Here is a 144179-nt window from a genome sequence, read left to right on the forward strand (position 1 = left end):
AATCAGATTTTGAAGAAGTGCTTAGAGTCACTGGTAAAGTCATCTATATATATATAAATCGTGGCACTCCTCTTGGTATTTCAATAAAGATTTATTACAGACTGTCACCTACGCGCTTCGAACCGTAGTTCCTGATCACGGTAGCGTCGTACAGTTGTCCCTCTTTAGTTTCTCAATTTATATTTCTACACCATTAGGTTGTTTTGGTGTATTCTGGGCCATGTAGTATTTGTATGTGTTTTTGTATTATTGACCTTTATTAAGCAGCCAAATTGTTATATTTCAAGATGTTACGCTCATGGTGGTATGTTGTAGCGGTGTTTGTTATGTAATTACATAGACCTGACGCCATACTAATAGTTAGATAATCGGCGTTACAGTATTCATGGCATGGCCAGGAATATATGGGTTAATATGTCATGATTATTGTATTGATCGCGTATGTAACTTCGTGACTAAGTGTCCTCAATGTTACGCGGTCAATACAATAATCATGACATATTGACCCATACATTCCTGGCCAAGCCATGAATACTGTAACGCCGATTATCTAACTATGGCTGCTTAATAGAGGTCAATAATATATATATATATGGGTTTCGAAGAATAATGGTTATTCTAAAACAAAACAGTCACTCATATGGCCCAGAGAGTTAAATAACTGAGTATGTCATACACCCGAAGAATAAATGAGTGCCAGAAAGAAGGAGAATGAGAGAGGAGTAAGTAACAACGTCTGTCATGCACCAAAGAGACTACCTGAGAGCCGTAAAAAAGGAAGATGAACTTCAAAGGGTGTATAGATAAAGAAGGAGAAAAGTACATTAGTGTTAGGGTTTGTACTAAGACCATATCCTCACCCCGTACTGTGTAATGAGGATTGGACCTGTGTGTCTTTTGTTTTTACTTTGTCATGAATAATGTTCCTTGTTTTATATTTTACTATGAGGAGTTTTCAAGTTGGCTCCTTTTGCACAAGCATAGGCCAAAGTGACATTTATTGTACAACCTGATGCAGGAATAAACTGGATATACAGTTTGAGCTCAGAAGCTCATTTGCATATTTATTGTACAACCTGATGCAGGAATAAACTGGATATTCAGTTTGAGCTCAGGGGCTAATTTGCATACTCAGCACATTGCCTTAATGGTAGTTGAAGCATGCTTCCCATGTTGTTCTAACCACACCCTAACTGGAGAACCCCCACCCAAAGAAATAGTATAAAAGGCCCACATTACAACAGAACTTGCTTGTGCTCTATTTGAAACCTCTTCCTCGCCTGATTTTCAGAGCAGCTCCAGTCCTGTGTGTTCCTCTACAGTCTTCAAGGCACCTTCCCAGTGCGAGAAGTGTTTCGGCGGTGATCCAGTTTCAGCAGGGTTTTTATGGTGACACCAACGCGGCAAATTTTTCTTTCCGGTCCCGAGGGGAAACCTGTCTGATCTGCAACAAAAGAAATAGAAATCATAAATCAAGTAAGATCTTTGATCAAGCTCGCATAGAGAGAAGAGCACATAAAGGAAAAAAGGCAATTACCAACTCCATTTGTTTTTGCGAGTGTGTATTCTTTGATTTTCCGAACATTATTTACAGAATCAAGACTTTGGTAATAACGAAGAAGCTACAAAACTGAAAGAACAGATATTTGTGCTTAATGAAACTTCCGATGACTTACCTTTGAATCCTTGAGCATAATCCGGGAGAAAAAGAACTTTATTGAGAGCATATTAAGACTCAGTGATCATTGTGAACACTATTCGTAGTTATTATTTAGTAAGTGCGAAGGTCATATTATATAGTGTACTGGAATAACAATGCAGGTCAGTGATTGTTGTCATTTTATTTTCACAGATTTAAAGATAAGGATAATAGCATTTTGTCATAAAAACTCCTTATGGTGAATCATAATCACATTTTATACAAAGGTATCTTCTTGACTACATTGTTCGGATAATAGCTATTACATGCTCCGTTACAAGATGGCTGGTGATTTGTCCTTATTAAGGGATTCCCTTTTGCCGAAGTCCGCTTTTTACCTTTATGCACAGGACGCTATAATTGCGTTGTGCCGCTGCGGTTTCCTCACCCTCTGATTTCAGTGTGGACCGTGACTGGGACTGGGATGCTGGTGGAACGAGGCGGTGCTAATTCAACAGTAAGTTGCTATTTCTAGCTTTTCTCCCACAAGTTTAAACCTTTTTCCCTTTCAGTCTATTTTTGACCTGATTTCACTTAGCTTAGGGCATCAGTACTTTGACATTATGACATCTTTCTGCCACGCACCGATGGGTTGGCACATAGTTGCTTTGCTGTGTATATCACGCCCTATACGAATTAGTTTCACTTTACAGTTTAATTATCTTTTTCTCTTTAACGTCTTGATTTCATTTAGCCTAAAGCCTAGGCCCTTGGTACCTTGGCACTCTGACTTTTTTTTTGTTACGCACTGGTGTACTAGCTGGTGTACTAGCACACAGTTGCTTCATTCAAAATATCATGCACTATAAGAGTTAGTTTCACGCTATTTTATAGTTAGTCTATTTTTATTAAGTTTGCATGTAGCCTTTTGATGGCGACTTGGTATGTTGTGAACATGCCCTTATTGGCCCTCCTTATGCCCACAGTTTGCATGAGCACACTGACCGTGTTTTCCTTTACCAGCAGGATAGTTGGACTTTCGGAATTCATGATTAGGTACAGTATTTAACTTTTAAAACTGGATTGATGTATTATTTAACTGATCTATATTTTGTTATTTTGACATTTTTTATCTTAGTTTTTTCATTCTTACTAGATCACAATAAATTCTTCTGTAGCCCTGAAAATTCAGGACTCCCTTTCAAGTATTAATTTTTCCTATTTTCGGCCTGTCTTCGTTTATTGGTATGTTGACCAACAGTTATGTACATTTTTTTCTTTTTCCATATGCAATATGGAAACATTACTTACTGTTCTTTTTTTTCTTTCCTACCTTCCCTTTATATTTTTACAGAATTTTTTGACTCGGAATTGTTGTGTTGGAGGTTTGGTGCTTGATGCACCTTTTGAAATTGGATGAACTACTTTTGATGATTCAGGTTATTATCATCAATTTTTCTTCTTTACCTGAAATTGTTTGGGTTCATTTGGTGCTATATCTAATGCACTTTTCTCATTCTTTATCTATGCACCCTTTTGAGGTTCATCTTCCTTTTTTCCGGCTCCCAGGCATTCTTTTTGGTGCATGACAAACTTAGTTACTTACTCCTCTCATTCTCCTTCTTTCTGCCACTTATGTATTCTTCAGGTGTATGATATACTTATTTGTTCACCTCTTTGGGCCATATGAGTGACTTCTTTATTTTAGGATTACCATTATTCTTCGAAACCGATGCAAATATGTATATATTTCCTTACAGATTGTTAAAGAATAGCTGTGGACACTCGTCTATTCGATGTTTTGTCCTGATGATGCCCCTTCAATTAACCACGGGTCGAAATGCCATTGACGATAATATGTGGCTCTGAATGAAGAGGATACATTTTTTGTTGGGTGTCTCTGTTTTATTTTGAACCATGTTTTTGTAATTTCCCTCAGCAACGTTGTGTTTGTTTACACTTGTCATTGTTTATATTTGTAACACTTTGTGTAACCTTGTGAGTGCCATTATTACTTTGTGAATGATCTTTCTATTAATAAACTGTACAAATCCAAAGTAATTATCTGTGCATGGATTTTAGGTTTTATACCAGTTGGTTAACATCTTGCTACTTTTTCTTTTCTTTCTTTTTTTTCTTTTCTCTCGTCCAAAGTTCTAGTATTTTGCTTTGTCTGTATGTTTCAAATTTTCTTTCATCTCTCAATGTTATACTTGAACCACTGTTTGGATTCCAGTATTGTTTAGCCCCTGGTTCAGGTCCTAGGGTTGCCCCTGTTGTTCATAATCATGAACTCGAACACAGCATCTTACTAGTAGTCGATTGACAAGATATGAGAGAGTGATTCTGGGAGCGGAGAATGTGACTGTGACGAGATGCACACATTTGAATCCAGCTACTTTGTCACCAAGTCCAAGTCATGAGGAAGTGGTGGATGAAGCTGATCATGATTGCTTGGATGTGCCTGAATTGTGTACAAAACCAAGGCCTGATATAAAAGACACACCATTGCCTGAATCAGATTGCTTAATGTTTGTGGATGGATCTTGTTTGAGAGATGATAAAGTTATCTTATGTGCTTCATATGCAGTCTGTACAGTGGCCATTTGGGTTTCCAGTCTCACGAGAAACTGATAGAGGTACACACTTCAATAATGAAATAATCTGGATGATTTATGAAGCATTGCAAATTAAGCAAAAATTACATTGTGCCGATCAACCTGAAGCCTCAGGCATGGTTGAGCAAATCAATGATACAACTAAGTCAAGACTTTCAAAAGTGTGTGCATCCACAGCACTGAAATGGCCATATGCTTTACCCTTAGTTTTGATGAGTCTGAGAAGTATTCCTGATAAAAAAGACTAGATTATAGCCCCATGAAGTAATTATGGGCAGAGTAATAAGACAGACAATAGTTCCAGCAAATCAACTGATGAATATAACTGATGATCTGGTGCTCGATTATTGCAAAGGATTGGCTGATGTGCTGCTTTCTGTGTTTCATCAGGTTGGAGAAGTTGTAACCACAACCAAGCATAGCTGTGTGACTTTGTTAATCGAAATTGAATTTTAAAAGAACAGGTGCATGATGTGAGTCCTGGAGGGTGGGTCTTAGTGAAGAAACACGTGAGGAAATCGTGTTTGGAACCACGTTGGCATGGGCCTTATCAAGTAAAACTGGTGTCAAAGACAGCAGTGAAGTGTGGTGGCTAACCAAATTGGATTCATGCAAGCCACACAAGAAGAATCCCAAGTCCACTTGAAAAAACAGAAAGAAATTAAAGTGATCAAAGAAATCAAGATCAAATTGAAAATCAAAGAGAGTCTGAAAAGAATTGAATAATGTGGGCACCAGCTAGTGAGTTTTGTGAGACTGTTGTCAATGTCCATGCAGAAGAGAGTTTGATTCAAGAGCAAGTGCAAACAAGAAAAGATGCAAACAAAAGAAGTTTGAATTGAGTCTAGAATCTGGTGACTCTCTGCAAGTGAAAAAAGCAAGTAAAGGAGACACATGGCAGCGCTGGGACGCCCCAGGGTAGCCATGCGCTATATAAGAGCCTTTCCATTCCATTCCATATGGCCAAAAGGAGACTGAAATACACCAAAGGTGAAAAGGTTCCAAATACAATTTTAGAAGTGTCGAGCCAAAGAGAACAAAGTGACTCAGAAGAAGATGCAGTTCAGATAACAAAAAGAGCAAGACTTCTAATCAAGAAGTACACAGCACCAGAATGGACATACGTGGTGGCTGAACAGCTGAACCAACAGATCATTGTGAGGAAAAGACTGTTGCAGAATCAAGTCACAAGAACTGTTATGAGCCACCCTGAATAAAGTGTGTCAAAAAATTGGGGGCAGAACATTGAAAAATCACTCTGAAGAGTACAGAAGATTAAGCTGAAATTCAGTTAATGGCTGTGAAGTTATACAAAAATATATTAAAAAAAGAGGGGAGAAGCAAGAAGGCTTAAGAAGTGCTACACACTATTTTTCCTAGTTTTTTTTTTGTTTTAATTTTAGTTTAGTTTTTGATTTTTATAGAAAATGGCAAAGGCAACATTTTAAGAGACTGGATATCAAAATCAAAGTTTTTAACCTAGATGTATTAATGCTTGCTTTATAAGTGTCTTACTAATAATGTTTGTCTCGTTAACATTAATTGTTGTTGTGCCTTATTTTATGTATCTTACTAAGAATAATATTACTAATGATTTGGTGAGTGAGAAAATAGATGTGGATGACCTTAAAGAAGATCCACAGACTACATTAAGAGATTAATCAGTGAAAATTTACACAGATAATTATATTAATGAATTTTCGTTAACATATTGTATGAGTATGTGGATACTTTAGATGCAAGAAATCATTACGTGTGCATACAATTACCATTGTCTGTGTCTGAGGGGGTGACCTATCATCACCTACCTTTAATTTATGGAGTATTGTGTATAGTGTACTAACAAGTCTATTCCATGAAAAGGGTTGTTTGCAACACTTCTAGTCAAATTATGATTTAGTCTTTTCTGAAGTACTTATTAGAAAAAATGTGAATATGGTTTGTAGTGTGAGAAATGCTGAATATTTTGGAGAATTTTCCATACTACTAAAATGATATAAACTGTGTAGGCACATCATGATAATTTAACCTGTAGGTTGCGTCAGGAGGAGAAAGAATTCATAAATTTAGTAGAAGATAGCAGACATAATTTTAAGAAAAAGGCTGCTGAGCAAAAGACCCATATACCTCCTTGGGCTTTTAGAGAAAGTAATTACTAAAAGGGTGAGACATATGCTGCAATGACTCTGGATTGGCATCAAAGGGGAAAGCTTTGCTTACTTAGGAAGAAAGATGACTACAATAAATATTTCATTGTTTCTAGTGAATGTGACCATACTTTCCGGATTACAGGCGGTTAGGGAATAAAAGGTGGTACAGATTTTTGTATTTTGTTTAAATTCATTTTCTTAGCCCCTGCTTTTAATACTGTCGCCGCGCCCACAGACTTGCACCATAATTGGGCCCCCCACCGCTTGTAGAGCGGAGTTCTTCGTGTTGGTATTACTTACTTGTGGCGCCTGGCCGCCATATTGGGGGTGCTGTTCTTTCACCGCGCCACCCGACCCAGCGCTCTAGTGCTCCGTTTGGAGACCAGGTGAGGCTGTACTTAAGGCGAGCATTGTGAGCAGCTCGACCTTTGGAAAGGAGTAACCTGCATTGATAACGCGCTATACTACCTGTGCTTCAGTAGGCGCGCAGCGTTCTGACTTTTAATATTTACCGCTTTTTGTATTTTGTTTAAATTCATTTTCTTAGCCCCTGCTTTTAATACTGTCGCAGCGCCCACAGACTTGCACCATAATTGGGCCCCCCACCGCTTGTAGAGCGGAGTTCTTCGTGTTGGTATTACTTACTTGTGGCGCCTGGCCGCCATATTGGGGGTGCTGTTCTTTCACCGCGCCACCCGACCCATCGCTCTAGTGCTCTGTTTGGAGACCAGGTGAGGCTGTACTTAAAGCTCACCCCCCCCGCGCAGCGGTGACGCGCAGCGGTGGCGCCTGACTCGCGCCGGAGTCAAGCCAGAGTCCTGCCCGTCTGCGCCCGTCAGCGTCCCGGAGGCGAGCGGGGTGTCGGGTTGGGCTCTGCTACAGGGTACTTGTACTCCTGGGCCACCCATGCTCCGATATACCGCTAAGGAGCTTCGCTCACTTCATAACCTAGCTGGCGGCTGCTGCACTGTCTTTCCCGGTCGCCACAGAGGTAAGTCATGCTGCCCTGGCTGTGGCTGGCGCCCCAACCGCGCTTTATCATCGTCTCCCAACAAAAAGATCGATAGTGTTGGGTATCTCTGCATGCTGTTAAACACTAGATCTGCGTGCAGACACGCACAAGTCATTTTTGAGCTCCTTGATATGGAAAAGCCACTTTGTCTTATGCTTACTGAGACGTGGCAGGGAGAATTTTCAAATCCTGATGTTGCCATGGCTATTCCGCCTGATTATAATATCTTCAGGAAGGACAGAGCTAAGGGAAGGGGTGGTGGAGTGGCACTGCTGGTGAAGAAAGGCATGCCATGTGCTATCCTGCCAGTGGATGATATCCGCGGCTCCGAGACCCTTGCTTTTTCTATCACTCTGGCTCCTCACCAATCCGTTAAAGGATTATTAGTATACAGACCGCCTGGCCCACCTGGAACCTTTTTTGAAGACCTCGATTCGGTTTTGCTGGGACTGGCCCTGAAAGCAGAACATTGAATAGTAGCCGGGGATTTCAACTTCCGTATGGATGATCCGTCGGACCCGGACGCTATCAAACTATTGGAGGCTACGGCCCCGCTGGGCCTGATCCCCTACCTTCAGGGGCCTACGCACGACAAGGGACATACTCTTGACCAGGTCTTCTCGACATCTCCTCTGGAGGTGAAAGAGATTATCCCGGTGCTATGGTCAGACCATCGGCTTGCCAAATTCTCGATTAGAGGCACAGCTAAATCGTCTACTTCTGTGTCCCAGCAGCAGGGACGAGTCCCTAGGGCATACCATCGAGTGACCCCTGCGATGCTGGCCCAGGCCGCCCTGGATCACCCTTGCCCCCTTTCAGGCGACCTGGAGAAGGATTTGGAGTCTTTGCAAGCATGGCTTTTAGATAGGCTGAACGATCTTGCCCCTGTGTTGGCCCCCCGCTTAACCTCGAAACGGGTTTCGGCTCCCTGGTTCACCGCAGCACTGTCGGCTACGCGGCAGCAGTGTAAGGCAGCCGAAAGAGCCTGGCGTGCACAATACGACTCTGTGGCTAGGCTGACCTATAAGACGGCGGCTAAGGCCTATCACCGGGACATTCGCCTTGGAAAAAAAGCCTACCTTGCAGGGAGGATAGAAGCCGCCTCCAACTCCTGTAAGGAGATTTTCACCATATTGAGAGAATTCATGGCCCCGCGGTCCAATACATCTGAAGAGATGCCCTCTGAATCCTGGGCTTCTGATCTTGCTAATTTTTTTACTAGCAAGATTAAACTTATACAAGACTCTTTTCCACCGATGGCGCCTGCGGGGCTGATCAACCCCGAGGATGACATGTACCCTCTGGCCCCGCCCGGTCAGACGTTGGCTGTGTTTCCACCTATCCCAGCCCCTGCTTCCTTAGCGCTTATGGGCAATCTCAAATCTGGGTCGCCTCTGGACCCTTGCCCGGCCAAATTTCTGGCAAAAATCGCGGAAGTGATAAATCCGCTGGCGAATCCTCTCCTGAATCTCTCGCTGAGCCAGGGAGTGGTTCCGCAGGCCTGGAAACAGGCAATGGTCATCCCTTGGCTTAAGAAGCCTGGTTTCGACAAGAAGGCCCCAGTCAACTATAGGCCTATCTCTCTGTTGCCGGCTCTCACGAGAATTTTGGAGAAGCATGTTCAGACGGTGCTCTCCAATTTTTTGGAAACACACAAGATTCTGCATGCCACCCAATCCGGCTTCCGTCCAAATCTCAGCACTGAGAACGCGCTCCTAGAGGTTTCAGAAACCATTAAAGGGGTTCTGGACTCTGGGGGCAAAGCCATGCTGGTGATGCTGGACTTGTCGGCGGCTTTCGACACCATCACCCATGATGGCCTTCTCGCAAGACTCTATGAGATTGGCCTACGGGGGACGGTGCTCAGCTGGTTTTATTCCTTCCTAGCTGGCCGCCAGCAAACGGTCTGGGCCTCCCCAGATTCCGCCGTGATGCCGCCTCTGGGAGTCGGGGTTCCACAGGGCTCTATAATGAGCCCGACCCTTTTTAACATCTTCATGACCCCTTTGGCGGCGCTGGCGGAGTCGTTCGGGGCCCAGATCATATCCTACGCAGACGACACCCAGCTCCTCTTCTCTTGTAAGAGAGGAGGAGACTTTGATGGGGAGAGTATCCGGGATTGCCTTGGGGCTGTTTTCAAATGGTTCCAACTGAACAGCCTCAAGTGAAATTCCGATAAGTCCGAGGTACTCTTCTTTGGGTGCGCTACGGAGCCAGACTGGCAAGCTTGGTGACCCATTAACATGTTCCCTCCGTCTTGCTCATCCCAAACTGCTAAGAACTTGGGGGTCAAGATGGACAAGGGTCTGACGTTGAAATCCCAGATCCTTGGTGTGACGGGCACTTGCTTCGGCCTCCTTAAGATGCTGCGGAGGTTTTTACCTCTTTTGTCTGAGGAGCATAGGAAGCTGACTGTGCAGGCTCTGATCGGCTCTATGTTAGATTATTCCAACGTTCTATACCTGGGCCTGCCAGAGTACCTGCTACAGCGGCTCCAAGTCGTGCAGAACGCTGCCGCGAGGGCCATTTTCGGTCTGAACAGACGAGCCAGTGCTGCGGGCCTGCTGCAGACGTTGCACTGGCTTCCCATCCGCAAACGGATTGCTTTTAAGGCATTAACTTTGGCCTATAAAGCTCTCCATGCGGTGGGAGCGAAGTACCTCCAAAAGAGACTTGCCTTTTATCATCCGGCTCGCTCTCTGAGGTCAGAATCTCTGTTCCTGGCGGCTGTCCCGCGAGTGAAGAGAGCCCGCATGGGAGGCCGCTCCTTTGGACTGCTGGCGCCACAGTTGTGGAACTCATTGCCGCTCACACTCCGGGGAGCCACTAGCCTACTTGCATTTAGGAAAGGCCTCAAAACCTGGCTGTTTACCCAGTAGGCCGTCCCGCTGTTCTCTCTTTCTGTATCCCTCTCTCTTTTTTACTGTGTTATGTTATTGTGCTGTAGGTCTCCTTATTTAAAGCGCCGGGACACTCTTTTTGAGTAGCCGTGCTCTATACAAAAATAATTATAACATAACATAACAGATTCTGTTTTCTGTGGTATATATTATGTGTGTGGTAAGAAGGCCTATTATAGGTTGGCCACACTTTGGTATGGGTGTTGTTATATGGGGATTGTCTTTCCGAATGTGTTTCACATGGATAAAAGTCATGGAATCAATGAAGAAAAAAGTGAACTAACTCCAAATAAAAGGGGAATTAGTGCTGCGGTAATAGTGGGTGATATGTTTGGCGCATTGATACCTTCAGTTGGAGTAATCTTGAATTCACATAAAATTAGAACATTTCCCAGAGTGCTTGATCGTTTATCAACAGAAGCTCCTGGTGGGTTCTTAATGATTGATACTTAAATGGTGGCTATGAGATCTATGGTTTTAAAAAATCGACTTGCTCTTGATGTATTATTGGCAAAAGAGGGCAGAGTCTGTAGCATGTTGAAAATTCAACAGTGTTGCACATATATTCCTGACAAAAGTAAGAATCTAGAGGGCTTTATTACTAATATTAGGCATTTACGGGAAGATTTGTCTAAACTGAAGGTTGACGGTGCTTGGGAACAACTTGGTAAGGGTGTCTCTACAGCGGGTAACTGGTTTTCTGTTTTTGGTAATAGCTTGCTAGGTAAAATACTAATGCCAATGATTGGTGTTGCTACAGGGATATTAAGACTGGTATTACTATTTGTGTTGTAAATGCAAGAAACAAACACTAGAGACTAAATGGAGTGCAAGAAAGAGAAAGCGAGAAAAAATAGAGTTGGAGGACAGCAGAGGTAATTAATGTGAGATAGTAAAAGACAGATGGGGTTAGGTTGAAACAGAAAAAAACTACTACTTTCTAATAAGTATAACATGATGACAATCAGATTTTTTTTTTCATGATGGCTTAAGTTACCATCAAAGGGGGGATCGATGGAGCAGAGTTCTGTGAAAATAAAACCTGCTGGATCAAACTTCTAATTGTGTGGATTATTAACAAAGTTGTGTAAAAATTACCAGCGTAAACCTAAAAACGGGGTGATGAAAACTGTGCAAATGTGTGCTGGAAAGAAATTAGTATTTCCAGTACTTTTCTTGTTAGGCCACAAATGCACTTGATTAATGCAGAAATAACAGCCAAAGAAAATAATGACAGTCATAATTTAAAAGAGACATATTTACTTTTTCTCTAACTGTTTGAAAATAATGTACATAATGTAAAGAAAAATGCAAGCAAAGCATTTACAGAGCATTACTGATGAAGCATTTTAGTGACAACGATAATCACCAGTGTATTTGATTTTCCTAGAGCACTTTTTACTATTCTGCAGAGAAGGCCAAAAGAGTCTTTTTAGGTTTCTTTTGCTTTCCAAAATATAGGCTACAAAGAAATGCATTTTGTCCTTTGTGCGTTCCAGACGATAGCCATGGCTGTGTGGCGGAAGTACTGAATGTTATTAATAGAATTTCCGTGCCAACTGGTGTATGTGGACACTTGTGCTGATAGTTTTAAAACATTTGCAAGATGGAAATGTCCAAGTCGTGGAAGAGATTATCGCAGTTTCGTCTGCTGAAGGACAATGACGAAAGCTGGTTGCAGGTAAGTAAGCAAGAGGGGGCACAAGGTAGCATCAAGCATACACCGCCAGCGCACAGGGTCGACAGGGTGCAAATCAGCTTCAGGCGTCCAATGCAAGCGAATGGGGATCTCTGTCGCACCAAGAGGTTGCAGGCTCAGACCAGGAGTCTGGACTGTTGAGATTTAGCACTTTGTGGGGTCGGGTGCCATTTTCCCCCACCCGTCTGTTTTTCTCTCCCTCAGCTGCATGCATAATTGGGTGCAAATGTGGGATTGCTTACTTGCGACATGTATTTAAGTCCCTGCCTCCAGGATACCAGCGCTTGGTTTCGACTCCAGATCCTTGCCTTTGGGATTCCTGCTGTCATCAGTTCCTGTCTCCATCTATGCCTTGCTGCTGGATCTTGGACTTGCGGACTGTTTTGTGGTCTCTGAGATTTAGGGTGTGCTTGGTCATACCCCCGTTGGGATTACTTGTCCTTTTGATTTATTTACTGTCTCAGACTCATTGCCGTTTTCTGTGGGACCAGGAATGTGAAGAAGGGAATGAGGGGAGTTACGCGGCTGCGGTCCCGTCTTCCCGATCAGGACTTTCTGTATTTTTGGATCCTATCCACCTCGTTATGGGAATTTTGGGTGAATTCACGGAGTAGCTTCGAGACAGGCGTTTTTTATGCTCTCCGTTTCCACACATGTTTTTTTTTTTTATTCACTGTGTGTTTCTCCCCTCCCCAACCCCCGTTTCACCCTCTCGTGTTAAGAAGGTGTTATTTTTGGGGATTTATTATTGGACTTACAACCTGCTCTTTCGCAAGAAAGGATCCCCCTTCTCCTATTGGAGACAGGCAATTTTGTGCTCCTCCTGCTCTAAGATGACTCTACCTGCCTAAAAGGGGTAAGAGTAGCCATATATGTTCTATGTGCACCTGATTATGTGTGTTTTTTGTTATTCGATTTCTCGTTCTTTTTACGTGATTAATTCTCCTCTTCTTTCTCACCTATAAGGGTAAGTTGTTGTAGTAATCACACTTAAATTGTTGATAGTAGAGCTTCTTTATTCAGCAATACAAGATACAGCTTAACAGCAACCTTCAGATACAACGGCTCTCCTTTAGAATCTTCACGTGATGTCACCCTCTACATCAGTGAATTCTACCTTAAAGAAGACATCACCACACATCTCCCCCTCATAACAAAATGCAAATGATAATAACAAATAATACAATTCTATAGTAAGTATATAACAAATAATATAACTTTAGACATATAAAAATATACTGACATATACTAAAATTACACCAAAAGGAAAAACATGAACATTTCAATGATCAATAAAACTACTCTGAAAAATGAGGATTGATCTTACATAAGCTACCTAAACTCCAAATGTTTCCATTGTCCAACTTCACAACAGATCCCATAACTTTAATCACTCTCTGAAGCTGAGAATATTTACTTTCACCTTTTCTAACAAACCCAGCTTTTCTCACAACAAATCAATCACCACTTTCTACTCCCACAACTCTCACACCTTTCCTTTTATCATAACTTTCTTTGTTATGCTCATGAGAATCTCTGATACGTTCAGCCATACGCTTACAATCCATCCAAACTTGTTCTTTCTTTCTCAACCAAATAGGGGATTCCTTAGTAGCAGGTTCCCTCCCCTTCAAGGCAATGAAAGGAGATACTCCAGTGACGGAATGGGAAGTCACTCTATGTGCCCACATCATCTTGTTCAATTCCTCTCTCCAAACTAGTCCATTTGATAAAGACAATTGAATATTGTCCATGATTAGTCTATTAACCCTTTCAACTAGACCATTGGCTTGTGGTCTGAATAACGCCACTTTAATATGTTCAATTCCCAAATCCTCCAGAAAACTCTTCATTACACTAGATACCAATTGCACCCCATTATCAGTGACTAACGTTCTGGGAATTCCTACTTCTAAAAAAACTTCCTTAAGGAATTCAATCACCTTCACTGATGTGATGTTTTCAACAGGTTTAATGGTAAACCACTTACTATGATAGTCCACAAGAACCATTAAATATCTATTTCTGACACCAAGCCTTTCCACTGGACCCAAGAAATCCAATGCTAGTTTTTCCCATGGACGATCAGGAACTTCCACACAACCCAAAGGCGGTTCACGCACTACCTTACACTTGTCACTATTTCTACAAGCATAGCAATCCTTAATGACTTCCTCCACCTCTTTGTCCATTTCAGGCCACCAAAAACTTTGTCTCAACCTCCTCTTGCTCATGCTTCTCCCCAGGTGACTCTCATGTAAATTTTAATTAAGCATGGGTGAATTTTGCAGGTATGGCGTTCGCGAATTTGCGTATTCGCGATTTCGCAATCCGCAAACTCTCGCAAATTTGCAGATTTTTTGGTTTTTTTGTGTTCGCAAGGGTTTCTGCCAGTTCGCGAGGGTTTTGTACCAGTTCGCAATTGCGAACTTACTTGTCGGCTCACAACGGTCGCGACTTTGTTGTTTCTACGTCTGGTTCATCATCACAGGCTCACAGCACCCTCTGTTTCACCACTGCCACCCTCTGGTTCACCCATGCCACCCTCTGGTACATCACTGCCACCCTCTGGTTCATCACTGTAGATTATGGGGGGGAAAAGCAAGCACACCTGCCCTGCTTCAACTGACATGAATTAATTTGGGGCTGATTAATGTGTCACTGAATTTAAACTTCCAGTCTGGCACCTGCTTCCTTATCTGTAATTTGCTTCCTGTTGCAGTGCAATTTTTTTTCCCGGGACCTTTGTGGCCTACTTGTAGCTATTCTATGAGCCTGCTGTGAGGGTCAGAGCAGGGTCATAGAATAGTTGCAAGTAGGCAACTGAACTCTGTAGGGGCCCCTCAGGAAGCACTACAGGGAATGGTTACTAATGATGAGTTTGAACTTTTGCACCTACTGAGTGCTTTCAGTTTTGCAAAACTCGTTTTTCTGCAGAACAGCAACTGTAATGCCCCAAACAAACTTACTTGTGAAAGTTGATTTCTAATCCAAAAGTGATCCAAAGAAAGTCAAAAAGGCCTCAAATCCAAATATCCAGCAGCATCCACAAAAAGTAATCCTTCCAGGTCAAGAATCCAAATGAAAGTGACCAGCACATGAAGAAAGCACTGGGAGGAGCCTGCTGGACAGGAACAGGAAGTTGGAGACTGTGGGGCACTTCCTTCCTCCCCCCCAAAAATGGACTCCTTGCAAAAAAAAGTGCAGGCAAATGTCAACCTGAGGAGTTATTCTGATAAAAATCCTCATTTTCAGAAGGTTTATGCTGCTTGCTGGTGGATTTCTTGTGCAGAATTGCAAATTTTGTAATTTCGCAAGTGCAAGATTGTTGCTGCCCGCCGCATCTACGTGTTCGCAATTGCGAACTCCTGCGATACGTGATCACGGCGTACTCGCATTGACAAACTCTCGCTGGGCAAGGTGGCAAGCCGCGATGACGTAATCGCGGTCGCCAAACTCCAGCGGGATCCCGCAGCAAGATCCAAAATGGCGCAGCACTCGCAAAATATCGAGAAAAACAACTCTGAATGACGGTAAGTGAACGCCGCGCGCCGCAATATTGTATCACCAAGCAAAAAAATCCGCCGCGTGCGAATTTGCGGATTTTCGGCAAATTCGCGAGAGTTTGCGGATTGCGAATTTACCAAAAATCCGCAAAATCCACGAGCGGAACGGATTTTACGCCCATGCTTAATTTTAATCAGCCTTGGCCTCAACATCTTAGGTGGAACTATTCTATTGCACCTCAATACTTTCCCTGAATGAATACTCAACTGATCCTTTACTTTAATATTCAGTTTCAGTTCCTCACTCAAAACCGAAATATCTCTCCAACCATTAATATTGGCATGCCTCAAACTCTTATACATCTCATCTCCATCCAAAGCCTCATTCCAATCTTCACAACTCAAAGGCAATTCTCTTCCATTAGAACTAGATGTTATATCCGCTTCATCAAGAAAGGAAATCTTCTCTTCTTCATCAATTGGCATGCGAGACAAACAGTCTGCCACAACATTTTTCTTCCCTCTAACAAAGTCAATCGTGAAGTTCATATCCATGACAGACAAGAGCCATCTCGAGATCTGAGGAGTTATACTACCCTCCAATCCCTTACCACCTTTGAAGATAAGCAAAAGTGGTTTGTGGTCGTTTTTTTAACATAAAAGTCAAACCCTGGAGATAAAATTTAAAGTGGTGCATGCCCCAAACAACAAGCCAGTGCCTCCTTTTCTATAGCTGAATAAGATCTTTCAGCCCCTTTCAGACGACGTGAAGCATACCCTATTATCCTTTCATCACCATCCACAGATTGAGTCAATATAGCACCTAAACTCACATTGCTGGCATCTGACGTCAAGATAGTCTTCCTATTAACATCAAAATGACTTAAGACAGGTACACGAACCAAGGAATCCTTGATTTAATTTAAAGCCAATTCACAGGCCCCACTCCACTCAAACTCAACTCCTTTCTTTAACAATGCCCTCATTGGTTCAACCAAATCAGAAATATTAGACACAAACTTGGAGCAATATTCAGCCAAGCCTAAACATGACCTTAATAAGTCTTTGTCAACAGTTCTCTGAGCCTCAACAATAGCTTTCACAATACTATTCTTAGGTTTAAATCCACTGCCAGAAATCTTGTGTCCCAAAATATTCACTTGTTCTTTCCTTAGTTGACACTTTTCTTTTTTAATGGTCATTCCATACTCGGCAACTCTCCTCAACACTTCATTAAGAAGTTCATCATGTTTTTCAAAGGACTCACCCACAACATGAATGTCGTCTTGAAAACACAATATTTTTTCCATCCCTTTAAAAATGTTGTGCATAACCCTTTGAACAAGCATTTGCAATGCAATAGGTCTCGCATTAGGAAAGTTTGAGCTATTGGTATTGTAAATGACACAGTTTGTATTTATTTGTTGGTTTTGAAAATAGCGAAATTAATAGCTTTGTCGTTTACAATGCCAATAGTTTTAACTTTCGCAAATGGGACACCTGTAGCATTTGTAATGCAATGTGTTGTATTTATGTGACTTAGATGTATTGATATTACAAATAACAATGGCTTTTAATTTTTTTAAATAATTAATACTTAAATAAAAGTTATTGAAATTTATAATGGCAATAGCTTAAACGTTTGTAAATAACTTGTGTGAAGATTATGTTCAGTGTATTTTATAGTGACGAAAGTCCAAGAACAGAAGGGAAATATTAACATCTATTTGAGACATTTGTAATAAAGCTTGAAACATTGAGAGAACATTATTATTATTATTATTATTATTGGGACATTTATAAAGCGCTGCGTTACGCACACCGGCGTGTCCACGTGCTGAAAGTGGGAGAGGCAGCGAGCAGGGAGCACAAAAACTGAGCGGACAATTATTTAGTATAAAGGAACGTTTTAAGTTTCGCTCGGAACCTTGTTTCCTCCTGTTCCAGGCGCAGGTCCGCTGGTAGTTTATTCCAATTATTTGCCGCTAAGCATCTAAAGGACCTACCTCCCATGCGGGCTTTCTTAACTCTGGGGATCCTCAGTAGACCACCCCCTGCGGATCTGAGCGCCCGTGTAGGTTGATACACTTCAATCAGTTTATTCAGAGGGTCGGGTGCCCTGCCATTCAAGATTCGATGACAGGTGCAGAGGGCTTTGTATTCTACTCTTCTCCTCACAGGGAGCCAGTGTAGCTTCTGGAGGGCCGCCTTAGAAGGCACCCTTTTGGGCAGCCTGAGAATCAAACGTGCTGCCGCATTCTGCAGCACTTGCAAGCGTGCCATGCTTTTTTCTGGAGCCCCCAGGTACAGCAGGTTCCCGTAATCCGACCTAGCTGTCACCAAAGCATGAACCAGGGTTTGACGGGCACCGATCGGGAGTAAGTCAAGAACCTTTCTCAGTTTCTTCAAAATCCCGAAACAAACTCCTACCACCCGTTTGATCTGGGGGCCAAAAGTAAGACCCGCATCAAACCACACCCCCAGATTGCGTGCCTCTTGGCAGGGGGTTGGAGTTGGTCCAAGACAGGGTGGCCACCATGCCGACGACCAAGCAGACTGGGCTCTCCCCACCACCAGCACCTCTGTCTTGTTGCCGTTAGGCTTCAAACAGTTGATAGCCATCCACTCGGCAAGCTCTTTCATGCACGACCGGAAGCCATCGGCAGCAAGACAGGGCGCGTGCGATAGGGAGATCACCAGCTGCGTATCGTCGGCATACGAAACCAATTGGAGACCATGGCTCTCCACAATCGAGGCAACAGGCGCGACATACATATTAAAAAGGGTCGGGCTCAATGACGAGCCCTGCGGCACGCCTTGGCCCAGGGGAATCCCCTTGGAATAGCAATCTCCTTGCCTAACTCGAAAGCTTCTCCCCTTGAGGAAGTCCTGGATCCATCTCAGCGCGGTACCAGAGATGCCGCCTCTGTTCAGACACTGTAGCAAGATGTTGTGAGCTACAGTGTCGAACGCCGCGCTGAGGTCCAGCAGGATCAAAGCCCTAGTTTGGCCTACATCCACACCCTCTCTCAGATGTTCCGTAGCCATAAGGAGGGCGGACTCGGTAGAATGGCGTGGCCTAAAGCCGAACTGCGTCGCGTGGAGCAATCCCGTCTCTTCCACATGCTTCATAATTTGGGTATTAACCACCTTTTCCGCCACTTTGGACAGAAAAGGCAGGAGTGAGTTGGGCCTCAGATTCTCTAATACCTCGAAGCCTAAGTGGGGTTTCTTCCGGAGCGGGAGCACCACCGCCTGTTTCCACCCCTCAGGCAACTTTCCCGATCCGAAAGAGGTATCCAGGACGTGCCTCATATAAGGCTCCAGAACTTCCAGGCTGTCCGCCAAGCGTTTGGGTGACACCGGGTCCCACGGGGACCCTGATTTGACAGAGCGACACACCACTACTAGATCCTCAAAAGGGGGGGTGCGGAAGTTTGTAAGATGCCCTGCCGTCTCCATGTCCCCCAATGCTACCTCAAAGTCAACCCCTGTCGGCGGATTAGGGAAAGTCGAGTAGATCTTCTCGACTTTAGTAGAGAAATATTCGGCAATACGGTCACATGACTCCGTTGAGCAACTCTCCGGCTCTGTAGGTGAATTTACAGTGGTCAGAGACTTGTAAATACCGAAGAGTTCTTTGGCCGAGTTTTTCGCCCCCAGGATTTGTCCTGCATAATAGGCTGCCTTAGACTTTTTAATCAGCCTATGATGAAGGCGCCTTTTTTCCAAGAACAGTTCCCTAGCCTGATTGTCATAAGACACCCTCCAGACTCTTTCGGCTCGCCTACAGTCCGCCTTTGTTAGCCTCAGCTCGCCACTAAACCATGGGGCTGGGACATATTTGAACCAGTTGTTGAATCGTTGCACAGATTGATGCTGTGGTGGTGCTGATTGATGCTGTGGTGGCGACAAGTAATGCTGCGGCGTTCAGTGATGCTGTGGTAGCACATAGTGATGTTGTGGTGCCCCTGAGTGATGCTGTTGTTGTGCGATAGATAGAGTGAGGGCCATAGATAGCTAGAGGGAGGGCGATAGATAGCTAGAGGGAGGGCAATAGATAGCTAGAGGGAAGGGGAAAGATAGATGGAGTGAGGGCAATAGAGTGAGGGCGATAGATAGATAGAGTGTAGGCGATAGATAGATAGAGTGAGGGCGATAGATAGATAGAGTGAGGGCGATAGATAGATAGATAGATAGAGTGAGGGCGATAGATAGAGTGAGGGCGATAGATAGAGTGAGGGCGATAGATAGATAGATAGATAGATAGAGTGAGTGAGGGCGATAGGTAGATAGATAGAGAGTGAGGGTGATAGATAGAGTAGGGGGATAGATGTGTGTGGTTGTATGTGTGTGTGTTCGTGGTTGTATGTATGTGTGTGTGCGGTTACAGAGGATGTATGTTGAAGAGAGCAGCAGATCAGCATATTATAAGAGAACAGTTAAAGAAGGATGCGTGTTGAAGAGATCAGCAGATCAACACAGGAGAAGAGAACAGGGAGTTAGAGAAGGAGTTTGTTGGAAGAGTGAGGGCGATAGATAGAGTGAGGGCGATAGATAGAGTGAGGGCGATAGATAGATTGAGGGCGATAGATAGAGTGAGGGCGATAGATAGATAGAGTGAGGGCGATAGATAGATAGATAGATAGATAGATAGATAGATAGATAGATAGATAGAGTGAGGGTGATAGATAGAGTGAGAGTGATAGATGTGTGTGGTTGTATGTGTGTGTGCGTGGTTGTATGTGTGTGTGTGTGTGTGTTCGGTTATAGAGGATGTATGTGGAAGAGAGCAGCAGATCAGCATATTGTAAGAGAACAGGGAGTTAAAGAAGGATGCGTGTTGAAAAGATCAGCAGATCAGCACAGGAGAAGAGAACAGGGAGTTAGAGAAGGAGTTTGTTGGAAGAGAGGAACAGATCAGCACAGCAAAAGAGAGCTGGAAGTTAAAGAAGGTGGTGGGGTGGAATAGATCAGCAGATCAGCACAGGAGCAGAGAATAGAATAGGGAGTTAGAGAAGGAGGTGTGGTGGAAGTGAGCATCAGATCAGCAGAAGTTAACAGGGAGTTAAAATGCAATGCAATATGTTTCTCATTCAGAAAGTTTAAACTAATGCTATTGTAAATGACCAATTTATTTTAATGTTTTGTTGTGAAAAATAGTGAAATTAATTGCTTTGTCATTTACAACGCTAATAGTTATAACTTTTGCAAATGTGACACCTATAGCATTTGTAATGCATATGGGTTGTATTTATGTTACTTACATGTATTGATATTACAAACAACAATGGTTTGGAGTTGGAGGGTGGAGTTGGAGGGTGGATTTGGATGGTGGAGGGTGGATTTGGAGGGTGTAGGTAGACGGTGGAGGGAGGATTTGGATTTAGGATTTTTATTTGTAGGGTGGAGTTAGAGGGTGGAGTTGGAGGGTGGAGTTGGAGGGTGGAGTTGTAGTTTGCGGTGGATTTGGATTTGGAGGCTGGAGTTGTAGTGTGTGTGAGAGAGAGAGTGTGTGTGTGTGTGTGTGTGTGTGAGAGAGAGTGTGTATGTGTGTGTGTGAGAGAGAGAGAGTGTGTGTGTGAGAGAGAGTGTTGCGTGAGAGAGTGTGTGTGTGAGAGAGAGAGAGAGAGAGTGCGTGTGTGAGAGAAAGAGAGTGTGTGTGAGAGAGAGAGAGAGTGTGTGTGTGAGAGAGAGAGTGTGAGAGAGAGTGTGTGTGTGTGAGTGTGTGTGTGTGTGTGAGAGAGAGAGTGTGTGTGTGAGAGAGAGTGTGTGTGTGTATGAGAGAGAGTGTGTGAGAGCGAGAGAGTGTGTGTGTGGGAGGGAGTGTGTGTGTGAGAGAGAGGGAGTGTGTGTGAGAGTGTGCGTGAGAGAGAGAGAGTGTGTGTGTGTGAGAGAGTGTGTGTAAGAGCGAGAGTGTGTGTGTGTGTGTGTGAGAGGGAGTGTGTGTGTGAGGGAGAGAGGGAGGGAGTGTGTGTGTTAGAGAGAGTGTGTGTGAGAGAGAGTGTGTGTGAGAGTGTGTGTGTGAGAGAGAGAGTGTGTGTGTGAGAGAGAGTGTGTGTGTGAGAGTGAGAGAGTGTGTGTGTGAGAGAGAGAGTGTGTGTGTGTGTGTGTGTGTGTGTGAGAGAGAGAGTGTGTGTGGCTTTGTGTTACTATCCTTGTGGGGACTTGAGTGTGATAACACACTCACACTGTGGGGACTTGATTTCACTGTGGGAACCTGAAACCAGGTCCCCACAAGGCAATGTCTTCTAAATGACAAAGAATGACTTCAGGAACATCTGTGCAAAAATTTTACAACATTTAAAAAAATAATTTAATGTATGCATTGGATTCATGCACAGATTGCCTTTATGCACATGTTTGCTGATGCACACACTGGTTTCTTTCATGGCTGTGCGCTGCCATAAGCACATACATTTTTTTTATAGGCCCACTGATTTCTCGCACAAAAGTCGTTTATGTACACTTCGTTCAGGCTCACTATTGTTTCATGAGAGCACTTGTTTAGTGGTCACTGTTCATACACAAGCACTTCATAGTAGCAAACAATTTTCTTTGTCCCATTCACAGTCCTGGAGCAAACACTAATTTCATCTGCAAGCTGCTTTCATATACATGCTCCTTTCATGCACTCACCGTGAGCTGTACTTAAAAATGACTGGATACCCAGGGAAAATAAACGTGTATCCAATCGTAAAAATCACGTATATGTATTTATAAAAGCCTTTGTGGGGCCCACAGCGGGCGATATTTCATAAATGAAAGCATTATTAACAATGGTTTCAACAGCTTCAGCAGATGTGTTTCTAAGAGGAATTGTTGTGTGTACGCCCTGAGTTTACTCCTGAATACAGAGTATTTTATGAACACATGCCTTCCTAAGTGTAAACTTTACATCTGCGACTGAGAGCGCCCTCCTCGTACATACACACTGAGCACAGTGGACTTTTAGGACGGAGAATGCAAGAAGAAAGGGGCTAATGAGAGGAAGCCTCCGGGGCTCAAAGAATGCGTGCGCACTAAAAGAAAGATACAAAATAAGTATCCTCGCTTCTTGTGTCAAAAGACAGGAATGAAAGGCAGACAGCTTGAGAATTCAGACTGCTCGGGAAGGTTTCAGCTATGCAAACACTGCTGGGGGCGTGGGTTGAAAGAGGCCTGACGGAGCCGGGGAGGTCAATGTCTTTGTAATGCAGCGCTGAGGGAAGGGCTGACAAGGAGAACGGGCAGTGAAAGGGCTCTTCCCGAAGGAGGAAAGAAACAATCTGCGAACGGCAAAGTACCTGTTGCCATCACCAATGACACGTTACCCGATGTTATCCTGCTAGGAGTAAACTAGCTCAGTGGGTTAAAATGTCTGCTGCAGAGATATGTGTGTAAGCTGCTAGTCATGTGATAGAATCCTTCCAAAACTGAGTTGTGAGTTTGTGCAACAGAGATATCCAAGCTGTGGTAAAACGTATCAGCGGGTTACTGTGTCTTCTGCAGAGATATGTGTCTGGTAATGGGCTTTAGTAGCTCCGTGGGTTAATACAAGTGTTGCAGTGATGTATCTGTGTGTGGGCGTGTAAATTGCAGTCACAGGATTGAAACCTCACAAGGATGCCGGCTTGAATCCTAGGAAAGCTAAATTGGTTAACATCCGTGCGGCACTAATCTGTGTTTACTCTGGAGTGGAACATGAGCATTGTGCCCTTCTGAGTTGGGAAGAATAAATATTATTGACTATCATGATTGTACGTTTGTTAGTGCTGCAAAGCGTCTAGTGAGTAGTGATATTTGTAAAACAAGTCCGGTTTTGGGGCGAACAGAAGTCAGCAATCACCAATATATGTTGGAACCAAGACTTTGGCGCTGAAGTTGAAAACGAAAAAAAAAGCGGCCGGGAAAGGATCCCTTTGAAGTGGCCGTGAAAGTGAAATCAATTTGGGGGGAGGAGAATTGAGGCCAGCGTGCACTGCGCACGATGGGGAAGCCTGTGGGAGGGAGGCTGATGGCTTTGATGTGGGGAAATGCACGTGCATGTGTTCACGTGAACTGTTGGAAATCCGCCCAATGGTATGAGAACATTTTTGCCTCCTATAATTCTCGACTATCCATTCCTTGAGGAATGGGATAGGCGAGACCTAAAAACCGCTGAGGCAGAAGCTAATCCAAAGGGCATACAACAATACCTAAAAGCTCCCAAAGGTGTAACAAAAGATGTTTGAGCTCTTGACTCCGGATGTAAGTGTATTTGGTGGTAAGCAGCAAACATATGCAATACAGAAAAAACTTTCTCACCACTCATTGCACTCAACATTTCTCCAATGTTGGGAAGAGGTTGCCGGTCCACCCAGATATTTTAATTTAGATCTCTTAGATCAATGCACAAATGAATCTTATTGCCCTCCTTGGGGCGACCACAATGGGGACAACCAATTCTGAGGCCTCATTTGGCTCAATGATTTTACACTCCAGTAGTTTAATAGGTTCTTGTTGAAGAGGTTCCCTCATAAGCAAGGCAATAGGTCTTACTTTATGCACAACTGGCACCGCATTTTTCTTCAAAATAATGCCATGTGTGAAACCTTTCAACAAACCTAACTTGTCTGTAAACACATTAGGAAATGCAGACATGAGCCTCTCGCCCCAATCAGTGTCAATCTCATTCACTCTTTCTACAACTATGACTGGTTCTTGACTGTTGGGATTAAGAACAATGTTTAGATCCTTTTGATGGCGCCATCCCAATAGATTGGAACCATCTTCAGATATATATATATACCCTTCCATGTACAGCATTCCCTTTAAAAACAATATCACTCCACGTCATAACTATGATGTTAATTCTCTTTCCACCATACCCAACTGCTTTTATGTCAAATTGTAGTAAATCACTTATTCGCCCACTCAATTGTTCTTCAAAAACAGCCTTAGCTATTATGGTATTGTATTGTATTGTATTTATCCTGCACATTTTGGCCAAATGACCCTTCCTCCCACAAATTCTACATATTGCACTTCTTGCTCCACAAGTGGGACTCGTGGCAATATGTCCAGGTCCACCACACCTGTAACAAATAATTGTCCTTTTCTCAGTTTGCTTATTTGCCCCTCCATCAGACACTTTTATCTCCTTTTTCACTTTGACTTCTGGTACATCAATTGCAACTACATCTTTCTCTGATGATTTAATGTTTGCTCTCCCCACATCAATTTCTTTCAACCAGACACCTGTATTCTCCATACTTCTAGCGATCTGTACAGCTTCATCAAGAGATGGATCCATAGATAAAAGTCTTTCCCTGATCTTTTTATCCTTTGTACATCTAACAATTTTAATCCAAGGTCACTACACACAACGCCCCCTGCGCAGGTTAGTTATCCTCGTCGCCATGAAAAGTGTAGTAATCACACTTAAATTATTGATAGTAGAGCTTGTTTATTCAGCAATACAAGATACAGCTTAACAGCAACCTTCAGCTACAACTGCTCTCCTTTAGAATCTCCACGTGATGTCACTCTCTACATCAGTGAATTCTATCTTAAAGAAGACATCACCACAGTTGTGTTCTCCTGACTTTGTGTGGGTGGTAGACAAGAAGAAGACGGAGGTCTTGCCTGACTACATTTTTTGTTCTTTCCCTGTTTTTGCCCCACTTTCTGCTAGCGCGGGGGTTACCTGTCACCCTGATATATATGTTTGGTGCAGTGTGACTGTGGTGAGGGTAGAGGATTGGGATATTCTTCGCTCCTGCAATGCTGGGCATATTGGCAGCGTGGTAATGGAACATGGACGAAGGTGACTCCCTGCTGGACAGGTAAATTGAGGTATTGGAGAAGGCCTGGGCACTGTTGGCTGGGCTCCTTGAAGTTGGGAAGGGTTTGGACGCAGGGGTGCCTTTTGGTGTCAGATTTTCTTTACCGGAGCCGGTCACGGTCAGGGGGACCCTTTGTGATGAGGCTGCAGGTATCTTCATGGAGTCCAGGAGAGGTCAGCCACTGATGGAGTCGAGTTCAGGATTGCTGAGGAGACTTCACTGAACAGGTGAGCCACTCAGACTCGGGCCGTGTGCATCAGGTGCAGAGTGGGCAGGTGACGTGGATCCAGCGGGATCCGGAGTTCTTGTAATTGGTTTCTTCTGGACAGGGCCACTGTCCTTGGGAGATTTGGTCTTTGTTGGGTTTCTGGAAGCCGCTGGCCAAAGGACAAGGGTCATCTACTTTGCAGGCTCTTTAAGCTTGAGACAGGCCGGTAGGTCTGGGGGTAAATATGTCGGTCGTTGTCGTCCGGCTTTGCTACACAGCATCGACGTCTTCCTTCTTCTTCACAAGTCTCAGGAATTGGGTTCCAGGGTGCCCCTAGCTACTGAATTTTGGGGTGTTACAGGTACTGCCAGGTAGTAGCCAAGGGGCTACTTACCTGTTAGGCTGACTAAACCCTTTGTATGTCCCCGTCATGTGGGGAGGGGGCATCCCATAACATGACTGACTAAAATTCTTCAATCCAACATGGAGAATTTTCTAAGGAGGGGGTCACTTCAGCTCTGGACACCCTAGGGGTAGCTCTGGCTAAGAGGGGACATGCCTCTCCTGACTACTAATTTTCCCACCGACCTTGCCGCAAAAATTGGGTCTTGGTCTGGGGCGGCGGGCATCTACAACAGCTGGAGAGGCCCGGGCTAGCATATCAAAGGGCAGGAAGCATTTGAGGCTCGCTGCAAATATTGCTGTTCCAGCTTTGGGGTAGATGAGGAGCACCTCCACCCCAAGCAGGCTTTGTTCCTGACCCAGGAGAGCACAAGGGCTCCTCCCTCAGGAGGTCAGAAGTATGTCTGTGTATGGCAGGTTGGCGCAGACCAGTCAGATACACACTAGAGAGTTGATTGTTTTTAAGGGGGAATCTCTAAGATGCCTACTGCATGCATTTTAATATAAATACAACACTTGCATCAGTGTGGGATTATTGTTCTGAGAAGTCTGATACCAAACTTCTAAGCATTCAGTAAAGTCATCATGAAGCTGTGGAGTTCGTGATGACAAACTCCCAACTCATGAACTCAATATGGCTTTACTGCACTCATGATGTCTAAGAATGGACTTAGGGCCATATGTATCAAGCCTTTTTTGATTTGCAAAGGCCGAAATTCGCTGAATTTCGGCCTTTACGAATCGCAAAAGGCTGATTAGCATGAATTGAAATGTATCAAACAATCGCATTTTAAGGAATCCCAAATACTTGCGATTCCTTAATTTGCCATAGCATTTAAGGAATCGCATTTTTGCGATTCCTTAAATGCTATGTATGAAGCATTTTACTGTTGCAAATTCAGCTTAAGGAATCGCAATTTACCACCAACCCACCAACTTCCAGTTGGTGGTAAATTGCGATTTCTGTTCAAAATACACTAATTTGTATTTTTGATTGTGGCATGTGACGCACATACATGCCCATAGAGCATAGGGCATGTATGTGCGCCATATGCACACACATGTAATTTACAGGGGTGCAGCAGGGTGTCCTTGAGACACCCCTGCACCCTTGCAATAATTCTCAAATTGCGAATAGCAAATTGCGAATTCGCAATTTGAGAATTATTTGAAATCATTCCTATGGGCCTCCTGGCCCATAGGAATGCATTGGAAATTACTCCTTAATTGCGAATTCGCAAAATGCGAATTTGCAATTAAGGAAGATTAAGGAATCGCTAATTAAAAGCAATTTTCTTCATACATACCATTCTGCGATTCCTAAATAGCGATTCCTTAAAAATCGCTATTTAGGAATCGCAAAACGGAACTATGATACATATGGCCCTTAGACACTGTAGAGGCATATTGCTCACGCAGCTATGTCCTCACCTGTGGTACAGTGCACCCTAATTTAGTGCTGTGAGGTCTGCTAGAAGGGTATCTTACCTATTCCACAGACAGTGGTGGTGGGCATGGCACACCCACTGTCAACTTTTACATTTATTTCTACACCAAAACACACAGTTGGCAATGGCAGTGTGTATGAGTTAGGTGAGGAGTCTCTAAGGATGGCACAATTCATGCTGCAACCATTAGAGATCCTCCCTGGCCACAAGGCCCTTGGTACCAGTGGTACCAGGGGCGGCTTCTCAGAAATGGTGGAGGAGGGTCACCCCAATGCCTGGCACAGAGCCAGCAAATGAAAAATAAAATGATGTTCTAGCATCGTTTTATTTTTTGCTTGCTGGTTCTGAGCCAGCTTGTGCAGGGTGCGGAGGGGCATTGGAGACGGAGGAGTGCTTGTGCACTCCCTAGGGGCGCATATGTGTTTGACTGGCCGTCTCAGGCCTACCAAAACATACATGCGGACTTAGGTTTCTCCAGCCCAGCAGCATTCAGCAGCCGGGCTGGAGAAACGCCACAGACTCCTTGGCCTGAGCGGAACATCTTTCCGGCCTGCTCAGGCCAATCCCTGCGCTGCTCTGAGGCACAGGTATTGGTTGGGAGTCTGTCCCAAGGGCTTCTGGGACCGGGAAGAGGACAGCAAGAGCGACGTGAGAGGCTACTTTAGGTAAGTTAATTTTTTTATTACTAATACGTCCTCCCTGGGTGCTCCCACATGTGCTCCTCCTCATTAAGAGCTGACCCCCACACTCCCCCACCTACCCCACTACCCTTTGTTGGCGGTAGCCTCCACTGAGTGGTACCTTTTACAAGAGACATGTATGTGGACCAGAGGTGTGCCAATTGTGAAAACAAAGGTACAGTTTTGAGAAAGAACACAGGCACTGGGAACCTGATAGGTAGGGACACAATTCATATTAAGTCAAAGTGCATCAGATATCAGGCAAAACGTGGGATGTAACCATGCAAAAAGGGGCACTTTTCAACAAATGTAATCCTGCAGTAATTTTCCATACTGCAAAGTCTTAGCTTTTCTCGTCCCAGTACACATTCACTCTCTCCCTCCTTTGTGGGGGGCATCTTGGGTGTTTGAAAAGAAACAAAAGGTCCCCACAAGATGGACAAACTGAAGGTGTGTCTAATACTAATGAGTGTTCCCTGGGGCACACCTATTTCCTAAAAGGCAGCATACCATCAATTGGGCGGGAAAGGTAAAGGTACAGGTGTTATGTTCAACTTCTAAAGATATGCTCAAACTGGACAACAACACGTTATTCTGAAATACTGCTGTGTTCGATAAACACTAAAATTGAAAATACAAATAAAAAGGAGATAATCCCCACACTATTTGTTTGGTAAAACTCTGTTAAAATTTATTCGGGTACAAGACATTTTTCATTTCTTCATTGTTACGAAGATTAAAAACACATGTTATACATTTTATTAAAAAATTATATTTAAAAACACAAAGAATCAAACAAGTCGACGCGGCCTTTCGGTATTCTGCTAGTACACCTTCTTCAGGACTGATTCTGAATAAATTTAAGAAAACACAGAGTTACCATTCTTTTTTTTGGTGCAGATTCAGAGAACATCTCATTGATACCAATATCAAAACATTATCTTGTGATAGAGGTTAGACACCTTCTCTTTAATAAATTCTTCCTAAGGCACTATTTATAAACAAAAGTCTTCTTTTTAAATTAAACATTGTGCAATCCAGTTTTTCTGACATGTTATGTCCATTTCATCTTTACACAGACATCTTACTAGTGGTACCTATGCATTTCTACTCTTTTAACAAAACTAACGAAGTTTACCTTTCCCTTGGATATTCTTATCCAAGGCTGCTGACCCCCAATTTAAGACATATTGAGAACGTATTAATGTTATTCTCATATTGCCGCATACCTTGTTCCAGATGGAGTTATTATCTCTACTGGACAATGATGTTTCTCATAGAACTCCTATGGGTTTCGGAATGATGGACCTATCCCAAGGTTCTGTGCTCAATTTGCAAGATTTGGATGTCACTGAGTAGAATAAAACATTTCTTAATTAGGTATTTTATTCTTAGACCCCTTAAAGAGATCTTTTCTTTTGACTCAAAAAAGGTTTCTTAGTAGGAGCTTCCCTATTTTGCATACCTTTTCGGGGGAGAAATATTTTCGACATTCCTTTAAATCGTCACAATTCAATCTTTCTCGTTCCCATCAAGTGTTTCTATAAATTATGAAACAAAAATAGATGGAATCCTTAGTGTTTTAAATATATCTCACTTATTGCCTTATTTTAGGATTCATTGTTAAATTCTGTACCTGTCTTAATGGCATGGATTTGCTGTATATTTGACTGCCAGGAGGAGCCACCGTTTAATTAGTCGTGATTGCCGTCAGTTTACCTAGAAAATTATAATTATGTGATTTAATATCAATTTTAGGGCTTTAGTTGATCAAAGAGAACCTTTTTTAATATTTGTTAGTCACTCACCTATTAGATCTAGGTGACGGATATAATTTCTTGGACAATGTCTTCCAAAGCGGTCCGTTCTCAATTCGGTCCGTTCTGCATTAAGTGATACAAGACAAAAAGAAGGGGGGTGTCCTCATCACTTCATGCTTGATTTATATTGATATTAACTTTTTTATATATATAGTCCCCTTACTCCCTTTATTTACTTGTCGGGGCTTTTCCAGATTTTAAAATTATTCCACCCTCGATTTTTAATTATTATCAGGGGAAGGCTGTTAATCAACCCGCATCCCGTTGGGGCTTTAAAGTTGTTTTAGGGGCCTTGTTCTGAGTTTCACTTACCAGCGGTCTTTAAGTCGGCCTCCCTGCTCCTTCCTTCCCGGCAGTCAGTCCGTGTTTCCTGCGATCGGTGTGTTTCGAAGCGGAATGAACACTGACTGTTGTTTTTCCGGGTTTTTAAGTATCCCGTGTTTTATTTGGACGTCCGTCACCTATTCCCTCATTGGTTGATGTGCGGCCAATCACCATGGCGTTGCCATGGTGACCGGACGCATCTCAGCATTTTTCTTGGTGACTTTCTTATTCGCTCTCAAGATTTTAGTCTGCTCTCACTCATTGGTGTTTAGTATAAGCGCGTTGTCATGGTGGTTTAATCATGTTTATGCTGCGCTAGAGGTTACCGAGTCTCTTTAGACGATATCACGTGATACTTTTGATCCCCGCGGTATATTTGCTTATACTTACACTTATACCCGGTTTTACTCAGCTTTTGGGTGTATTTTAAACTAACCAGACGCATAGTCTCACTAATTAACAATTTTTTCCCAGTCTTCTCTCGTGTTCAACCCACATCTTACACTATTAAGCGTGGACATATAGAATTGCTCCCTTCTTTTCCTTTTATTATCTTGATTACCCCCTCTTACGCTGCCAGTTATTTTTTCTAACCCACACCATTTTAAATCATCGATCATATGGCCAGCTGACCTCCAATGTTCAGTGAGGGGTGCTCCTGCTTTGTTTGTTCTCAGGGCTGATCGGTGCTCATTTAGACGTAGCCTAATTTCCCTAGAAGTTTCACCTACATATGATTTCTTACAGGGGCATTGGATGAGATAGATGGCATTCTTGGTCCTGCAGTTAATGAAACTTTTGATGTGTATTGTTTTCTCATTTGCTATAATTTTGTCACCTTTGATAATACTAGCACAGTTTACGCAGCCCGTACAGGGATGGGTTCCCGTTGGTAAGGGGTTGCCATCAATGGTTGACTGGAGGTTTTTAGGCACCTCTCTATATGTGTGTACTAGAGAGTTTTTGATTGTCCTTTTCCTCCTGTATGAAAACATAGGTTTTGGAATTGGAACTTGGGATTTATCTGAAATTAGATGCCAGTTTCTATTTATGATATTCTTGACCTTGAAACTAACTTGTGAAAAATGTGTTACAAATATAATCGGCTGTGTGCTATTGTCATTCTCATTTTTTGGTTTAAAAATGCTTTCCCTGTTGAAATATTTTGCCCGTTTATAGGCGTGCCTTATCATTCTTTTGGGGTACCCTCTCTCTAGGAATTTGGTTTTAGATTAGTGGCATGGGTCTCATAATCCTGCATTGAGGTACAATTCCTTCTCAATCGGAGAAATTGCCCGAATGGGATGTTGTTCTTCTGTGACGCCGGGTGGTTACTTTCATAGTGTAACATACTATTTCTGTCTGATGGTTTAGTGTATAGTTCCACTGTCAGATGGCCCTCTGTGTGTTTAATGATAATGTCAAGGAATTCCACATAACATTTGCTAATGTGTGATGTGAATTTCAAATTTTTATCTCCCAGATTTAGCCAAAGGAGGAACTCGTTCAGGGTGTCTATCTCTCCTGTCCAAATAAAAAAAAATCATCTATATAACGACCCCACTCCGAGATATTTTCATAGAATGGGGCAGTTGTATTATATATGTGTTTCTCCTCAAATCTGGACACATACAAACACGCCAGACTGGGGGCACACGTGGCCCCCATGCTGGTCCCCTTGATCTGTCTGAAGAGGTTGTCTCTATATAGGAAAATGTTGTTTTTGAGGATCACAGTTATACAATCAATAATGAATGTCTGATGCTCTGTTAAGTCATATTGATTATCTCTAAGGATCTCTTCCATAATCTCAATGGTGTTATCTTGGGGGATGTTGGTGTAAAGTGCTTCAATATCCAGAGTCACTAGCACCTGTGACTCTGGATTGAAACTTAGGCCCTCGACTTTTTGAATCATAGAAGTTGTGTCCTTCACATAAGCCTTTTGTTGTTGCACTAGGGGTTGTAAGAAAACCTCCACATATTTACTTAATGGTTCCGTAAGGGACCCTATACATGATACTATTGGTCTCATTGGGGGGTCAAGGATATCCTTATGCACCTTTGGTAAACCATACAGAGCCGGGATTAGAGGGTCTGTATTGAGCATAAATGCAAACTCTTCCTCGCATATAATGTCATCATCTTTAGCTAGTCTTAACATTCTCTCTATTTCGCCTTTTAGTATAACTGTGATCCTCAAAACCAACATTTTCCTATATAGAGACAACCTCTTCAGACAGATCAAGGGGACCAGCATGGGGGCCACGTGTGCCCCCAGTCTGGCGTGTTTGTATGTGCCCAGATTTGAGGAGAAACACATCTATAATACAACTGCCCCATTCTATGAAAATATCTCGGAGTGGGGTCGTTATATAGATGATATATTTTTTATTTGGACAGGAGAGATAGACACCCTGAACGAGTTCCTCCTTTGGCTAAATCTGGGAGATAAAAATTTGAAATTCACATCACACATTAGCAAATGTTATGTGGAATTCCTTGACATTATCATTAAACACACAGAGGGCCATCTGACAGTGGAACTATATACTAAACCATCAGACAGAAATAGTATGTTACACTATGAAAGTAACCACCCGGCGTCACAGAAGAACAACATCCCATTCGGGCAATTTCTCCGATTGAGAAGGAATTGTACCTCAATGCAGGATTATGAGACCCATGCCACTAATCTAAAAACCAAATTCCTAGAGAGAGGGTACCCCAAAAGAATGATAAGGCACGCCTATAAACGGGCAAAATATTTCAACAGGGAAAGCATTTTTAAACCAAAAAATGAGAATAACAATAGCACACAGCCGATTATATTTGTAACACATTTTTCACAAGTTAGTTTCAAGGTCAAGAATATCATAAATAGAAACTGGCATCTAATTTCAGATAAATCCCAAGTTCCAATTCCAAAACCTATGTTTTCATACAGGAGGAATAGGACAATCAAAAACTCTCTAGTACACACATATAGAGAGGTGCCTAAAAACTTCCAGTCAACCATTGATGGCAACCCCTTACCAACGGGAACCCATCCCTGTACGGGCTGCGTAAACTGTGCTAGTATTATCAAAGGTGACAAAATTATAGCAAATGAGAAAACAATACACATCAAAAGTTTCATTAACTGCAGGACCAAGAATGCCATCTATCTCATCCAATTCCCCTGTAAGAAATCATATGTAGGTGAAACTTCTAGGGAAATTAGGCTACGTCTAAATGAGCACCGATCAGCCCTGAGAACAAACAAAGCAGGAGCACCCCTCACTGAACATTAGAGGTCAGCTGGCCATATGATCGATGATTTAAAATGGTGTGGGTTAGAAAAAATAACTGGCAGCGTAAGAGGGGGTAATCAAGATAATAAAAGGAAAAGAAGGGAGCAATTCTATATGTCCACGCTTAATAGTGTAAGATGTGGGTTGAACACGAGAGAAGACTGGGAAAAAAATATTAATTAGTGAGAATATGCGTCTGGTTAGTTTAAAATACACCCAAAAGCTGAGTAAAACCGGGTGTAAGTGTAAGTATAAGCAAATATACCGCGGGGATCAAAAATATCATGTGATATCGTCTAAAGAGACTCGGTAACCTCTAGCGCGGCATAAACATGATTAAAACACCATGACAACGCGCTTATACTAAACACCAATGAGTGAGAGCAGACTAAAATCTTGAGAGCGAATAAGAAAGTCACCAAGAAAAATGCTGAGATTCGTCTGGTCACCATGGCAACGCCATGGTGATTGGCCGCACATCAACCAATGAGGGAATAGGTGACGGACGTCCAATTAAAACACAGGATACTTAAAAACCCGGAAAAACAACAGTCAGTGTTCATTCCGCTTCGAAACACACCGATCGCAGGAAACACGGACTGACTGCCGGGAAGGAAGGAGCAGGGAGGCCGACTTAAAGACCGCTGGTAAGTGAAACTCAGAACAAGGCCCCTAAAACAACTTTAAAGCCCCAACGGGATGCGGGTTGATTAACAGCCTTCCCCTGATAATAATTAAAAATCAAGGGTGGAATAATTTTAAAATCTGGAAAACCCCCGACAAGTAAATAAAGGGAGTAAGGGGACTATATATATATAAAAGTTAATATCAATATAAATCAAGCATGAAGTGATGAGGACACCCCCCTTCTTTTTGTCTTGTATCACTTAATGCAGAACGGACCGAATTGAGAACGGACCGCTTTGGAAGACATTGTCCAAGAAATTATATCCGTCACCTAGATCTAATAGGTGAGTGACTAACAAATATTAAAAAAGGTTCTCTTTGATCAACTAAAGCCCTAAAATTGATATTAAATCACATAATTATAATTTTCTAGGTAAACTGACGGCAATCACGACTAATTAAACGGTGGCTCCTCCTGGCAGTCAAATATACAGCAAATCCATGCCATTAAGACAGGTACAGAATTTAACAATGAATCCTAAAATAAGGCAATAAGTGAGATATATTTAAAACACTAAGGATTCCATCTATTTTTGTTTCATAATTTATAGAAACACTTGATGGGAACGAGAAAGATTGAATTGTGACGATTTAAAGGAACGTCGAAAATAGTTCTCCCCCGAAAAGGTATGCAAAATAGGGAAGCTCCTACTAAGAAACCTTTTTTGAGTCAAAAGAAAAGATCTCTTTAAGGGGTCTAAGAATAAAATACCTAATTAAGAAATGTTTTATTCTACTCAGTGACATCGAAATCTTGCAAATTGAGCACAGAACCTTGGGATAGGTCCATCATTCCGAAACCCATAGGAGTTCTATGAGAAACATCATTGTCCAGTAGAGATAATAACTCCATCTGGAACAAGGTATGCGGCAATATGAGAATAACATTAATACGTTCTCAATATGTCTTAAATTGGGGGTCAGCAGCATTGGATAAGAATATCCAAGGGAAAGGGAAACTTCGTTAGTTTTGTTAAAAGAGTAGAAATGCATAGGTACCACTAGTAAGATGTCTGTGTAAAGATGAAATGGACATAACATGTCAGAAAAACTTGATTGCACAATGTTTAATTTAAAAAGAAGACTTTTGTTTATAAATAGTGTCTTTGGAAGAATTGATTAAAGAGAAGGTGTCTAACCTCTATCACAAGATAATGTTATGATATTGGTATCGATGAGATGTTCTCTGAATCTGCACCAAAAAAAGAATGGTAACTCTGTGTTTTCTTAAATTTATTCAGAATCAGTCCTGAAGAAGGTGTACTAGCAGAATACCGAAAGGCCGCGTCGACTTGTTTGATTCTTTGTGTTTTTAAATATAATTTTTTAATAAAATGTATAACATGTGTTTTTAATCTTTGTAACAATGAAGAAATGAAAAATGTCTTGTACTCGAATAAATTTTAACAGAGTTTTACCAAACAAATAGTGTGGGGATTATCTCCTTTTTATTTGTATTTTCAATTTTAGTGTTTATCGAACACAGCAGTATTTCAGAATAACGTGTTGTTGTCCAGTTTGAGCATATCTTTAGAAGTTGAACATAACACCTGTACCTTTACCTTTCCCGCCCAATTGATGGTATGCTGCCTTTTAGAAAATAGGTGTGCCCCAGGGAACACTCATTAGTATTAGACACACCTTCAGTTTGTCCATCTTGTGGGGACCTTTTGTTTCTTTTCAAAAACTATCTTCCCCCCAGTCCCCTATAAGTCTGTGTGGGGTCCTCCTTCCCTTTTTTGGGCATCTTGGGTGGATACCTTTCGCTTGCACTATGTTATGATGTCGGACCTGGTATGATTGATTCTTGGTATCTGGCAAGTAGATTCTTTGGGTAAGGAGGGTCCTATGAATGAATGGAGAGGAGCAATAGTTATAGCAAGGTAAGACGGGCCACATCCACGAGATGGAATAGAGAAAAGCTTTCTTCCCAATCAGTATGAAAGGGTCATCTGTCTCTGGGTCGTGACTCATCTGAGTAGGTAAGGATTAGGACGAGTGGTAAATAATCTGGATATTTTATTATTTGAGTCACACTGCAGACTAAATTATTTCTCAGGACTTCGATATTTTTGGAAGATAAGGGAGAGGAGGCACAGGCACAAATTGACACAATGACAATTGACAGGATGACTCCATTTAGTCAAATGGTAAAGCCAATATTTATGCCTAGGTCTTCTGGTCCTAGTCTGCAACTCATTGACTATATATTGTGTTCTCCCAATGAACTCTATCACGAAATCTTTAATGAAAACTGACAGTTTTCCCCAGTAATTGCACAGATTAGGAGAATTTCTAAAACTCTAGTTTAGGAGTTTACCGGTTGATACTCCAGTTCTGTCAAATTTATGTCTGTGATTGATGGCAATCCCAGAACAACAAAGGACATCTAGACTATGAAGGGGCTACAGGTAAACTGGTGCTGGAAATGTGTGGCACAAATGCTGAATATATAAAGTTACACAATAACAATTTCAAAATTGTGAATTTTGAAAATGTCTTTAGTCTTCATGATTTAGCAACACTATAAAGAGTGGGATACTTTTCCCCAGATGATATTTTTGCTGTGCGCTTAGTTGGTAAATGCTTCCTTTTGCAGTGTTTACAATGCATTGTGTGAAACACATAAATATGAGGGTGCAATGGATTTGTATCTGCAGTTTGTATTTACAATTGATTTGCGCCTAGTGTTTTCTATGTGCTTCTAGGTAAAGCACTTCTTCGATTGACAATATTTCATGCCTACAACTTACTGCTCTGCCTCATTTGCAGTGTATTGGTTGAAAAGAAATAGGACGGATTTGTGAACAGGTGGGAAACGCTGAAAAAAACAAACTTTAATAAATCGCCATTTGATTCAATCAAGTTAAACTTCGAGAGTTTTCTTGTTTCCCAATAAAGGACACACAATGATAGCATTTTTGAGAGGTAAAGATTCGTTACATTTCTCTTCACCTTAAGTGTGCTGTGGGACCACCTATTCAGGGGAGGACAGCCCAGCGCGGTCGGAGACGTACATTGCGTTCTCCAGGGCAGGCATAAGGGCCTGCGCTCTGTTTGTGTTGAATCACTTTCCAAAAGAGACAAAGTAACAAATTGTTTCTCCCCTCCCGCCCCTCTTAAACAGTATGCATGCTATAAATACTGTGTCCTCCCAGCCCCTCTAGGCGCACGGCCCATGTCAGCAGGAGGTATTGTCGGGCAGTCCTGGCTGTCGCTACCGCCAAGTGCTGAGCAAGCTGTAACCCGCGTCATTGCAAAACACCAGCAGACCCAGCCTGCTTAGCTTGTCAAGCGAAACACAGAACTAGGCGACAGTTTCCCTCATGGCATGTGACTAGCAGACAGCCGCAGGCATGCAGGTCGAGACCCTCTCTCTGCCCCATGCACGGCTCCTCCGTGTTCCATATAATCTCTTCTTGAGGCCATTCCGCTTCACTTGCACTCCCCCACCCCCAGATCCCGCCCTACCTGCAGCCAGCCCCTCCCCAGCCCTCAGGCCCTCCACCTGAGTCCAGGCGCCTCTCTCTCTCTCACGCACACCGCGGCTGACAGCTGAAAGATATAAAGTCTGAACCTCAGCTTCAGCATTCAAGTCCTTCCTTTCCACACGCCAAGTAGCCGACGCGCTCTCGCGCACAGCTTTCAAACTCCAAAAGGCCACCTGAGCAGCGCGACAACCATGATGACTCTAGGCTACTGGGACATCCGAGGGGTGAGCAGAGGAGGGCTTGTCGGAGTTTGTAGAAGTGTGCGATGTAGGTGGTATTTAGGCGGTGAATGGCTGTGGTGAGTTGGTAAGAGCGTGTGGGGTCAATGGAGTGCTGGTGTGGCGCAGAGGCGCAACTAGAGCCGAGTTTCGGGGGGGGGGGGGGGGGCTAAGAACAAATTTCGGGGGGCTGAACTTTTAATCAGTAGGCAGAGTGGAGCTGCAGGGGCTCTTAGAAGGGGTGTAACAACTGCAAGGCCTAATTAACATTCAAATGGTCTTTTTTAAAGACCTGTGAAACGTTCGGGTGCGGCTGTGTGTGTGCCCGGGATCTGTTTTATCCCGGGCTGCCACAGGGGGGGCTGAAGCCCTGAAGCCCAGTGAGTCCAATGGGTGTTGCGCGCCTGGTGTGGCGTATGGAGTTAGAGCTGTCCGGGCGGCGGAAGGGTTGTGGTGGCGCGGGGTGAAGAGTGGACTGTAGGGTTTTGTCAGGCAACGAACTTTTACCTTCCGAGCCTAGTTAGGTAATTTCTTTTATCATTCAATTTTATATTATAAAAAGAATGAGCTATGCAAAAATCAGGGCAATAAATACAAAACCTAAATGTGCATAAAAAGATGAAAATTATGTAAATATACTTAAAAATAGAAAAATGATATTCGAACAGAAGATTAAAATGCTGCAGTATGCCCTGAGCCAGTACGGGAGGTTTGAAGGGTCCTGAGTGTTGGCAATGTGCATCTGTTGGTCTATAGGGTTGGTGATCGAATATTGGGGAAGTATGAAGGTGCCTAGGGAGAACTGTATGGGCACGTGACACAAGCGAAAGGGGGTGAAGGGTTAACCGACTCTGAGGACTCCGTGTCTGTGGGCCGGACCAGTGGAGTGTGTCTGAGGGCATATTGAGCGCGTACAGGGCTAGGTGTGGGTCACAAAGGGCTCTAAGAGCTTGCTGAGGATAAGTGAGGACCCGTAGAACCCTGGGCCAACTGAATGTCTGTGAGGGCCACCCGAGAGGGTCTGAAGGGAGTTCAAGGGTCTGTGAGTGCCGGTCTGTAAGAGCGGTCTCAGGCCTGCAGTAGAGTATTGGCCATCTGAAGGTGTTTGAGGGTTGATGAAAGGGCTCTGGGGTCGCCTTATAGCCGGTTGCTTGTCTTTGAGGGATGGCTGAGGACCTTTGTGGCGCACCTGAACATCCAACGTCTCTGGCACCGCCCGAAGTTCAACCGATTCTTAGGGTCCACTGTGGACTACGTTTCTGCCACCTAGGGTGGATAAGTGCAGGGTGAGGGTGGTTGGGATGGCCATACTTCTCTTACGGTCATGAAATGACCTGTATTAAGGGGTTGAAGGGTAGCAGCAAGGAAGGTGAGGCTCATGAATTATTGAGGGCTTCTCATGGGCAGCTGAGCCTGGCTGACGGTCTCTGAAGGCAGACTGAGTGTTTATAAGGCAGGATGAGGTCTCTGTTGTTGGCCCTGCGATCCGCTGTGGTGTCTGAGGACCAGCAGAGGAGTTTTGGAGGACTCGAGGAGTGGGCTCAGTTGTTGCATTACTTATCTTTCATGGATGAACTAGACACTTCGAAAATGTATGCTTTGGCTTAAAATAAAAAAAGTTTGCCTTCAATACTTGGCATTGTGACCCGTAGTATTTAAAGGTTTGGAATGTATGTGTTAATCATTCCAAGTGATGTTCATGGGAGGCGGATGCCATTATGTAATCATTACCTAGCACTTCTTTCAGACAAGTGCTGCTACTACTTGAGTAAAGCATACTAGTCTAGAAGAGAGGTGCTATAACAGTCCCATTACACATTCACGGACTGATAGACCGTTGCCAACTCCGTATGATCAATCTTATGCCAGCCTTGCAGAGAAGGGCTGGCACTGTCAGTAATGAGTCTGCTTTTAAGGTGTTGTCCCAGTACGAACATGCCAGGTCAACCGAATCGCACTAGTATTCATCAAGTATATGAGAGCCATGCTAAATAGTACTGTTTCTGTGCATGGATCATATAAGGGCCATGCTAACTAATTTGGTACAGTGCATTAATTATATAACAGCCATGCTCACTAGTGCTGTGCACTAATCATGTAAGGCCCATGCTTACCAGCGCTGATGCTGTGCATTCATCATATAAGAGCGGTGCTCACTAGTGCTTGTATTAATCATGAGCCATGCTCATTAGTGTTGTGCATTAATAATATAGGAGCCATGCTCACTAGTGTATGTGCTGTGCATTAATCATATCGGAACCGTGCTTGTTACTGCTGGGGCTGTGCATTAATCACTACTGCTGGTATTGTGCATTGCTCATATAAGGGCCATGCTCACTAATGTTAACATTGATCATATAAGGGCCATGCGAACCAGTGCCGTGCTGTGCATTATTCAGATAAGCACCATCCTAACTGGTGCTGGCATTAATCATATGCGAGCCATGCTCATTAACCACTAGTGCTGGTACTGTGCATTGATCATACATTAGCCATGCTCACTACTGCTGGTATTAATCATGTAAGAGCGGTGCTCATGTAGCTGGATTTGGTCCGTCTTGCCTTTGTTCAAGACAAGTCGGTCCGCCATTTTAAAATACTGTATCCATTACAGAACATTCTATTTGATGTCCCACAATATGGGGTCTGTAGATTTAATTCCATCCATACTGCTTTTCTTTAGAGGGGCGGGATGAACCCCTTGTATTGCTCAGAGTAAATGTTTCCAGTCCACGTACTGTGGGGGAATTGTTGTGGCGGATATTGAATTGATATTATTGTGTCCAATCTTTTAATTATTACCGACTGGTGGTATGCAGTCCAGGGTGACGCGCTTATGCGTCTGAAAAGTAGGCAATGGGGGTAGGGTCCCCCTTTTATTTCTTATCTGTATGGTGGCAGGAGACATATTCTCCCCTGGTGAAGAGTATGGTTTTAGTCTATGGCGTTTCTCCCTCTGGCAGATGGTTTTGTGGGGCAAGTTGATGGAATAGATGCCTCTATGAAGGGGGTCATCTACTCTCGCAGGTAGCGGCACTGGATAGTCTCAGTAAGTGGGACCTTATCGGGATTTCTACAATGGGAATGTTATGCCCAGAATAGTCATTCCAGACTCTACAAATTAAATATCCGTTCCACCGTAGCCAGTTTCATAGGTACCTTCAGCTCCGCCATGCGCTGACCCCTTACATTAGTGTCCTGACTAACCTCCCCGAATTTAACCCATTAGCGGAAAACTTCTTATGGGTGACCTGGATCATCACAAAGTTGCACAGATCTGTCAAACACTCAACACAAGCACCTTGACACGTTTCACGCCACTCGGGGCTGCACTAGAGGTGGATGTTGGCGGTTCTTGAGAACGAAGATTGGGCGGAGGCACTGGAAGCGCCTTGAATGGCTGCAATAGCTACGCGGCTCAGACCGATCCAGCTTAAGTATCTCCATAAGGTATATTTTACACTCCATAGACTCTGGCACATGGGCTTGGACACCAGCACTACTTCCGAATTCTTCATAGACGGAGATGGCTGTCATAACCGAAAAGTGCAGAGGGCAATTAGTTTGAGTAGCAACCGCCATAGATTTATTCTGAGCCATTAGTCTAAGAAGTTTCAGTCGCAGTTGGCGGAGGACCGTCTGCCAGGGGGAATGGATTAACTGCTGGAACTTTACCACTGTTGGTGTTGGTAGAGACAGTTGATGAGCCATGCATCAAATTAGATGAAAAAGGGCAGCATTGCCATCAGATATATAGCCACAGCCGAGGGAACATTCTCCACTCTTCTAATTCTATTTCATTGGATATAACCCCCCACAGCCCTCCGTAGCATCAAGTTGATTGAAGTGTATTTGACGAGAAGGGTTGAAGTGGAAGAGACTCCTACAACTTTCTCTTGCCCATCAGTGTGCAACAATAATCAGGGTACAGAAAAGAAACATTAAAACAGTACCCCCTGAAGTCAAAGGTGAAAAGGCGGTGCCCAGCCTGCTTCGGGCGTGGACAGGCCCACATGCGTCCCGTGCTGTGGGAATGGTCCAACCGCTTTAGTGTGATGTCATTGGCGATCGGCCCATTAATGTATGCATACCATGCGGGGCATGGGGCCTGAGCAGAAGTGGCCTCACTTGTTTTCAGTCACCAGTATAAACTAATCTGTGCATTATTTTGTATCTTCCCCCCCCCCCCCCCCTCCATTTTTTGGATAAAATTTCGCCGAAGCAGTGTGTTGAGGAAAGGCAATATGCAAATATGGGCCACTTTTTTTTCATGCCCGGGACAAATTTGAATCCCTATCAAACGCTGGTCCTGTGCAATGACCATAAAAGAAGCATGGTAACAAGTGCTGGCAATATTCAAATAAGAGCCATGTTCACTAGTGCTGTACACTAATCCTATAAGAGCAGTACTCACTAGTGCTTGTCCTGAATATTAATAATATAAGAGCGGTGCTCAATCGTACTGTGCATCAGTCATATAAGAGCCATGGGTTGCAGTGCAGATATCGTATTCACATTCAAGGTTTGCACTTCCGCTGTACTACTGGTTGTGATAGTAACATGATGGGTCCTGAAGTACATTTTACGTAGACCACGCTCAGCTTCCTGTCATGAGATATTAACCTTACACCAAGGCAGTCCTATTGCAAGGCAAAAACTAACCCAGCAAACACAAGGCGATGGACAGAGTGCTGGAACTTGTCACTCACTCACCCCCAGTCAGGAGATTTTGTTTTAAATCGTCGTTCTTTTGCTCACCATGCCTCCCTAGTTTAGACCCAGCCATAAGCAAATCAGTCTCGACCCTGTTCCTCCTGGACCAGAAACTAGCCTCATGGGACAGTTCTAGGGGTATCAGCCCCTCATCAGCCAGGCCAGCTTCAATCCAGTGGCACAGCGAACCAGGGACCCCATCTGGACATAATCTGTGTCAAGAACAAACCCACCCCAGTATTTGTGCGTTGTGGAGCAACCATACTCCTTTACTTGCAGCATAAGCAGTCTGTGAAAGCCCCATCGCATGCTTCTAAACCGGTGGCGCAATCCGTCGGCTAAAAAGTCCGGCTGCGTGTTGCTCAAGTGAAGCCGCTGCAGGATTCTTGGTCTGTTAGGTCGCGTGCTACTGATTTACAGCCCGTCATTCACTCGCAAAAACAATGCAGTTTGCAGGATTTTGCCTCTTTCTGTTACAATAATTGACTAACTACAATCTGTTGGAGACGGTGCTTTAAATGGGGAAACAAATAAGTGCAGGTACTCATTAAAATGAGGTAGAGGTGTAATGAAGGGGCGGGGCTAAGGGCACGACATGATGAAACTTAACTGCTATATCAGTTGCAGCACACAACAAAACACACTAAGTGTGTTTATATAAACAAAGCAGGTTAACACATTACAAAAAATGAATGAGCTAATATGTTAACATGCCTTTTTTGCAATACTTGCACCTTAATGTCATACTGTTAATTGCTGTTGTTTGGCACAATACTTTATATTTTTGAGCACACGAGTAAAAGAAACTGAAAATACTACCACACCAAAGAGCTCTTATGACACCAAGCAAATGAAGCAACTCATCATGACCCTTCCCAGAAGATGTCTGGTCTCTTCCATCAATCTATCTTTTCATCCTTTCAACCTCCCCTTCACACCTCTCGCTCGCATACCCCCTATCTCTCACCCAAATATGCTCTCTTCAATCCTTTCTCAAGTTCACTCTGTATCTCTCGGTAGCCTCTGTAGATGACATCACTTTGCGTCCCTCCCAGCTGCTTCTTTCTGTCTTTCACTGGCACCCCTCCCGTCCTGTTTTACGCACGCCAGGAGCCCTTCTGTTTCTTCCACATCTTTCGTTTTCATTTATACACATCGGATTCTTTACCTGCTTCGCGCTCTTTCGCTATCCACCCTCTCTCCTCTCTGCTCCATCAAGCACGTCACAGCGTGATAGCGAGCACCCGGACAATTTTCAAAGGAAGCCCTGCTGAACAGCTCAGCTGGGGCTCAGATCGGCGAGACAGAAGCTTGGCTGCCAGAGGTACATTCCACTCCTGCTCCCCAGCACAGCCAGTGAGTCTACCTTTTTTCATGAGCACCGGTGCTCTCAAGGGCAGTAGAGAAGTGCTGGTCCATTTAAAGCACTGGTTAGAGACCAATCGTAGTGGTTTCTATTAAATCAACAAAAAGCTGTCAAAGTGCCCTTCTCTAATTGGAAATAATGACGGGAAGTACAACCTCTGGCAGTTCAAACAAGTGTTGGAATGCAATTCTCCTACTGGAAATTCAGTGTTGGCAGCAGTTTGCGAACAGTTGACCGAATCTGTTCCCTTGCTTGAGTCCGGGTGACTGGAATTATGTGATTTTACGGGTATGACTTTTAAACATAATTATAATTTTTGGGAGAGGATGTGGCCTAATGGCTAGAGCATTAGACCTCGAAGCTGGGGGAACCGGTTTGAGTCTCAGCAGGGACGCTTCACATCTGTGATTCTGGGCAAATCACTTGGATCTCCCCGTGCCGAACGCAAAAAATGAATGTGTCCATCTGTAGTACAATTGGTGCTCATGTAAAGCGCACTGATACTTTCGGGTCGAGTTTGCGCTATATAAAACTCCCAAAAATATAGATTGGCTGCATTTGCCATATAATCAGTCCTCTGCCGCATAATTTCCAGATTTGAACAAAAAACTGCTTGTAGCTGAAACTGAATAAAAGTTACTCACAAACACTGGCAATGACAAAAGGCCTGGCTTGAATGCTGTATGCTAATGTTAAGTACTACAACTAAATAGCATGGGCATTGATATGTTTTGTGTGGAAGCAAAAAACTGTATATAAATCCCGGTGTAGGTTAAACAGTCAGATAGCAGTTACACTGTCAAGCCAGACCTAAAACTTCATGTAGATTAATGACTTCCTCCACCATCTCTGCTCCTGGCAGAGAAATACAACAAACAGTATCTACTTATCCAAGATGCTGCAATAGCATCATAATGTTGTGTGTGCCCCTGAAAGTTCAACGCACGGGCAGCTTGATAAGTTAGGTGGTGTGTGTGCTCTTCTAGAAGTCTTGTTGTGATTTGGATATGGTGGAATCGTGCTGCTCCTCCATTGCATATTGTGTGGACTTTTTGGTGGCCATCTGGCTATACGGATGAGATAGTGGTGGTCCATAATTGGGTCACTGTATCTGAGAACATTCCTACTATTCCTGGAAATCTTGACTTTTATCCTAGGCATAGTGTGGGTGTTTTTGGCAACATTCTGTCGGTTTCTGGCATATAGTTGTCTTTCTTTTAAATGCTGTGAAAATTTATGACCAGTTTATGGAAGGTCCAGGTATAATAGTTTTCCTTGCTCACTTAATGTGAGCATTTTTAGTGATCTTCATACTTCTGCCTGAAGTAATGGTGGCCTGTCACGAACATAAAATGGCGATTTATGGCATCATTAAGGTTATTCATGCCACAACAGTAAAAAAGCCTTGACAAAAACTAGACTTCTTCTGTGAAATAACTAATGTCCCTGCAGAGCAGCGTCTCGCCCTTGACATATTAGGGTATTTTTAAAGATATGGCTATACCTAGCATTATACATACTCATCCTTGACATATTATTATGGGCAGCTTGATGGCGTTGTACATTTTTGCAGTGTTTTACCTATCTCTGGCATCCTGGTAGCCCACTCGTTGCAGACTTTAGGCGTTTTGGCAACATACTGATTACTTCTGGTTCAGAAGTAGCCCACTTGGGATTGTGTGCATTTTTTACTATCCCTGCCGCAAAAGTAGCCTGTCCTTGACATACTGTGGGAATCTGTTGCAGCACCCTGGCAATCCCTTACACTGACACGAGCTGGAACGGTTTGTGGTGGTCCGGCTATTCTAGAATGATAATGTGCTGTCATTGACTGATGGGCGTTCTTTGCAGAGACCTGCGTGTCCCTGGCACAATTGTCACATTCTAAAAATATGCAGGGATTTTTTAAACGATATTCTTCCTACATAATGGGCCTTTAAGTGTCGTGGCCTCTCTTGAAAACATTTTGACTGTCCCTGATGTAGCAGTCCACCTCCTTGACATATTGTGGGCGTTATTGAAATATTTAGAATTGTGACAGTATGTTGCATTGTTTAGCCGTGGTAGATTGGTGCTCCCCCCCCCCCATTAACCTATTGTGGCTATTAACATAATTCTGGCTATGCCCTTCATAATGGTGATTGTTATCTGATGCACAGGAGGTAATTTTGGAGGTGTTCAGACTATCTCTGGATTAGTAAGGTGCCATCCTGGCCATACCTTGCCCGACATTATGGCTACCCCTGGCTCAGTGTTGACACAAAGTCGGAATCTTTGGCAACTTTCTGATTATATATATATATATATATATATTACTGCTGTGGCCCACCCTCAAACTCATTTGGACAGTTTTTGTGATGTTCTGGCTAACAGCATATTAATTGCCTAACATTGCTTAATGTAGGAATTTTGTAGACAATCTTGCTTTAGTAGTAGGTCAATTTTGCATAACCTGGGCATTTATAGCAATGATTTGTCTATCCCTGGTATTATAGGCGCTATTCACAAAATCTACACATTTTTCCTAACATTCCAGCTACTTCTGTGACCGTGGTAGTCCATGTTTACTATCCCTCTCACATTAGTTGCCTATACATCACATGTGGTCATGCGTAACACAATTGTGGTTTTCTGTGGCAAAGTTGCGCCTCCTTGACAGAATGTTAGCATGTTTGGTGATGTCTGGAATCGAAGTGGCCCAGTCTTGACAGCATGTGAATACTTTTGGTGATATTCTGGCTATCTCTGGTGTTATGGTGGCCCTTCTAATGAGAAACCGTGTAGATTAATGGTAACATTCTCTCCGTCCTTCAGACAACCGTTGCTTTCCCTTGACACAATGTCGACGTTCCAGTGGTGTTCTGACATTCCCTAGAACAGGGCCACATCTTCGACATAATGTAGGCTTTCTGGCAATGTTTCTGCAATTACTAGCAAAATAGTGGACAATTTCTCCCATATTTTAGCTATTCTTGACCATATTTTGAAAGGCAGAAAATGTTACTACATAACGGTAGTATATGTGAACAAGCGGGATTCTAAAACTGTATGAAGCTTCTTATTTTTTTGCAGTATGAAAACTAAGCATGCCACGTGCAGCATTTTAAGTCTTGCCATTTGGGATCCACGTTAACCACCGGTTTAAACCCGTAAGCAGATCTGGCATTATGCATTTTATTTTTTTATATATTATTTTGTATTTCAATTTTAACACTTTCACAGATCTTAAGTAGTTGGTACACCAGTGTAACGATCCATTAAGAAAGATCTCACGTTTATACAATCTACATGTCTATACCTATAATAACATATAGAACAACTTTACTTTAAAGCAAAGAAACCACCGTCACCTTTTTTGTATCATCCTAACATTCACTTGTACATTTCTTCACTGCACTTTAAATCGGTCCATTGTAACTGTTGAGTAGGTAATGCAATTTCCAGAGTACTGTGCTTTACGTCCTGGTGAATGGTTTCTTGCCCGGCCAGTGTGGATGACTCCGTACCCGAATGCACATCCATCTTCTCGTTGTTTTAGCTTCTGTTCATGCCTTAATCAGTATGTTATGTTATGCGCTTTTATTAGGCGCACAGATGCTCCAGCCAAGGAGCGTCCTGGCGCCCGACAAGGCAGCTGCACAACACAACGAAACAATAATCAGACAATATTAAAAACTAAGGGAATAAAAGTTTTCACCGCACGGCGAAAAGAGAGCAGATCCCTCAGAGCACGAATCGCCGGGGGCAGGGAGTTCCACAAAACCGCCGCGCGAACTTGAAAGGAACGCCCTCCTGCCCTACTCCGCTTAAAGCGTGGCACAACAGCCAGTTCTAAATCCGCAGATCTTAAAGCTCGGGCTGGGATATAATGGGCTAAAAGGGCAGTAAGAATCATTGCTGGGGCACCCCTTCAGAATCTTATAGGCGACACAGAGGACCTTAAACAGGATCCACTGGGCCACCGGGAGCCAGTGCAATGAGCGCAAAGTACTAGAGGTGGGGCAAAATCTGGGTAGGCCTACCACCAGTCTTGCTGCGGCATTCTGGATCCGTTGTAGGCGCCCAATCTGTCTGATTCAGGCCGACCAATAGGGAACTCGCATAATCCAGCCTAGAGATGACAGTGGCTTGGATCATGAGTTGCCTAGTGGGGGCATCAAAGAATTTAAGCACTGGACGGAGCCCGCGCAGAATACCAAAGCAACAAGCCGCCGTACGTTTGGTGTGACACACAAACGTGAGGGAAGGGTCCAGCCAGACCCCGAGGTACTTAAGCTCGGCAACTGGGATGGGAGCAGGACCCAAATCCCCTTGCCACCATCTCTCTCCCCAAAGTTCCGGTTGTTTGACAAAAATCATGACCTCGGTCTTACTAGCGTTCAGCTGGAGACAGTTGGACGTCATCCAGCTGGCGACCGCCTGCAGTCCTTGCTGGAACCTAGGGGCATCTACTTCGGCATCCCTGCTGATCGTAACCGCTAGCTGGGTGTCGTCGGCGTATGACACCATCTTCATACCCCATTGCCTGACAACCTCAGCTAGCGGCCTTACGTATAGATTGAACAACGTAGGACTCAGCGAGGAGCCTTGGGGGACCCCCAGGCTCAGCGGATGGAATTTGGACTGGTAAGGTGGGACGGTCATGCTAAAGGCCCGATTGGCTAAAAAAGACCGGAACCATTGGAGAGCGATGCCGGTGACACCAGCCTCCTCTAAGCGACGCAGAAGGATGGGGTGCGAGACGGTGTCAAAGGCAGCGCTCAGGTCTAATAGCACCAGCGCCGCCGTTTGTCCCGCATCAAGCACGGAGCGAAGATGCTCCACCATATAAAGCAGAGCCGTCTCCGTGCTATGACCGGCCCTAAACCCATTCTGCGTCGCATCGAGGATATCTGCGTGGCGTAGATGTTCCGAGAGGACTGCGTTAACATGCGCCTCAGTCACCTTAGCCGGCCACGGCAAGAGTGAAATTGGCCGATAACTCTCAGGCTTGCTACCGTCCAGGCTAGGTTTCTTGAGGATAGGACGAACCATTGCTCGCTTACACTTCAAAGGGACAACGCCCGATGTAAGTGACAAATTGATCAGAGAACATAGCGGTGAGATGTCATGTACCGCTAAGTCTTTGAACACATCTGGGCAAAGCGGATCCGCTGGGGACCCCGACTTCACTTGACGAGCCAATTTGTCGAGGCTATCGGGTGTTAAAGTAGGAAAGGAATGCAGCCCCTCTGATGATAACGGCTTAAGAGGTGGATTAGCTGCAGGAGTGGTCAACGGAAAGGCCCGGTAAATAGTATTAACCTTTTCTAGAAAGAACTCTGCCAGTTTTTCACAGTGCTCAACAGAGCTCTGGTGTATCGGAGTTGCCTTTTTGGCAGTGAGATCTTTCAACACTTTAAAAATAGCCTTGGACGGGTTCGAGCTAGTCCTAAATTGTGCAGCATAGAAGGCGGCACGAGTTCTGCACACTGCCCGGTGATACAATTTCACCGTAGACAGGTACAAAACTTTCTTCACGCTATTATAAGATTTGCGCCAAGGCCGCTCTGCACGCCTACAAGAAACCTTCAGTGCCCGTAGCGAGTCATCGTACCATGTACAAACATTCACCCCACCTGTTCCCAACCAAGTCACAAAGGGACCCCATATGCCTTCTGGCCTCGATCTACTTGGCATTAGCTCCCAATAATTTGACGTTGATCTTTGCAGTATGTGGCTGCACCCACCCATTCTGCTATAGTTGTAGGGGTCTGCTTCTTCCTATGTTTTGCCACCTGCCTTTTTGCTAAGAGGAGCAGGATTGCCGTGAATTTTCTGACCCTTCGGGACCTCTAGCACGTATCCCAATAATGCTATCAGCGGTGTGTGGATCAGAGGATTGTTAGTCATTTGGCCAATGCAACTAAACCCTTCTAGCCAAAACTGTGCTATCGGTTTGCATTCCCAGGCTAGGTCAATGAATGCGGCTCTTTGGGATCCACACCTCCAGCAGCGTTTCTGGATGTAATCCCATGCTGTATAGCTGAGCTGGTGTGCGGTACAACCTGTGCAGATAATTAGAGTGAATCCGCCTCAGCCGATAATTGGGTGAGAGGTGTTGAAGCTGGGCACAACAGAACGTCCATGGCTTGTCTATAATGATATCTGCGTCCGACTCGCAGTCAGTTTTAGATTGAGCTATGGTAATCGGGGATTCCCTCTGGGTGATGCTGTAGAGGCACGTTCTCAGTTTGCGGGGAGATATTGTGGATAAAATATTTTCCAGCACTGGTAATGTAGGGGGTCTTAGGGGAAATTCTTCATATCTAGCTTTGCATGGCCCTCTAATCTGGTAGTATAACAGCATATCTGATGCTGTAGGTGTTGCCGATTTGAACATGTTAGAAACGTGCCATCTGGAAACAAATCGCTCCCTGTGACTAGCTCGCAGGATGACGCTCGCCTCTTGGCAGCGCTGTCTAGTAGTGGTGCTATAAGTGTATTACCGCCGATTGGCATAGATGGCGCAAATACAACTTTTTGGCGTGCCCTCTTTGCGAGCTCCTGCCAGGCCCATCGCAGTGTTTCAACCGTTTCCATTTCTAGGTTAGGTTGCTTGTACTGCTGATAGAGTGCCGTGTTCAATGGGAGGGGGTGGCACCCTATCAATTTCTATTGCCATATGAGGTTGATATGGGGTGGGGTGTTGCCAGTAATGCAGAAACTGTGGCTGTGCGCAATACGCATATAACTCAAAATCTGGTGCTCCTAAACTCCCTTGTGCAAATGGTAGAGTTTATCATTTCCAGGAGACCCGAGGTTGTTTACCGGCCCATATTAATTCCAGTATAGTAGTACGGGGTCTCTTGAAAAAAATGTACATTTAAGGGCATTGGAATGTTTGAGTAAATATAGTAGTTTAGGGAGTATTACTATTTTTGTTATTGCTATGCGTCCTATCCAGGATAGTGGCAGTTGTTTCCCTTGCTGTATTTTGCTGTCTAGCCAGTCTATTATTCTTCCATAGTTAGCCAACCACAGTTCCTGCATATTCCTACTTATCCATATCCCCAAATATCTGATTGTACCTGTGGCCTATTGAGAATTCTGAGTTTAATTGAGTGGTGGTATCGGTGAGTGGTAGCATCGTTGACTTAGCCCAATTTATCTGAATTACAGTAAGCCCGCCACAGCAAATCAATTCGCTCATCACTGTAGCAAAATTACCTTTAGGATTTATGAAATAAATGGTCATATAGTGTGCGTACATTGATATAAGTAGACCCCTAGATGTAAACCCTATACTGTGCTGTGTATGATGTTGGCGGAGCCTGGCTGCCAGTGGTTCGGTGGCTATCGCAAAAAGAAGCGGCGATAACGGGCAGCCTTGTCGTGTCCCTCTTGTTGTGATCGGATCTGAAATTTGACCATTCACCCTGACTCACCGTCTGTCTTGTGTAGAGTAATTGAATTTGTTTAATAAAAATTGGACTTGGCCCTATGCGGATTAATAACATGAAGAGAAACTTCCACTCCAAAGAATCAAATGCCTTAGTGGCATCTAACAGTGCCGCCACTGCTTGAACCTGTGGAGCCAAATAATGTAGCAAACCAAATATTATTGAGGTTTTGCGCCTTTCGAACGACCTGGTATAAAGCCTGATTGGTCTGGAAGTGCGATCATGGGGAGCATCGGTTGTAGCCTCTTTCCTAATAGTTTAGCATAGATCTTAGCACCTAAATTTATTAAGGACAAAGGTCGGTATGATTTGCAATCTCGTGACTAGGCTGCACAGAAGTGCGGGCTGTTCGCCAGTGAGGAGTCCTCTCCCGAATCGCGCTGCGCCTTCTTATTTCAGCAGCGATTGCCCAATCTTATTTGCTGATCATAGCGCTGGATGTAGACCATGGTTCTCGTCTAATGGACGGATTTTACCAGATTTTTGTGCTCTGCCTGGGTAGCCGCTTTAGTGTGCAGCCACCTCACTGCTCAGCGTAGCCACGCCCACCGGATCTGGAATTATTCAGTTTAAAGATGTTGAATAATTCTAATATGAAGGGTCCTTAGGCAAAAAAGTCTTTATCAAAAAAACAAAGGCCTCCATTTGGCAGCACTCAAAATGGGACTGGCCAATAGCTTTCAAGTGAAATGCAACTCAGTAGCCCTCAGTGCATTGTGGTCCGTATGGTCCCTGTTTTGCAAAGTTGCAGGTCTTTTAATGAAGATGAGCTTTAACTATTTTTTTTATATTTCATATTTGTTGCTTCGTAACTATTAATTTCTTTCAATTTGGTAGCCCCAAACACTTTTTTTGCTCTTCAGTGGGAAACCTTTTTTTCCAGCATAACATTTAAAGGCCAGTGTCTTAAGTGTTCACCAAACACATCTCTTTCGATGCAGAACTATTGACCCCAGGAACTATTTTGTGTAAAATCAAAAACCCATCCGAATGGGTCACATTATTTTCTTAGATGCCTAATCTTGCCTGTTCTAATTCCAACTCTTGCATTTCATTTTTTCCAGGTTGGTCATGGTACGAGCAATGTTTTATATGAGTTAGACCTACATTTTCCACGCTGCGACCTTGTGTGCCTGCTTGGACCACCTTTTATAGTGTTGAGTTAGGAAATCTGTCTTGGTATGTTTAAGGTCTGCCCGCTCGTAACTTTTTAAGAGTGTATTAGTTAGAATTCTCCTTTTCGAAGTTGGTATGGACCCGTGGTGTAGCTATAATTGGTGCAGTTGCTTGCATCTGAGGCATAACCCTAAGCGGACCATTGATCTGTGAAAATTAAGTATTTTACTATTCTGACAGCAGTCCATGGAGCACCCGGGTCCATGGCATCCTGCGGTTCTGCTGGTATGGACCCTGAATGTAACTTCCATTCTAGTTATAGTGGTGCATGGTTAAATAGTGAAGTTGAGGAATTCTGCCCTGTGGAATCTATCCAATTGTTAAAGATATGTTAAAGGAAAATCTTTGCATGATTGTCTATGTGTTAGTACAGTAAGAATAAAAGGAAATTCCCTTGTGCTAAGTTTGTCTGCCAGGCCTCAAATTAGTTCATTTTCTCCATGCCTTCAAGTATTGCAGTTGAGGAATGTCCAAGGGAGGTTGTTAGTGAAGCCCTGAAACTGTTTAGTTCCATTTCTGGACTACAGTTAAAATGGTCCATCCACAAAATGTCATGGACTAGATAAGGGGCCAGGACACTGAATATTAATTTGAATAAAGTTGGCTGTGTTTATGTTGGTTGCATATGCGTAAAGTAAAACCATTGATAAACTGTAAAGCGAACTTAGTATCCTAATGGATCTACTGATGGGGTCTCTAAATATCCTGCCAAGTTTAAATAACATTTTTTGAAATATCTGTAGGAGAACTCCCCTACAGGATGAACAGGACGCGGAGTACCAGTGTCCCTTTATATTTTACCTAGTTATTCATGTTCTTCAGGTATTAAAGTGGGTTTCTTGTAGTACTGATTAGATGTTTCTTCTTCTTGACATTTTGAATGCGGGAGGTGACCCGTGGACCTATGTTGACACAGTTGAAGTGCATAGCTTTTCTTTATAGCATTTTTTCCTCCTTTACTTTTTACCATATGAATTGAAGAATAGTCTACACACAATGAAAATCATAAGCCGCAGCTCAGTTGTTAGCTCTGGGTATCGCATGTTTGTTGACAACTAACAAACATTACACACCTTTTGGACCAAAAGGATCTGATGAATGAGTGTATTTTTTTTTTGTAAATAGGCTTTTGGGCAAAATAAAATTACAGATGAAAATGCTGTCCGCCCATTCTATTTTTATTTTTGATCACCATGATTAGTTTCTTCATGAAAATAACGGGTGATTTTCACAAACCACACATTGGTGACTTCTGATTTTTTTGTGTGCAGGTTTTCGAAAATGTATAACTTTTGAGGTTCACACCATGCTCTTTACATGTTTCCACCACAAACTGCGAGTTAGTGGTTGATTCCACAGAAAAGGAAAATTGAACAAACACAAAAAAATGGAAAAAAAACTCTGGTTAATTTTCTTTTTAACTTTTTGTTCTTCAAAGCTGGGAAGAAGGTAATCTTAGCACTGGAAAGCATTTGTTGAAGCTGATCTTAGGAGAGAAAAACATAAACTTTGTTACGTAACCTCCCTTTTTTGTGTATTTTTTTTTTACCATTTAAAAAAAGAGAAGAAAAAGTTTGATTTTGTTTAGTCTAATCATGGGGAATCCCAGTTACTGGGTATCTTTAGAATCAAGATGTGGGGGGGAAAAGGATGCAAATCTGGCCTGGATACCCTTTGTTGAAAAACAAGTTATAAAGGCCTAAGTGCAAAGTACCCCAAGCAACAAAAACAAGGCTCTGCACTGTGGGGGTGAAAATACCTTGACAGCTAAAAGCTTCCATCTCACCGTATTTCGTGTTGCGTAATAACTCCATTCCATATTATGCATCATCCTGTCCCAGAAACATGTAGTCTTTTCAGTGCCTGCGTGCACTTCCACTGTGGTAATCCTACCCTCGGCCCCTGGTGTGGCCAACATCCTTTCTTGGCTGATTTAGTGAGTACAATGGTGTCACGTCGTGATGCAGTCTAGTAGTTGGGGGGCGGAGCCGGGAACCAGGAACAGGAATGGGAGGGACAGGAGATCGAGGGGCAGTTAAGAATAACAGGAGGTTGGTCGGAAAGCGACCAACCTCCTGGCTTTCAGGAAGGAGTTGAAGACTTTGCTCTTCACTAAGTAACCCGCGATATCTGGAGTGTGCCTGCCTTTGGTTTTTTCTTGTTTCTAGGGGCCTCTTTGCTAAAGCGCCGGGACACCCTTTGGGGTAGCCGTGCGCTCAAAAAGTTCGCCTTACATTAACATTAACATGAATGAAGAAGTATGGAACCATACTCTCCGGCTCCTGTAATGATTGAGGGGAAGGCATGACACTGGCGACGAGAGTGGGATAGTAACTGAAGCCCCACACTGCCTAAGACCCCTGCCGCCCGTAGACGGCCAAGAAAACAGAGAGCCTGCAGCCTGTGTCAGCGCAACACGTGAGGAGCGCGAAGATGAAATGCCCCACATGCCGCGCCTGAATGCTGCCTTTCTTGAATGACCAGTAACTGAAGAAAAGGGAGCTGCACGGTGAGTCTGCAGCCTGTGTCGGCATAGCCTGCGGGGGCTCGGAACCAAGATCACATCCAGCAGTGCGCGCGTATGCTGCACAAAACGCGAAGATTAGCGCTGCTCTAAAGAAAGTGCTGCCCGTGCCCCAAACCTGCTGATCAGCACAGCGGGGTCATTGCCCGCTTACCTGTGTGCCTCCAGAGGGTGATTGCCCGTTTGCCTGTGTGCCTCCAGAGGGTGACCTGACACCTGAGAGCCTGCAGGGGTCCCGACGCGATGCTCAGAAAGAGCGCGAAAAGAGAAAGTGAAGACCGGACTCGAGACTGCCTGCCGACAGCACCAGAGAGGTTTGGGGTGAGTCCTGAGCATTTGCGCTCCCACATAATAGCCAGCAAAAATAAATAAATCAGAGACTTTGAACTCAGCATTTACACGAAGAAATCTCGAGCAGATACAAGCAGAGTCTGTCTCGAGTGGCGGCCATCTTAGAGTCAGGCGCCAGCCATAGGCCCCCATTAGACTGTACGTGTCGGCCATGGTAGAGTCAGCCAGTTGTAGAATCTGCCAACAAGTGTGAGAACATACAATTCTTGAAGTCAACAGAAAAGCACGAGCAAAGGCAAGAGGCCTACCAAAGAAACAAGCACAGGCAAGTGCAAGAAGGAAATAAGCAAGATGCAAATGACGAAACAAGACTGACACACACACGACAAGCATTGATGAATGCACGACAAACAAGTAATAAAACAAGACTGCGTAGACACAAGAGATGGAATGAGGAAACAAGCACAAGTAAAAACAACGGAAGAGTGAACAAGCACAAGTGACCGCAGGAAACAACCAGTGGTGAAGACTAGAGGAAACCACAACATGCCTTGGCAAATACAAGAGAACAAGCCCTAATGAGCACACACGACCAGTGCAAGCAAACACGAACCACCAAACACAACAACCACAAACAAAGAATCATACCGCCAACGGCTGAGTGGCGACCAAGCTGATCTCAAGAAATTAAGTCCGTTTACCTGAAGCTTGCATACTACACCATCGTGAGCGAACACGAACGACCAAGTGACGACCAAGCTGATCTCAAGAAATCAAGTCCGTCTACCTGAAGCCTGTTTACCACACCATCATGCCTATGAGGAAAGGCACGCATAAACCCAATCCCTGCATTGGAGTACCTCCTCCAGTGGCACAGACCAGCGCTCACTGTTTAGGTCCTGAATGGTCCAAGTGGCTGGAGTTGGTGGACGAATTCCTCACAACGATCGGTGAGTGGAGGGATAGCAGACGTCGACTACTACTGCTTCAGCTGGTGGGTCACGAAGGCCGACGTCTAATCAAAACATTTCTAGCAAAAGACAGACATATAGGGGACTCAGAGAGACGCTGCTCGCTCATTTTTATGCGAAGGAAGACGTGGATCATGCACGCATTGCTTTCAACGCAGCACGGCAGGAACCATTAGAACCCGTACCAAGCTTTATTACCCGACTGCAACGTCTAGTGACATGTTGCCACTTCGACACCTTCACAAATGAAGATGCAATCCGACTGCGGGTGATTGAAGGCTGTTCGAAACCCGACACCAAGCGCAAGATCATTCAAGGGCGGTTCTCGCTAAAAGAGATCATCAGGAGAGCCGAAATTGGAGAGCGGGTCACAGCGAGGGAAGCGTCCAAAGAATTCCATCAAGAAGCAGGAAACAAAAAGAGAAGAAAGGAGACACTCCCCATGTCCGCGAGGAAAGCTCAGGAGTCAAACAAAACCCGAGAGAGGGAGGGCGAAAGCGGACTAGAAGCAAGACACCATGAGAGACAAAGTGACAGGGAAGCAGGAATCGGACTAGAAGCAAGACACCATGAGAGACAAAGTGACAGGGAAGCAGGAATCGGACTAGAAGCAAGACACCATGAGAGACAAAGTGACAGGGAAGCAGGAATCAAAAAAAAGAGAAGAAAGGAGACATTCCCCATGTCCACGAGGAAAGCCCGGGAGTCAAACAAAACCCGAGAGAGGGAGGGCGAAAGCGGACTAGAAGTAAGACATCATGAAAGACGAAGTGACAGGGAACTCCCTGAGTCACCAACACAAAGGACAACGGATAAGGGTGTGCGAAAGACTGGGACGACCAGGAACCGTGACAACCGGTTTGACATACCGCCGAGAAGCCACCCAACACACTACTCTGGAGACATGTCAAGCAGTGACACGGACCACACAGAGGAGGCCGAAGACAGTCTACTCAATGGTCTTAACAAACACTACAAACACCGGCGAGGGGACAAGTCACGTCCTATTCGGAAACCAACATACTACTCCGGAGAACCATCGAGCAGAGACACAGACCACACAGTCTACTCCGGAGAACCATCAGGCAGAGACACAGATTGCACAGAGGAGACCGACGACAGTCGACTCAACAATTATGAAGAAAGGACCAAACACCGGCGAGGGGACAAGCCACGTCATCCCCAGAAACCGATACGCACGTACACTAGAACAACTCAAGATACATATGCTCAAGCCATTTGTGATCTGGAGAAAACAGAGAAGAGTCAAATACTCCAAGACCAAACCAAGGAAGTAAACACGTGGCCAGCAAACAACCCTCGAACAACTCAAGACTCATACGCTCAAGCCATCCGTGATCAGGAGAAAACAGAAGAGTCAAACATCTCAAGACCAAACCAAGGAAGCACATACGTGGCTAGCAAACAGCCCCGTCACAGCAATAACTCAAAAGATGCACCCAGAGGAGCATCTCCTCGATAACGTCGACTCCAGGAGTGCGTCGTTGACCGACTCAGAAAGCATGTCCGGACAATCACTGAAATCAACAGAGCCCTGGTACCGACAACGGTCAGTGTCCACCATTTGAAAATACAGTGGAAGCAAAGGCCGCCTTCCCTGTCCAAAGCAACACACCTCAGGCCAACAACCAGCAATGTCTGAACTCCCCACAAGACAACATGCCATGTCAGCCCCAGGAACACCATAATGTGAAGAACACACCGTCACCATTGAAGGGGTCAGCAAGGCTTACGCAAAAAGGACACAGAAGAAGCACAGATGCAGGTGACTGTACCCGCTGGGCGGAAAAGGACCACCCAGTCACCATACCCAGAGGGGCCAACACGTTGGGGAAGAGAGGGCCTCATCAGTCAGAAGGAAAACGTGCATCTGTGTTGTCTGAGATGCCTGTTCAAGGACAGGAGGACAGTGTTGTCTTTGACCGAATAAGACAACGAGAAATAGAAGTGCATGCAGGCGCGCGGAAGATAACTAAAACAACGGACACACGTGCAAGCGATCAATTGCCGCTCAAACAAGAACTACAAAAGAATACGAACAGCCGACATCTAGTGGAGCCATCGACAACCGCATCTCAAGAAGCGATACTCCTGTCAATGCAGCCGGAAAGACACAATGAAGTGTCTCCAACAGACTGCACCCTGCTGACACCTGAGAAGCGGACCGAGTTTGAGCCTGTGATGGATATGTGTCTCATGACTCAAACAGGCGGGCCGCCACCCCGTGCAGCTGATCAAGATATCATAGAAGTGTCGGGAATCAATTTTGTTTGTTAAAAAGGGGGGAGATGTCACGTCGTGATGCAGTCTAGTAGTTGGGGGGGGGGGCGGAGCCGGGAACCAGGAACAGGAATGGGAGGGACAGGAGATCGAGGGGCAGTTAAGAATAGAACATGAATGAATAAAGAAGTATGGAACCATACTCTCCGGCTCCTGTAATGATTGAGGGGAAGGCATGACAAATGGGTACACCTCTCCAGTAAACATACAGGTCTTATTATAATCTAAATGTTTAATATTCTGGAAGTGGCAGGATGGCATCAAGATCCTCCCCATTGGAAGGGAACTGGAAAATGTATATAGCGCACGGTTGGCCTAAGGTGTTTAGGCGTTGCGTGGTAGATTGGCAGAAAAAACAAAGATGGAGAAATGTATTTAGTGTACGGCCAGGTTTTGAGTGCTTTTCTGAATGAAAGCAATGTTGGGCTGTTCTTTATCGGGCGGGACTGAGTTCACAATTTCACTGTCCCCATAACAAAGCTTCTACCTCCCCAACGTGCCTTATTCAATCTGGGGGTTTGGAGGAGTTTTCTCTGCGCTGATCTTAAATTTCCAGCTGGAGCGTACCAGGTAAGGTGGTGTTTCAGGTACTGTGGACCATTCCTGTGCAATGCCTTGAAAGTTGAACATAAGGATTTGAAGTCTATTCTTCTCTTTTTTTTTTTTTTTTTCTTTTTTTTTCTGGAAGCCAGTGTAGCTTTCTTAATCCCTGGGAAATTGCCTGGAATTTCAGAATGTCCAGCAGCAATTTAGCAGCTGCGGTCTGCACACATTGTAGTTTGAGCATATGCTGTTTTTGTAAGCCCATATGAAGGGTATTACCATAATCAAGTCTGTCCCGGGCTAGAACTTTCACAAGTGTTTTTACTGCCTTTGGGTTGAAAGACCGAACTTTCCTAATTGTCTTTAGAGTCCGGAAGACCGTAGATGCGACCATATTATTCTGATGTTGAAAGGTCAGGTTATCCTTAAATATGATGCCCAGATTCTTCACCTTCTTGACTGGGACCAGGAAATCCCCCAGGCTGGTTGGCCACAAACTATGCGACCAAACAGATGTGTCAGAACCCAGCAGGAGTTCCTCCGTTTTACCCCCGTTCAGCTTTAGGCAGTTCAACCTCATCCACTGTCCAAGACCTAAATAAAATTGCAGAGATCATGTCAAAATACGTGCCATAAAATTCGAAATTACAATTTGCAGTCTATAATCAAAACGAGCGATCAAGTGCAAAATATTGTTTTAGAAAATCATGATTTGTGGCTGTGTACAACAGTTTTGAGGAAACATCCGACTCTAAAACAAACATTCTCCTTGTTTAGTAATTGCAGAAAGTCGAGCTGATCTTCATTTTGTGCAAATGGAAGCTTTTTTTTATAACTGGTACTACATTTTTTAGTAAAATAATATAACATTTGCAAAAAAGAGATCAAGTGCAAGAGATTCTGAGCTGACCCATTATCACATGGGCAATTACAGGTGCCAAGATCTGTGCCCTGTAGACCTAGTGAGAAGCCGAGCAACTGATGAACAATACCTGCTCTTAAATGGAACAGGAGAGATCTTTACCATCACCCTGATACGGGCAGGAGATAATGTTCCAACCCTAAAAGGATTTGAAGGGGGATGTAAGACCTAACACTTGTCTTGTGTTCACTGCATTTTTTCCTTTATGCAGAAACACCTTTTCGATAACAATTGCTTGACCATGTTTTTGTCATTTTCACTAACATCTGATTGTGTTAAAGAGCAGCGTCCACCCAATCTTATTAAAGCATTGCTGTGGATAGGCGAGCCATGGTATTTTAAGCCATATTTGCAAGAAAGGCTTTTAATTATGGATTGATTTAATGTTTCTTCAGGACTGAGCCAGACGGATATTCAGAGAAATGCCACATTTTACAAAGTCTTCAACATATGGAAGATCTAGCTCCTCATGACATATAGAAGGTAGAAGGTGGCCCAGCACGGAGCAATCTGCAAAATCTGTTTCCTTCCACCTAGAGTGCAGAACAATAGCATGCCTCCACACCATAAATCATTATTTTTTAGTAGTTCTGCTTGAAGTCTGCATTCAGCAGTCTGGACCCCCATGTCAGGCCTGTAATCTGCACCCACTTATGCTGAGACATATGGGCAGTTCTTGTAATAGGTATTGCCTACTCTCCCCCAGAATCACAGTATTAAAAGTATGGAAGGTAGGCCAGCCACAAGTAGCAGAGATACAGTGCGATAAATATATTGTCTAGTGGTATTTGTTTTGAACAAAGATGATTTTGTTTTAAGAAAATTGTCAGGTTGAGTATAATTCTCACGCTTGTTACAGTATAGTTACTTTTAAAAATAGGCTACAGGACACGGAGTACCCTTCACACATGAATCCGAACAGCAGGTCTGCTGTACATGAACAAGGCAGAGCATTGAGCACCATGGTCCTCATAGGGCACCAAGGTACTTGGTTAACGAGGCGCCTATGATTTGCTGTCCTAATAGTACTGTTGATTGTCATGTGCTGAATGAAGGGTTCATCATTGTAGGTTAGTGTACTGGGTGAAGAACCATTTTGGAAGGTAAAAATGTACACAGGTGCCACTCGTCGTCTTGGTAGATGTGTAATTGTGGCAATTGCACATTATCAGTTCATCACTTGTAAACACCACTGGGAAGAGTCACAATGTGGGCAAGCCATGTGCTGTGGGCATCCATGAAAAGGGGGCAGGGCCAATAGCGACTAAGGAGTAGAGTACTTCAGTCTTTATAGACAGTCAATCCACATAGAGTTGTGAGATTTGTGCTCTCGCCGACCATGATTGTGTGGCAAAAAGTCTGTCATCTTTGGTAATTCCTTGCAGGTAGAGGTCTCCACAGTACATATAATGGCTCGCTGTGAGATTCGGGGCTGAATGAAGCAGTCTGTCTTTTCAATCGTGTTTACCTCATTCCTGGAGTATGTCCCCCTACGCCTTTATGGGAGAAGACTAGCTTCCTGCTGCTGCCCCAGTTCTTTTCTTGGAGCTTTACACACCTCGCTTTCATGTGCCGCAGGGGGTGGGGTGGGGGGTACTCATGGGTCCATTCATGATAGTCCTACGTTAATTTTATCAGGGAGTTTAGTAAACAGTTGTGGTGCCAGTAAAAAAGGGATGCACCTCACAACTACACATGTTACCTCCAATAGTTACTTCATGGCCTGATTATGCGGACCAGTCATAAGTCCTGTAAATACTAGTTTCCCTTTGGGTGGACCCCGCAGTTGTCTAGATCTCTTCCCAGTACCAACACAAAAATCATGTAAAGCACTATGTTGGTAACTGAAATGTTGCCCAAAAATGTATATAGACCTCCACCAAGATCAACATTTAACATATGACTTCATATAAAGTCAATCAAAACCATATTCTGAAAATCCATATATAATACAAGGAAATACACACTTGCATGAAAATTAAAACCCCTTTTCAAATCTTAAACTAATTAAACACCCGAAATCAGGCTTGTTCATTTGGAGGATTCCTAATTAATTCAATCAATTCATGGAGTGGGGTAATCTTAAATATTTCTTTTAACCTATTGTTCGTAATTTTCACAACACATTAACAAATTAGACTTGGTTCCCTTCCCCCACCTCCCATGTTACTGAAGCTGTCTCCATATGCTTGGACAAGATGCAAAAAAATCGAAGGAGTTACTTCCTCACATCGGTGCATTCAGGCTTACTTCTGGCTACAAGTTTCTCATGTCCATTTTTGGGGGTTATGAGACACCCAGTAACCCTATCTCCAGTTCTTCCGTTTGAAATCTTAAATTAATAATTATTGGATTTAAATATCACGATCGTGAGATCCTTAAAGCTGTACAGAGCTGTAACAAATGGAACTGGCTTGGAGTTCCCAATTGGCAAAGTTTACGAATAATTGATTCAGGGCAATCGCTGCTCCTTCTCCCTGTCGAAGTCCAACTAATGAATCGCCTGAACCTTAATGTCGAACTGTATAAGACCGCTGTTTGCAGATTGGACACCACTCGAGCTGCAGCAGATAGTCCTCGTTAGCAGTGATCTTGTTGAAGGCATCTCGACCTTTGTGAAAACGATATCCCTGCGAAAAAGTGTTTGGATATTTGGAAGCTTCCCAGGGGTATGAAGTCTCTCTATGGCTGTTTTAGCCCCATACGATGGATCTCATTAGGATTCAGGTGATGCGTTAAGGTTGAGAATCTTTCTGCATACTTTATGGATGTTTGTGGAAGGGTTGCTACATTTTAGTCCTGGTGAATACACCCATGAAATTGGTGTAGAGGGTCGACAGCTTGTCCTGTTGACTGCCATTCAACGTAGAATGAGCAAAATGAACTTGCAATAACAATGTTTTGTTTGAATTGTATGATTTTTAGCAAGCAGTCAACCGTTTTTTTGCTGGTTTTATGTCCCAAAGTACACCGATATTCACGTTAGTCACTATTTCAATTACACTGCATTGTTCTTTGGAGCACCTACTTTGTTCTAGATGTTTCTTTCCTGTGTCTTTATCCTATCACTGGAGTAAAAGCAATGAGAATATATTTACAGAAATACAATTAATTGTATGTATATTTTTGTAGTGCATTGCCCAGAAAGCACAGACTGACACACTTTCACAGAGGGAACCATTATAAATTCCTTGCATAGCGATTACTCTGGTGCATTAACCGGACTGGTTCCATCGTCCGCCACCGTGAATGTGTGCAGAGGATTGAACAGTTCCGTCCTCTGCACAAGACCAGGAAATTCCTCTGCTCTGTACAGCAGAGGCGTTTACTTAATAATTTTTCAGACTTGGGAGCTGGGGAAGTGCTTCCCCAGCCGCTAAAGGGATTTTTATTTAATTCATTGTAATGAAGATCTGCACATGGCATACTGACGTCATTACATTGGCAGTGCAATGAGCTGATCAGCTTATTTCACTTTCACTGCTTTGGTGCTCACTGGGCTATTTCAGTGCCCCGGGCACCGGAACACAGGGGAGAGGTATCGCTGGAAAGGGGGAAATTCTCCCCCCCTCTCCAATGGTACCCTTCCCTAGTGGATTTCTGTGTAGGCATCGCCGCAGGAGGGCGATCTCCAAGCCAGGCTCCACCACTAGACATCGGGGAGAAGGCAGCTAGACACCAGGGTTTTTATTTTGTTTTATAAAAGGTTTGTGGGCTGCCCTCAATGGGCAAGACTATGCACACTCTCCACACAAGGGGACCAAAATATTTCTCCCTTCCCTTAGTGGGCAGGTGAGGCAAAATCCCTGATCTACCCCCCACATCCCCCAGAGGGGGGAGAAAGCCCACTAGGCACCAGGGATTATTTTGTTTCTAAGTGTAAGGGTGGGGGCTGCCCAGAATGAGCATACCAATGCCCCCCAACGGTCTTTCTGCCCCACCCCCCCTGGCGAGCAGATATGGGCAACCGCTCCGATCTGCTTCCTTGGAGGGCAGAAAGACCATGCCCATGGGGGATATTTGTATTTTGTCTTGCGGTGCGTATGAACTGCCGCTTGGTTGAGGTGTGCGTGGACTCTTGCTTGGCTGTCTGTGTGGCTCTCATTGATCCTCCCGCTGTTTCTCACACAGAATCCCCCTGTAAACCTCCAATTTAGCTAAAACAAAGTTACATTTTCTTCACATTTCTGTGTGGGAAAGTTATGAGATCACTGAGGCGGCACACATTTACTTCCACTCGGTGTTACCGCAGGTCTTCTCAGTAATATGCTACCTCACCTGGGTGGGTGGGCCAAGTTCCCACAACAGGGAAGGGCCCTGGACGTATTGTGGAGGCATCCATTATCCATCCCAAAACTACCTTGTTTTGCAAGGGGGACACCTAGGGAAACCCAGACATTTCTGAAAACTATTCACCTAGGAGAGTCCGTAGAGGTGTGGCTTGCATGGATCCCCTAATGTTTTCTTACCCAGAATCTCCTGCAAACCTCGTTTAGCAAAATAAAAATCCAATTTTCCTCACATTTCTGCCTGGGACCACCACGCTTGCAAAGGGACAGTGGTCCAAAGCAGTTCAGAGATAAAACACATTGATAATAGGACCAGCCTTAATGAGCTGCTTATGTATTTGTCCAAGTCCAGCCGGACATGGAATTTATTTTAACAATGAAGAAATGTGTAGTGCATAAATAACATTACAAGAAATAAAGGGCACAATCCTGTGCCTTACCGCAGAACCGAAAAATAGAGAAACAAAATTAATGAGAAAGGAAAGGTTTACAGGCAAAGGAGAAGAGCAAACTGGACACTTTTGGATCGGTAGTGCAAGTGTTTTGCCAGAGTAGTACACACAGCAATTGATACACATTGGTTTGTACTGTATAACTACTGTAAAAGGTCAAATGGCCACCACAACTTTCCTACCACCCAGTGTTTTTTTTTTCACGATTAAAAAAAAAAAAGAAAAAAACCTTACATGTGAGGGTGCCCAAAGCAGAGTCCGCTTAAACGTATAAAAAAAAATATTTGCCCTTATCAACCCGCTGTAATATCGCCACGATTTGGCCCCTCCCTGTTACAGGCACTTGGCCCACCCACACAAGTGGGGCATCATTTGACTCTGACTGATAGGAAATATGTGCCAGCGCGATCCACACAGAAATGTGCGTTACACATTTTTTTTAAAGCTAAAATTGAGGTTTGTAGGAGATTCTGGGTAAGAAAACATTGAGGCATCCATGCAAGCCTCACCTCCCTAGACTCCCCCGGGTGTCTAGTTTTTAGAAATGTCTGCATTTAGTAGATTCTCCTAGATGGCTGCTGAGCCTGGGACGAAAAACGCAGGTCACCCACTTTCAAAACCAGGTTGTTTTGTGTTCATAATTTTTATGTTTCCACAATACTTTTTGGGTCATTTCCTGTTAGTCACTAGCCAACACACAAGTGAGGTAATGTTTTTATTGGGTGACTTGGGAATGTTGGGTGGAAGGAAGTTTGTGGCTCCTCACAGATTCCAGAACTTTGCCTCACAGAAATGTGAGGATAATGTGTTTGTGTGTGTTTTCTTTGGGGGGGGATGGGAAGGACACATTTTGAGGTTTGCAAGTGATTCTGGGTAACAGAACCTGGTGAGCCATGCAAATCACCCCATCCTGGATTCCCCTGAGTGACTAGTTTAAAAAAAAAGTGCAGGTTTCCCTAGATGTTGGCTGAGCAAGGGCCCAAAATTCACAGCTAGCAGTGATAAAAGGGTCGGTTTTCAGTGGGAAAATGTGCTGTGTCAGTGATGCATTTTGGGCAGTTTCCTTTTGCTGGCACTAGGACTACCCACACAAGTCGGGTCCATTTTTTTTATCTTGAGACTTGGGGAAACACAGAATAGTAGAACAAATGTTATCAATTGTCTTTCTCTGCATTTGTGCCTTCAAGATGTAAGACTGTGTGTATAAAAGTTTTTTTTAAAGTAATTTTGAAAAATGCCCTTTAATTTACATGCTACCATGGATACCCACAAATTTAGAGATGTGTAAATAACCACTACTTCTAAACTCCATAGCTTGTTCCCATTTCGGAAATGCATAGGTTTCCTTGATACCTAATTTTCACTCTTTATATTTTACCAAATGAATTGCTGTATGCTCGGTACACAATAAAAAACCATTGCAGGGTGCAGCTCTGTTATTGTCGCTGGGTACTTCTGGTTCTTGGTAAACCTACAAAGCCTATATAGCCTCGCAACCAGAAGGGTCTAGTGGATGTAACTGTATATGTTCTAAAATATCTGCCATAGTGAAGTTACAAGTAAAAACGTAGGCACAAATCATTTTTTTTTTTTTTTTTTTTTTAAATCCACTCTTTCAATATTTTCTTTTTTTTCTACTGTTACTTTTTTATAGGAAAACCTTGAAGGAGCTAAACAAATGACACCTTGCGGAATTCAGAATTTTGTCTACTTTTCGGAACTGGTTAGCTTTCCGGGATCCATTATTGTGTGCATACACATTTCCATCACTAAATAGGTTGTTGAGAGCAAAAAAAAGGCTACGTCATAGTAAAATGCCAAAACTGTAGAAAATGTTTGTTTTCTCAGAAGTGTGCCTGATCTGAAAGCTGGTGATTTTAGCACCACACACCCTTTGATTTTGTTTACATGGGAAATAAAACGGACGTTCTCATCTGCAGCACTGTTTTTCCCCAAAACTTAAAGTTTAGCTGTATTTTGGACAATTTCTATTCACAAATCCCAGGTACCTTTTTACAATCCTCAGGATATTGGGGGGGGGGGGGGGGGCAGGAGGGGAGGAAACTATGCAAATTTGGCGCTGACACTTTATGTGGACATAATGTTATGGGGCCTAAGCGCAAACTACACCAAATGGCCAAAAAAAGCTTCGCTCTGGGAAAGGCCGATCAGGATAGGGGTTTAAGACCTTGTATCCCCGACAAATCACGTTAACCAGTGCTTGAACATAGGTGATGGAGTCCAAGCTCTAGACTCAGAAATTGTACTGGGATAACAGAGCTTAGGCTACAAACATTTTGTAAAATCTTCCGTCTGTATGTATTTCTAATAGGCCAATTAAAAATGGGCGTATACTCAAGAGCATACCTTGGGGTAGGCAGAATTTGTATTTAATATTTCTGCATTAGAGGTTTAAAATGTGTTCTCCATAGATTTGTAAAAGAAAGTTGTAAAATGCAGCCTATGACTTATGCTGCTAGAAAAGCTTTTGCCCAATTAGGCATAATTAATCTAGTTCTCGTGACTAATTAAAAACTAACTTTTTTTCCCTCCAAGCTTTGGACAGGCGTAACATTCATGCAAAACTGATGACCTGAGGAGTAGAACACTATGAACTCTGCACCAGTGGAGCCTGCCAAACACTTGCAAAACACTTAACATGTTTTACTGATGTGACGCACAGCCCCTGGACTTGGAGAGATCTTTGGAAAGCAGAGGTGCTCCCTATGCCAGATCCCGCATTCTTTGAGTGTCCTTTTTGGCTACTGGTACTTCCAGGTTAATCCCAGGATTCCCAAAGGTGCATTGTGAAACTGTTGCTGTAATGTTCCTTCACCGCAGTGAGCCCACAGTAGCAGATGGTTTGAGGGTCTTGGAACAGGTAATACCTAGCAACAGGTACCTTGTTGCTCCAGAGTCCCACTTCTGGCCTGACGGATCCCACTGGGGTGTGTAAGGCCATCCAATGATCTCCTAGCCTCCCAACATGTTTACACTGATGCTGAGAAGGCAAATCGTTTCTGACCTGCAACCTAAATACGTTGCAGGGACCGGATTCTATTGCGCAGCTGAAGGAGTGGAGTTCATTTTGAGCAGCATGACAAACTGTAGTTTGAGCCAGTACTGGGATTAGTTGTATTTTTAAGAATGCAATTGCCAATCCAGGGGACAGGAAGTTATAGACCACATTTCTTTGCCAGAATGATCCGTAGAGTTGTAGACTGCCTTGGAAACTCCTGAAGAGAGAACAGTTGTCCTTCGATCTTTTCCTATCTACAGAAGTCCTGGCCCTTGTGGTTGCTCTGCCCAAAACTATATGTAAAGAAGCAGGGGGAAAATAACGTTCTTCTTAAATATTCTGTATGAACCAATTCCCCAAAAGAGATGGTATATTCTATGGAATCCACTCCATTATTAATATACCATCCATGTTAGCACCCCCAGGAGTCTGCTTTTTGTTGCCCGGTTCAGCTATTAAACTAGAATGTCAGAATATTCATACAGTTAGATGGAACCCGATTTTGCCCAATTTAATAACCCAAGACCATCTGGCCCTTTCCAGGTCCTCGCTACTGCAGAGTACTGGTCTGTCCTTGATGGGTACCTTTGTCTCCAGTAGTGTCCCTTGCATCGCTGCCGGTGACCCAAGACTTCATCGGGGCATTTGTCTCACCAGTGGTAGTTTACTCCAACGCTCAAGTGACACTGCATGAGTTACTAGTTTGGGTCCATGTATGACAAACTGTTATCCCATACACGGAAAGTAACGGTTCGTTCAGTGAGGGTTACTTATAAGGAATGGGAAGTTATTAGTATTCCGCCAAAGAGACGCCAGTTAAAGAAAACTACTGCTAAACAAACCTGAGCCCTTACAGGGCGGAAACCAGAGTCAAGTGGACAAATGTCTAAGCATGTTTGCATTTGCAAATGGCCGGATTTGGAAAATGCTTTTTCTTAGACTCAAACTGTGAACCTATTATGATCCAATACCCATTCATTATTTGGACGGGGCGTGTTTAAAGCGTCCCTACCAAATACTGAATCGGATAGGTATGTAGTAATGTTTTGTGACGGAATTCTGGTTAGAAAGCAAGAATCTTTTACCTCCTTCTTAAAGGAGTGGGTAAGCCATTCGAAAATCGCGAATGGGTCCCACAAGGACTCCTTCCTTCCCCCTGTGTGAATGTTGATAACATTTTTAAGAGTAGGCAGTGGTCTCAGGGACCTCATTTTCTTAAATAAATGTACTCTTATTATTTTGTTCTAAACTCATCCCGTTTTCCTTAAAGAAAAATGTGTTGCATTTAAAAAAAATATGGTTTATTTAAAGCAATTCCAGACATTGTGGTCTGCTGACCTCAGCAAGCTACCATCGCTTTAATGGCTGCAATTCGTAGTTGGTCACAATTTACCACCTACCTCATTAATATTAAAGAAGTAAGTCTAATTGCAACCCACAAGGAACCAGTAATTTTCAAGCTGACCTATTTGTTTATAGGCCAGTTCACAAATTACCACACTGGAAGCAATATTACTGGTTGCAAATTGCCTATTTTGTGACTTTCTTGGCACATCTGGCCCTATGTCTTCCAGCGCACGGAGGTATGTGACTGCGAAGTAAAATATCGCTTGATGCTAGTCTGTAGGACCATGATCAGACTTGACCCTCTTTGGATCCTCCCGGTTCCTCAGGTACCCACAAGACACCTGAGGGATTGTGACGTGCATAGAATCCAAGTACCTGAGTTGTTTGAGACAATGGAATATCACCCACTGCCTACTTTTCCTCCCACTTAAAGGTAGCCAGTACTGTAGAACTCCTACCCCCAAACCACCCAAATTGCTTTAATGCCAATAAAACAGGTGGAGTCCTTCTGATTTGCAATGAGTGCTTGGGAAACAAGTTGTCAGCCAGCGGGTGTTTCAGTGCTTGAACTTCCTCGCTCATTGTTAGCGATAGACTGACATCAGGCACTGGTTCACTCAGAAGGGTCATGGGAAAGGATAGTGAAGGATCTGGGTAACCCCAGGACTGTAGCCAGGGCAATAGGATTGAGTGGGGGTTGGGCTTGAATGTCCTTGCTTGGCAGTCAATATCACTTATGTAAGGTATGTTAAGTTACATGAGATAAATGAAGAGCAGCTTGTGACTGATAGATGGATTATGCTTTGTAGGCTGCGTAAATGGAATTAATGTATTGGTCTTGAGTGACAACGGACGTCAGATGACCTTCCTGGCCAGCATCAAGGCAAAGGTTGTTGCAGCTTTGTAAAGGTATCTGCAGAGTCCCTGAATGTGCTCCTGTTGGTACAGATTTCTCGCCCTGAACCTGCCACCTACAAACCTCACCTGTTTTCCATGAAGGCACAGATACCCCACATCTCTGGCCTGGTGTCATTTCCCCTGTTGACTTTCCCATGTAGCTAACCTGCTCTCCCTTTGAACACAGCCTTGTAGTCCTGCATGCACACTCCTCCTTTCTTTTGATTCTACCTAATGCTGTGATCTCTTTCCAGCTGGCGCACTCCCTCAGGTTGCTCCTTGAATACACCGGGACAGAGTACGAAGACAAGAAGTATGTCACTGGACCAGGTAATAAAACATTGGAGGCTAGTATTACACTGAAATCAATGGGTCATTCTTTTATCCTGATCAGTGTTTTGTCTGTGGTCAGTACTGTGTCTAGATTGTGTTCAAATTCCTGAATGTGGAACTGACACACTGGGATTTCGTACTTGTGGTGTTCCTCTAGGCCGGATCTTGCTGAGTTGAACAACCTTCAGTATCTTGCCTCTGAATTGTTATTAACATTGTGCTTAACTGTGGGTGTATTTGTTTACTTGCCTTCCACTTGATGTTCTGTCCTGAGACTAACCTAACACAACTGTGCAGTGGTCCAGCCGAGTTGGCCATCATCCCTGCATGAAAACAGACCTCCACGGCAGGTAATGCAGCGAGCGGTGTGGTGGGTGTGAATTCAGCAGTCTGTAACGCATGGATTGCTTCAAACTATCCTAAGTTACTAAGCCCTGCTCTCTACTGTCAGTGATTTGACAGTCTGATGGATCCCACTGGAAGCCTGGTGTTTCTTTCAAGTTTGATCACCCTCTCTCAGGAATGGCCTTTGAAGAATCCTGACAATACAGTCCTTGAACTGGATCAATGGTAGAAAATATCTGGGAGGGCTGATGTGAGTGACATCTGTGACGAGGCACAGGAGGACTAGGAGTAATGAAGGTTACGGGTAAGTAACTGCATTTGAGGAGTTTTCAAAGATCTTTCACCCAAAGGCATCTCTGTGCTTTGGAAGAGCAACCAGAGACCAATTACTGCAGCCTTTATAGAAAGCCTGAGAGTAAAGATGCAGCCATTGCTTTACCAACTTCTGAACTTCAGCAGATTTACTTTATTGTGAAAAGAGTGGTAAGGTATTCAAAAGAAAAGCAACAGCGACTGAAAATGCTCTGTTCCCCTTACAGACCAGGTTGAATTCGGGGACACAATGTGGAAGTTAACCAAAAGATCAGATGCCGAGAGTGCATGTATCCTCTACTACTATGGATGCTATGTTAATCTGCAATTGGACACCTAAACTTTCCAATGTTCTGTTTAACAGAATATGATTGTACCATCCTTTCTGGTATTTTTGAGAGGGCAGCACTTTTTGACGGGATGCCACCCTGCCTAACACTACTCCCACTGGGGACACTTGTGCCTCTTACAGAACCAGCGCTTCTGATGCCAAAGTGTAGTTTGCAAATGGAACAGGACCAAATGTTCAGAATCGTGGACTCTGATGCTAAAGATTATATGCAGAGTTAATTCAGACGTCCTAACCGTTCTGCCAATAAACTGAACGTATTCATCCAACAAATTAGGATAATGAAAGGTGCTCTAACCCGGAAACAAAATTAGGAAGTACCCATTGACGAGTCAAAGGGAGGTCACTGCATAGATTGAGGAGCTAAAGAAGGTTGAAATCGACAATCCATTGGAATCTTCCTTCCGGATTAGCTGCTGTCTATCAGATCATCGAGACAATTGACGTTGCTTAATCTTGAGACCTTTAAACTGCAGTGTTTTTTTTTTTTAGACTGCCACTAATTTCACGACCTCAGATCCTGGTTCCTATACATGTCAAGGTGTTTCGCGCCATTGACCTTTGGTGGCATATAATCAATTGCATTCGCTTTCAAGGTCAGCCCCCCTTGTCACTGTGGACTGGGTCATTAGTTTAGGATGGATGTACCATTCTTTCAGTGAATCCCACAGATCACCTAATTTGCTGCATATTTGAGCACCTCACAGCCTGGATAAATGGGAGGGTTGTTCCCTGTGTGAGTGCGTGTATGTTACTGTATCCAACTTTCTGAATGGTGTTGGTGTGCATGAGTCTTTACATGTTCTACTAACCAGCGATATTGGCAGCTTGTCCTCTCCTGTAGCAGGGATGTCATTGATTAAAGACACAAGTGTGACACCCTGCAAGCAGAGCATGATCCCCAGACTTGAGCAAACTATCCCTCTCCAAACAGCTCTGCATCTGAAACTAAAGTTTCACTCACTTGCCCCCATGCAAAATACCCTTCAATTTGGCGTTTGCGGCAGTGGTGTTTTTCTCAATTCATTGTTGCTGTGGACATGTTTAATTTTATCTCCATTCATTTTAGATAGATTCAATTCGGAATTGTATTTAATTTTAATAAAGGCCAGGTTTTTCTGTGAATTAAGTTAAAATGGGAAATGTGGTTGAACAAGTTTGGTTCCTCTCTTGCAATTCTTTTGAGTATTTTATTTTTAAGCACCTTTTGAAATTAATCACTACCCTTACCTAATTACTTAATCCTGCCCAAATCCTGATCCAACCAAAACGGACACTAACCTTATCAAAACTCTACGCTAATTCTTGCAGAACTACAACCAAGAGTTTACCATCCATTCTTACACTGGGACCTTAATTTTATCCCTGACCTTTAGCCAAATGCTGTACTTGACTTTTCTCGCCTTTCTCTAAAACTGCTCTGTATTTCAGATTTTGTATTTCTAGGATTTCGTTTTTCAAGTCCTTTTTAATAAAATGTTTGTTCAAATGTGTTGTCTTGGGTGGGGGGGGGGGGATGGGATGGAACGGAAACATGCCTTCAAGAGAAGTCTCTTTTTTTGATTTATAAAAGTTTTTATTGAAAAATATAAGTGGAATATACATTGGCAGGTGTATACAGTACATTTGTGTTAAATATATTTCTTGGCTTGTTTAGAAGTAGAAAGAAGAGAGAGGGGGGGGGGGGGTTGTACATGGATAGTGTAAGTGCAAGTTTTCCATGGGCAGTGTGCCCAATTTTGTCACGTGACTGGTGCGAGTAAAACCGAATCCTAATTTGGTCCTAGAATAAACTGTTTTAGGAATAAGAACAGTTTTTAAGGGTTTTCCTATGATTAGAAGTATTTTATTCCAGATGTGTACTAAGTTTGTGCAGTTATTACACCCCAAGGGTTCTCTCACGACCATGTTCAGTTTTCATGCCAACTGAGTGTACCTTAGATATGGATGAGACTGCGCCTCACCACCTTTCAAAGGTTTTTGGCCCCACTCCGTGCAGCATAATTTGCATTATTGCAAGTGATCCGATACCGTTTTGTCCCCGATTAATGTCCCATCCTTGTACCAGGTGTTGCAAGTCTGGGCCTGCATACATTGTTGAAGTGTATAGTTGCGTGAAAGTGTGCAGTGACCCGCATGACGTAATCTTCACAAATTTGATAGTGCTTCGGTATGCCTGTATCGCAGACGAGTGTGCAGTTGTAAGGTAAGCTTATCTACATTCAGTGGCAGCTGATATTTTTGGAGAGTGGTGGGATATAAATACTTGCCCCGAAATTAAGCAAGTGAGCAATTCTGAATTCCTTACTGGGGAGGATGGGTTCACCCTTCACCCCCTGAGAATTCTGAATTACAAAAATAGTGAGACCAGGGCCGTTTTGTTAACTGGGGTATAATTTGGCGAAAAATGTTCATTATGGACTAAAACCAATTTCTCAAAATATAAGCATCTGTATATACAGCTATAACTGCTTTTCCTTTGAGTTTCGCATTTTATTGCATTTTTCACTTTTGCTGCTGTGCCAGTGGCATTTGGCACAGTCGCTAGCATTGTCCGGGGGGGGGGAGGGGGGAGGGGGGGGGGTGCTGATTTCATTTGACAGTGGATTTAAAGGTCAACGGATCCTCGGGGTCTGGTACTTTGTTTTTCAAGAGTGGTGAGATGTAGGCTGCCTTGAGATCCTTCAGTACAGAAATTGATGGAGGACTGGAGTAAAGGATGGTCCTAGCTTTGATGGCTACCCGCTTTGATATCATGATGTTCTTTAGGATTGAAGGGGGCAAGAGCCAGATACTCCACAGCATGTTGCGAGTTCAGTTATTATGCTGCTGGAGGACTGAAGGGCATGAGGTTGCATCATTGCTGGGCCAGCCAGTCATGGCAAAGGGAGTATTGTAGAGAGGTTCCTAGCATGCCTTATTGCAGATAAAGAAGCATAGGGCAGTGGCTATGTTAATGAAGTGCCCGGTTAGTGTCACAGATTCAAGTGGGTGAAGTACCCTAGTTTCAGAAATTCTGCAATATTGTGATGTTTCTTCAAAGTGCCGGACGGCTCTTGTACTTTCCCTCGTGGTTGCCTTTTATTCTTTGGACTGATGCTGCGCCAAAGGTAAGCCCGGAAGGTGCGCCAAAGGTAAGCCCGTCTACGCCCGTCCTCGCCTGGACCGCGCCCAGCGCCAGACCCCCTGCCCCTCGCGCAGCCCAGCCCCCCCGCGTTACCTATGATGCCGCCTCCCTCCTAGCCCTTAACCCCGGTCGCGCCCCCAACTGCGTCCAAGCCGCTCCTGGACACACCCATGGACCTTTCTCCTGCTACTCCTGCAAATTCAGCGGCACCGACAACATCTCCGATACGACTACACCACAGATTCCCAACCCCAACCACCTACAATGCATCCTTCTCAACACCCGCTCGGTGCACAGACACGCCATTGACCTATGGAACCTTCTAGACACCTTCTCTCCAGACGTCGCCTTCCTAACGGAAACATGGATGAACGCTTCCTCCGCACCAGACATCACCATTGCCATCCCTGAAGACTATAAGATCACTCACAAAGACCGTACCAGCCACACAGGAGGAGGAATCGCTATCGTCCATAAGAAATCTATCCGCATCTCAACCAGCTCTGACACCAACCTCGCCAACTCCGAACACCTTCACTTCCAGATCCACATCGACCCCAAAACCACTCTGAGGCACTCTCCTCTACAGACCACCAGGACCCCGCGCAAAATTCAGTGAAGACATCACGGACTTCATCTCTCCACACGCGCTCCCCTCCAAAGACTATATTCTTCTAGGAGACTTCAACTTTCACCTTGAAAAGATAAACGACCACAACACCGCCACCCTCGTGGACAACCTCGCCAACCTTGGACTTAAACAACTAGTCACTTCCCCAACCCACATCGCAGGTCACACACTCGACCCCATCTTCACTTCCAGCAATCATGTCTCCTTCAGCCACACTACGGACCTCCTATGGACCGACCACAGCTGCGTTCACTTCACCTACAACAAGCCGAAACCCATCAACCACCCCCAACCTACCCTGCAAAGAAACTGGAAGAAAATCACCACGGACCAAATCTCCGCATCGCTCCTTCGAAACTCCCCAGCCCTCTCTTCTAACGCCAACGAAGCCGCAGCCAACCTCACCCTATGGCTATCCAACACCGCTGACACCTTAGCACCACTGAAAAAACGTCAAAGCAAACCTGGCAGCAAGAAGGCCTCATGGTTCAACGATCTTAAGAAATCCAAGAAACTCTGCCGCTCCCTTGAAAGCCTGGAAAAAAGACCCATCCACCAGCACCAAGGACGCCTTCAAAAGCACCACCCGCACTCACCACCAACTGATCCGAAAAGCCAAGAAAACAGCATTCAAGGATCGACTTGACAACAACGCCCACAACAGCAAGGAACTTTTCAACATCGTCAAGGAATTTTCCAACCCCTCGGCCAACTCCAACGACATCACCCCCTCTCAAACCCTCTGCGACTCCCTAGCCTCCTTCTTCCACAACAAGATTGCAGACATCCACAACAGCTTTGACAACCAACCCGGAAACCAACCCACCCCACCATCTGTTGACCATCTTCCCCCCGTAAACACCCTCAACGCCTGGAACCCAATCTCCACTGAGGAAACCATCCGCCTGATGAATTCCATCCACTCTGGATCCCCCACAGACCCATGCCCCCACCACATCTTCAACAAAGCAGACTCCGTCATAGCACCGCACCTCCGAGACGTCATCAACTGCTCCTTGATATCCGCGACCTTCCCAGAAGACTGGAAACACGCTGAACTCACCGCCCTTCTGAAAAAACCCACAGCGGACCCCACCGAACTCAAAAATTACCGCCCCATCTCGCCTCTCCCATTCCCGGCCAAAGTCATCGAGAAAGCCGTCAACAACCAGCTCGCCGCCTTCCTCGAAGCCAACAAATCACTCGACCCCTCACAATCTGGCTTCCGAGCTAAACACAGCACTGAAACCGCCCTCATCGCAGCAACAGACGACATTCGAACTCTACTGGACAATGGAGACACAGTCGCCCTCATCCTCCTCGACCTCTCTGCAGCATTCGACACAGTCTGCCACAGCACCCTTCTACAACACCTCAATAACATCGGAATCCAAGGAAAAGCACTTGAATGGATCACCTCGTTCCTCACCGGAAGAACCCAGAGAGTCCGCCTTCCTCCATTCAAGTCCGAGGCCTCTGAAGTCATCTGCGGCGTGCCTCAAGGATCATCACTCAGCCCCACCCTCTTCAACGTATACATGAGCCCCCTCGCGGCCATCGCCCGCCAACGCAACCTCAACATCATCTCTTACGCGGACGACACTCAACTGATCCTTTCTCTCACCAAGGACCCTAGCACCGCCAAAACTAACCTACACGAAGGAATGAAAGAAGTCGCTGAATGGATGAAACAAAGCCGTCTGAAACTGAACTCAGATAAAACAGAAGTCCTCATCTTAGGCACATCCCCCTCTGCTTGGGACGACTCCTGGTGGCCGGAAGCCCTCGGAAAAGCACCCATCCCGACAGACCACGCACGGAACCTGGGCGTCATCCTGGATTCTTCACTCTCAATGAACAGACAAGTCAGCGCCGTATCCTCTTCCTGCTTCAACATTCTTCGCATGCTCAGAAAAACATTTCGCTGGATCCCCTCCGAAACAAGGAAAACAGTCACCCACGCTCTGGTCACGAGCCGACTGGACTACGGAAACACCCTCTACGCATGTACCACCGCTAAACTCCAGAAGAAACTCCAACGAATCCAAAACGCCTCAGCCAGGCTCATATTAGACATCCCATGCAACGAACACATCTCCGGTCACCTTAAAGACCTCCACTGGCTACCCGTCAATAAGAGGATCACTTTCCGACTGCTTACCCACGCACACAAATCACTCTACGACATCGGACCAGATTGCCTCAACTCTCGACTGTCCTACACCCCCTCCCGCCAACTACGCTCTTCCAGCCAAGCCTTCGCCACTGTACCTCGCATCAACAAGAAAACCATGGGAGGCAGATCCTTTTCATACCTGGCTGCTAAAACATGGAACTCACTCCCCGCTTACCTTCGCCTCACCCAGAACCACCTAGCGTTCAGAAAGCAGCTTAAAACGTGGATATTTGACAAATAATCCTCCTCCCCTTCCTAAGCGCCTTGAAACCCTCTGGGTATGTAGTGCGCTATACAAATTTTATGACTTGACATGCTGGAGGCACAGGTTGTCTATTGTCTTTCACTCTTCAATCATCTTTCCAGAGCTTTACTTTTCCCTTTGACTTCCTTGGTAGATCAACCCAAAATCTTGCTTGCTTTTATTGGACCTTACCTATTGACAGGCATCAAATTGCAAAGGTCAACAATTTGTCAAATATTACTGGTTCTGTGGGCAGGAGTCCATAGTCAGTCCAGTTCTTTAAAGCATTGTTTCTAAGTGTGCTGCCTTTATTGACAATCGGCTACCTTTCTGGCCACATGTGCTAGAATGTAGTGTGATGGCACCAGCATACCATGTTCATTGATGGTATAGTCCAGACCAGACCCATTTATCCAGGTCACTGGACTGGTGGCTTATTGGCCTACTTGTGTTAAGTTCCATCGCTATAAGCCTGACCTAGCACACAAGCCAGAGCTCGTGTGCCTGTGTGTGTTTGTAGCTCACGTGTTGCTTACATCTTGTGCGTCTGAGTGAAGGAGGACTGTTCCATTCATGTGCAAAATATGGAGGAATGGTTGCATTCCCAGACTGTTGAAGTGAATTGCTGACACTCCTGAGACTGTAGTGAGGCGACCTAGACACTGAAGTGGAGAAAGAGACCGGCATCCCCTTATTTCAAGAAGGTCTTTTTACTGCGGAAAGCTGCCAATTAGTCTCTGGAGTACCACCAGTTGGTGTAGGGTGGGACAGCATCCTCTGTTCTGTGTCCAATTCCTTTAGCAGAAGTTGGCTTTTTGTGTCTTATGAATGATCCCTATTGGTGTGGCTGTTGATGACCAGGTGCAGAATGATCACACTTTTTATGCTTTTATTTTGTGTGCTCCAGGCTGGAAACAACTCTGCTGTGAGGAGCTTCATTCTAGATAAAAGCGGAGTCTTCTAGTCGGCCTGAGAAGGACACTTGAAAGAGAACCTGAACTAAACTGGTTCTGATGGTGCAGACTGAAAATATACATACATACCTTTACAGATGTAGCAGCTGTAGACCCACTTGTGCTATAAGTACTATGATCTAGGATGGTGTGCTCCACATACTATATTAGGCTACTGTGTAACCAGAGCTGGCCAAGCTTGTGGTGTTTTTCCCACGTATGCCTAAATGGAATTTGAGTGGTTAGCTTGTGACCCTTGCCAAACTGGTGCCTCGGCATACTAATACACTGTAATAAAATTTACAACCTCGAGGTGCTTGGTACTGTGTGACCAAATGACTGCGCTGCTGTCCAGAAATATGTCCGATTAGATACCCCTGTTGCAGCTGAATTGTGAAGTGACTTTCAGTAGCTCCGCTGTTGCCAGTCCGAGACCCGAAGGGGGCTGCTTAGTAAGTACAGCCAACCAAGAGCTTGCCAACTGAGCTGCTGACTCGCCAAACAGCTGTGGTAGGGGAGTGCCAAGTCATGCCACGTGGGTCCCAAACTGCAGTCAACTCAGAAGACTGCCATTAAGAAGACCGCTGCACTACTGCATACCACCACCTCTGTACTAGCTGTGTGGCCCATTTCTGCTCCGGGGATTGGCGCAAAAGTTTGGTGCTCCTGAGAATGGCACATTTTCCACCCCAGGGAAGGGGACATGGACTGCAGTACACAGAGGTCTGACTGAAGGCTACTCTTGGCCTGTTTTTTGATGAGAAATAGATGAGACCGTGCATGAAAGGTGAGGGAGGAGCACTGTACTTGTGCTTAATACCCACAGAAGAGTGACCTTGATGCTGAGTGAGTGTGGGGAAGGAGGATTCCTTACCTGTGGAACAGTAGCCCCGCGCAAAAGACTAAGTACCTGAGTTTTTGTATTGTGTAGTACTTTGTATTAAAGTACTCACCTTTTCTAAAGAGGAGCCCTGTGCTTCACAATAGGTATTACGTTGTTGGCTATTTGAGTGCTGAGTTTGTGACTCCCTACCCAACCACTCTAGTAGTTTGTGACCGTTCGCCATAGATTCTACTGAGTCAAGTGGTAAAGGGGCTGTACTTGGCCAAATTTGCAGTGGTGTAGCTAGACCTTGTGCAGGCTGCAGGTGAGAGCAGGGGTGGGGGGTTGCTGGTGGTTTCTGTGCGACCCATGACTACCACAAATAAGAGCAGGAGCAGAGTGCAGGAGCCACTGCCCCGAAAACTCATGCCGCCCAGGTGGACCCTTCACCCATTTCTCCCACCCACCTTGCTAAGCCACTGGTCAAAGTAAATGGGGAAACTCTTTCGACGCAAACTGACACAGTCCCACGGCTGGGCCTCAGTAGCCCATGCTTGCCACGTGGGGCCTCAAACTAGGCACAATAGCCATGGCGGCTGCTGCTGTCTTTGTTAGAGGTGTAGAACCAAGTAGGGCTGTGGAAAAACCACAACCTGAGTGGAGCACAGCAACAGACAATGTCTCAATCAGCTTACCAAATTAATCAAAAGGACTGATTTGCTCTAAGGCATGTACTTTTATCATGTCATAAATCTTTTTGCATTCGCAGTAAATAAATCAATGTTTTCTAAAGATGTACACTTAATTGCAATGCATTCTTAAACTTTACAATATAATTATATGTTCAAAAACAAACCCCACATGAATGGGTAAATACATTCAGCAGTTTAAGAAGAAACAATCCCAATGCATTTTTGGTTCGGATCTGAACCCTTCGCCAGGGGATAAATGTTATTTGCCCGTCGAGGTAGCAGTGTCCTCCACAGGAAACCTACAACACAATAATTTTCAATGTAACTAGCACCGCTATTTACAGTGTAATAGAATAGAATTTGCCCTCAGGTAAATAGTAAAGTGTGCAAAAGAATGTGAAGAGATTTGTGCAACAAGATAAAGCTCCAATGAGTGACAGTGAGACTCAAACATGAGACTGATACCCAGTGTGAAATTGCAAAGCAGGAAAACTCGCCACTGTTATGTTGAAATCTCGAAGGTGCTTTTTATGTAAGATAAGAGGGACCGCTCAAACTCCCGATAGCGTAAAAAAGAGAATGTTCAAAAAGAAGGATTCTTACCCTCAGACAGACTGATAAGTGTAACGCTGTAAACAAATCATAAGTGAATCGGAGTATGTTGCTGCAGCAGCGTACTTTGTGACGTAAAAAAGGGTGTTGAAGTTTCTCTTCCGTTTGTAAGAAGTAAACTGACAACTTCTGTGTATGCCTTAAACTGCTGATAACGTAATGCATGTCCTGCATACAGAAATGAGATCATGTCAATGGCAGTAAAAATAGGCACTCTCCCCATTGATTGATAAAAGAAAGCTCCTCACTGTATATGTGAAGTATCCCAGCTCAATCCGAAGTAATCTTAAAACTGTCCGCATTCTGTAAAGTAAAAGACGCCGCGTTATAAAAAGGCTAGGTACGCATGAGAGAACAAAACTAACTGTTCTGAATTGGTGAAACCTCACCGTATGGAAGAATGTGAAAATTACTCCGTCTCTGGCTTTCTCCGTTTGAATGTGTTATGATCTACTGTTGCCTTTCCCCTTGCCTATGTATCTCTTCCTTACTGCTCAGCCAGAATGAGTGTTGGTGTGCTTGGAGATGTCTGGAATGTTGGATGATTGATGTCGTGGAATGCATGGGTGCCTGGTGAAGTTGGGACTGTCAGTTGGAGTGAGCAGGAGAGGCTGCTCCTGGTGGGGTATCACCTGGACTTTACATCTTACAGTATTTATCTGAAGCTGTTATCTTATCAATAAATCTACAACATACCTATATACCACTTGGCTACAAAAGATCTTTTATTTACAACACTGGCGACGATTTAAAAGAACCTGCGTGTTGCTGAAGGATTACCCTGGATCTAAGGATTTGACTAACCACAGGAACTCTTGAACTATATTCTCAGGAAAAAGGATTACAAGAACTACGCTCCGGTAAGCCCCACCAGTGTCCTTTGTCAACAGGACCCCCTGCAGACCAGAGCGTTTGACTTTCTTGTGACCTGTGAACTGAAGTACTGGGTTTTCCTGCCTTGCATGTTACCTGCTTTACAAAACTATATCTGTTTGACCTTCTACTGATGATATTCCTGGATGGGTTACTTCTGCCACGCGGTCTATAGCAACTGGTGCATGGGAATTGGCGCCATTGCTGTGTGCAGAGAACTGCCACCTCCTTTGATCTGTCACCCCTTTAAGCAAAAGCTGGTCTACTAACGGTGGTAACCTGAATTTTCAAGAGGTTCGGTTGTTTAAGCTATGGAGTGAGTGCCCTTTTTGTACTGTATTTCGGCTCATTGTTTCCAACTTAATTGGATGTGTGGTGAAATTCATAGTTGGTGTCCAATGACAGAGCGCAATGGAAAAGACCAGCTGTTTTTTTTACTTTGTTCCCTTCCTGTACTGAAAGTTGTTTACTACGAGCAAGACTGATCGTCTGCCATCCGGTGAGTTCCACATTTTCTGTGAGTAATTACTTTGCTTTTTGCCAAATTTGTTGCCCTGGCTGCAACTTGACAGTTAAACTGCTCATTTTCTACACATTTCATGAGCCACACTGTGCACACCGTCACGTGCACTCTTACCTGCGTGTTGGCGTCATGCAGCTTGTTCGTGGAAGCCTCTATGACGATTCTCTTCGTTGGCTGCTTCTTTGCTGCCGCCAGACGGTTTGTCGGCTATAGATAAGGGGGTTATACCCAGGGGAGGTTACGGGGACCTGGGCTGTCAATTGTAGTATAAGAGGGGGTCCCTGTAATCATGAACCAAAAAGGTATTGACAAAAACAGTATAAATAATCAAAGAAACCAATTGGGAAGCAGCATTGTTTTAATCACAACGTGCTAGTATCGTATTGTATACATCACATTAAGCAATCATTACTCAGTGACAGTATAGTGGTGCCCCGAAAAAAGGAAGAGAGGGAAGGGGTACGTGATAAGTGTAGGGATTAGGTGAAGGAAAAAAGGTAATGCAGTGACAGTAAAATCAACAAATAAAGCAAATTAGGTGGAGTTACACGTCAATGTACTCATAGACCGACCATTAGGTTCACATACAATACTAGGTAAAAGTCATACTCCAAATGAACAATTAATGAAGTCAGTGGGGTGTGGAGCTGACAAGCAAGACCAGAATATTGTCGACGTTTCGACCCTCGTGTGCAGATATAGGTTAGAATCTTGCCGTGGGGTCTTCCTCAGGACTGGGGATAGGGGGCACGTGACAAATTCAGTGCTCAGAAGAGCCTGTATAACTTGGTAGTAAGGGGTCCGTTAGACATCCAGAAGGTCAATGCGTCCGACAGCCGTAACTTGTCGACTTTCGGCATGGGGTGATCGGTACTCGCGAGGAAGCATCAAGTCCGTAGCAGGACGGTGTGCGGAATTAGTCAGAAGCCGTTCACTGCTCGCAATAGAATGGGCGAGCAGTGAACGGCTTCTGACTAATAACGGACCCCTTACTACCAAGTTATACAGGCTCTTCTGAGCACTGAATTTGTCACGTGCCCCCTATCCCCAGTCCTGAGGAAGACCCCACGGCAAGATTCTAACCTATATCTGCACACGAGGGTCGAAACGTCGACAATATTCTGGTCTTGCTTGTCAGCTCCACACCCCACTGACTTCATTAATTGTTCATTTGGAGTATGACTTTTACCTAGTATTGTATGTGAACCTAATGGTCGGTCTATGAGTACATTGACGTGTAACTCCACCTAATTTGCTTTATTTGTTGATTTTACTGTCACTGCATTACCTTTTTTCCTTCACCTAATCCCTACACTTATCACGTACCCCTTCCCTCTCTTCCTTTTTTCGGGGCACCACTATACTGTCACTGAGTAATGATTGCTTAATGTGATGTATACAATACGATACTAGCACGTTGTGATTAAAACAATGCTGCTTCCCAATTGGTTTCTTTGATTATTTATACTGTTTTTGTCAATACCTTTTTGGTTCATGATTACAGGGACCCCCTCTTATACTACTACGCCAGACGGTTTGTAGCAAGGGCGCGCATGGAGCCACTCTTTGTGCATCTGATCAGCGCACCGCCATATTTCGATTAGTGTGTTTTCAAGCCTGTTGCATTATTAGGTCTCTACCTCTGCCAATGCGCTTGCGCATTGCAGATGTCGAGACTTATAGAGTTTGATCCACGAAAGCTAAACCAGGCGGATTGCGCCGAGTGCATGTGCCCGTGCACGCTCTTTCTATTTGCTTTCCGAGCCGCCTGCCTCGTATCATTGCATCAGACCCGCCACAGCAATGCCGAGAGCTTCACTTCAAAGGTATCAGCTCCCCCGGCCCCTGCTTCACACTTCATAGGAATGCGCCCCCGCACACGCAATGCCGAGAGCATTTTGCGGCCGCTTTTCATTTCGCGGCTGCTTTTAATTTCGCGGCTGCTTTTCATTTCATTTTGCGGCCACTTTTAAGTATCCTGCGTGTCTTTAGCGCTTGTTTATTCATCTGATTCTTAACATATGGCATGTACTGAACAGTTATGTACTAAACCCTTTGAACTTCTTTTTGTGTTTTTTTTTTTTTTTTTTTTTTTTTTTTTTTTTTTTTGCTAGCACACATTTGTCCTGATCAGAATTGGTGGAAAGCATCAAACCACAAGATACTTAATGCCAGCGCAATCTATTTTTGATTCATTTAGTCTTTCATCTATTTATTTCTTGAAAGCGAATTATTTTCTCCCGTTAGTATCTGTATTTGAAGAGAATTCACTCGACTGGGGCGGCTTTGCAAGTAACATTTACTGCCTGTTGACAGCAATGCCATCAGTTGTATTTTTTTTGACCTTTGAAAGACCGAGGGAATGTGCTCGCTTTCCATAATCTTCCTCCCTGTTCCTCCCTTCGGGCGATATATGGCATTCCTAGATGCGTGTTTCCTTAAGTGACATCGCCTCGGTAATTCTGGTCTAAGGACCCCTGTGTGGTACTCTGTGGTGGTCTGTGTTCTCCGGCATATTTAAAGGCTTGGCGACTCCGCCCCATGGCTGTCCAAATACACTCTCTCCACAGGCCCCAACATCAAGAGCTAAGCCGAGGCCACTGGAAATTGGAACCACAGGGTTCTGTATATCAACTTCACCACTGTGATGGGCAGTGATTTCTTTCCATAATGCATCTTTTCTTAAGATCTGGCAGTGTCTCTCTGCCCATGTAATGGGGAAGCACAGCAAGATGGCTTTTTATTTGCAGCACAACTCTGCACCACTCAGCGCCACCACATCATCATTCTGCACCACCACATCATCACTCTGCACCACCACATCATCACTCTGCACCACCACATCATCACTCTGCACCACCACATCACTCGGCGCCACCCCAGCATCACTCGGCGCCACCACAGCATCACCCATGGGCCACCATTTCATAACATGCAGTCGAAGTGACTAACACTTCTTGTTGTTTAAATATTTCTACTGTGCCACTTTTGTTATATTGCTATAGTTCAATGTGTTCCTACTCTTGGTGTAACTTTGTATTTTAGGTATTATATTTCACACCCTAACTGGCCGTAAGTGGCTGAGAGCATGGGCAAGGGAGAAAAGCCGACTGCCCACCGCCCCACGACCAGGCTATTAGCGGCTTCTACGTAACCCCTACCTAGCCTTACGGCTATTGATAAAATGCTTCAAAAACAATAGGGGTTGTGGCAAACGCTATAGAAAATACGGAAAGTCGTCTTTCGGTTACCCCTGCTATGCCCTCCTCTACTCTTCTGGAAGACTGCTCCGTAGCTACAGTTTTTCCTACAGATTTTATGACTTCCCTTATGCCCTCATTCTCAGACCTACCCGGTGCTCAGATTGTGTCGGACTCAGATTTTGCAATTGAGAGCGCGCAATCCTGACCTTCCCCCGCCCCCCCCCCCCCTCCCACAGGAGCACGTGCGTTGTGCCAGACCCAAAAAATCTAAGAAAAAGGGGAAACCTACTAAGGCACCAGTCCCACACCCCAATCCTGGTCCTCGTGTTTCCTCCGGTCCCCCTCTCTGGGCTATCGACCTTTTGTTCGATCTCCAGGCCCATATGGAACTGCTCATAAATACCCATTTTAAATCCTTGTCCTCTAAGATTGACAGACTGGTCTCTTTGATAAATAGTAAAGGCTCAGGGAAAGCATAGACAGCCACTGCATCGGGGAACACTATTGCGGCATCTGCTAAAGAACCTATCAACGTGTCTGCAAAGGACCAGACTCCGGCCAATAGCCTTTGCCCTAATCCCCCCACCTCTGCACTGATCCCTCCTAAGATCACGACCCCCACATCAACTACTAATGGCCCAGGTCCCATTGGTCGCCGCGCTGCACCTCCACCTGTCCCGGGATGTAAAGTACAGGAACCACCAGGGCTGCCAAAGCAACCGGGCTCTTAGAGTGCCCGCTAGGAAATAAACATGCTGGGTTCTCCCAAATATACTCCCCTACCCCAGCTTCCCCCGGAAGCCTCGCCCTATGTGGTGGTGCTCACATGCTTCCCTGCCCTCCCAGGTGATACAAGGGAATCTATTCCGGAACAGAAGAACAGTTATCTTCTGGTTAAGCAGGCATAGACCTTTAATTGGTGCTGGGCAGGGGGAAATTATGTTTGCTCGTAGAGTAAGTTGGTTTGGGATGAGACCGAAGGACATTGGTGGTGACTGTGATTGTGAATTTTCGGGATCCAAGGGCTGTTGAACATGTATTACATAATGGAGGGTTTTCCCACCCAACTCTATTAACACCGTCCATTTGGGGTATTTCTATTCACAACCTCCAGCTTTAAGGGGGTATGACCCATTCCGTCCCTTTCTTGCTGGTTATGATCATGAATTTAACATCGCTATGGGTAATAGATACTCTGCCCTAAGCAATATAGACTGACCGCTATTAATCTGCTCCCCCGTAGGATCGGTTTTGCCCCAGATGGGGTGTGAAGGTGGGGCGAATCCAAGCAGAGTGAAGGGCGCTCCAGGTGAGAGAGTTGGTCTGGAAGGGACACATTTTATTATTCTCCCACCCTCTTCTAATCTGGGGTTAGTTCTGCAGAGTAAGTGGGTAACCATTTACATTCTAATACTCCTTCCTGCTCTATTGAGCCTCTAATACTGGTGGACCACCCGGTTCCTGCTTCAACTCACTTTCCACTTATAGGCTCTTGGAATGTAGCAGGACTCGAGAGAAAGCTGCTAAATCCTGAGTTGGGAGAGTTGGAGTGCTATGATTTGTCTCTTTCAAGAGACTCTGATGCTGTCCCCTCCGGTCAAGAAGGGATATGCGTCCTTCCATATCCCAGCAGTACAGGGTTTGAGGGGCAGACCTTCGGGGGGGGGTTATGTATTTGGGTTGCTATCCATCTGGAATGCACTGTTAAGGTAGTAGATTCCCACTGCCCGGACATTCTCTGTTATATTGAATTTCAGCAAGGGGCCTGTGTTGGCAGTGTTTAATATATACCTGCGCCCTCAACTGCTCCAGCTGGGCCTATCAACCTTGGAAGCATTGGAGACTCTTTTACAATCTCTTCCCCTGTGTGCTCAGAAAATGATTGGTGCAGACCTAAATTGTCATTTTGAGCCACTTTCGGGGATTCCCTCTATTTCCGCAGAAGAGAACGAAAGTTGGCTCATTCCGGACTGCACCATGTACCGAGAAAAGCGCCTACCACCACTGGCCCTGGCGATTAACAAGTTGGTCGTTCTATATTCACTAAGGGCTTGTAATGGTAGACTGGCCCCAGATGTTCCAGGGACCAGTACATTTAATAGACCAGGGGGGAAGCTTTACCATAGATTATATATTGGTGAATGTAGAGTTTTGGCATTGCCTCCGATCCTTTTATGTGATCCCAAGGGTTGACGGCGATCACAATTTACTGTCATTAGAACTGCTTCTTCCCCTTGGTTGTCTCAGTGATTCAGGTCGTGAGGAAACTGCTACTGACTGTAATCTAGTCATAGCAGCGGGAGGGAGTTAGATGGGAGAGGATTGCACTGGCTCCTTAGAGGCTAGCAGAATTTGATCAACTCGTTGTAAACTCTCACAGAGGTTTCTAACCACCTGGGCGCAGGTCATGAACCTCTCCCCTCCCACTCTCAGGGGCTTCAAGATATAACCACCTTTTCGGCTCCCTGGCCTGCTATTTCTACTCATCGGGTGTCAGGAGTGGCGGGTCAAAGAGGCGGGATCACTGGTTTAACAAAGCATGTAGCTATGCGAAGAGGTGCTTGATCAGGGAGGTCCAATCGGGCTCAATCTCTAGCATTAGAACTGCGAGGGAGGTGTATAAAACCTTGATTAAGGAGGCTATAGCTGAGTGGGAAGCCACCAGGTGGGACAATATCAGAGTGGCATTGGGAACCCGAGATTTCAGGTAATTCTGGAACCTTGTGCGAGTTGGGTCGGCTGAGGGGAAGTCTGCCATCATCCCTAATCTGAGTGAAGATGCGTGGCTAGATCATTTTAAGCCCTTGTATTCATCTGGCCATAGTGACCACCACGAGGAGGCCGCATTGCAAAATCGCCCTATAGAATTGCCTCTCCTGGGAACCCTGGTCTGCCCACCTTGCTCTGTCCATGAAGTACTGATGGCCCTTGATAGCTTGAAATTAGGGAAAGCCAAGGGTCTGGACAGGATCCCTGGTGACCTCTACTGTAGCGAACAGAAGGTTTGGGCTCCCTACATTTGTGTTTATTTCAATGCCATTTTGCAGGGTTTAGAGATCCCGGAAACCTGGTTGGGAGCCGAAATAATCCCCATTCACAAGAAAGCTTCCCCCCTCGACCCCGGCTAACTACCACCCCAGAAGTTTGATCGATGTCCTCCAGAAAATCTTTGCCTGCCTTTTTGTTATCAAGGTTGCAGAGTTGGATGGATGACCAACATATCCTAGCCTCCCTTCAGGCGGGCTTTCGAGCAAAGGTTTCTACCATAGACCAACTGTTTAGACTACAGTTGGTCTACTGGAAGACGGTCACTATTGGGGCGGGTAGTTTGTTTTTGATTTTTGTGGACCTTTGGTCCGCATTTGTCCTGGTCCAGAGGGACAAGTTGTGGGCTTTACTGCTGGCGTTGTGGCTGCCCCCCTTACTTGTGCCACCTATTTAAACGACTGCACCAGGGCACATATGCTAGGGTAAGGTATGGGAGGAGTGGGGAGTTGTCGGCCCCCTTCCCGGTTGAGAGGGGAGTAAGGTAGGGGTGCGTTTTGGCTCCGACCCTCTTCTCCCTTTTTCTTAATGGGTTAATGGACCATCTCTCGGGAGCAAAAGATTTGGACTCTCCTAGTTTACCAGGGCGACGGATACCGGCCCTAATGTCCGCCGATGATATACTCCTGGTGTCAAAATCATCAGGGGGTATACAGCACAGGCATTCTGCTTCTTTTGCCATCTGAGAAATCTGGTGATCAACATCTCGAACAAAGTTCATGGTCTTTAACTATAAATCGGCCAATTTCCCCTGCCCGCATATGAATGGAACAGTGTTGGACTGTGTGTCGACCTTTGAGTACCTGGGGGTCACAATGAATGACAAGATGGACTGGTGGGGTCTCAAAAGGCTAGGGCCAACTTAAAACTGGCCCAATCTTCGGGTGGCATTTTAAAGGTTTTTAATGACACCTCATTGAAACTCCTGAGCCCGCCTCGATCTATAAGGCCCAAGCAAGAGGGAGCGCACTCTATGGCGTAGAGCTTTGGGGCCATACATCAGCTGCCCCTCTGATGCTCACGGAAAACTGTTTTATTAGGCGCTTGCTCCATCTTCCTGTGAGCTCGCCTTTGATCCCTCTGAGGTTGGACCTGGGCCTGGTCCCAATTCAGGAGATCGTAGCAAATCATCCTCTCTTGTAGGCGTCTTTGGGCGACTCCTGAGCTTTCGAGCTATAGGGATGACCTGAGACATTCTGCAGAGGGGGGACCTCAGGGAAAATACCCTGGTTGAATTACATCAAGCACCTCTGCCGTGCTTTAGACAGAGGAGACATGTGGTAGTTTCCCCAAGATTCCTGTCCTTTGCTTTCTAAAAAACTACTGAATGTAGCTCTTAGGAGGTACCGCATGGAGTCTACAACAGGTAATCTCTTGATGGGTAGGCTAACACTTTCCTGAACATCAAGGCTTATCCCCGCTTTGAAGTCTTTTTGGACTATATCCAGCCCCCCTTGGCTAAAACTTTACACCCAGTTCAGACACAGCGCATTGCCATTGAGGGCGGTAACGCACAAATGGCGGAACGCCTCCTCAACGGCAAGTACCTTCCCGGGGTGTTTGAGCGGTAGTGAGACAGATCTGCACATTCTGCTCTTCTGCCCCACTTATGCTAGGGCTAGGGAGAAATGGATTTTGCAGCTATGTAGGGCTAGGGGCTTTAGGGATTACAGGGAGCTTTTCAGGATTCTTAAATACAACACTCCCCCTCCTCACCCCCCCTGATAGTTTTTGCCATACCATTATTTCTTCAATCTATGTGGTACATGAGATGTGCAATACTAAAGCTGAAAGCTCATATTTCGCACTAAGGGCTACTTTTAGGAGGTGCCACACTTTTTATCCAATTTTAGATCTTTTATATACCGATATTTCGGTGTAATATCCGATGTCTTTTAATATTTGCAGGAACTGTTTGTATGTGATTTTAATACATGGTTTTACTTGTTTTATCCTTTGCTACTGTGTTATGCTTATTGTGTATGTATGGCCTTTTTATTGTATGTTACCGAAATAAAGTACTTTGGCTGACTGCTTACTGTGAGACCCCTCCACAGCCCTGCCCCATAAGTAAGTAAAATGAATGAAGGGAAGCAGTATTTAAATTGACAAAACAATTAACCTAGGAGGTAGTGGCTTGCAGTAGGGGGGTCAACACCCCAATAGATGAACCACCCCCGTCTGAAACCAGAGATTTTGGTGTTTCAAAACTACAGCTTCTGCAGAGTCTAGAAATGCTTCCCCATAGGCTATGTATAAATATTGCTGCATGGAGTAGTCTGTACATACCTAGTCATACATTCTGCAGCAGAGAACTGGGCGAAGCACATGACCGCAGTAGTGTTTTTGTAGTTGACCATCATGCTTCCTGTTTTTGGATGTGCGGCTACAAGGGAAATTTCCATCTCTGATCGAGCGACATGGAAAATGGGCTCCGTGTCCTCTCTCAATCATGCTTCCATAATGAAGGTTGGCTCCACAATAGAGCCAGGTAGAAGGCTAAATGCATGGAAGTAATACATACCAATAGATCATGCGTTGATGATAGAATTGTAGGCTGTTGGAGTCAAGAGGTGGGTGGGCTTAGTGCTATGTGCAGGAGCGCCACATATCTGGAAAATATGCTTGGCAAACAAATATGGATGCGGTATGGAAATGCCTTACTTACAGGAGATGGGCAGGTGGAAGGGGGAATGGAACGGTTTAGTTGCAAGGTGTCTCTCCTAGAGGAGTGCAGTGACTGATGGCATGGGACCTGAGAGATGGTGAACGGCCGGTGAAAGAATGGCATGGGGCAGAACGAGGACGGTACAGAGTGTACACCTGAGGTTATGACTCTGTTCTTTGAAATGTATTTTATGTAATACTTGTTGTACAGAGCAGTTGTGGCCAAATAAACTAGATCCGACTCCTGACGATATCCTGTCTTAATATGAATGAAGAAAGAACTTTGGTTCTGCAGAATCCCTTACGAGGCAACAACATTTTTCCAGCTGCATCTAATCCGATGCAAAACGCCCAACTCAAAAATTGTGCCTGGATGGGAAGTGGCACATTTTCTGTCAATGTCTTTGTGGAGGGGAAATATGGTGAGAGGGGGCTGAGCATGAGAAGCAAGCCCCTGGTGCAGCCACCATGAACAGTGTTAATATGCAAGAAAATCTTCCTTTAGATGATGGCCTTTTTCCTGAGAAAAGCTCAAAATTAGTATGTATGTATTCTTTTTTTTGTCTACAACAGTGGATCTTTAACTGTGGTCTGGGGATTCACAACCCTCCACAGGGGGTCAGCAACTACTTGGAAAATTAAATAACCGATTTAAATAAAGTATAAATAATATAGGAGCAAAATATAAAATTTAACATTTTAAAATGTTCTGTAAATGTGAATCTATGTGAAATTGGAGGCCTTTAGTGTCTTCTGAATGTGGGAGCAAAGCAAGGGCATCAAACCGAGTATAGCATGGACGATGAGTGACCTCCACTGAATTTAGAATTGCTCCTACCTTCCCAGTAAAATTACTATGCAGATTTTTTTATTTATTTGTCGGTTAAATAAAATATATCCACGTTTTTTTGAATGCTTGCTTCTGGGTATTTTTCTGTGTGTATTGGTTTTCGGGTCAAATCATCAAAAATGCTTAGGCCGGGAGTCCCCTGCTTCCAGTAATAAGTTAGTGGGAGGATGGGGGGGGGGCACCGAATTCCTATAATTCATTGAGGGGGGCGGGTCCATCCAGCAGCACATGTGCAGGCCCCATTTCACCTGTTACCATTATACATCCCGACATCTGGCTCACTTGCCTGGCCTGCTGGCCTCTGGTTCGCGAGCCCGGTTCTAAGCTCTGCAGCATCCAGGAATGTGATTTGGCACTGGAGCAAGGCTCTGCTGGGAATGTGTGGCAGAGATGGCGGGTTGGGATTCTTGTACATTAATTATTATAGAAAACGCGATTTGTCTTTCAGCTCCAGATTATGACAAAAGTCCGTGGCTTAACGAGAAGGAAACACTAGGACTGGACTTCCCAAACGTAAGATGTGTTGCACACCATGTGGTCCGGGGTAGGAGTTTGGGAGATTAAGTCTGCTGGGGTGGGAGGGGGAAGGTGACATGTTCTTTAGTCTAGGGACTCTGATGTACTGTGAATGCGGAGTAATGTAAGTAAATGATGGGCCAGAGTGGGTTCCGAACAGCCATACTGTAGGGATCTTCAGAAGTGCCTCTAGAGGATGGTTTTCTGGTCGTGGCATTGCCATTTCTGAATGCAGACCCCATTGATTCTATAAATTGGCCAATGCACATGTATGATTTATTTTTCCTATGCACGCAGGTACGGGCAGCAATGCACTGAAACGGATTCTCTATAGACTCCCATATTTGTAGGGGAAGGAGATGTCACCCTCTTGGCCCCGTTGCCTGTCTCACTTTTTGCATTTCGTTTTCCAGATGCGAACCTTACAACCCTCACCCCTAACTTTAGCACGAGGACAGTAATTTCAGAGACTCCTTGCTGCCTCCATGTGGGTTTAAAGAATGATGCGACACTGGTTGTGGGGCCCGCTTTACTTGTCAGCGATATTTATCGCTAATGACATGCAAAGTGGGCATACCCAACCGGTTAGCGACTGAAAGCAGTTGCTATCGCCTATTATCAACGCAGGCGTAGCAATTGAAATATTCGCGCTAAGCGCAAATATCTCCAAAAGCCAACGCCTGCTCAGACCAGTTCTCAGCCATTATATCCAATGGGAGGTGGATATTATGGCTAAGACCCCATTGACGTTAATGCATGAATATCGCTGTATTCTCAGCGATATTCACGCATTTCGCTGCTATCGCCAGATATTTTATCGCTTTAGAGATGAACGTTGCTAATAGCACGTTATCTCTGCGATGATATCCGGCGATGCTTGGCGATTTAAAAAAATAAATAACTCGCTAAGCCCATTTAGCGATAAATATCGCTACTTGTTGGTAATACAGCCCACATTGGGCCCTTCTTGCTTCGAGTGGTCAGTCATGCTTTAGGTCCATGACAGAGCCTTGGTGATGAGCATGGAAGCGGCACTTCACATACTATTCAGGGCCTATTCTATAGAAGGGCGTCATTGCTGGCCCACCTTTCCAATCACCCAGTCCTGTCACCGAATTATTAATAATAATAAATAAAATATCATCTGCTCCTAAACGTTTGTTTCTTTATCCCACGTTTGTCTTCAGCTCCCGTACCTGATTGATGGGGATACCAAACTCACCCAGAGCAACGCCATCCTCCGGTACATCGGACGCAAACACAACCTGTGTGAGTAGCAGAGCCCTGGTTGGGGGTACCGAATTTACATCTGGTTTGCCTAGTGGCCTCTCTAGATCTATTCATCGCAGTGTACTAAACAGGGCTTCTGAATGTGATGCATTGAGTAGGACATTTGTGATGGAGAGTCCAGTGTATCACCGCAACGCCCCTCTCAACCGCCCTCCTCCCCCCAATCTGAGACACCCCCACAGCAGGACTTACCATCACATTAAATCCACACCTTAGCTTGTGTGTATTTAAGGTTCCTTTAGATGTTTAGTCTGTTACAGACCTCACCAGCTCTTGGATATCCATACTCTGACCCCTCTACATAATTCCTCTCTGGTGCTGTGCTCTGCTTGTTTACTGCACCCCAGGCTCTTTTGCTGTAGGTTTGGTGATTGCAGGGTGCCATCTGTGCTGTAACGTATACATCTGTGTTTATTAGCACTCTGGTAATGGGGCAATGGTTGAGCGGGAGCTGCAGACTGATGGGGAAAAGGGTGGAGATGCTCTTCAGACTACATGAACACCAAGAACAGATGAACTGCAGCTCAACTTAAAGGGGAGGAGGATACTGGCCCATACGCAAACACTGTCTGCACAACAACATGAAGTAAGTGGGACTCGGGCAAGGATTTAACGTGTTTTTAAAGGTGGAGTTGCCCCATTACCCACAACTTTCAGGTGTTGGCTTATGTCTGGAACCGGGAGCTATTTTAAAAAACAAAAAACATACAAGCACGTAGAGCACTTGCACAGACGGCCTGCCTGCATTGTGCAAACGCTATTTTTGTTTGTGCTTTATTTGGGAGAGAGAATGGTTATAATCTTAGCCATTCAGCATTGCTTTTGGGGAAGATGGTGAGATGGCTGCGTTTTCACCTGCATACTCAAGATTCAAATGCCATATTTGGCATCAAACTATGAGGGAAGGGGATGAATGAATGAATTAATGGGCCAGAGGCACAAGATAGGGCATGAAGCAGAGAACGAATGACGCCCTCCAACAGAAGTGTGGCCTACAAGTCCCCTGTCCAGTTTGTTAAAACCCCAGTACTCGAAGAGGTCTGTCCAGCGCTGGTGAGCGGTCGCTACACTGATCTTCAAGATAGAGCTCACTGGGTCCAGAAAGTCTTTGTAAAAGAGACTCCTGATCCCATACCAACCCATAAGCTAGATGTGTGCTTTTCGTGCCACTTGTCAAAAACATTCTCACCTAACTTTAATTTTGTTAGTGGACTGCTGAAAGAAGTATAGAAGAATTCGGTGTATAGGACTCTTTGAAGTATTCATATTAACTTATTTGTAAACCCTTCTGTTTTATTTTTACTTAAAGGTGGGGAAAGTGAGTCCGAGAAGGTCCGAGTGGATGTTCTGGAGAACCAAGTTAGGGACTTTCGCCGGGAACTTGCTACTATTGCTTATGATCCTAACTTTGTAAGTATCGTTTTGAAATTATAACAACATTAGTTGGATTGTTAAGTGAAGTGGGGCGGAACTTCTATCCGTCTATCTGAGGTGGGATTTGGCCGTGTTAATTCTCTTCTTCATTGACTTCACCTCCTGTTGATATGTTTGTTTTTGAGCACATGGTTTGATGCCTTTCTACAGTATTTCTTGCAGGGTGGTGTTGAATTATTTTATTTTTTTTATGCAGGAGAGCCTGAAGGGTTCATACTTGGCAAAACTCCCTGATAAACTCAAGCTGTGTTCCCAGTTCCTTGGCGAGCAGAAGTGGTTTGCTGGTGAAAAGGTATTTAAATAGTACTGCCTTTCCTAAAGGGTTGTCCAGGAGACCATGGGCAGGGGTTGATCGGTTTGCCTCACAACCTCATGAACGATGCAGGATTAAGGGTGCAACATTTGAACATCAAACCAGCAGACATACTTACTCTTTGAAAACTGCACCTACAGAGAGTGGGATGGGTTAGTTCTTTCTATTCCTCTCTGGAAGGAAATGGTTTAAAATTCCTAACAACTGATCCAGGCATATGTGGGAATGATCCTTCAGAGCACGGGGGCGGAGAGCCTTTGGAAGGGGACATGTTGTTATAGGGACAATAGAAGGCGGATCAATGTAAAATTGCATTCTATTCCAAGGAGAGATTTAAAAGTAGTACACGGTTCACTCACCTACCCAAACATCTTACTTTTCAAAAACAGGAGTGCTTAGCCTATTCCCTGTACCCGCCCAATGGGATCATCCATGGTGTTAAAAGGGCTCATCCAAGTGGAATGCTTCATAATAGTGGCCATAATTCGGGGCATCATGATATCCTCTTCTGCGTTTCGAAGAGAAACAAGATAATTTACAGAAAGCTGTAGACTAACCTTTTAAAAGGGCTCTGGTAGATAAAAAGGAAGCCCTAAAGTTTTTTATGAAAAGGAGGTTCTTACTAGCCTCACTTCAAACACTTCGGTGTTTGAAGAGGAGGAAAAAATTGGATGCTTTCTAGCTTATTTTTCTGGATCACTATGCCTATTTATCCAAGGGAACAGCAGAGACATGTGGCCCAGCTTTAGCAGAACAATGTTTTGGTGAAGTGCAGTTTCCAGAGCTAAAAGGGGAGTCTGCTACCTCTTTAATATTTCCAATCATGACGTGAAGAGCTCAAAAATGCCACAAAGGAATTGCCAGGGTCTAAAGCAAATTGCCAGGATTCTTGTTTATTTTATTTAAAGAGTATTACATTTTATTTAATTACAGGAAAGAACAATTTGAACCGACTTTGTGTTGACCTGTGCTTCTTAATTCGGACTATAAGAATTTACAAATTATATCTACTGAATTAGTGCTGTTAAGAATTTGATCCATGTCAACAAGAATGGTTTTATCAACAAAAGAAAGTCAGAGCCCCAGAGGATTAATACCAGACTACTTTATATAAGGCATAATCTTATGAAGGCTATGACATGGAAGCCTCTATGCTGCACATTTAAAACATTTGGGTGGCTTGCCTCCCATAACCAAATGAATAGGCAGTAAAAGTCTCTTGCAATTGATCTATTTATTCGAATTTATGGAGCTTGGTGGCTAATCACCCGAGAGGGTATCCATGCGCTTGGTTTTTGCTGGGTTCAATTAAAAAGTCATGTCTTTAGTCCCTTTCTGAATTCCTGCAGAGAGGATACTGTTTGTAGGGGGAGTTTTTTCCAGGACTTGGCGGTGAGGTAGGAGAAGGATTGTCCTCTACTGTAGTTTCAGCGGAAGCAGGGCGTATGAGCGAGGGAGGCAGAGTGCAGTTGTCTGGATGATTGGTGGAAGCTCAGGCGGTGGTTGATGTATGCTGGTCCTTGGTCGTGGAGGGCTTTTTAGGCGTGTCAGCATCTTGAAGTGGCAGATTTTCTGGACGAGGTGCCAGTGGAAGTTGCTGAGGTGGGGGATGATGTGGGTCAGTTTGGGGAGGGTAAGGATGAGTCTAGTAGCTGTGTTCTGAATCTTCTGTGGACTCTTCAGTAGAGGGGTGGTGATTCCTGCATAGAGGCCGTTGCCATAGTCAGCTGGCTGGTAATTAGGGCTTTAAAAAAAATATAGATTTATTCAAGTTTTCCATTAGAGAGTACATGTTAATTGCCACACGTTGTGCCACAGCATGTTTAAACGTTATCAGAACACATGGCACATTGTGGCCAATACAGTCCACCGCTAACATTGGGAAAGGGGTTGGGGTAAGGCATATTGCATGGACTGCGGAATCTTGTACATTACATGACAAGACCATACATTGTTGAACAAATTAGCACACTGTCATTATGTTACATCAGCATGACATGATTGGGCATCTCCGTTGTGTATTTGGATAGCAGTTTGTGTGGGCGGGCAGAGGAGAGTTGCTGGCCTCACTAGGTAGGCTCAAGATTCTAAAATGGGGACATTGTTTAGCTTGAGGATGCAACAGGCGTGTTCTGTGTAGCTGCGCTCGGAGCATTTGCCCATTGTGTGAATGGGGTCCAAATATCTTTAGGTCTGGATGCTCTGGGCATTAGGTCCCAAAACTTTGTTAGCTGCTCTTGACAATGTGATATTGTGTATCCATGCGTCTGAGGGGGCCGTGGTGGTGCCCCAGTGTATGACTGTTCTACCTTTAGCGAGCAGAAGCATCACTGCAGAAAGGCGGTGAGACAGAAGGGGTGTTTTCGACGTGACCCTATAGAGCCACAAGTAGTGTGCGTTCCAGGCTAGTCTCTGTAATCTGATGTAATACATGATAGATCTTGCCCCAGAAATCGGGTATGGGGTGGGGGGCAATGCTATGCTAAATACAAGAATGTTTGCGGTTGTATGCATCTCCAGCAGTTTGCGATTAGATCACAGACCCATTTTATGCATCTGTAGGGGGCTCGGTATAAGAGGTGGAGAAATTTGAAGTGGATTTAGGCTTAGCTTGTAGTAGGGAGGTAGGAGCTCAAGTTGAGAGCAGCAGTAGGTTCACTGTTCAACAGTGAAAGGAGGGTCTAATTCTTTGCGTCAGTCAGCTGGTGCCTTGGCTCCGTGGCGTTACACATGGTATTCAAGGGGGAATTCCAGTTCAAATGGAAGTGGCGTCTCTCAAAGGAAAGAGGACAGATTTGTGCCAATTTAGGTTCACTCCTGACAAGACTCCAAATTGTGTTATCGCCCTCAGCATGGGGTTTAGATTCTCCTCTGGCTTCCATACATAGTGTTATGTCATCCACATACATTGAGACTATTAGTACTCTATCTGTGAAACCCAATCCTCTAGTTACATGGTGCTGGCGCATTCTGGCTGCTAGTGGCTCCATAGCCACAGCGAAGGGAAAAGGGGACAGCCTTGCCTGATGCCTCTGGATACTGGAAAGCGGGCGGAGATTAGCTCATTAGCTTTCAACCTGGAGATGGGGTTAGTGTAAACTAATTGTATTAATTTAACACATTTCGTACTAAAGCCCATTCTGGAAAGGATGGTGAATAAGAATGTCCATTCAAGTGAGTCGAATGCCATTGTGGCATCCAGAAAGGCAGCAAGTGCCGGTAGGTGAGGATCTAAGTGATGTAGTGTGGCAAAGAAGGTGTGCAAGTTATGTGCTGTGGAGCTGCCAGGAATTAACCCTGACTGATCCAGTCTAGTGCTGAGTGGGAGGAGAGGTTGAATCCTGTTGACTAGCAGTTTGGCGAGTATTTCAGTATCTGTGTTTGAGGGACTATGGGCGGTATGAGTCTCGTAGGTTAGCAGGCTTGTCTGGTTTTAGAAAAAATATTATCACAGCTTCACGCATGGAAGGGTCTGGGGACTATTCTTAATTAACCACAAGGAGATGGGACTCCAGTGTGGCTGTGTACATTTTGTAAAAGGAGATGGTCAGCCTGTCCAGTCCAGGAGCTTTGTCGCCTGGCATACTTTGTATAGTTTGGATTATGCCTTCGGATGTAAAGGGTTCATCAAGGTAGGAGCTGTGTGCGTTGTCTAGCCATACCAGTTTGATTGAATCTAGGTATTCAAGCAGCTCTGCGCTCGATCCGCCTCCAGTGAAGGTATAAAGTGTTGTGTAGAAGTCTGCTAGGAGGTAACGTGTGGCAGGTTTTCCCCTGACTGGGTTGGAATTCTCATCTAATAGCTTGACAATGTATAATGATGCATGTGGGTTTCTGAGTACTGAGGGCAGGGTTCTGCCAGGGCAATTCCCCCTCACTTTAATGTCTAGCTCAGGTGTGTTTGCCTAGAAAGCAAGTTTCTCTGTGGGCTTCTTCCTCATAGTCAGGGTAGCTAAGTATGCAGGTTCGATATCACAATGGTACGTGAGTTCTGTGCAGCGCATATCTTGTTCTAACCGTGCCAAGGTTTGTCTGATTGATTTTAGTACCCCCGACTGTTTAGCTATGCAAGCTCCTCTGATTACAACCTTTAAGGCCTCCCAAAGGACCATACTAATCCCTCATTAAGTGAGAATAATTGTAGTGTCTCACTACAGATCTCCTCCCTGAACACAGTGTGCTGTAAAGAGTTTTGGGGTAAATGGCAACTATATTCCCTGGGGGCTGTCTGAGGTATTGTCCATCTAAGAAGGGCAGGTGCGTGGTCCGATAATGTCAGTCCCATGTGTCGGGTATCTGTAATTTTATATCACCACATCTCCCGGATATCAGCCAGAAGTCCAGGCATTTTAATGCGACGAAATGCAAGTGCCTTCAATTGTCTCAGGGTACCAATTTCACCAAATGCCCATTAGCCCTTGTTCCCAGAGTATGGACGTTAAATTCTGGCACGCCCATAGGTACAGGCTACTGCAGCGCCCGATCGGCTCAGTGTGTCATTCAAGATGGAGTTAAAGTCCCCGCCCCCCCCACCCCGCCCCCCCCCCAATATTAAGGTGTCTCATTCCATTAAGATAATTTTTGATCAGACTGTCGCAGAAACATGGGTAATCCATGTTAGGCCCAGATATTGCCGCCGGAGGGATGTTAGTTGTGCCTAGTGTGCTGCTTATGACGTATATGCCCTCTGGGTCCATAGCAGTGCAGGATGTGGTCCAGCCTAGGCCGTGACGTATCAATATAGCTACTTCTCTAGCTTGATTAGAATAAACAGACATGTGCACCTCCCCGCAGTGTCTTTTCTGTGGTTTGAAGTCTGTGTTCTGGAGATCTTGTACTTACAAGAAGCAGATATCTATCCTATGCCTGAATAGATGAGTGGATGTTGAGTTTTTCTTTGCTCATTGAGCCCTCTGATGATCCAGGTGAGGAATGTAAAGTAAGTCATGTGTACCGCTGGTGTTCAAGCACGTTACGGGTATGCCCCGGTTTGTCGTTTAGCCTGTGTAGCTTGTAAGTGTCTAAAGGTAATTTGTTGTCAAAATGCTTTGATGCGTAGGATGAGTATGTGCTTGCTTGTACAATGCTCTTCCAGGGCTGTGTGCCCCCCCTCCAAGCCGCACCAACTGTAATGTGTCCGCACCCTCCCCACCCCCTCACAACAATCCCCCAATTAAGTTGTGATATATGTCCCACCTACCCAACCGACCACCCAACCAGCAAGTAACTCAAAACCTAACTTAACAATGGGAGTTTTCCCTTGGGGCCTAAGTCGCCGGCTTACTGCCCTGCCAGGACAGTGGGATGGCAGAGCTTTGCTTGCACAGAAGGCAAAACGGAGCGTGATGTTTAAAATAGCTTAAGCACAGGCAATAGGAACTTTTTATCTGTGTCCTCATTATTATATGGACTGTGCAGGCCCTTAGGGCATATCTGTGCTGACATTCCATACTGCAAATAGACAAAAATGAGCTTTCTCGCTCTTGTCTGGGTCTATTCCAGCGCTCTGAGTAGGCCTGAGGATTTTTCGACGGCTGATGTGTTTAGCATATTTAAGGGCTGACTTTGCATCCATGAAGAAGTGATTGTCCATCAAAAGTCACATTCAATTTGTCCTGGTAGAGCAGGTCGTATGAGATTTCAGCCTGCTGAAGGTTGTTTGGTAGGAACAAAGTCCTGGTGGGCCGCCTGTACCAGAGGGGTGGAGTCGGGATAGAACAAGATGTTGTTGCCTTGATGGTTTATGGTTCTGCGCTCTCTGGCTAGACGCAAGACAGTGTTGCGATCCCCATAGTTGAGTATACGTGCATTGTGTCTCAGTGCAGTACCCACTGGTGATTGGGAACTCGGTGAGCTATGCATGGGCTCTACAATGAACAAGGGGGAGAGTTCTGTGCTGAATAGGTCGCACAATAGGGTCTCCATGTAGGGTTCCATCTTGGGGATCGCCGTTGTTACGTGTATTCCTGTAATCTGGAGGAGGTTGCGCCTAGATCGAGCCTCTAAGCCCTTGTTCTTTGCTTTGATCATGTTGGGTATCTTTTCCATTGTCTTTGGATACTACCTGGTACTTGTGCATATCAGTGGTGCGATTATGATTTTTTTTTTTTCCAGTAGTACCAGTCTGGTTTCATGCGAGTCTATTTGCTTTTTAACCATGTCTAGTCTGGAGGTTAGGGCATCCAGTTTCGTATCAATTGTCCTAAGGCTAGACCTGACCTAGAGTAGAATTGCACGGAGGTCCTCCGACTGCCCCGCACCAGCTTCTTTGGTGCCGGTGTCTGTGTCAGAGTGTGGGCCTGCTTTTGTGAGGCGGGTGATCTGCTTGTTTTCGAATGGCAGCTTTGATGGCTTGGTGTAGTTTTTTCCCATTTTGTGAAGTTGTAATGTTCCGATAGCTCCGCCAGTGTACTGTGCAGAGTGTTTACAGTATGGATAGATCTCTGCAGGGGCGGTGCCGCTGCTAACCTAGGCTGTTTTGCACTGCACTCTTCTCAGATTTGGCTTGGCCCTACAGTTCTGCCAGGAATTAACTCTTTCAATCCAGTATCGCTGAGCCTCAAGAGTTCTCATGTGCTATCATTTTGTTCCATAATGCTTTGCCGTCTCCTCCGCTTAGGTCCCACCCCCGTTTGCGAGGAGAGCGTATCAATGCAGGCACAAGGGCCGATGCCCAGACACCACCGCCCGCTCTTGTGCAGGAGCTACGCCCAGGCCCCAGACAAATGCCTGAACCTGGTGAGCATGACGGGAATCTCGCTCGCCGGCCTGCCCGGCACCGCCTGGTCGTGGCCCTGCAGAGGCACAGTCCCCAGTGTGGCAGCAAGCAGCATATAGCAGACCCCCGTTCGGCACCCAGGCCCAGCCGCCAACCACCAGTTGGCGACACTGGTCATGCAGTTGTGGAAGTTGGTTCTCTTGGTGGTGGTCATTCTTGTGAGAGCAGGAGGATGAGCGGAGTGTCACCTGTGTTGGAGAGGATGAGGCCATGGGTTCTGACTATGTTGGCTAGGGGCATCATTTAAGTGTTGAACAGGGTGAGGCTGAGTGATGACCCTGGAGGGTCACCGCAGATTGTGCTCTTGAGTTCCAAGTTGAAGAGTGGTAGGGGTATTCTCAGGGTTCGACCTATGAGGAATGATGTGATCAGTTTGAGGATGTCTCTTTGGATACCAATGTAGTGGAGTGTCTTGATCAGTGTGTGGTGGGATATGGTGGCTAACGCGTAGTAGTAGTAGTAGAACTTGTTTTTTTCCCTTGAAAATCACAAAAGTGTACATATATAAAAAAAGCATACTGTCCAATCCACCATATAAAAGATGAAAACTAATAAATACAGTCGGCGTCGGGGGCAATCTATAAAAATAAAAAGTCATTCCATTAAAAATTGATTAAAAGAGAATATCATCTGATAAATAAGATGGCAAAAGCAGGGATCATCTGCCATTAGTAACCCCAGATAAAAAAACTAGTCCGATAAAAACAGATGGTAGGCGAGTTTAACATCTGCTGAAAAGGGTAAGCTGGCCTAATTTGATTAAAATTCAAGGGTAAAAGGAGTTGGTGGATATATTTTAAAATGCAGGTAGTCAAATCCATCATTTGTTTCGTTTGCATATGTCACCCTAAGTGGGAAGGGTATGCCCAGACGTGGGTCCTGTGATCACTACACCACTGGATTCAAGCTAGCCGGGGTGATGCCCTGAAACCGGTCCCAGGATGCTTGTTTTGGTCCAGGGAGGATCTGGCTTGGCAGTTTGGGCTAGACTGTTACCACAAGGTACAGGGTCAAGACTGATTTGAATATGGCTGGGCCCAAACTGGGGTGGTGTGGTGAGCAAAATAATTAACCAGATCCTTGTGACTGGGGGTAAATGTTTGCATTGTCCAGCATTCCATCCATCAATTGTTTCTTTTGCAGTAGTCAAATCTAGGGCATAACATACCAATGTGACGAATCCGGGTGAGTGATCTTGTCACAAAGGCAAGGTGGGAGATCTGAGACTTTGCACCAGGATCATTTCAGTAGCAAAGCTGATGAAACATTACATCTAAAATAAGTCAAGGGCCTTCGATAATTAGACCTCTCCAAGGACAAGTAAGGCTCTATTCCAGGCATGGTTTTAAGCATAATGAAATACTGCATATTTTAAGCACCGCAGCCTCCCCTTCCACAGCCGCATTATTATAGAATGCCTGATTCAGCCCTGGAATATACTCGTTCACAATGCCTTGTGGGTTAGTAAGGAATTTTGGACAACCCAATGTTATAGACGTGCGCCTGATGTAAGCTAGCCACGGAATGCTGAACATCCCGTTCAAAGCCAGATGGTCGTGAATGATTAGCCTGTTAAGAGACCGATCCTCCTTTAGCCAAACTGACCACCACAATGGAGGGCGCAGGGCGATCAGTCAGTAATGTACACAGATCCCACTTCCTCGTGAATCCTCTCAGGAGGAGTGCACGCTTGTACTTTTAGAAGACCTCTCAGAAAAACATGTTCTGCAACCTGAGGCTGAGAGCAAGACACATAGCCCCAAATTTCACAGTGGCAACTTTCCTTTTAAGGCACATGGCCTTAAAAACTCTGTGCATTGCCTCTACATTAGTCTGACCCATACAACTTGCCAAAAGGCCGATCCCATTAATTGCAGCTCGTAACCTCCGTGTTCTTCTTCCAACAGTGGTTGCCAAGTGAATCTTAAGTCCAAGAGGATCCCTAGGTACAGAAAAAGCACCGCCCTAGAAATAGGGGGGCCATTGACCACATAACGTTTGGATCTGGTGTTTCTCGGCCCACCACCATAATATGAGGCTTAAGGTGGGGAGATCAAGCTCACCCATGTAAGTGAGAAAGATCTACCGTGCGGGACATAAGGACTACATCGTCCGCATATGAAAGGACCAGCAAATAATCCCCGCCTACCATAGAGACATCCACACCTTGGTACTGCCAGGCTGCATCTAGCGCATTGAGCTGCAGTTCCCTCCCACCCCCACCTCACCTCGCATGGTCAAGGGAGGTTCTGATGTCCTTGTTGGCAGTGATCAAGGTGATCTTGGTGCTATGGTTGGCCCGGAACTCTGTGTCCAGCAGGTTTTATATCTCCAGGTATTCAGTGAGTTGACGTTTGATGGCCGCTTGAGGACTTTGGCATGGGAGATGGAGATTGGGTGGTAGTTTTTGAGTTTGGTGGGGGTCACTGGAGGGTTTCTTTAGGGGTCTGACCTGTGTTCCAATCCGTTTGGGAAGGAGGCCAAGGTGATGAATGTGAGGATGGTGGTGAGTTTGATGCAGATTTCCTTGCTCCACTGGTTAAAGTGGTGGGGGCAGAGGTAGGTGGGCTCCAGTGACTGGAATTCATTGTGGTTGTGGCGAGCTGCTCCCAAGTGGTGAGCGGGTGGTTGTGGGTGCTGTCTGTCGGTGTGAGGAGGTTGTAGAGTCAGTGGGTTGGGGTTCAAAGTTCCTGCAGGTGGTTGATATCATCTTGTGGAAACTGCCCACCAGGGTGCTGCCAAGTTCCTGGGAAAGGGAGATTGTGTTCTCTGTAGCTGATAAGCATGGCAACTCAGATGCTGCAGAAGTTCTTGCTGTGGTTGGTGCTTGATGCAATGCTGTCTGCCAGGGCACATCTTTTCCTGTTTTTTAGGTGTTGGTGGTATGCGTTAAGTCTATTTTGAAGGTGTCTCGATCTGTGGGATCTCTGCTGGTGGGCTATTTTCTTTGTAGCCTGTTGCGCTTTATTGTCCTGAGTAATGATGTATACCAGCTGGCTTGTTTGGATCTGATTATCTTGGCTGGCTGGCTGGCTGACTGGCTTGATGGAGATGACTGTCTGTGCAGTTAGTGATCCAGGTGGAGAAACTGTGGACGGCCTGTTAAGGGTTGGTTGGTTTGCAGAGTCGGCCCGTGTGGTGTAGGGTCCGTCAGTCCATTGGGTCATGGTTACTTTGTTACAGTTGCCAGAGGAGGAGCTGGGGTAGTGCATGGTTGCCTTGCAATGGTAAAGTGGGTGATGGCCTGGTTGGTCCTAGTGAGTCCGGTGACATGACTGTATCGGACACTGTCGCGGGCAGTGTAGATCCGGTTGAGTGTCCTGTGCAGGGCCGGCGACTCTGGTTATGATGTGAACATTTGTGTAATTTATTTTCCCTCTTTCTATACAAAACTAGATAAGTTAGCAGCAGAATACCCACTTGTGGCACTCGAACAATGAGATAGCAGCACGTAGTCATGTGATGACGCACCTTGGTCATGTCACTCAGGAACACTGGGAATTTAAGACCAGGAAAATATCCCATGCTAAGGTGCAGGAAAATGAGGTACCAAATTGTTTCAAGGTTAGGAAGAGACCTTTGATGTAAGTGGGGCATAAGGGGAGACTATGATGTGTCCTCTAACTTGGAGAACCTAGATTTTAACACTCTTATGGAAGTTCTTTTTACCTAGGCATTAACAAGTTTGACTACAAGTACCTCTTGCCTCCTTACCCTCATGGAGCTCTAAATAGACTGCTACGTAAGGGGAATGAGCAAAAATCACACTTTATATACACAATGAGTGCAGCACATACAATATCTTTGAAATCTCAAGGATAATACTCGCACAAGGTAAATAAGCCTTGTGCATGCAGAGTATGTGCACATTTTTTAAAGTAATTTTAATGGAGACTTTCCCTTTGTACTGCTTACACACTGATCTTGCATGATGTGAAATAATCGCAGGTATCACTTGAAGACCTGTATAAAGAAATGGAAAGATATATGTAATTATGTTGTGCTTGATTAATGATCTGTTGCTTCCAACAGAGACATGCGAACCAAACCTGGAGATCCAAAGTGTTGTGTATGACATATGAGTATGGAAGTTTCACAATTGAATGTAAACTAACCAGGTACTAACAGGATCCTTGTGAGGTCCTGACTACTAGCCAGGTGAGGCATTGGTGGGATGGCTGAAACATGTTGGCCCAATGATCTACAGGATACTAATTTCCTTTGTGCATCCCCACCTGGTTTTAACTCCATCATGGTGCTCTTTGAAAATAAAATGAACCCTTTGGGCACCCTAGACTATTTAAATCTAGGATCCACCCAATATCTAAAGAGCTCCCTTGGGTACCAAGGTTAAGCCTGTCTAGATACACTAAGTATCTGGACATGAACTATGTGTTGAAGCACGGCACCTGGAATCCCAGTGGGTGAGTGCTTTTAACACCTTGGGTTCCCTCCTGTTTTTGCATGATAAATTTGAAAGAAATGTAGTCATCTGGTCACCTACTGGAGATCTGTAGAGTGATGGGTACTCAAATATGCGTTTGTAAGGGCAGGGAGATGTTATACTAGTAGTGTGTGAAAGCTGGCCAGTGCCACTAATGAACGCTTCTGATGGTGGTGCTTTTTATTGGGACGCACTACTTTAACCCTATCTTTTTATCCTTAGATCACCATTGCTGATTTCTTAATGTACGATGTTCTTGATCAGAATCAGATGTTGGATCCCACATGTCTCGATTCCTTCTCCAACCTAAAGTCATTTTTGCAGCAATTTGAGGTAACTCTTGAAGGAGTATTTGGTTACAGGAACTCTACTTTACTGGTTTGTGCTCTTAAGTGACTGGCTTCTTTCCAAGTTAGCATGTCTGCACTGTCTGGTTGCCCATTTGGCCTCCGGTCATTCTGTTCTACTACTTATTAAGTAGTTGAACACCAATAATGGTTTCACGGCTCTGAAATGAGGGGCGATGGAGCATGATGATTTTGGGGAACAGCAAAATAATCCTTCTGTAGTCCTTGCAACAAATTGGCTAAGTACTGTAGTGAGCCTGGATGGTCTTTTGCAGTAGTCTAGCACAGATTTAGTTACCTGGGCAGTAACAATACTTCACCTTGAAAGGATCTTTTATATTTATGAACACCTAATATCTCTGCCATAGAGTGAGACTTGGAACACATTTGCATTTACAACACCAAACCTCTTAATCGCCTACCCCAAATGTAATTTGTTTAACAAATTTTTAAGCATAGGATTGCCGTTGTTGTGTACTACAAGCTAGAGAAGTGTCAAGCCATTTTTGCTGCAAAATCTTTACGCATTTGCTAGTGCTATGCTCACTAAGCTGACAAAGGTACTTCACCATTCCAGGCACAGTATTACACTTTTGGTTTTGTAAAATACCACCCAGGTCCACCTGAAAAAATATAAAAGCTGTTCCTAATGTTTTAGTCATTAAATCATGTTGCAGATTGCTTTTTCCAGACAAAGGTGCAACCAGTGTATATTAAATCAAAACACTCTCAAACATACTCATGCAATCGACCGAGGATTTTGAAAGAAATACCTCTTTTTGCATGATCAACCCCAAAGTTTTGGACTGATGCTATTGGTTTTTTGACTATGTGCACTGAGGTCTTCTAACCAGACCTCGTGCCAGTACCTTTGACCCTTAAAAGTACTTTTGATTAGCTGCATCCAATTAGCAGAATAAGTTAATTTTAATTATAGGCCCCTCATACGTGGTACCAGGGGTTCCCATGGTCTGTAAGTTAAAATGTCACAGCAGGGCTGCAGCACATATTGTGCCACCCTGGATGCGACAACGTAAAAACTCACCTCCAGCCTGTCACTGCAGACGGGCAGTGCACTTCAACTGCTAAACTCATCTTTGACATCTAAACAAAAGGCAAAACCCTAACATCCCTTCTTAATACATGTAAGTCCCCTCTATAGAACGCTTATCGAGTCTTACAACTTGGTGCTGTATATGAAAAAAGTAGGATACGCGTTTTTGTATGTTCTAACATTAAAAACCCCAAATTGTAATTTTACTGTGGACAAGCTAGTAGCCTCATTGGAGAGTACAGGGTTACATACTGACAATTCTCAGCTGTGCTAACATCTGAATGGGACTACTAAAGTCAGGCATTCATTTGAAACCTTGAAATACCAAGCCAAATTTAATGTAACTAGTGAGTAAAAGTAACTTTTAGAAAGTTATTACTCTGTTTGCGTTTCCCTGTAGACCCACAACAATACCTGCTGCAAGTTAGCCTTCTGCTCTTCTGGGAAGAGGTGTGAATGACTACCAGGAGTAAGAACAATAGAGGCCTGCCTTTGGAAGAGTGGTCACCTCTCCTTGGCATTAAACTACACAAGGTGTTGGCCAAAAAGGCGAGCTTATAAGGGAAAGCTGCCTTTGAATGGCAAATGATGAAAACACACAAGGGCTGCTCTTTTTTTGAATTGGATGGCTTGGCATCGGGGACAGAAAGGGGAGACCAGTTGCTAAACTGTTTTTCCATGGGCATGTAGCCACCCAGGTAGCCGCACCGCTTGTATAGGTTGCTCAGCTTCACACATCGAGAGTGGTTTTGCCATCTTGGCAGTGGTCAGAATAGTGCCCTCTGGAATAACCAGATGCCACACTTCTCAGGAAACTGTCCTCTGGTGGGAAAGATCCTACTAGATCATTGACTAGCCACATCCCAGGGGCAGTTTCTGGGCATACATTTGGCATGCATTTAGCATCCAGGGGACCTAGTCCTCATCTGAACTGGAGAAGGAACCAAGGAAGGACTGCCTTGCTGTTCCCTGGACCTAGCTATAGAGGCTGCAACAACCCTGGACTGCACCTGCTCGTTCTTGGGCTAGCTAGCAAAGAAGACTGCGCCTGTGGTGCGTGGCTCGTGGAAAAGTCACTCCAGAGTCCCGGATGTAAAAGGGGAACTCTAGAGTCTGTTCGCCAGACTTCCTGTTCTAGGCACCAGTGCCACAAAAGCTGAAGTAGCCCATCCTGGCCAGTCAATAGATAAAAATATGTGACCACCGATGTGCAACATGGACGACGAAGTCCCAATGCTCAAAATTTGCATCAAAGTCTGCTAGACCTGGGAATGTGACTTCCGTGCAGTTCAATCTCCTAAAATGGACACTTGCCTTCACCAAATGGACCCGCTGGTTTTGCTATTACATGAGAACAGTAGTCCAGTGGCAACTAGACGTTTGCTGGGCGAAAGAGTACATTGAAGGACATTAACCCCTGTGGCCAAAGTTGCCCCACCTGCACCAAGGAATCGCTCCAGGAAGACCCCCGTTGACTGTGCAGCATTCTTAGCATCTTAAAGCATGTTAAGCATCCTGTATCCCTTGCATCAGAGCACTCCATTGAAGTCTATGGTGGTTCACCAATAGCACCTGGAACTGAACTTGTGAATGCATTGGTACCAAGATAACTGTCCTGCGACTCCTTCCCTTCTTGTCCCCCATGACTTTCCCCCTGCTAGATTTGGTCGCTCAACGAGGGAAGGAGTAGCCAAACTCAACTCTTTAAAGTTGTACAAGGTTTCTCCACTGAAATTTGTTCGTTTTTATGTCTAAAAAGTCATACAAATCTATTTTATAAATTGTTTGATTTCCTTGATGTTGCTTTACTTTCTTCAGTTTAGATATTTCTAAATGTTTAGCCTCTGTTCCTTTGTTTAAGCCTGACTTCTCAAACCCACAGCTACTGAGGGTTGAGCAAAGGTTTTTAACAAACCAGCCTAATAGGATCCAAGTTGGTTTCATAAGTGTATTCCACGGTGAGGTTGCATAACCACACCAAGCAATAGCCCATAATTCCGTCTAAATCCCCAAAAAACAATGGCAGATCATTGGACTAGCGAGCTTTTTCCAACTTTGACTAATGTGGATTTGCAAGTCTGCCACACTCTGGTTGGCTGATGTCACAGAAGAACTTTGTTTGGGCCACCATTACCCAAGACTGTTCAATGAGCATTCTTGTACGAAATGCAGCGATCTAAAAACCTACATTTCGTTGAGTTATTGTAAATAGTTAATGTTCCTTGTGAAATGGGGACTTCACCACAATGACAGCCTCCAAACCAATGTGCAGAGCTTTACCATTATCGGGACCACTAAGAATATGTGGCAAGGGTATCCAGATTATGCAGCAAGATTATCTAAATCGTGCAACAAAAAAGGAAAATAAAGTGGCAAGTTCTCTGCCAGTTTTGTTTTTGTTCAAGGTAGAATTTTTTTGGGTGCAATCTGGAAATTAGTAAAATTGTTACAAATCTCTTTATACATAATTGCCTGGTGAAGGCTGCAGGTACACATTGCAAATGTATTGGTCCTCCTCATTGTCCATTGTATTCATGAACGGTACATGTAGAAAACTGATCACTGATTTGAATTAAAATGTTTGTTTAGATGGAAAACTGCTTTTTCCAGCTAACACCCTCTACCACCCCCAAAATATGCAAGGAACATAAAAAATACACAATTGATAACATATGTAATATGGTCCCATGTCCTTCATCCTGGCCTTTTGGTGACATTTAGAAACTACTCTGCCTTCGACCTCCAGGGTCTTGATTTAACCAGAAGCCTCTATGGCAATATTGTTCAACAATAGTTAACCATTATGTACTCTCTTTCTCAAACAAACACATTTGTATGAAAAATACTATTTTAAAATACAGAAATTCACTAGTTCTAGTTATCTAAAGGAATTCTAATTGCCATGCAATGGTCCTTAATTATTTGATTTCCGATGCCATCTGTGATCTATCATAGGACATGTCTTGAGTGATAGAATATGTAAGGTCACAAGCTGTGCATGGCTAGTGCACAATTTATATTTACTTCAACTACAACCGTTGAAATTCAGTAGTGTTTTTTTTCTTATGTTCAAATGGGTATTTGAACTGACTTTCACCTAGATATTAAGTCACTTTAACTTTCCCCCCCCCCCCAGGGAATTGCTAGTTTTTTTTGTGGATGTAAATTAGGGTATTAACGGGTCTATTTTTAAGGTTTTTTTTCTGTGAATTTCAACTTAAAAAAAAAGTAATTACCATACCTAGCTATCCCAACTCCCTGCTGCTCATGGCCTTTCGCCCTGAGAGGAGTGGGGGTTGGGCACAAGGCTGGGTGTGACCAATTCCCTCTACATGGTCTCCAGCCACACTTGTCATGTGGTTGGGTGCAAGGCCTGGCAACACTCTATGGCCAACACCGCACAGCTGGCCATTGCTTAATTGCTGGCCAGGCCATCGCGGTTGCATCTGACCCCACGGACACCAACCCAACCTTTTTTGTTACTTCTGGTCCCACTGTCCTAGTGTAATATTTTTGCAGTGTTGAGAATGAATTTTATTTTACTTTCACCCCTTGAAAGCTTCCTCTTGGGACCCTCCCAGAAGGGCCAAAGAGTTGGGTACCCCTACCTGCCCCCTTATGTTTTATTTTAAGGTTCACGACACAATGACCCAGTCCTCAGTCTGAAAATGGCAGTTGCAGCATTCTCCTCATGTTGTGAACAGCCGATTAAATTGTGGGTTTTGAGCATGTTACTCCGCTGTACCAGGAAGGTACCTCGCCGTAAAATATCTATACATATTGAACCATAAATTCACAAACAACTGAACAGATTATGCCAAATCATAAAAAGCTCACTTTCTGGATCAAGATATATAATATACATGTAATGTACTTTTTGGGGGACCAAGGAAGAGGTGGTGGTAGATGGAAAAGAGTATGTAAAGTGTGCAGACTTTAATTTTGTTATTAAACTTTATTCCACCTGAGGCTATCTTTATCACCAAGATCACTTTTCTTATTTTCCTAACAGGCCTTGGAAAAGATTGATGCATACATGAAATCGAGCCGCTTTATGAAAAAGCCACTCAATAACCGAATGGCCAAATGGGGCAATGAGAAGTAAACCAGCTTCACCAGATGGCAGAAGATGAGACTGGGACCCTCTCATAAAGGCAAAATGTAGCCCATTTTAGAAACCAATAAATCTTACAGCAAAATGGTGCATGGTTCTCTTTCTGCGTCAAGTGTCTCTCACTGGGAGTTCGGCCAGTTTTGGGGGGAATGAGGGGAGGGGCAAATATGTCAATAAACTGTGTTTCTAAGGACATTGCATCCCAGGTCTTAACTCCATGCACACTGCCCCCTGCTGGCTAAACCATCTCACTTAATGGGCATCTGTTTCCGAAGACAAGGTGCTAAGATGCCACCGTTTGAGACATTTGAAGATAAAGGTACCCAACATGTGACGTTTACAAAAGTGGGACCTGCTCTTTTTAAGCAGATGCATACTTTGCATCTGTACAAGACTGAAGTATGGGAAACTGAGGTTTCAAGGTTTTTTTTTTAATTCTCAGTTTATTAAATAGTATAACTACATTTTTAATTGCCGTAACAACTCTACTCTGGGCAGACTATGGATCAGCATAGATTGTTGGTATCAACCTACAATTAAGATCAAAGGTAGGTGCACTAAAGAAGATAACTCTAGACCGTTATAATTTCTCAATTTCTTTCTTTATTCCAAAATTCATACTCTTTCATAAAAACAGCCAATGCTTTTCGTTCCCAAAGCAAAACTTGTGGAACTTCATCAGGGCTGTAACAAATATAAAAAACAAATAAGATACAACAACTGACTGGACATGATTAATAGTTCATGTCATAATTGGATAAACATGAACATGATTTAATAACGTACATCCTTAGATTTTTTATACAAATACTAAATTATACACAAAATGACTCGACAAAGCTAATGTACACAGGTTTCACATAACTTAAATCCTATTACCACTACATTGGACATATGTTGAATATTGTGAACTCTAATCAACCGCCAATATTGACCTAACACCGTGATTTGAATTAATATTATCAGCAGTTACGTTAACATTTAGAGACTTACCCAATACCAAGCGAGAGATTCAGGGAGAGACCAAGTCTTTTAAGAAGATTGTCACAAAATTTAAACAAGGGTACTCCCAAAATGTATTAGGTCTAGCGGGGGGAGTAAAAGGCAAAAACTGAGAAATAGAACCTCTGAACTGACCTATTTGTTTTTCAAAACATAGAATTAATCTAATTTATTTCACAGAGGATGCAACATGGGTGAAAATATTCACATAGACATGGTATACTTTAGTTTTCCGTTTATTTTCATACCTTGAGATCATTTACTTTCATACCTTGAGATCAGGAAAATTTTTTATCACATTTTTCATGTTTTTTAAGACACAAACAGATAAATACTGCAGTGTAAGAAATTCATTATTGGCAATAAGAAATTTGATTTGAACCCCACAAAGAAACTATAAAGTGCTGTCAAAACATCAATCAATCATTTCACATCATTCATTCTAAATCTTGCATACTCACACTTATAACAAAGTACAATGGAAACAAACAAAGGACAACAGTACATCTGAGATCCCAATTGATTCTTTGCAGCTAAGTGTCCATTTCTTTTTTCTTGATTATATCCAGTTTGAGTCATTTAATCATAAGCTTCTTTCTCCTTATCTTTTTGTGTAGGGGTCTCGGGTGTATATGGCCTACGTACGTTTCGGTGATCTTATTTTATCACCTTTATCAGGGCCGACAAGAGACAAAAACTAATACACATATATTTAAAATCAGGGGGTCCTTTACATCCTAAATTTAAAAACGTATACAATGGGCATATGGGGTGTTATCTATCAGCTGTCTGAGTATAGCATAGGTGGATAAAGCCTTCTTACCTGTAGGTATCTATCGCAGAATTCATCACCTGATGTTTATATTGCTTCTAAGATGCTCTGCGCATTGGTCATATATATCTCAGGCTAGTATTATCCTGTTTGGAAAGACCGGAGAATACATATGTGATATCTCGGCAGCCAGAGTATAGCGAAAATGACTTATTTATTTATGAATCTTGTAGAGCGCACAGCTACCTCCGTCGGAGGTGTCCCGGCGCTAAACTGTCAGCAGAAAAATAAAGGCAGACCTAACTAAGATGAAGAGAATAGCCTAGTTTTCAAGCGGCTATTCATATTAGCACGCCTATCCGCTAGTGTCTAATCATTAAACAAATCTGATGACGATAATCACAACACGTGTTAGAGCTGGCCTCGGCAATGGGGCCGTTAGTGCAAATTATCGGTACGTGCAGATACGGGCACAAGATAGGTGCCTCGTTATTTCTAAAAGATGCGTGTCTCTGAATAGCAGCGTGGAGTCAATTTTTAAACAAGCACATATAGAAACGTGTTACTGCAGATGTAGCGTTTTAAAATCAAGTTAACGCATATAGAAGGTTGTGTTGTGTTTGGTCAAATGGCCTCGCTCCAGATGGGGCCTGGTCATTTGTCCCTCTTGGTAAAAATCTGTTCTGAGGTAAGGATAGATTTTTTTCATGTGTAAACCATCTCAGGTCTTTTTTCAACGTATCCGTTTTCTTTTTATGAGATAGTTGTCAAATTCTACTATCTCTTATTTCCTGTAGCGTCTTCTTAGCTTCCTCTACTGCTGGACTGGCTTTAAGTTTCTCTTCCAGCTCTAAAATTTCCTTGAAGTATAGCGACCATCTCACGTACGGTCTCTATTATCAGAAGCATCCAATCTCTTGAGCAGCGGTTGGCGATAAGAGACCACCGCTCAAGAAATTTACATACCTCAACAAACAGAGCGGGCATATTTCTCACTCTAAGCCCTGTTGGGATGACTCCTGATTTCAAATATTCACACATAAAAAATGCGTGTGATTCCATACGTTTGGCCTTGTTTTTAAGGCGGAGTAATTTTAACCATTCACTACTAGGGTTGCTTATGTTGCTACCAGAAATTGGTCCTAACATATGTGCAAAGTCCTCATCTGAGTAACAAAGTTTTTAAATTATCCGTAATGTGAGGAAAAGTGAAATTTTAACAGATCAAAGTAAAAGTGTACAGTTAGAAAAATAGTGCAAAAAGCAAATTCAGAAGCATAAAGCAGCAAAAAGTCACGAGAACAAAGAAAAAGCCACCAAGTGTCTCAATGATCACCTACTCTCTATTGCAAATACACACAGCACTAGGATACCGGCGCTGTAGAGGAGACGTTATATTTTTTGTTTGCCCCGATGTTAGCCGAGGATGTCACGTCGATCGTTAGCTCAAGGACAGGTACGTGACTCTGCACTATTAGAACAAAGCTGAGCACAGCAGTTTATGCACTAGGATACCGGCGCTGCAGACGAGAAGTTATATTTTTTTTGTTTGCCCCGATGTTAGCTGAGGATCCCCACGTTACTAACCAGTGCGGCTTACTAGAGACGTGCATATCTAGGAGAATATAGAGTCATTTTATTAAGTGCCCGTATATCTATATGCGTTAACTTGATTTAAAACGCTACATCTGCGGTAACACGTTTCTATATGTGCTTGTTTAAAAATGGACTCCACGCTGCTATTCAGAGACACTCATCTTTTAGAAAATAACGAGGCACATCTATCTTGTGCCCGTATCTGCACGTACCAATAATTTGCACTAACTGCCCCATTGCGGAGGCCAGCTCTAACACGTGTTGTGATTATCGTCATCATATTTGTTTAATGATTAGACACTAGCGGATAGGCGTGCGAATATGCCATTTTCGCTATACTCAGGCTGCAGAGATATCTCATATGTATTTTCCGGTTTTTCCAAACAGGGGAATACTACCCTGAGATATATATGACCAATGCGCAGAGCATCTTAGAAGCAATATAAACATCAGGTGATGAATTCTGCGATAGATATCTACAGGTAAGAAGGCTTTATCCACCTATGCTATACCCAGACAGCTGATAGATAACACCCCATATGCCCATATATTTTTTTGTTAAACTAATACTAAGGGGATGTTATGCACTGTTGTAGGTTCTGACCAACTAGTGAGCACGCCATCTATCCAGCACCCAGCCCCCTGTGAGAATTGACACAGATGCTACATCTAACAAAATGGATCTATCGTGTACTACAACCCTTCTAAGAGGTAGTATTTTACCCCTTGCTGATAATCAATAGAGAGTTGAACTCTAGAGCGCAGCCTAAACTATGCCTAACATTTTTTCAGAATACTGCTTTTTGCAGATTGTTATCTAACCCTACAAAGCATACTTCAGTGAACTGCACCAAGGAAAGCGGTTATTTTATTTACAAAGTAGGTACACATGAGTAGAACATCGCTAGGGGGAGGGATTGTGACACACAACTCTATTTTGACTCGGAGCACGCTCGAGGAGTAACTTTTTGTCTTTCCGAATTTTCTTTTTTTCTTTTTACAACTAAACTATGTTATCCTTCTTACTCTGGTGTAGGTTGGAAACTTTCTGGCTCGTCTATCTAGTCACCATACCTACTTCGCCCATCTAGTGTCTCTTAACAGGCATCGCTATGCGAGCCTGGAACTTAAATACAGAAGCACTATACAAATGAAAATGTGAATTAAGGAAATCTTGTAAATAGGATGCAACAGACTCTGCTAAATCAACATGTAATTTATTGTATATTTTTTTTTAATTTCAGATGTAAAGGACCCCCTGATTTTAAATATGTGTATTAGTTTTCCTCTTGTCGGCCCTGCTGAAGGTGATAAAATAAGCTCACCGAAACATACGTAGGCCATATACACCTGAGACCCCTACACAAAAAGATAAGGAGAAAGAAGCTTATGATTAAATGACTCATAGACTGGATATAATCAAGAAAAAAGAGATGGACACTTAGCTGCAAAGAATCAATTGGGATCTCAGATGTACTGTTGTCCTTTGTTTGTTTCCGTTGTACTTTGTTATAAGTGTGAGTAGGCAAGATTTAGAATGAATGATGTGGAATGATTGATGGATGTTTTGACAGCACTTTATAGTTTTTCTTTGTGGGGTTCAAATCAAATTTCTTATTGCCAATAATGAATTTCTTACACTGTAGTATTTATCCGTTTTTGTCTTAAAAAATATGAAAAATGTGATAAAATGTTTCCTGATCTCACGGTATGAAAATGGAAAACTAAAGTATACCATGTCTATGTGAATATTTTCACCCATGTTGCATCCTCTGTGAAATAAATTAGATTTATTCTATGTTTTGAAAAACAAATAGGTCAGTTCAGAGGTTCTATTTCCCAGTTTTAAGAATATTGTCAGGAGAGAGAAACCGATAAGTTCTCTTCCAGGGAATCCTCATCAATAGTCATAAGCATTAGAATATCCCCGCCCATGCGCGGGACCCCGGAAACACTACAATATATGTCCCCCAAATATATATAAATACACACACAAATAAGCGGACGCGCTGGCACAAATTTAATAAAAAGCACTTTTGCACCAGCAATTGATGGGTCTACTATTCGTCCTTTTGGACAATAGGCAGCGCCAGCTTGCAGTGTGGCGATTTTTCATTCATTTATATATATGTATGTATGTATATATAAACCCTTGAGCCACATCGTTGTTATATTATATATATTACCTACTGGCGATAGCCAGTAGGTATATATAGTTAGGATTTTTTCTCTATGGAACTTTTGAAAATTCATTGTCTAATAACTTTGGCGTTTGTGGACGGAATGGGCTGAAATGTTCAGGAAAATGGCACATTTTGTTTCTGAGCAGCCCCTGAAAATTTGGGGGGGTTCCGTCAAGGGGAGGCTGAGAAAAAAGGGGGGTCCCAAAACACGTTTTTCCCATTCATTTTTCCATAGGGCCTTTGGCCTCACTTTTAGCTCGAACGGCTGAATGGATTTGCACGAAACTTGGCAAAATTGTAGGGACTGTTAGCCCGATGTGCCTTTGCTGGGTCGCCATATATGTGCTCCAGTGGATTTTGAGAAATTAACGTTTAAAAAAACAGATCTGTGACAGCGTACCCGATAGCGTACCAGTACGCGTACTTTTCGCGTAACGGAGCTTTGCGAAGCTGATTGGCTCTCCGGTGTCTGTCAACATTCTAAACAGTCCGGAGCGGCCGCCATCTTGTCTCTCGGTAGGATCGAGAGACAAGAGGAGGCCAAAACGAAGGGGGAAATGAAGGAAAGGGGGCAAGGTAGACCTCTTCTGACCCCCTAGGATTGATGAGGGGGATATTAAAGTGGCCCGCGGGGCGAAAAAAAAAAATAAAAATTGCGATTTTTCGCCGTAGAGGCGCGTCCCGGTACACGAACCGGCCAGCTAACTGGCCAGCTAACTGGGCAGCTAACCGGCAGCGTAACGGGAGTCTGAGGAGAAGCTGATTGGCTGTCAACATTGTAAACAGTCCGGAGCGGCCGCCATCTTGTCTCTTGGTAGGATCGAGTGACAAGAGGTGGTGAAAAACAAAGGGGGAAATGAAGGAAAGGGGGCAAGGTAGACCCCTCCTGACCCCCTAGGATTGATGATGGGGTTATTAAAGTGCCCTGCGGGGCAAAAGAAAAAAAAAGAAAATTGCGATTTTTTTTTTTTGCGGTAGAGGCGCTTCCCGGTATGCCAACTGGCAGCGTAACGGGAGTCCGACATCTTGTGTTTTTGGAGCGTCCGGTTTGCGTACCGGGTAGCGTTCCGGTAAGCGTAACAAGGGGAAAACCAAGAGAAACAGTAAAATAAAATTTAAAGGAATAGATTTCCACCAAACTTGGCAAAATTGTAGGGACTGTTTGTTTGTTGTGCCTTTGCAAGGCCTCAAGATATGTGCACGTGTGGATTTTGTCTAAGGTTAAAAAATATATATATATATCTGTAAGCGTGCTCTGGCGCGCTTACGTTACGGGTTTTGTTTGCGCTGCAGAGACGATACGTCACGTTTATGCGACGCGTCATGAGGCGTCTCACGTGGCTACGTGATACGTCCCTTAATAAAGAATATATTTTACAGCTATAGATATTAGCTTTTAAAAAACCAATGAAATTCACTGAAAAAACCATAGGTTATAGACCATATATAGTTAGGAATTTGCATTTACAAAACCATGAAAATTCACTGAAAAAACCATTGGTTATAGACCATATATAGTTAGGGATTAGCATTTACAAAACCTTAATTTACTCTCACAAAACCATAGAAATTCGCATATATAGTTAGTTGCAATAACTATATATCGCGCACCCGCAATCCACTGCTGATGTCACATATTACATCATTCATGACATGGTCAGTGACATCACTGATAACATCTCAAATGACATCACTGATGAAATCACTGATAACATCTCATTTGACATTACTGATCACATCATTGATATCATTCATGTGATAATACGATGAACCTCTTCAGACTCTAATATAACCTTAGATACAATCAGTGTAAACAGACACCTAGTCAGTCAATCAAAGAATCAATCACACCTCCATTTCTTCAACTATACAGTTATACACACCTTACTTATTCAAACATATTCTAACACATATTTACTCTCTTATACAATCACTGATACAAGTTCACAATGATCCATACAGCCACTCACACATTCACTGGCTCTTATGCAGTTATTGATATATGTCAACTCTTACATGTACTGTGTTTTACATATGTACTTACTTTGACATGTAGCACTGAGAAATCCAATCACTCACCAATACACTCATGAAGATAGTCAACCGCCCATACAGCTGTTTCCACATGCTCTTTTGAACCCATACATCTACTGAATCAACTGCTCACACATCTATGCACAGAGTCACACACACTCTCTCTCCCATACAAATATTTGGGCAACCAATCAATAACCCATATAGTTACTCATATAGCTACTGATCAACACATGCAGCAGTTTACAGAACTACAGAAATAATGATGCACAAATTAAGACAGTTTAGTCACTAACCCATGCACTCAGTGAGACACATTTAATCATTCTCTCAGTCAGTCATGCACCTACTAAATCCTTCATCCAAACACTTATACATCCACTCATTCTTCAATATGTAAGACATATTTTAACTTTACAGAAACCTACAGTCACTGGATGTTGTCATCAGTGATGTCACTGACCATGTCATGAATGATGTAATATGTGACATCAGCAGTGGATTGCGGGTGCGCGATATATAGTTATTGCAACTAACTATATATGCGAATTTCTATGGTTTTGTGCGAGTAAATTAAGGTTTTGTAAATGCTAATCCCTAACTATATATGGTCTATAACCTATGGTTTTTTCAGTGAATATATATATATATATATATATATATATATATATATATATGTTTTCCAATGGCTCTGCAGCAAGGACGCACTCCTGAACAGAAACATTTATTTCCTCAACCCGCAAGTGCATTCCAAACAATTCCATTGCCTGACACGTTTCAAAGCATTTCAGCTCCTTTTTCGAAGGCAGTACTGGAAAGTTCAGTGTTACTGACGTGATGCTTTTGAAGTTTTTTAGGTGTTCATGCCTGCTCACTGATTGGTTTCCTGTAGTAGGTAAGTAATCAGTGCATTATGGGCTATGTAGTGCACGACAGTTTTATTGTTCCTCTTAGTGAGTTCTGTGAATCTTCTCATGATTTATGCAATTATTTCGCCCACAGTGGGCCTCGGAAACATCACTCCGGTTGTCCGTGAATGGAATCTGTTCTTGCCTGCGAGATGCTGCGATGTTACATGATTGCATAAATCATCGGCTCTGTGATGATCGGTGTCAAGGCTTCACCCCTCCGCCATCGTCAACCCGATGACGTTCGGCGTCGGAGTGGAGGGCCTCTGCCGTCGTCGACACGACATTCGGTGTCGCGAGCAGGTTGACCTCCGTCATCGCAGTTTAATCCGCGATCGACATCGCGAGTCCTCCGCCTTCGTCAACTCGGCGACGATCGGCGTCGAGGATGAGATCTCCGTTGTCTTCTCGATGGCATTCGGTGTCAAGGGCGCGTACCCCTCCGCCGTCGTCACGCAGACCTTCGACATCGAGATTAGACATTGTTCTGCCGTCGTCGTAGCGACGCTCTGTGTTGAGAGAGAGAAGTCCTTCGCCGTCGGCTTCACATCGCCGTTCGACATAGAGGCATCCACATTTGCCGCCTACTTCTCACCGGCACCGGTCGCCGTCGAGACTACGTTCGACGTAGAGTAGACGAGAGATCCATACAGCATCGTCCCCGAGTAGTCCGGTACCGGAGAGATCGACGTCTAGAAGGCGTGCTGGTTCGGCGTCAAAAGGTTCACGCCAGACGTCGACCTGCCTCAGAGGGATCGGTGGTTCTGGTGATGGAATCAGCCTCACGCTATTAGTCTTCTCACTCTTCTAGACGGGCTTCTTCAAGATCAGCCACTCCGGAAGCTAGGAGCCATGTCCACAAGTCTCCTTCACGAGGAAAGGAGGCTCCTTCTGCTACGCAGTTGTCCCCAAGATGGCAACTGCCTCTACATCACTAGCAGGATTCAGGGGCGACTGGGCGAATGAAGGAGTATGCCAGTCCTGTGCACAGGTCCCCTCTTCAAAGACTGGTGGAATAAGTGGACAGGGAGAGCTCTCCTAGACATAGCTCACACAGAGCTACCATGAGGCGGCGCTATAGATCACGTTCCCCCAGATGGGAGGAATGCACAATCCGATCACGGGAAAGGAGGCACAGTGCTCATTGCAGAAGTAGAAGAATGCCATCTACTTCCTCGATTTGCTCTACCCGCTCCTCCAAGAGGGATTATTCCCCCACACTCTCGGACAGTCCTGTCTCTAGTGTCTCTCCAATAGATGATGAATATCTACCATTAGGCTTTGCAGAGAGGGGCGCAAAAACTCTGCATCGAGATGTGTGTTCCTCAGGTCACGACAGTGATTTTCGAGACTCATCAGAAGTCTTCGTCTTGACCATTGCTTCCAGGGATTCATGACCCTGTCATGGACACTTTCCTGTCTCCTGCAACCATTAAGGCAGTGCCGGCTTGCATCCAAAAGAAATACAAACCGACTGCCTCAGACCCGGTCTTCGTTAAGACTGATCCACCTGCAGACTCGGTGATCGTAGCTGCAGCACACAACACATGCGGTTACTGCTATTTCCTCGGTTCCACCGGATAAAGAAAGCCGGTCCCAGGACTCATGGGGTCGCAAGGTCTGCAATTCTGCAGCTTCTACCCTGACTGTCTCCAGCGCGGCTGCGTTGTTAGGCCGTTATGACAGGGCTTTATGGGATTCCTTGCAACGTTTCAAGACCAAGCTGCCAAAGGAAGACCAGAAGGACTTTGACTAAGTAGTCACCGAAGGTTCTCTGGTGGCAAACCAGATGATTAGCACTGCGGCGGATGGCGCAGTGCTATCGAAGCACTCTTGCGCGCATGGAATATGTGCCAGGAGATCATCCTGGCTGAGATTGACAGATCTTAAACCGGATGCGCTGCAGAGAATCTTGAACCTTCCATTCTCTGGTTCGCCTCTCTTCGGCACGCACGCAGACGAGATGAATAGGATGAAAACCGAACTGGACACTCAAGGCCGTCTGCTTGGAGAAAAATGGAGTACAAGCATCGGTACAGACCCAGTCAATGCAAGGGGCCTCAGCAGAGGGTTCAAACCCCTCAGTGGTCCCAAAACAGGAACCAGGGCAAGTCCCAGTTTCAGGTACGAAAATTCAACAGATGTAAAGGCGGTCACCAACAACTATCCTCTGCCACAGCGAGGGCAGGAGGGAAGTCATGAGCAGTGGCTTCCTCTGACGCTGTTGCCCACTCCAGTGGGAGGAAGTGCTTCACAACATCTGGCAGAGTGGTGCAGCTTCACAAAAGATCGTTGGTTGCTGAATATACTGCGCAAGGAATACACGCTACGTTTCCGTGTGCTTCCAAAGGACATACCTCGGAAAAAATCTCGCCCTCACCAACTAAAGCTGCTGCGGAAGGAGGTGAAGGCTCTTCTTCAAAAGCAGGCTATAGAAGTTCCTCCATCTCAAAGAGGAAGAGGAGTTTTCTTGTCCCCAAAAAAGATCAGGAGCACAACTTCCGGCCTATCCTGGACCTTCAACTTAAGAACAAGGTCATAGTGAAGGAGATGTTTCGCATGTTGGCCCTTCACCAAATATGTCCACATCTAAAAGTAGGAGATTGGGTGTGTTCGGTGGACCTCCAAGATGCGTACTTCCATATTCCGATTGCACAACGTCATCGCAAGTACCTAAGGTTTGTGGTCAACCACAAACATTACCAGTACAAAGTCCTGCCCTTCGGGCTCAAATCAGCTCCGTGAGTCTTCACCAAGTGCATGGCAGTGGTGGCAGCCTTCCTGCACAGGAAAGGTCTCTTCGTCTATCCATACTTGGACGACTGGCTTCTGAAAGGACCATCCCCTCTGCAAGTAAGAAATGACTTCCAAGTTTGTCTGCAGCAGTTACATAATCTCGGACTCCATGTCCATGGAGAAGTCAGTGCAACAGCCCACCCAGACCATCCATTACCTAGGCTCCCTTCTGGACACAATCTTGGGAAGAGCGTTTCTTCGGAGGAGAGACTTTCTTCAATGCGGCTGATGTGCAGGATTCTACTCCAGACGCAGAATCCAACAGTCCGGCAGGTGGAGTACCTGCTGGGATCCATGGCGTCCTGCATCTTCCTCATCCCCAACGCCAGTCTGAGGATGCGCCCATTGCGTCAAACTCTGGAGGACCAGGGGGATCAATCGACAGGTCGCTGGGAAGATCGGATCGGTCTCTCCCAGGCAGCGAGATCCTCCATCAAATGGTGGACACCGCTTCGGAATCTGTTGGTGGGAGTCCCCTTTCACCAGCCACTTCTGGTACAATCGGTTGTGACAGACACATCGCTGCAAGGATGGGGGGCACACATGGGGTACCTTCAGATACAAGGATGGTGGTCAGCAAAGAAACAATCCTACCACATCAATATGTTGGAGCTACGAGCAGTTCACCTTGCTCTCAAAGCCTTTCTACCTGCCATCGAATCCAGCTTGGTCCTGGTCCAGACCGACAACACGACCACCATGTTGAATCTAAACAAACTGGGTGGTAAGCGGTCACGCCCTTTCTCCCTGAAGTCCCAGGAGGTCTGGCACTGGCTACTAGCACGGAACCTGTCGGTGGTGGCAGTGAATCTTCCAGGAGAGCAAAATATCAAGGCAGACGCAATCGGCAGACACTTAGATCAGCCAGACTGGGTGCTATACGACGAGGTGGTGGCAGACATGTTCCATCGATGGGGTCGTCCGGCAATAGTTTTGTTCGCAGACGAACAAAAAAATGCCACGCCTTCGCGTCCAGATTCCACCGTCCAGGGACACTGGGGAATGCGCTTTTGATGGATTGGTCAGACATTTGCCTATGCCTTTCCTCCCCTGCCTCTGATCCCGAAGGTGATGTCCAAGCTCATCAGATCCAACATGAAGATGATTCTGATAGCTTCTGACTGGCCATGGTGGTACCCGGACCTACATCTGTCGGTACTTCCACATGGGAGACTGCCTTGCAGGCCGCACCTACTGACCAAGATGGGCGGGAGGATTCTTCATCCCAACCTTCCCTCGCTGAACTTAACAGCATGGCTCCTGAGGTCCTGTCATACAGACATTTGAAACTGCCTCCAGATTGTATGCACATTTTAAAAGCGGCTAAGAGACCCTCCACAAGGGCGTCATATGAGTTTAAGTGGGAGAGATTCTTTCTTTGGTGTAGAGCATCACTATAATCCTACGCAGGGGCAGGAGGATGTCATTCTTCCTTACCTTCTGTACTTGGCTAAATCTGGGTTGAAGTATGCTTCTATCTGGGTGTATTTGTCAGCCATTACGGCGTACAGGAAGTCCCCTAGCCAACACTCGTTTTCCAAATGCAGGTGTTCAAGGACTTCTTACAGGGGTTGAAGAAGGTTTATCCCCCTGTTCGAAACCCTTCTCCTCCATGGGAGTTGAACCTGGCGTTATTTAAGTTGATGGGGGTCACCTTTTGAGCCCATCCACAGGGCCTCTTTGCAGCACTTCTCTTGGAAGGCCGCTTTTCTAGTAGCCATTACATCAGCACGCAGAGTAAGCGAAATCCAAGCGCTGTGTACAAAAGAGCCTTACACTGTTTTCCACCATAACAGTGGTCTTGAGGGCGCATCTGTCTTTTCTCCCTAAGGTTGTGTCTGATATTCATATCAGTAAATGTATCTTCCATCCTTTTTTTCCAAACCCTGCGACCCCTGCTGAGCGGTCACTGCATTCCTTGGACCTCAGAAGGGTGCTTAAATTTTACTTGGAGAGTACCAAGGGCATGAGAAAGACGGATCAGTTGTTTGTCAATTATGGCGCCATGTGAACAGGCTTCCCAGCTGCTAAGAGATCCATTTCCAGATGGATCATGTCCTGCATTAACTTAGCTTACCAACTGGCGAAAAGGCCCTTACTGTTGTCCCCTAAGGCGCATTCCACTAGGGGGAAGGGGGCCACAATGGCTTTCTTACATGATGATCCTATGTCAGAAATTTGCAAGGCTGCAACCTGGAGATCGGTTCATACTTTTACGAGGCATTACTGCCTAGAATCCGATTCCAGGGCGGATACTCAAGTAGGCCAGGCCTCCTTGAGGAATCTGTTTGGATAGCCATCTATCTATTCAAGCTTGGTTTCTTCTAAGCTTATTGATTGTATTACTGTTTTGCTTCTTTGCCCGCAGGGAGATGAGGTGAGGCTCGCTATTCTATTCTAATGCTTATGACTATTGACGAGGATCCCCTGGAAGAGAAGGATTAGTTACTTACTTGTAATCTTTGTTCTCTTCCAGGGGTATCCTCATCAGTCATAAGCAACCCTCCCACTTCCCCGGGCAAAGGATTTTTCCTTTGTGGAAATATTGTTCATTCTTTGTGCCATGGCTTTATTCAGTCTCTGCAAAGAACTGACCCAACTGTCAGGCCTGAGGCATGATGGGAAGCTGGGGGTCAGGCGTGCCTTAAAGGCACGGTGTCAGTATCTATGTAGCTATGAGTTAGCTTTCCAGTCTTTTTAGACTGTGGTTTGCAATGCAGCCTGGGAGCTGGGTATGCTTTCAGTCCTTTATGAGATTTTCTATTGTCTGCTGAGCATTGAAACAGTTTCAAAACATGTTTTATTGTTGTTTCCCTATTTCTAATGCATGTTTGTTCATGTTATGATGGGAAGTCCTTACAGTATAATTCAGCTCTGATATGTATGAGGCTGCAGTTGCTTATTTGTGTATGTGTGTGTGTGTGTGTATATATATATATATATATATATATATAATGTGGGGCACATATATTGTAGTGTTTCCGGGGTCCCGAGCATGGGCGGGAATATTCTAATGCTTATGACTTTGAAGAGAACTAGGATTGCAGGTAAGTAACTAATCCATGGTGGTGTGATTTTATATTATTCTCACCAGTTACATTGTAATTTAGAGATTAATTACAAACATGTGCGCGATAGATTATAACTTAAAAAAGGTGAGGCTTTGATTTATCTGTGATCGTGCTCGGAGTGAAGACTCTCCTGGTGGCTGTTCCATGGCTTAAATTGTCATTTCATCCAAATAGAGGGACACTGACCTATTGGCCTTTCTCTATAGACACCTTTTTATCTTTTTCTGTCTTTCGTTTTCTGAATCTCTCGTACGAGTTGGTAATTTTATCTCTAAATGACAATGTAACTGTTTCTCTCTCCCGATTCAATCTTCTTAGAAGCCTTTGTCTCTCCTGGACTCTCTCGCATGGTATTGAAGTAAGTCTCTAAATGTTAAAGTAACTGCTGAGAATAATTTTTGTTAGTTCAATATTGGTTGATTAGAGTTCACAATATTAGACCTATGCCAAGCGTAGTGGTAATAGGATTTACGTTATGTGAAACCTGTTCACATTAGTTTGCTCTTTGTAGTGTCATTTTAGGTAAGTATTTGTATAAAAAAATTTAAGGATGTACGTTAAGTCATGTTAATGTCTGTCATAATTGTATAAACTATTAATCATTTCCGCTGATCAGTTGCTGTATCTTATGTCTTTTATATTATTTGCTACGGCCCTGAGGAAGTTTTACAAGTTTTGCTTTGGGAACGAAACGCTTTGGCTGACTTTAAGAATGAATATGAATTTTGGAATAAAGAAAATTTGGAGAAATCTTAACGGACTAGATTAATCTTCTTCGGTGCACCTAATTTTGTTTACTTTGTATTGTAATCTGTACTCAGTGGCTCCAAAGGGTAAAAGGTGCTGGAGCAGTGTGCACGATTTCTAAAATTAATGTGCAGTATCGGTGTCGGGTCCGCCACCCTGTATCTTTTTTGGTTTGGAATTATCACTGGACCGGATTGCACTAACTTCTGCTTTTTACAAATTCAACATGCCTCGTTTCAATGACTGATGTGAAGAACTGGCGGAGGATCTATTTGGATGAAGTTCCACCACCCCACCTGTAGCTCAAAACGCACCTGGTACTTTAGGTTTGCATGCCCTCTTTCTAAAGTTAGAACGCTTGAAAAAGCACAAGTTGGTGCAGTTGTGGGATGGGGTAATACTTCAGCGGTACATAGACAACAAAAATACTCCGAGGTCTGCACGTTCATATCTTCCCTACTTTTGAGTACCTGAGTGCAGACCTATTGAAAGAATGGGAGGCTAATCTGGAGGGAGCATAACTAGTATTGATGCAGATACTGATTAGGCATGCAATTGATAAGGGTGCAAAGCTGTTATCTGAAATAGAAGCAGTAGAAAAGGAAATAGAAACAATAGAGGCTAAATATCTTGGTGAGGAAAAATTATGAAAGTTTGAAAAAAGTAATTGATGATCAACAATATTTAAAATGATGACGATTCAACGCCATGATAGAGACCATAAAGAGGGTCGTATATATGTTTGCAAAATCAAATGACATAGCACAAGTACCCGAAGATAGGAAAAGAGGAAGAGATGAGGTAGAAGGTACACGCTCAGTAAGCAGTGTCTCTCGCTCTTCACAAAGCGGTGCTGCTTCAGGCAGCAATCTGAGTGAGAACTCTTTTAGGGGAAGGAGCGTCCTCCTTTCAGAAAGAGCTAGCAAAGCTGAGAATTTGCAACAAACAACGGAAAAAGCAAAAGTAAAATCAGTAGAGGAGTTAGAAGGTACCAAAAGAAATGCAGAGCGAGGGAAAGGAGACACAGAGTAGGACTACGAGATTAAAGAAAATGTAATAAGTGGCACTGCCAAAGAAGATGAAGGTGTTGGGGCTCCACACAGTACTGAACTCTGTAAAGTATTAGAAATTATTAATATGACTAAAAGAGTAATGCATACCGATTTAATTGGAATTGTTAATTAAAGGCTGGGCTTTTGCCCAACGCAAACTGGTGATCTGGTTGATGTACTCATTGATTTGTGAGAACACTGAAATTAAAAGATTTCCATGACCGACTACCTGGTGTTATTACACCTACAGACCATTGCAGACTTTCGAAACATTCAGTGTCTCTTGTCAATTCAGGAGGGTGTGGATATTGATATCGGAACAGTAGTACAGGATCTGCATATTGCGGAGAACCTGAATATAGACAGTGGGCTGTGGCCAAAATCCAAGTTTAATCCGGTTAACGCATACCACCAGAATATTGATTGGTATCATTAAAAAGTAACGGACTAACTATACAAACTTTAAATCCCTGTTAAATTTGCTAAACCAGTTAGTCCTAATCTGTCAAAGGGTGAAAGACCAGCTTTGAGCAGGCTCGAGAGTGAGTGCATTTTCATTAAAAAAGCGGTCAAGGGCAGTCATAATGGACAAGGCAGACTACATGAGTGAGATAGATCGTCAACTAAGTGACACCTCATGTTATTTGCGTGTGAACGAAAACCCTATAGGTGAATTAATTTGAAACTTATTGAGCGGAACAACATCTGCCTGCTAAACGACTCTGAACCCAAATTCTTGAAAACTGGCCGACCCAGATACCCGTGCATATATGTGCTAAACAAAGTCCATAAAAAGGCCTCATTTCCACCGGGGCGACCCATTATCTCTGGGTGGGCTCACCTACTGAAAAGATGTCCGTTTGTGGACACCAAATTGCAAAAATTCATGGTCTATTTACTGTCCGATATAAGATAGCAAAGCGGTGTTGACATTTTAAGTATTTTGTATGGTTGGACGACCTGTGTTTTGTTACATTTGATTGGGTTAGCTTGAACACCTGCATTGAAAACCAGTTTGGGTTAATGGCAGCACACTCCTACTTGGACAGAGAGGAGGCAAACCTCTGAGCATAATAGCATGATACTGGCAATTATGGAGCTAATTCAAACCAATTTCTTTTACTTCATAATGGAAAATGGTACCACTTATCAGCGGAACGGCTATGCGCACCAGGTTTGCTCCCTCTTATGCCAGCCTTTTTATGGGGCGGTATGAAAGGAGCACGCCTGGAGTAGAGGTGCCTCCCCTGGATGCATATAGTGATCTGGGGGAGATACATTGATATCATCTACCTTTGTTCGGGGTCCAGAGAAGCACTTCATGAATATTGTTTCTGAACGATAACTCATACAATATAAGACTGACCATGACCAAAGCTAGGATGAGAAGGAATTTCTCTATCTCCATTTTTATGTAAGAGATGGAATGATCCAGAGTACACTGTTTTTGAAGGATTCGTCATGCAATGGAGTGCTACATGACACCAAGTGCCCATTGCATGCTCAGTATTAGGAAATTCCTCTATGGGGAGATGGTAAGAGTAAGGAGAATTAGTTCCCAACCGATTTCCTTTCAGGCCAATATTGTGGACACCCGCAATCTGTTCCTTAAGAGGGGCTACATAATGAGGGAAGTAAAAAATGCAGAGACAAAAGTGCAGCAGCTGAATGGAGATGCAGCACTTGGGGGTCAGAGACTGCACCAAGAGAGGGACCACATGTGATGAGACACTGAGATTTATCACTAGATATACAACGTATAGTGATAACATCTTTAGAATCTTAAAGAACTGGCATATCTTGCTTGAAGTTCCAAATTTGAAAAAAGTGTTAATCCCTCAGATACCTACAGAAAAGGGTTGACCATAAAGGACAGATTATGTTGGAGCTATGTAACATCAGCTAGGGTGATGACAACATGATTATTCACAAAACCAAATGGATTTTTTTATCTGTGACTTGTGTAGAATAATGTACACTTGGTAAAAACAAAATCAATGAATTTGCCTACAACCGCTCGAAACCGATCACAAACCTAGTATTGAAGTTGATTAAATTCATTGATTTTGCACTATGTGCTAAACTGTGCCTGTTGTATGATCTATGTAGGAAGCACAACACGTCTAAAGTTGAGGATCCAAGAGCATCATAGAACAGTGAGTGGAGACACAAATTACCCTATGGCAGAAAATTATAAACAAATCCAGCCATCTGATTCTACGTTTTGATTTCATGGGATTGAGCATGTTGCAGCTAGCAAAAGAGGGGGAGACGGGGAGCTCAGCCCAAGGCAGAAGGAAGCCAAATGAATCTGCAGGTTGTGGGCTATCACCTGTTGCCATATCGCTGATAATGAGTTTCATTATCTCCTACACTGACCATAAGCTTATGAGCACCAAAAGTATATCTGCCATTTAAAAAAAATGTATTATCTATCCATCTGAAGTAATGTTCAAATTCTGTACTATTCTTAATAGGAGCCTGGTGCCTTGAAACGAGCCATGGGTTGATAATTGCTTAAGTAGTAAGTCTATTAGTAGAACAAGGATTTGTATCGAAAAAACATTCAAACATATGTCTGCCAAATTGTGTGCCTGTAAAGAGTGACCATTTAGAGCACAAGCATTTAGTCATTGGTTACTTGTTCAGGGTTTTCCTGAATAATCCATCAATTTAATTTTTTAGGTGTACCATCTGCTACCATTTACGCCTATCGTAGGAGGGACTCTTATGAATGAATCTGTTATTGTATAAATAAATGATCAGTTATTATTTTTAATATAAGGTTCTTCAGACCTGTAGGAAAAAATTAAATGATAGTGACGATAGAAAGAATATGTAACAAAATAACAACTTCTTTGTTTTTTCTATCCTTCTACATACCTTTTTTTCCCTCCTTACCCACCCCTACCCTTGCTCTCACCCCCTCGAAGCATTGAATACCAGCTTGATGTAGAGGGATGCTTTGCTCTACTGTAATCATTAACCTAACTTTGTTAGGTGAATTGTAGAATGTTTGCGTATAATGCACTCCTGAAGATGTACTGTTGTAATACTTGGGCCTTGTGTTACAAGCTTAGGCTACTCCAAGATGGCCGCTGCAGTCACTTTGTTAATTAAACCCTCTTCTTGCGTTATAGTAAATATCGGCTTGAGGTGGATCGACGCTCCTGCCTAACTGAGGTTGGTAGCACAATGAAGTAATGGACAATTTTAAGATAAAGTGTGTGCACAATGCACACATTAAGGCCTGTTACATTACCTGGGTCTTGTTGTGTCCTGAGCTTAGGCTAATCCAAGATGGCCACTGCAGCCCCCCTCTTTTTAATTAACCCCTCTTTTTGCATTCTAGCAAGCAATGGGTTGAATTAGATCGCCGCTTTGCCTAACTTAAGGTATTGACACAAAGCTATGCTTAATTTTACGATACATTGAACGTATAATGCACACTTTTAGGCTTGTTGTTGCACTTGTTATGTAGGCCCCCATTTCTTGGCCACTCTAAGATGGCTGCCGCAGTTACTGATGGAAAGTAAGTCCTTTTGCATGAGAATACATGAGTTATTAGATGACCTAAACCAGCATTATACGTTTTTAGGTCTCGCGTGGTGTACTGCGCACATACGCAGACAAGCTCGTGAAATTTTATGTCTGAGTGAACTTCACTAGCGAGGGTTAAGCCCTGCCCCTCTTCTCCATTGGCTGGCCTCCTAAACGGTGGCCAGCCATTGGAGAAGAGATCCTAGTGACGTTCTTCTTTCTCTTTAAGCCCTGTCCTTTTCAGATTGGGTTCCTTGACTTACTGCTGAAGTAAAGTTTCTTATCTTCTTTATGGGTCCAGATGGCCCCATAAAGAAGATAAGGAACCTTTTACCCCAGCAGGAATTCAGGGCGCCCAGTCTGAAAAGGATGGGGCTTAGAGACAAATGGCGAGCACTTGTTTAGACAATCACATCAACGCCTGGCTTTTAGTGTCCTTTGCTTGTGGTGTTTCAGTCGCTGCCTCGGAATGCAACGTACCGTGGACTGAAAAAAAGTGTTTGTGACACGGTGCTTTTTTACAGAGTCACAGGCGCATCTACTGCCACCCTACTCCCGAGCGAAAATGTACTCCTTAACAACAACTCAGCACAAAGTCCAAACGGTCATGCGGTCTGAACTCGCGGAGGTCGAGGGGCAACAGGTCCTTGCTTTGCCTTCCACGGACTAGCTCCCGTCCATGTTCTTCAGTGCGGAGTGCGGTCCTCATGTGTATCGACCCCCTCACCCGGCTCTGTTTCTCTTTGGGGGTGGGGGGGGGGGTCTCACGGTTTCCTTCCCACGAACTTCCCAGCTTGAATGAAAAAGGGGGGGGGGCACTGAATGTGAATGAGTTAGCTGGCTCCTTTAGACTTGGATAATAAAAAGGTATGGGTGGGGCAAACAGATGGTTGTGTGGTCTACGATATGAAATCCCCAAACCCCATTGTTGGAGTGGCTGTGGCCAGAAAACCTTGGGCGCAGCCGAAGCAGGGAAGGAGGCTGTTTTCTGCCAAAGTGATAGTAAGTCGTGGAACTCAGGGCGCATATTTACATTTAGTGCATGCTTGCAGTGAGGGCAACTTCAACATATGAATGCATCTGTTTTAACAGTGCAACTGCAGCTCATAACACTCATACCATCTGATCTCCATTGATACTGCAAGCTCCATTTGAAAATCCTAGGTGTGGGTCGGCTCTTTTTTTTTTTTTTGCAGATTTATATAGCGCTAACTCGACCCCAAGGTCTTGGAGCGCTTTACATGAGCACCAGTTAAGTTACACAAGGACACATTACATTTTTTTGGTAGACCTGGTGAGGTTGATTTACACCAAAGTCGGAAGCTAAGTAGAACCACACTTGAACATCACTGAGGCTTCTACGTCACCAATAGAACTGGTATATGAGCGCTCAGATATTGTGTAGCATCGCAGTGCTTAATTGTTGATGTGGGCCGTGGGAAACGGTATTAATTTTTGTGGCCGAGAACTTATTTTTTCTTGCTCAATCTCTGACCAAGCTAATAATGCTAAACCACAAATCTCGGGTCATTCAGTAGTGTTCTACTCGTTTTAAAGCTTTTTAACGTCTTAAGGGTAGTAAGCGCAACACATCACGTCTCTGTGCCACAGACCCCATTTCAACATAAAAACAGGGAACGCATAGAAACGTGCTAAATACCTACTGTAAAGTGCTGTTAACGCGAACATCCAGATTGTGATGTAATTTTGATTGAAAGAAATGGCTGTATATTTCAAACATGTTTTTCGAATGCCCCTCGTTGTTTAAAATGTCATAATGTGAAGCCCTTCCATCTTCATTTCTATACCGTTGCAACACTGACTGACTTTGTACTGGGATATCTTTTACTTTTCAGACAGACTGTGAAATGTCACGCCCTTGCGTCAGATGTTGCAAATGACAAAATGCCACCAAGCTTATGACTTCCACTATTCTAGTGCAAATCAGAACTACGAAGACCACTGTGTTAGGAAATTCTATTTTCATTGGTGATATATTTTTGGGAAGCACACATTGCACTGCAGGCCTCTAAGCACTATGGTAAATTAGTAAACTTGCAAAGTTCTGGGTTGAAAGTTGACTCTCGTCCTCACAGTAGTGCAAGCTCCTCACTCCGCTCACGTCTGTCAACTGTTGCCAACTAAACGATACTGTCCACCAGTGCCCTTTCTTCACACTGCCGACCAGTGCCAGCTCTTAACAGCGTCTGCTCGCGCTGGTCACTACTGCAAGCTTCTGACACTGTTCACCAGTGCTAGCTGTGTGTGCCCCATCTCGCCCCATCTCGCTCCTTCCTTTCCCGGCCAAAGTCATCGAGAAAGCTGTCAACAACCAGCTCGCCGCCTTCCTCGAAGCCAACAAATCCCTCGACTCCTCAGTCTGGCTTCCGAGCAAAACACAGCACGGAGACCGCCCTCATCGCAGCAACAGACGGCATTCGAACTTTACTGGACAATGGAGACAGTCGCCCTCATCCTCCTCGACCTCTCTGCAGCCTTCGACACAGTCTGCCACAGCACCCTTTTACAACGCCTCAAACATCGGAATACAAGGAAAAGCACTTGAATGGATCACCTCGTTCCTAACCGGAAGAACCCAGAGAGTCCGCCTTCCACCATTCAAATCAGAGGCCACTGAAGTCATCTGTGGCGTAACACAAGGATCCTCACTCAGTCCCACCCTCTTCAACGTATACATGAGCCCCCTCGCGGCTATCGCCCGCCAACACAACCTCAACATCATCTCTTACGCGGATGACACTCAACTGATCCTTTCTCTCACCAATGACCCCAGCACCGCCAAAACTAACCTACACGAAGGAATGAAAGAAGTTGCCGAATGGATGAAACACAGCCGTCTGAAACTGAACTCAGATAAAACAGAAGTCCTCATCTTAGGTACATCCCCCTCTGCATGGGACGACTCTTGGTGGCCGGAAGCCCTTGGAAAAGCACCCATTCCGACAGACCAGGCACGGAACCTAGGCGTTATCCTGGATTCTTCACTCTCAATGAACAGACAAGTCAGCGCCGTCTCTTCATCCTGTTTCAACATTCTTCGCATGCTCAAAAAAACATTCCGCTGGATCCCCACCGAAACCAGAAAAACAGTCACCCATGCTCTGGTCACGAGCCGACTGGACTACGGAAACACCCTTTACGCAGGTACTACCGCTAAACTCCAGAAAAAACTCCAACGAATCCAAAACGCCTCAGCCAGGATCATATTAGACATCCCGCGTAACGAACACATCTCTGGTCACCTGAAAAACCTCCACTGGCTACCCGTCAATAAGAGGATCACTTTCCGACTTCTAACCCACGCACACAAATCACTCTACGATATCGGACCAGAATGCCTCAACTCACGACTATCCTTCTACACCCCCTCCCGCCAACTACGTTCTTCCAGCCAAGCCCTCGCCACTGTACCTCGCATCAACAAGACCACCATGGGAGGTAGATCCTTCTCATACCTGGCAGCTAAAACATGGAACTCACTCCCCACTTACCTCCGCCTTACCCAGAACCACCTAGCATTCAGAAAGCAACTTAAAACGTGGATATTTGACAAGTAATCCTCCTCCCCTCCCTAAGCGCCTTGAGACCCTCTGGGTATGTAGTGCGCTATATAAATTCCTTGACTTGACTTGCTCAACTGCGTGTGCCTACCAGTGTTATCTTTTGAGAGTTCCCACCAGTGCCCAGTTTCCCACACTGCCTACGATGGTCCGCAATGTGGTTGCTGACAGGGGCGGCGCTAGGCTCATGGCGGCCCACGGCAGGGAGCGTAGGTAGGGGGCCTGGAAGAGGGCGTCTGGGCGGGGCGTAGCGCAGAGGCCAGTGAATAGGGGGAGTCAGGATGTTTGGAAGTGGAACAGAGCCGGAGGCCGCCAAATCCCGGCCAGGGGCCGCCACGCATATATGTATCCATCCTCAGAGGATTATTATATTAAGGATATATATTGGAGTGGTGGCCCCTGGAGTTAGGTTGCCCTGTGCTGGTGCACAGCTTGCACATGCCCAAGGCCGCCCCTGTTGCAGACGCTGCCTACACTAGTGCCAGTTTTTCACGTCAGCGCTTCGGAGCCACAACTGTCGTATGAAGTGCTATACACATGCTGTTCTAGCAAAGAACACAATACATTGCCCACCAGTGACAACGTATCGCATTGCCATCACTGAAAACGTCAGGATTTCTCACTTGTGACCGTTTCTTACATTCCATTCTCGTCCGGGTTCATTGACTGCCATCTGTGCCAGACACTACATACCATGCTATCTTCCCCCAATTTCCGGCAGTGCGAGCTTTACACACTACCAGTGTGGTTTCACACATCGCCCACTTGCACCACCGTCTCTCGCTGCTTAATGCTGCTTAGTTACACCTACAGAGGCGTGTGGTGTGGTCCGCCTCCATGAACACAGAATCCTTGTTATCTGGTTTAACACTGCCAATAGCAGTGGCAATTATAATGTGGATACAATAAAAAAAAGTATGTTAAAGTTAATGGAGAGATTGTGCAAGAGGGAGAGCAAGCTTGTTTGGAGGAGGAAGTGTAAACGCTTTCTTAGCACCTGCAGGGCTCCATCATTCTAGTGGGGGAGGAGGGTGCACTGGACTTTGGTCGTTCATTATTGCAAACGTCATCTTAAATGACATGTTGAAATACAGTGCTGCTTTTTGGGAAGTGTAAAACTAACCTGGCGCTATTTGAGATGACATGCAATAGTCCGATTCGAGTTAGGAATCTATGAATGTTTTCTCTTTTATCCAGTTGCTAGAATGTGTGGGATTGCCATCTAATGTAGCGCTACAGATAAAAGTGCCGTTTGTTCCAGTTAAGTATGGGCGAATTTTGCGAATCTCGCGTTCGCGAATTTTGCGGATTTGCGAATTCGCAATCCGCGAATTCTCGCGAATTTTTTTTTGTGTTCGCAAGTGTTTCTGCCAGTTCGCGAGGATTTGGTACTAGTTCGCAATTGCGAACGTTATTGTCGGCTCGCAACGGTCGCGACTATGTTTCTACGTCTGGTTCATCATCACAGCCTCCCAGCACCCTCTGTTTCACCACTGGCACCCTCTCTTTGACCCATGCCACCCTCTGTTACATCAATGCCACCCTCTGGTTCATCATCACTGTAGAAGATGGGGGGGGGGAAAGCAAGCCCACCTGCCCTGCTTGAACTGACATGAATTAATTTGGGGTTAGTTTATTAACACCTGCCCTGCCCCAACTGACAATAATGAATTAGGGGCTAATGTGTCACTGAATTTGAAGTTCCAGCCTGGCACCTGCTTGTCTGCTCCCTTAGCTGTAAATCAGGACCTTTGTGGCATACAGTTGAGGTCAGAGCAGGGTCACACAATAGTTGCAAGCAGGCAACCGAATTCTGGAGGGCCCCCTCAGGAAGCACTACAGGGAATCGTTACAAATCATGAGGTTGACCTTTTGCACCTGCTCATTGCTTTTGCAAAAATCGTTTTTCGGTTTTTTCGCGCTATTCGCGGGGCGCGGCGTCGTGCTAAACCAACCGCGGAAGCCGCCAATTCGTGCGAATGAGCTTTTTATTTTTTTGCGGCTTGTTGTTTTGCGAGTTTTTTTGCAGTATTCGCGAGCCGCTTGCAGCGCAACACGCTAATTTACCCCAAGGTCGAGTACGGGCGCGGCCATTTTGTTTGCGTGACGTATTTCCGTTTCCGCCCGCTATGTATAATCTCGCGCAGTAAGCGCATTGCGAGTAGAAGTTCGCACGAGATCGCGAGGAAAATCTTGCGCGAACTTACTTTCGCGCTCGTGAACGGGCGCCGGCCATCTTGTTTTTCATTCATTTCCTGTGTCTGGGCATGGTGTTTAATCCTCTTGCTATCTTTGCCATCCTTTGTTTGTTTTCAGTTTTTTTTAACGGTTTTGCTTATCTATCCCTCTCTTTTCCTAGCTGTATATTTTTGTCTTTTCTGCTATTTTTCTTTACTTTTAAACTACTTTTTTAAACTCTTTTCTTTTCTTCTTCCCTATCCTATTCCTTCTTAATTTTCTACTTTCTACCTTACCTGCCCAGACCATGGTGAAGCCAGGCGCCGTGAAGCTGCCCAGGCACTTGAGGGCGGCAGCGGGGAGGAGGAGTCCTGGACCCCGTGCCAGGACACCATGCGGTCGATTGAGGGGGGAGCAGGTGATGCGACGGGAGATCTTCAGCCCGGAGGAAGTGGGCGCGCTGGTCTACTTCGTCCAGCGCAGTCTGCCCAGGACTATCGCGGGAGGCGGCAGGATCGCGGCCGGCGGCTACAACATGCGGGAGCGCCGGAAGCGGTGGGAGAAGGTGTGCTGGGCCATATCCCACCTCTACGGGGTCCAGCGCACCTACAGCCAGGTCACCCATTGCTGGACGGACCTCCTGGACCGGGAGCGCAACCTGCTGGACCAGCTCGGCTTGGAGATCCCCGGGCTTGGTGAGTAGTAGTAGCCATTTCATCACTCACTACTATGATGTTTTCTCCTGCTCTGTGTTGTTGTATTGCAAATATTTGTTTTTTACATGGAGCAAGCCAATAATGCCGCTGATGACAATTACATTGTAGTTAAATTATATTTCAAAATCTTCTGTGCATTTCAGGTGCACTGCTCTCCTTCTCAGTGGCGTTGCTACTATGCTTATTTGTTTTCTATTTTGTGGTCTCATTGGCCTGAGTAACTATGTATGAGTGTACCTTACAGAACTGCGTAATGCTAGACACTAGGGGGCAGATTACATTTACAAGCCCCTTGCGCCACGTTTACGTTGCCTTGCGTGACGCAACAGCTGCGTAAACGTGCCGCATCCCCGCGAGTCATTTACAGCATGACGCATCTAGGGAGATGCGTCACGTTATAAAGCCATGGGCCTGCACCACAATGGGTGCGTTCCTAGTACGCAGGGTGGGCGGTCCGGCGGCTGTGCGCCTCGCAAAATTGCCTGCGTGAAATCTACAAGATTTAACGCAGGCACTTCTGCGACGCTGCTACGTCAATTCAATTCCTTATGCCTGCTTGAAGCAGGCGAAAGGACTGACAGCATGTTAAGTATTGGGTGGCCCTGAGCATTACTGGAGTTGCATTGCGTTGGCGACGTGACTCCAGCGATGCGCCGCTCTTACGTGACGAGATGCGTCACGCAAGTGCCTACCCTTGCGCCAGGGCGCGCCGCATTGTAAATGAGGCGCATCTGCCGTGTCGCAAGGGTAGTTTTGCGTGACGCATTTGATCTGGCGCATCTCTGGAGATGCGCCAGAACGCGTAAGTAAGTATGCCCCTAAGGGGCAGAATTGCAATTACCGTCGCATCCCTGCAAAGTAGCAGGGATGCGCCATTAATTGTGCGGCCCGCTACCACCACCAAACATGGTGCGCCGTATTTGCAATGCGGCGCACCATGGGCCCAAAACGTCACAGAAGCTTTACTGCTGGAGTTGCGTCGCAACGATGGCGCAGCTCCAGCAATGCTCTGGGGTACCCTATCTCCCCAATGCTGGGTCAAGCCGTACGTCTGCTTCAAGCAGGTGCATGGTTTGTGTGACGCATCATTGTCCTAAAGGTGACTGATTGAAATTCTGTAGATTTCCCTCAGCCACTTTTAGGATGTGTTCCAGCGCAGGAATGCCCTCCCTTGTGCCGGAACGCCCCCTGATGGCGCAGGGCTTTATAACGGGATGCATCTCCCAAATGCGTCACGTTGTTATAATCCTTTGTACCCCTGACAATAAGAAAAATAGTGGCGGTGGATTGATAGTTTGACTATTTAAATGACTGGTAATGTAGCAGGCAACTGTTAGTGTTGTCACTGATCTGACTGAAATCACAATGGAGTTTGTCTGTCACTTTGCGTCTTGCCTGCGGACTGCTGCCTGCCAGTCCTAGGTGAACCTTTCAGTACTTTGTTTAGTGAGTTACGTGACTTTTGAAGTCACAGGTCCGCAAATAAATGCAAACTAACCCTAATCAATATAATTTCACGGAAATATTTTGTTATTGTTCTTTTGAAATGTTTGATTTGGTTGACATTGACAAGCAACAATCATCCATGTTTTCTGTTCTTTTTTTCATGTTGTACGTCAGCTCCCCCCAGGGGCGAGGGGAGGACACAGGAGCAGCAGGCGGCGGATGCTGTTGAACAGGGCCAGGATCAGGCAGGCGCGGGCTCCTTTGCTGGCCCCAGTAAGTTTTCATTTTAGACTAGTACCTATTTTTCCTAGCGTTCCTCATTTGATTTTTTCAAAATCGTCTTTGATCTTCTTGTAGACTGTATCTAAATTCTTATCCTTTCCTCTACTATGACTCCCTGTGGTATTACTAGATTATTCTTATTAGTCTGTCTGTGTAGCTAACTAAGATTGCACGGTTGGCGAAACTCCCATTCTAGTCAGCAATAGCTCTATCAACTTAGTGCAGTCCTCTGGGATTGTCCATAATGTCTTTTGAAGTGTTCTATCTGCTTTGAAAATTCCCAACTATAAAATGTGAATGACCACCAAGAAAGAATAAGATACTACCTTTTGGTTTGGATAGGAGAACAATCCATACCACTACAGTGGCGCGGACAATTCTTCTGCAGAAACAGAGCTATGGACAATAAATAGTGCATTGCTTATCAATTATAATAGGCGCTGTTAGAGTTTCCACATACCTCTGTGATAAGACTTTGAACCCCCAATGTCCTTACTGACTGACTACATAGTGTGGCACAGTAATTTACCTCCCGAATTCATCGATCATTGATCCCCAATGATGATTATTATCCAACGTAGCTGTAGAGTACGGAGTCAGAGTCAAGAAGTGTCAGAGGCACAGACTCATGCTTGCAAAAATTGCAAAACCTTTCGCTCAGTCACTCTAGTCACTCTGGACCAAAAAACACAGAGTCTCTCTAAGTTTAAAAGCTTTGTTAAAAGTAAACACATTTATTAAAATGAAGTCATAATAGAAAAAAGAAACGTTTAACTGAGAATGTAAAAGTGGTTAGTGCTGACGATTAATTGAAGACATTTCTTGTGGTCGAGCCGAGCTCTCACCTTGTTTCAACTTGATCTTGTTGTTAGAAGACCATCTTCTGTCTGTGTGGAAAAAAATGGTGCGTGTTAAAAAGCCAGCCTTCATCAGTTGTGCCAAAAAGTGCTGCATTACATTGTTTTCACATGTCTTCATTCCTTGACCAAATACTAGTGAGTGGTTTATTCTAACATTCTTAAATGTACTTTGTAGGTGGAACATCTGGTGGCGGGGCCAACGCGGAGGTGGTGGTGCTCGACGCGGAGGGCAATTCCTCAGGGGAGGATGCGGCGGTTCCAGTGCCGGCTGTGAGTTCAGACGGTGGTGGTGGTGGGCAGAGGTAAGCTCTTATATATTCCTTACTTATTGAGATTGAAGACGTGGCTGGGAAGGAAAGAATATGAGATGCATGGCTGGGTGAATGATGAAGCAATGATTGGTGGAAGGACAACAGCCTGGGTGGGTGACACAGAAACTGTATGTGTCCATATACCTGAATCATGCTACTATCTGACTCTTAGATAGCATATGTGTATCTAGAGCAGGGGTACTCATAGTACGGCCCGCGGGCCGGTGGCGGCCCGGCAAGCCTTCCTTGGCGGTGTGCAGACCTTGCAGACAATCACTGCTCCCCCGGCCCCCACAGAGCAGAGTGGAGATGCAGGGCCACAAAGAGGTGAAAAAGAACAAAGCCTCTGCTCTGTGGGGCCGGGCAAGCAGTGATTGTCAGGGTGGAGATGCAGGGGCGCTACAACAAACAAAGCCTCAATAATGTTAATGGTCTTTTAAAGACCTGTTAAGTACTTTGGTGTGGCTGTCTGTGTGTGCGCGTTGAGGAAGCTGTCTCAGCCCGGGCTGAAGGCTGACACAGACAGACACACACACAGTGAGATGACAGAGGGGGAGGGAGAGGGAGGGCAGGAGGGAGAGAGATGGAGAGGGAGGGCAGGAGGGAGAGCATGAGTGAGAGATGTATGTAAATGCTGGGTCTGGTGGCTCAGTGGATGAAGGCATCTGCTGCAGGGACCTGTGTGCAACCTCATGGTCACAAGTTTTCGTTTTGCTTTAGCCCCGCCCCCTCTGACTCCGCCCCCACCAGTGCAGCCCTCGGCCACAAACTACACTGTAAATTTAGCCCCTGAGAGAAAGTTTGTGAGTACCCATGATCTAGAGAGAGTAGACGGTCAGTGGATGAACTAAGTGTAACTTTGAAGAGCATGTAACACTGCACGCGCACGTCCGTTCCAGTGTAGGAAAGGCAAGGAAAAGAAGTTTTAATTTTGTCTAAATACTACCATCAATAGTAGCAGTAGTTTGTATTGCAAGCACAGCATAGATCCGGTTATTACGGTGGCCACTCCCTACCTCTCTTAATAAGTTTAGTAGTACTCAGTCATTCATGTGTGGATGTATCACTGGTCACTCAATAAAAGCAAAGCACCTAAAGTCATCCCATATATAAGCAAAAACATCCCATGTGAAGTGATAGATAATCCGATTATTTATCTTCAATTTTCCATTTCTAGTACTCATTTCCACTGTAGGGTGAAAGTTAAATTAATTAAGCAGTAGCCCTTGAGTTGTAACAGAGTATTCTCAGTGCCACCCGTAATAGAAAAGTAAGAGCTTCACCACCTGCATGTACTGGACGGGTACAGTAACGCAACGAAGTCTAGGTCACTCATCATGGCGTGCGTCTCTTTTTCTCGGGTGCAAGTTTACTGCGCTGGAATTATGCCGGCTTGCAGAAGATAACGTACCAATTTTCCTAAACAAGAGACAAGAAGAAGAATAAGACTGGTGTACTTTCATAGTCGACTCCAATGGAAGTCCATAGTGCTCGTAGAATTTGTTCCTTAAACTCCCACTAATGTTAGGGCAAGGATGAAGAAGTGTGAGGTTAGATAGATACTGGCCTCAATAGTTATGTAATGCGCTTGCAAGTTGCTAGTTGTACTGCAACACAAATTTCTGCTGAATGATTGAGTTAATCTTAAAGAGCATTGGTTACAGACTATGTCTTTCTTTCTTCATATAGATTCTCCTTCCAAACGAACAAGGAGGAAGGAGCTCGCTAGAGCGGCCCGGCAACGGAGGATCGCTGCCACTGTGGCCGAATATCGGCGGCTGGTGGCCCTGGAGGACGAAGAAAGTGTGCAGTCGACCACAACAACAACGTCGTCTGCATCGGCCTCCGTGCCCCCACGGGCTGCCACCCAGCACAGTGGTCCACCCAGACTGAGCCGGGCTGCCAAAGCCAAACGCCACCGCCGAGTAGCAAGGACAACAGCTTCCTCTCACAGCCGTTGCACCTGCAAGGCAGTGAAGGCACGCCTGCGCCGCAGTACCCTGATGGTGTCCCGCCTCCAGCAGGAGCTCCACCACTTTTCAAACGTGTTGGAGGGGCTCCGCGTAGAGCACGCCTTGCTCCGCCAGGAGCATGATGCCCTGGCCCAAAAAGTAGACGGCATCCACCCATAGTGTCCCTTGCCCCTTTTTTAGAGACTTTTGGGGGGTGGGAATTGGGAGTTGGGTTTTTGGGGACTTTTGAAGGACAATCGTTGGGGTTAGGGAGGGTCTTGCGGGAGATTATTTTGTTAGGGATATAAATATACTTTTTCAAACTTTATCTGAGCATACCCGTTTCTTACTGCTTGCCTGGTGGGTGGGGGTTTAACAGTGACTTTGTTTTCCTGAAAGTTTAGTTCCATTTTCTTCCTTTAAGTGTAAATGCCGAAATGTTTTCAACACGAAGTGCCTCTCACAGAGTAAGTGAAGTGAATCCAAGAGTCCTAGGACTTTAGTAGTACTACCGTCAGTCTCTCGTCTCTCCTACTAATACTCCAGTTTCCCCCCCAAACCACCAAACGCTTATCTTACCTGTAATTTGTATTTGAAAGTAGGGCTAGACCCAGGGCTGGCTCCACGGGAAACAGCGAATAAGGTTGGCAATCTTGGTCGGATAAAATTTCCTCATAGCGGTGGTACTAGTGGTGTGACACAGTGGCAGTTGCATGCCTATGAAAAAAAGAAATTTAAATCTGGTTTGTCCTCCTGAGCAATTCAACGGTACAATAGAGAATATAGCAGGTGACAGAAGTACACTAGAACAGTGCCACATTGTAGCCTAACAAATGGTAAAGTATAACTACTAATTCGGTTGAAGTTCTTTGACATTAGCCATGGGTCTTTGTCAAGCAGAGTAAGAATATATCCTCGGATTTCTTCACCAGCCTGTTGCTATCACCTTAT

General features: G+C 44.5%; 1 protein-coding gene across 1 annotated transcript; it reads left to right on the forward strand.

Annotated features, from left to right (window-relative positions):
• The first annotated feature begins 37517 nt into the window (after nt 1-37517).
• Nucleotides 37518-112289, forward strand: LOC147712905 (glutathione S-transferase Mu 2-like). The gene is made up of 8 exons (XM_086920392.1): nt 37518-37906; nt 70408-70483; nt 92360-92424; nt 93615-93696; nt 95027-95127; nt 95348-95443; nt 106909-107019; nt 112100-112289. Exons 1-8 carry the CDS (start codon nt 37874-37876, stop codon nt 112190-112192), a joined length of 657 nt encoding a protein of 218 aa, XP_086776518.1. The 5' UTR covers nt 37518-37873; the 3' UTR covers nt 112193-112289.
• Nucleotides 112290-144179: the final 31890 nt, after the last annotated feature.

Source organism: Lissotriton vulgaris, chromosome 5 (assembly GCF_964263255.1).
Source record: "Lissotriton vulgaris chromosome 5, aLisVul1.2, whole genome shotgun sequence".
Lineage (NCBI taxonomy): Eukaryota > Metazoa > Chordata > Amphibia > Caudata > Salamandridae > Lissotriton > Lissotriton vulgaris.

Coding starts and splice junctions, on each gene's coding strand:
- LOC147712905 (XM_086920392.1), top strand. CDS start 37,874: ATGATGACTCTAGGCTACTGGGACATCCGAGGG. Junction 92,425..93,614: donor TAGGACTGGACTTCCCAAAC/GTAAGATGTGTT, acceptor GTTTGTCTTCAG/CTCCCGTACCTGATTGATGG. Junction 107,020..112,099: donor CATTTTTGCAGCAATTTGAG/GTAACTCTTGAA, acceptor TTTTCCTAACAG/GCCTTGGAAAAGATTGATGC.